Here is a 144179-nt window from a genome sequence, read left to right as displayed (position 1 = left end):
GCATCCGCTACAGTGACGGAGAGTGAACTAACCTCTGTAGCTTTGGCCGCGAGAGCTCTCTCCACGAGGACGGTGTTATTTCCCTCAAAACGAGCATAAAAAGTATTTAGCTCATCCGGGAGAGAGACAGTGGTGTTCACGGCGGAGTTTTTATTCCCTTTGAAGTCCATGATGATATTAATTCCCTGCCACATGCTTCAAGAGTTGGTGGTGTTAAACTGTCCTTCAATCTTGTTCCTATACTGGCGTTTTGCTGTTCTTGTTTTTCAGAGGGCATAACTGGCTTGTTTATGTTCCTCCGCATTCCCGGAATTAAAAGCGGTGGTCCGCGCATCAAGTGCCGCACGAACATCGCTATTAATCCAAGGTTTCTGGTTCGGATAGATCCTAATTGTTCTGGTTGGAACGACGTCCTCTACGCACTTTCTGATGAAACACGTTACGCTATCAGTGCAAAGCTCGATGTCGTCATCAGGGCGGTCCTGAACATCTCCCAGTCCGCGTGATCAAAACAGTTTTGTAGCGTAGAGTCTGATTGGTCTGACCAGCACTGGATCGTTCTGAGGGTGTGTGCTTCCTGTTTCAGTTTCTGCCTGTAAGCGAGCAGAAGCAGAATGGAAGAGTGCTCCGATTTGCCAAACGATGGGTGGGGGAAGGATTTGTAGCCATCCCGGAAGGGAGAGTAGCAATGGTCCAAAACCCGGTCCCCTCGTATGTTAAAACTAATGTGTTGGTGGTATTTTGGTGCGACTGATTTGAAACTGGCTTTATTAAAGTCCCCGGTCACTGCTTTTACCTGAGAGGTCTTTTGCTCTGTCCGCTCAGTGCACGGAGAACCCCACAGGTTCAATGGCTGAGTCTGGAATCTCCGCAGACATCCAAGTTTCCGTAAGGCAGATAATGCAGCAGTCCCTCAACTCTCGTTGGAAAGAGATCCGCGCTCTAAGCTCGCAGAGCTTGTTGTCCAGAGACTGAACATTTGCGGGGGTAGATTTGCATGAAGTCTTACTCTGATGAGAACGCCGGCTCTGTTTCCCCTTTTCCTTTTGCATTTCCGCGGCCGGGCAGCCCAGAAAAAGGGCTCTGCTGGTGTGTTTGTAAACAGCGGGTCGGCATTGAGGAATTTGAAGTCCGGTTTACGGTGTGTAATTGCAGAACCAATGTCCAAAAGTGTTTGTCTGTCATAGACAATAAGGCAGACAGCATCCAAGACAAAAAAACATAAGAATTGTAAACAAAACAAACAAAACACTACAATGTTGTGTCGGAGCTCACAACGCAGCAGCCATACTCGGCACCATCTTGAGTCAATCTAAATTAATTATTATACAAACATTCCCAGGTTTGTTTAATACTTCTTTAATAAGTCAGGCACTCCCTTGTCTGCAATGGCTCTCAAAACTTTACCCCCAAAACCAATCTATAAATAATCTTCTACACATGGTATGATCCCCTGATGGTACAGTATCAGAATGCTTGGTATTTAACACTGTGATAAGTTGTTTTAGTAAAGCAATTATTAAAATACAGTCGGGCTGAGTGGAACTCACAATTTTTGGGCAGGTCTCTTCTAGACCTCAATTTTGATGCTTCTGACCTAAGAGCATTCATCCACTTCCTTAAATCCATTCCACTCCCTCACACTGTTTCTAATCTCATTACAGCTATTCCTTCTTTTTTCATTTTAGTATCTCACAATAATATATTTAAGTTATTCAACAGTAAAAATAGTAATAATAACTCTCTTATGTTTACTTTCTACCTTTCCTTAGTCTCTCAGGAGAAGGAACTTCCATTCTAATAAAATAACATAAATCAAGTTTTTAAACTAACAGAAAAGTAAGTCAAAGTTTAAAGAGGCACAATGGAAATTCAAACAAATCTCTTTTCTTGTGTTTTGAAATAACTGCTCATTACACTACATCCTTTTAATTTCTCATGACTCTTTTTCTTCTTTTTTTATATCAAAATATTTCAGCAACATTTAACAATAATTCAGTTATTATTCTCTTATACTTAGCAGCATTTCTTAACAAATTATTCAGTTAAATAGCAGAACCAAAATTCACAGTGCAGAAACTGTATGCCTCTAAATTGATACTTTCATGGATTAACTATGGCAAATAAAAATAGTATTAATAGAAAAAGACACTCAATCATTTTTTGTAGCACCCACTAACCCTTTTTTTTTAAGTGAGGGTACTCTCTAGAAAATTCGGGGGAGTAACCAATCCAATAGGTAACTCTAACTTTGCCATCAAGTTTGTAATATTTATTTCTTCAAATCAATAAATCAGTGGTTAGTTGCTGGATTTCAATTTAGACCCTCAGAACAATTTAGACATGGGTATTGAACCCATTGATGGCAATCTGGTTAGTCATATAAGACTGAAATCAACTTATCCAGAGAAATTTTAATCCACATTAGAAATGGCAAATCAGTAATGATTACCAGCAGTAATGAGAGCAGGAGGACCAATCAGATAATAGCCCACATCATTTTCAGTCTTCTTTTTCTCCGGATTTTCACCTGCAGTATTAGTAACTTCAATAAATCATCAGGCCCAGCCATCTGCAATGGTGAGAGACTAGTTCCAGAATGAGTTAGTGAAACGTCCTGGTTACTTGCGTAACCTCCGTTCCCTGATGGAGGGAACGAGACATTATGTCGATGTAGTGACACTAGGGGTCAATCTTGGGAGCCCGAGACACCTCTGGTCTTTGATAAAATGCCAATGAAAATTGGCGAGTGGTATTTGCATACCACTCCCCTGGACATACGGGTATAAAAGGAGCTGGTATGCAACCACTCGTTCAGGTTTTGTGCTGAGGAGCCGAGACAAGGTCCCGGCCATTTCAGCGGGTAGTTCAGCATTGAGGCAGGAGGGACACCAGGACGTTCCCTATCTGTCACTCACTCGACGTTGTGTCGATGTAGTGACACTAGGGGTCCCTATACGAAATGCCACAACTGGCTGAACTGTGTTACATAAACTGGCGGTGTGTGATGGGCAGACCACTGTGTGCATCGTAGCCAGCACACCAGGCCGACATGTAACCTCCCCCAACGCTGTTATGAGTGTCGAACGGCCCTTTGGGGACAAGTCAACTGCCCAAAAGATAGAGACAGGCTAGCCCAGTCATGGCCTCTTATCCTCTTTTTTTACCTCTCCCCAAAAAAAAGGAATTAACCGACTGGGGCCACCAGGTCTAGTCGGGGGGGTGTCACTCCCAAGGGGAAGACACCGCGGAGACCATACCCTGCCCAAAGATGGGGGGGATGGTATTTTGAGTGGAAATACGTGACATGGTCTTGCCGAGCTTGTCGGAAGTATGTCATGTGGAGAATTCCCATGGAAGGTCTTACCTTGTGGGGGAGGAGTTTCTACAAGAATGGTGACTGGGGAAGAGGGGCCTCTGCCCAAGGAAGACACAGTTTACCAACAGGGAAACGAATTAGCGGAAGATATACATTGCATGGGGTTACCTACGGGGAACCACCACATACGGAGCACCAAACCCAGTACAGGGCTTAGTTAGCATGTGAACTGAGCCGGCAGCGAGTTTCTCCGCAAACTCGTCTGCCATAGGGCTCGGAGGAAATCATCCAGGGAACACAGTATGTGAACACTATTGGGAGTCAACAGCATACATCTTCAGCTCAGGGGAGGTGAAAGGTGCTATGTGCAAGCGATACACCCGGCCAGCTGTCCCGGACTGACCTGCTTGTGCATGCCTCTACACGGGACGAAACCGGTTCCACCCGGAGATTGTAGAACCTCGTAAAGGTGTTGGGTGTTGCCCAGCCCGCTGCTCTGCAAATGTCTGTTAGAGAGGCACTACTGGTCAAGGCCCAGGAGGCCGCTACACCCCTGGTAGAATGGGCTCATAGCCCTGCCGGGGGTGGCACGTCCTGGGCGTGATATGCCATTGTTATGCTTTCAATGAGCCAGTGGGCGATCCTCTGCTTGGAGACAGCGCTTCCTTTCCGCTGTCCACCAAAGCAGACAAAGAGCTGCTCAGAGACTCTGTGTGCGATCCAAATAGATGCGTAAAGCGCACACCGTCGGGAAGAACACCACTTAGTGAACAGATGCCACTTAAAGGCATACAGGCGCCTCATAGAGGGGGCCCTAGCCTGAGTGATCGTGTCTACCATTGTGAGTGGTAGGCTGCTTAAGTCTTCCACGTCCCATCCAGGGGCCAGACATGGAGATTCCAGAGGTCTAGTCACAGGTGCCAGATGGTCCTTCCTCAGGGGAATTCACCGGGGGGGGCTTTCACGAGGAGCGTGAGGTCCGAGAACCACGTCTGGGTGGGCCAGTAGGGTGCTACCAGGACAACCTGCTCCTCATCCTCCCTGACCTTGCACAGGGTCTGTGCCAGTAGGATCACTTGTGGAAACGCATATTTGCGAAGTCCAGGGGGCCAGCTGTGGTTCAGCGCGTCTATACTGAGAGGTTCCTCAGTCAGGGCGTACCAGAGCGGGCAGTGGGAGGATTCTTGGGAGGTGAACAGGTCTACCTGTGCCTGCCTGAATCGACTCTAAATCAGCTGGACCACCTGAGGGTGGAGTCTCCACTCTCCCCTGAGGGTAACCTGCGTGACAATGCATCCATTGCAGTGTTGAGGTTGACTGGGATGTGAGTGGCTCGCAGCAACTTGAGGTGCTGCTGACTCCAGAGGAGGAGACGGCAGGCGAGTTGTGACATACAATGAGAGCGCAGACCACCTTGATGGTTGACATATGCTACCATTGCCATGTTGTCTGTCCAAACTAACACATGCTTGCCCTGGATCAACGGCTGAAACCTCCGCAGGGCGAGCAGAATTGCCAGCAACTCAAGGCAGTTGATGTGCCAACACAGTCACGGGCACGTCCATGAGCCGGCGGCTGCGTGCCCATTGCATACAGAGCCACAGCCCGTTTTGGAGGCGTCTGTCGTAACCACGACGTGCCTGGAGACCTGCTCTAGGGGAACGCCTGCCCGTACAAACATGAGGTCGGTCCAAGGGATGTGTCCCACGGCGCCATGCCCATCTCGGGATTCGAGTCTGAAGCCAGTGCTGAAGCGGTCTCAAATGCATCAACCTGAGCGGAGTGACCACCTCTGAGGATGCCATATGCCCCAGGGGCCTCTCATACAGTTTCAGTGGAACCGCTGTCTTCTGTCTGAATGCCTTCAAACAGGTCAGCACTGACTGTGTGCGTTCGTTTGTGAGGTGCACTGTCAATGAGACTGAGTCCAACTCCAAGCCGAGAAAAGAGATGCTCTGAACCGGGAGGAGCTTTCTCTTTTCCCACTTGACCCGAAGCCCTAGTAGGCTGAGGTGCGAGAGCACCAGGTCCCTGTGTGCACACAACACATCCTGAGAGTGAGCTAGGATTAGCCAATCGTCGAGATAGTTGAGGATGCGAATGCCCACTTCCCTTAGCGGGGCAAGGGCTGCCTCTGCGACCTTCATGAAGACGCAAGGGTACAAGGACAGGCTGAAAGAGAGGACCTTGTACTGATATGCCCGACCCTTGAATGCAAACCACAGGAAGGGTCTGTGTCGAGGTAGAATTGAGACGTGGAAGTACGTGTCCTTCAGGTCTACCGCCACGAACCAATCTTGATGCCGGACGCTCGCTAGAATGTGTTTTTGCGTCAGCATCTTGAATGGGAGTCTGTGTAAAGCCCGGTTCAGTACTCGCAGGTCCAAGATTGGCCGCAACCCACCGCCTTTTTTCGGTACAATGAAGTAGGGGCTGTAAAACCCCTTCTTCACCTTGGCTGGAGGGACAGGCTCTATCGCAACCTTCCGTAGGAGGGTAGCCGGCTCATCTTGTTCGAAGCCCAGCTGAAGCTTCTGCGTCCAACTGGACATGCCCGCTCTCCGATGCTGCGCTCGAGAGCTCATCAGTTTCGCGGACCCCGAACAAGAGGTCGAACTCACTGTGAGACGAGCCGGCGGACTCATCCAGAAGCCTGATCGGGGCAGACGAGCCTGCTGGGGAATGGGAGGTCCATGAGGGATACCCGGCGGAGGTGGTCCCATTGGTGCCCTCAAATTGTCCCCAGTGCTAGCCGTGCTGGCCTCATACCCGTAGCTAGAAGGACCGCGACCGCAACGTTGCCATGGTCATGTTCTCGCAATGAGTACATGATCCATCCATGAATGCTGTCTCAGCGTGGGTCACGCCCAGACACGAAAGACAGCGATTGTGACGATCAGAAGTTGAGAAATAACGACCGCAACCAGGAATAACACACAAACAGAAAGGCATCTTTAAAAAGACGCATCTTTAAAAAGACGTTCTGTGTGTGCCTCTCTTTAGAGAAATATACTCTCTTATTTCTGCTGAAGCACCCAGGGGCGTTCTCTGCAGTGCACCAGTGCAGAGGAGGGAGAAGCCACTGAAATGTGCCATCAGATCCAGCAGAGGTGAATGAACAGTAAGCTCAGTAATCATCGACCGTTCAGCTCCGAAGAGAAAATCTGAATGAGTGGTTGCATACCAGCTCCTTTTATACCCGTATGTCTGGGGGAGTGGTATGTGTATGGCTTTACTGGTTGTTTAGATCAGTGTTACTATCAGAAATAATTAATAATTATTTCTGTAGTTATTAATTAATATTTAAATTAATCAATTGAATCTAACTCATTAAAACCTCATATGGGGCTCCAGTAAATGTAGTGTGCTACGTTTAGGAGCAAGTTTGGTTATTAGCAATAATTAATAATATAATATCAAAGATAATTATTAATTATTAAAATCAATAGAACGTTGATGAGAATCAATGTTAGCTTTTTTTTAATCCTTTATAATCAACAGTTATCAAAAATAATCGTTAATTGTTAACATAGATGAAACATTAATTAAAATTAACGCTAGCTTATTGATCATTCAAATTCAACAACCATCAAAGATAATTATCAATTATCAAAAATCAACAGAATATTAATAAGGATTAACACTGACAGGGCACCACCCTGAAATCAGGGACTAATAACCAAATAGTAAAACAGTCTCAATATTAGATTGTTTTCTTAGGAAAATCGACATCCGAAGAATATCGATTTTTGGGAAAAAAAAAACAATGAATGAAGGTTTGAATCCGAGCACTGACATCCCGTCAGCATGACACAGGCGTATACAAAACAAACCAAAACACTTCTCTTTGTAATATAAACAAAGTTTATTTATGCAGTAATATCAATTAATAATTAATACAATGCAGTCAATAAACTTCCGACTTACAACTACAAACTAAACAGTGATATGATTAGATATGGAAATAAAATAATCCTGTAACACATAAGGTGTGTGTGTGACAGTGTGTGTGTGTCAGTGTGGTTAGTACGAGAGAGAGAGAGAGAGAGAGAGAGAGAGAGAGAGTGAGAGAGAGAGAGAGAGAGAGAGAAAGAGAGAGAGAAGTGACAGGCCTAAAGCCGATTTTGCGATAGTGGGAGAGAAAGCAGCTCTCAGTTTATCACTCAGAGATGCGGTTTTACGAGCAGGGCTTGTAAAAGTCCCGTGTTATTTGACTCTTTAATGGATGAACTCAGTTGCTGTCTCACCTGCGATGGCGAAATTGCACAACAATCCAATTTGGTTGGACCACAATACAGCAAAACAAATATGTGATAATTAATACCCTGAGTATTAATAATGAGCGGACATGGTGGTCCGTAAACTGTACAAGCAAAAACCTTGAAACACAAGAATAACACACTATAATATTCTATCTCTGCCCAAACGTAAACCTCTTACTTGAATCGCATAAGGACACAGGTAGAATGTGTTTTCCTCCATCCTTTAACTCTGACCCGGTTCCTTGAGGCTCGGGTGATGACGGGAGGCCGTTTCCTCGCTCTGTCGGCAGGCGGTACGGCTGTTGATTCTCGGCGGGCTTGCGGAGAACTCAGAAATGTCGACTTGATTGAAGATGGAATAGAAATCTTTAATCTCTTCACTTCTGTAGGCAAACAAATGAAGATGCGAATTGCTCGGCGGTCTACTTCAGATCCGTTAGAGTGTTAGGTTGAACACAGAGTAATCTCAACTCGTCCAGCGAGATGGAGATTGTATGGCCACAGTTTCAAGTCGGACGTTACTTCCTTGTGCCACGAGGTTGCACCGGAGAGCAGCAAAGAGCTGCGTCTTCACACTGCAAACAAAGTCACTGGAAGCGAATTCTGGAAGCATTTCAGAGGTATTTCAACTCCTGATGATGTCATGTTTGAGGGACGTTCTGTTGTGTGCCTCATCCAATAGGAGTTGAGAGTTCGATCCTTTAGTGAGCAAGGCTTCATGGATTTGTAGTCTGTTTTGGACTCCCTTTCTTTGATTTTGGCGCAATTTTTATCTGTAAGATTTACGACATGGTATGTGGGGGCTTGAGTTAGGTTTTTACGACTGTTAGGCCTGCCTTTGTCTTCTACCTGAATACATGAGGCCTAACATATGCAAATACCACTCACCAATTTTCATTGGCCTTTTATCAAAGACCAGAGGTGCCTCAGGCTACCAAGAGTGACCCCTAGTGTCACTACATCGACACAACGTTGAGTGAGTGACAGATAGGGAACAACATACACACAATGATGACAAAAGAAAGGGTAAAACATAGTTAGTATCAAAGACACACACAGAATAGACTCATGAATATGAAGTGATTAACATTCATAATTGAGGAAGTTATGATGTTCAATTTAATCTTAATGTCTCTCCATGGGTTTCACCTGCCACCACTGACCAATTTTTCCTTAGCATTATCAATAATTTTTACAATCAAATACATCAAAGACATTTCTTAATTCTTAAAATCAGAACTTCTAGCACGAATAACATTTTCCATTATATGCACTTTCAAAAGAAGAAAACTATTTTATTAGATATCAGAACATCTGAGCAAAACTGTTTACAACGTTTGCTCAGTTCTTCCTCATTGGAGGTTGGAATTTTATTTTCCATTTTATGTGGCATGATTGGTCACAGATCAAACCCAAAGAAATAGCATCACAATGTTGGCAAGGCTGCCACACATAAAAAATCATAAAACCAGGTATTAAGAGCACAGCTTCAGTGGATTGGAACCGCAGAGGACATTAAATTATCCGCTTCTCAGTGTACCCATGATCAACCAATGCCTACACTGTGTATATAAACCAAAAAAAACAAAAAAGAAAAGAAAAATAAATATCTAAACTAAAAGAATCTGCTATCTACCTTTTCTAAATTCGGGCCCCCCCCTGTCTGAGTGGAGACATCAAGAGAGACCAGTTTTCCCATTCAAAGTCTGCAAACAATCATTTGCAGTATGGAGTATAACCCCTCCCGCTCACTCTACTTACAGAGCAGCGTCTCACTCAATCTCTCCATCAGATAGTCCCTAACAAAATAATAAACTCTACCTATCTTATTTTTGTTGGTTGATCAAGTTTACACCGACAAAGCTGCAACTCACATGTAAATTTGCTCTCCAGACATACTCAAACACATAGAAAATCAAAAAACAAAACATATAATCATGGGTTCTTACATTTAAATATCAAGACTTTACAATGTTTATTTTAATATTGTTCTAAATTTTATTCTCTCATAAACTGGACTAGACAGAATGTAAAACAAACACATGAATGTGAAGTTTTCACATTTAAGGTTTGCCTCTCATACTCAAATTACAAAATAGAATTTGGTTTTGGAAATTTTTTCAATTTTTACACAATGGATTTCTAGATGTTAGTATTTCCACTGGAGTGTTTGCCATAATTATACCATACTGTAATGTGACTACACTTATCTTCAATACAACTTTTGTTTAAAATCCAATTATTTAGTTGACTTTAGTTTAAAGTAATACACTGGACTCAAAACATTATTGTTTGTCCAGATAATGTGATACGATATTTAACTCTAAGCACAGATATACCACTTGGTCTTTCAGTTTAGTTAATCTTATATTACGCTTCCTTCATGGCATGAACAGAACAGCCCAAGGCTGAATCTTATCCAGCCAGCTAAGAGTTAACTTTTTGCTTTCACTTTTACAATCAGTCGCACTTCACAATCACTTCACACACACTTTCAGACACAGATACAAACATTTTCACAAACACAGAAACTTTCACACTTTTTACAAACATAAGGCCTTTGTAAACACAGAGCTCTCAAAAATACAATAAAAATAAAAATACAATAAAATTCTAAAACAAAACTATGACTTCAGCCCCTCCCTTCGCTTTCCTTCTTCTTTCAGTCACACACTCTCAATCCTGTACTCATTTACTCCCATTGTGGAAGAGAGAAACAGGTGCTTTTTCTTAACTTTAATTTAGTTTCTTTATCTGGATCACACCAACTACAATTTGGATGATGTCCAAATAGTGGGCAAAGCCCATATCTAGGAACGTTTGTAGTTCTTGGGATGATTTTTCTAACTTCTTTTCACAATTTTTCTCATTCATTTTATAACTATCAAATACTAGGCCTAATATCTCTGTTTCTCTATAGCACATTTCTCATGAGAAAAACAATTACATGGACACATATCAGTACACTCAACCACACACTCACAGCCTGATCTCACACACATACAGCATAGCACATTGCAGCCAGCATAAGCACAACACAGTCATCATAAACACATCAACCAATGCAGCCAACATACAACAGCAATACAATTTCTTTTGTACACAACTTAACAGAACCAAACTATTTATTTACATCAACTTATTCAAAATATCAACATATTTACACTATTCAGCACAAAATTTTAAATATCAAAACATCTTAACTATCACTATGCCCCTCTTAGGTGACCACGCCTCTTGCGTGCCTGCCAATTCTGCCCAAAAAGCAGCGCTATTTTGACAACAAGGCCAACCATCCAATGTGGGCTCTTTGTTTCTCAGCCAGTTCAAAGGCCAACCATCCAATGTGGGCTCCTAATCCACAGGATTTCAAAACACTGCCAATTCAGCCCACCCCTACCTAGGAGTGCGGTATCCGCTGGATTTTCAAACTTGCCAATTCAGCCCTCCCAGTGGTGCTATTTTGAAAAGCAGTGCCAACCATCAAATTGTGGGCTCACTGCTTCTCTACTAGCTCAGGGGCCTCTGTCTGTGCAGGCTCCCCTTCTTCACTCGCGCTACCTGAGTGCGGTATCCACAAAGTTTTGTGCACTCCAACTTATTTAAAAGACATATTTACATTTGCATGCATAGTTTTTTTAAACCTGGAACCCAGTTCTCTATTTCATCCAATTAGTCATTTAATTTGGTTTGAGACTGGAAAGGCCTTTTTAGAGTTACCACCTGGGCCAAACCCTGCAACAGACTTCACAAAAACACCATTTTAGCAAAAATTGCTTACCTCGGTTTTTTGGTGCCAGTGAGTTTGTGCAGTCCACAGTGGCTCCCCTTGGCCCTGTGCCAGTCCCTTCGTGATCGCCAATTTTATGTTGTGGAGCGTGGAAAACTTTTCTTCCCTCTCTGTAAGAAAACTCTTGGAGTCAGGAGTTCCAGGTGCCAAAGAGTAGAGTTTATTGAGCAAACCAACAAACCCAAAACGTCAGCTGAGATCTGACTCTCTTGGTCAAACCCTCCTTTTTTATAGTTTGTTATCTAGCATTACCTCATGTCTACGCCCTCTTAATATTTTTTTATCCAATGGATTCTGTTTCCCACCATTATTTCACAGAGCCTCTGACCTCTTTTTAATGGTGGGAACCTGGTTTTTAGTCCATTTTAAAAAATAACATTTTAAATTAATTTATCATGAAAGTATACTTTCTGAGTAAATATTACACCACAATCTGAGCATAATATAGTTACTTTTGATTATTGGTTGTGTAAATCTTTAACTTTTACTGTTCTTCCCAGAGTTTTCTCATGTCTCAGCACCATTGTTCATTGCTACAGCTGAGGACACAGAGTGTTTCCTGCAACATTTCTGCTACAGCTTAGTGCACTGAGTGTTTCTTGTAACATCAGTACTTTTAGTAACCTCATATGCCCTCTCCTGGGTCACACAAAGTCTACACTTCTAGTAACCTCATATGCCCTCTCCTGGGTCACACAAAGTCCAGGCTATTCTATATTACTACTTTTCTACATTTGATATATAAAAATCTACTATATATATTATATCAATGTGCTATCCAATCTAAGATCTTCCAAATCAGTTTTCAAAACTTGATTGAACACATGTGGTGAATGATTAAATCCCTGGGGCATTCTGGTGTATGTATATTGTTTACCTTGATAGGTGAATGAAAAAAGGTGTCTGCTTTCCTCTGTTAAAGGGATGCTGAAAAAAGCAGAGTACAAGTCAATAACAGTAAAATAGTTGTCAGCAGGAGGAACATTAGTCAACAGCATATGTGGATTTGGAACTTCTGCAGGCCAGTCTTCCACCACCTCATTAACTGCTCTCAAAACATGCACTAAGCACCATTTTGATTAATCTGCCTTAGCAACTGGAAATATGGGCATGTTGCAATGACTTACTGTTTCAATTAACACCCCTGCCATAATCAGTCCCTCAGTAGTCTTTTTAATTCCTTCTACAGCTTCTTGTTTCAACGGATATTGTTGTTGTCTTGGTAGCTGTACTTCTGGTCTAAATTTAATTCTAATTGGATTAGCAGATCTTTACTAAACCTACATCTGTATCATGTTGAGACCACAGTTCATACATGTTTTTTTCCATTTCTGACATTAATTCAACTGTTTTGAATCCAATTTTTATTTTTATTTAGTAGTCATCACAACCTTTGGAATGCCTGTCATGGCAGTATAACACAGAATTTTTAGGTATGTTTTATCTGCTGATTCGAAGATTAAAGGATTTTCTGTGGCTTCCCACTTTTTCCTTTCTGTTCTTCTCATCATTGGTTTTAAATCTTTTGCCTGACTATAAGGTAACATGTGGAACTGAATTTGGTACTTGAAACCATTTTTCAATAAAGTTACATTTTTCAATTTGTGGTGCTGCTCCTTCTGGCCCCTACAATCATGTATTGTGAGCTCAATGGAACTCATTGTCCTTTTGCGTCACTCAGCCATTTCTTTTCAAGCTCTGGGTCCCTTCCTGAATCATATATTATGGTACAATGGAATTCAGTTTTTGGCAGGCTTGGTTCACAGAGCTGTTCCTTAACGTATTTTCCCCATTTGTTTACTGTTTTTTCTACATCCTTTCCTAAATCTTCTAGCCAATATATGTTTGCTTGTGGCTCTTGAGGTTCTTGAAATTCTGTGACTGTCATTTGTTTGATTCCCCTACTGTCTATGTATATTCCTTCTGGAGAGCACCATATCTGTAAATTCATTTTACATTTAGCATCCCTCCCTAACAGGTTAAAAGGTGTTTGTTCCAATATTAGAATGGGAATTTTTATTTCTGCATCATTTACTTTTAAGCTGACTGGAGCTGTCATTGGAATTAGCTGCGTGAGTCCCGAGAATCCTACTGTCTTTACATATTTTCCAGACTTGGGGAGGTGAGAGGCATAATTTGGACTTATACACGTAAACGTAGCTCCAGTATCTAGCATAGCTGGTGTTGTCTTGCCCTCTATTTTAACCTGCAGCATAGATTCTTGATCAGCATCAGATGATATCATTGGAAGCTGACCCCTCCCTGTAGGATCCTCTGGGCAGCCCTAGTAGCCCTGCTGTGGTGCACACCATGGATTGAGTAGACCTGGTGCTTGAGCTTGGTATTATTGCTGCCATGGGGCACTACTTGGACTTGGGGGTTGGTTATTTTGCCATGGATTAATAGGGCAATTTCTTCTGTTGCGTCCAGGCTGATTGCATCCGCAACATATTCCTGGTGGGCCATTATTTCTAGGACCACTGTTCTGTCTAACTGTTTCTCTTCCTCCTTGTTGTGGTCTGTTCCAGTTTCCATTGTTTGGTTGTTCTGGTTTTATGTAGATTACAATTGGTGCTGGTGGCTGTGATGCATTTCCAGCTGGTGACATTGTATTCTGGACAACAGGTATAGGTGGTACCAATACAGACTGGGCAGCAGGTGCAGGCACATTTACAGGAGCCATTACTACTGATTGTTCTTCTTTCTCTTTTACTGCAGCTTGAATCTTCTTCTTTTTTCCAGTTAATTCTTCGAGAAACCAAAAATCACAGGACTTAATGACTACATACCTGTTGCCCTGATGTCTGTGGTCATGAAATCATTTGAGAGTCTGGTGTTAGCCCACCTGAAGAACATCACTGGACCCTTTCTAGATCCCCTTCAATTTGCTTATCGAGCAAACAGGTCTGTGGATGATGCAGTCAACATGTCATTGCATCATATCCTGCAACATCTGGACAGACCAGGGACATATGCAAGGATCCTTTTTGGGGACTTCAGTTCGGCGTTCAACACCATCATCCCAGCTATACTCCAGAATAATTACACCAACTCTCTGTTCCCATGTCTATCTGTCAGTGGATTACCAGCTTTCTGACGGACAGGCAGCAGCATGTGAGACAGGAGAAACTCACTTCCAGCACCTGTACAATCAGCACTGGTGCCCCCCAGGGATGTGTGCTCTCCCCACTACTCTTCTCCCTCTACACCAATGACTACATCACCAAGGACTCCTCTGTCAAGCTCCTGAAGTTTGCAGACAGCACCACTGTCATCGGCCTCATCTGAGATGACGATGAGTCTGTATACAGAAGGGAGGCTGAACAGCTGTCTGGAGCAGTCAAAACAACCTTGAGCTGAACACACTCAAAACGGTAGAGATGATTGTGGACTTTAGGGAACACCCCAACACTGACCCCCCTCACCATTCTATACAGCACTGTGGCAGCAGTGGAGTCATTCAGGTTCCTGGGCACTACCATCTCACAGGACCTGAAGTGGGAGACACACATTGACTCCACTGTGAAAAAGGCCCAGCAGAGGTTGTACTTCCTTTACCAGCTGAGGAAGTTCAACCTGCCACAGGTGCGGCTGATACAGTTCTACTCAGCAGTCATTGAGTCTGTCCTCTGCACTTCAATAACTGTCTGGTTTGGTTCAGCTACGAAATCAGACATCAGAAGACTACAAAGGACAATTTGGACTGCTGAGAGGATAATTGTTTGCTCCCTGCCCGAGTGCCACTGCCAGAGTGAGGAAAAAGGCTGGAAAAATCACTCTGGACCCCACTCACCCTGCCCATTACCTTTTGAAATTGTTGCCTTCTGGCCGACACTTCAGAGCTCTGAGCACCAGAACCGTCAGGCACAGGAACAGTTTTTACCCCAGGCTATCCATCTCATGAACAGTTAAATTGCCCCATAGACGTAATAACTATGTACAATACACAGTTTAGTCTTTTTTATATTTATCCAACACATCCAACCTCTTCTGCCATTTCATTCCTCTAAAAAAAAAAAAAAAAATCTGTACATAACAGATTTGTATTTGCATTGTACATAACAGATAACAGATTTGTATTAGATTTCACTACGTATGTGTATGTGTGTATGTATGTATGTGTGTGTCTGTGTGTGTATGTACGTATGTGTATAACTATTTTTATTTTTTATTATTATCTATGTCTTGCTGCTGTTTTTGTATTGTTGTACATTGGAAGCTCCTGTCACCAAGACAAATTCCTTGTATGTGTAAGCATACTTGGCAATAAAGCTGTTAAAATAAATTTTGATTCTGATTCTGAGTTGTAGTTGTGTCAGCTTTCTCTGTAGTTCTCTCTCTCTCTTTTTTTTTTTTTTGGTGTTTCAATCTTGACTCATTCTTCCTGTGTTGTTCCACAGCATGAGTCACATGTTCACAGAACTCCCTGTCTGATTTAGAGTTCAGTCCAACTACATCTTCCAGTTTTTCCTTCACTGGGGGTGGCATAGCATCCACTATGGCTGTTCTGAATAACATAGTCATCACTGGGTCTGCTTCTGGGTTTCTCTCCAACTCTTTTTTCCATCTTCTCAGTTGTCTTTGAATGTAAGTAGTAGGATTTTCTGTTTCATCTATGGGTTCTCCTCTCAGGGATTTTGGATCCATGTGTGTTGGGTATTCTTTTCTTTATTCTTCACACATGTCAATGCGATATCTGTCAAATGCAACCCCATCCATTCTTGTATTGTCAATTGCTCCCCTTAGCTGCACTTTTCTAAGGATCTCATTCATCTTGGATCCCCCTAGACATTTGGCCAGTAATGCTATGATGTTGCCAATAGCGAGTAGTTTTCCCATAGTTTCTTCTTCAACCATTCTGATCCATTTTCTAGCCCCGTCATGGATGTCTGGAAGGTGGGCTAAAAGTCCATCAAGGTCCTGATTGGCCCATGGCACATACTGTCCTTGTGTGCCTTTGATTAGAATTGGACACTGTTTTTTTCAGATACTTACTGGGCATCTCTGTGTCATTCATGGAATATTGTTGCAATTCCTCACTGTGTGGCTGCATATCGCTTGGATATCTTCTGGGTTGATGCATATGGCCTAAATCTTCATCAGACATGTCCATGTCATTTGGTTGTTCATCAGGTAGACCCAGGCCATTTAAAAATTCATTAGTTAGATGCACATTGCTTGGGCACTCACTTGGTAGATGCATGTTTGTAGTTCTTATCAATCTTCTTTGTGGGCACCTTTTCCAGCATGGCTTCTCTTTTGAAACATCCTCAAGGACCAGGTTGCCTGTGACATATTTATATTCTCCTTTAGGGCTGTTTGAGCATACTCTTGGAGTAAAGATTGGAAAATCTTGTCAGGTCTCTTCTCCTTACTTGTTTCTCTCTTGATCCTTTTCTCCAGTCTCTATTATTTCTTGCTCTAATTCCTTCAGCATTTTTGTTAAATCTCTTTTGGGTGTAATTTTTACCCGCGGCCTTTCTTCCCATTTTTTTTTCTTGTTCATTTCTCAGTTCTTGTATTTGTAACATATCCTGATCTTCTTCTTGTCTTTTTCTAATCTCTTCTAGTGCTGATATCACATTCTGATTCTAATTTCCACACCTTCTGATGTTATATTTCCTATTTCCTCTCTAATACTTACCCCTTCACTATCCCTGTCTTAATTTTAATTTTTTATGTCTATATTCCCTTTTATCTTTACTGTTCCTGATATGGCAGGCATTTGTTTTGCAGGTTGGTCAAGAGTTGATGCATAGGGAGGTGGTCTCTCTGTTTTTTAAAAAAAAAAAATAATTTTAATCATCCAATAATCTTTTTGCCTGTTTTTCAGCTTTTAATAATTTTATCCCATGATTTTTAAATAAATTCAACATCTCTTGTTCTTTTTCTCTTTTGTCTTCCCTTTTTCTGCTCTTGTTTTTGGCTTTGTGATTTTTTTATTAAGAATCTCTACACATTTCCACATCAAATGTTCCCTCTGCTGGCCATTTTGTGTTTAAGATTTTTGTTCTTTTTTCCCATTTATTAGAAAATTCCCTTATAATGTCTTTACATATTGGATACATTTACAGGCAATTGCTTTTACAGGCAATTCCTCTGCTCCTAAACAATGTGAATTGTTCTGCATCCAGATAATGTCTCCTCCTAGGCTAATTATGTAAAAAATCCAAAGCTCATCCTCAGCAAACCAGCGGCCTGTGGCAGCTATTTCTCCTGCCCAATGCATAAAAGTGAGAGATGGGGTTAATTCCACTTGACACCCTCCCCATAAAACTACAGAAACATTTAATTCACTTCTATCATAATATTATAAATGAAAAGGTTCAAGGAAGTCAATAAGGGCTTCCCTTTCTTCTTTGTTTAAAATTCCATTCCCTCACTTTCCTCTCTTTCTCCCTTTTCCTCTTCTATTTCTATAAAAATCACTCATTATTTACAGTGGTTAATTGCTAAATCTGTTACTTCTGTTTATTTTAACACCCATATACTTCCACCCACAGCTGTCGCATCTGTCCTGGGTCTCTGCTCAATACAATTGCTACCTCCACCTTTCCTACAGTCCCATTTGTCGTGTAAATTGGTGTTATTTTTTCACTACTTTCTCCATGAAATAACACATTACTTTTCCACTGCACTGGTCATATGTCTGAGCTTATCATAAGGTAGCCATTGCTTAGGATTGTTATTCATCCTGTTCCCCTTGGCCATCGGCTCCTCGAATTCCTTTTGACATATGGCCAGTGGGTATTTCTGCTGATGATACTAATTGCCCTAATTGAGTAGGACTCAGTATATAAAGTCCATCTAATTGTACCAATGGCTCAAAGATCAAATGTTTATTCATTATAGCTTGCCAGTCCACACATGGCCATTCCTGTTCTATTTCCTTCAAATTTGTGATTGTAGTCAGTTTATTCAGAAACTCTTTTTTCTTTTGTCCTGTCAATTCCCTTATCTGGCCTAAATGATCTACATATTCAAATTCCTTCCAGAAATGATTACTAATCCCCCGTGTCTCCATTAATTTTCTTTCTAATTCTATCTCTTTTTCCATTTCAGCTAGTCTAGCCGAACATATTCTTTCAAACTTGGCAACGTCCTGAGTCCACATTAAATCTTAGTTAGGAGGAAAACAGAGTAAAAAGCTTCTGTGTGTTTCTCATGGAGTGGCTGTGGCTCAGGTGGTAGAGCAGGTTGGCCACTAATCGCAGGGTTGGTGGTTTGATTCCCAGCCCACGTGACTCCACATGCTGAAGTGTCCTTGGGTAAGACACTGAACCCCAAGTTTCTCCCAATGACAGGCTAGCACCTTGCATGGCAGCTCTGCTGTCATTGGTGTGTGAGTGTGAATGGGTGAATGTGTCACAGTGTATGAAAACACACACTTTGAAAACTGCTGAAGTTACAAAAGTGCTAAATGGTGCAGACCATTTACCACCTCTCTGTGTTTCTCTGTCTGCTCACAGTCCCTCCCTCTCTGTCTGCTTAGTTACAAGTCTCCACAGCACACAATCAGCCTTGTAGTCTTCAGTCTTGCTGCATTAGAGAGAGAGAGAAAAAGACAGGTGCCTTTTCTTACTTCAATTTCATTTCTTTATCAACAATTGTGTTTCTTTTATCTGGATCACACCGACTACAATTTGGATGATGTCCAAATAATCGACAAAGTCAATATCTTGGAACGTTTTTAATTCTTGGAAGGATTTTTCTAACTTCTTTCACATTTTTTTCATCATTCATTTTATAACTACCAAATACTAAGCCTAATATACCCGTTTCTTTATAGCATAGTTCTCATGAGAAAAACAGTTACATGGACATATATCAGCACACTCAACCACACACTCACAGTCTAATCTCACACACATACAGCATAACACATTGCAGCCAGCATAAGCATAACCCAATTAACATGAACACATCAGCCAACTCAGCCAATATACAACAATAATGCAATTAATTTTGTACACAACTCAACACAACCAATACATAAACTTATTCAACAGATTTTACACTATTCAGCCCAGGCTTTTAAATATAAAATATCTTAACTATCACAGCGCCCCTCTTGGGTGACCACGCCTCTTTCGTGTCTGCCAATTCAGCCCTAAATGCAGTGCTATTTTGAGAACAATGCCAACCATCAAATTATGGGCTCATTGTTTCTCAGCCAGTTTAAAGGCCACTGTTCAAAACGGGTACCCTATCCCTACTGGTGTCACTGTATCTAGCGGTATCCGCAGAATTTCAAAACACACCTGCCAATTCAGCCCACCCCTGCCTAGGTGTGCGGTATCCACAGGACCTGCCAATGCAGCCCACCCCTATCTAGGAGTGCAGTATGCGCAGGACTTTGTGCACTTCAACTTATTTAAAATACTTATTTACATTTGCATGCACAGTTTTTGAAACCTGGACCCCAGTTCTCTATTTTGTCCATTTAGTCATTTAATTAAGTTTGAGACTGGAGAGGCCTTTTTTGTTTTGTTTTTTTTTGTTTTTTTTTAGCGTTACAACACATTGGGCCAAACCTTACAACAGACTACAAAAACACAATTTTAAGCAAAATTGCTTACCTGAGTTTTGTGCAGTCGGTGCAATCAAGCCCGCAGTGGCTCCCCTGGCCCCGAGCCAGTCCCTTTTGTGGTCACCAATTTTATGTTGTGGAGTATTGAAAACTTTTCTTCCCTCTCAGTAAGAAAACTCTCGAAGTCAGGAGTTCCAGGTGTCAAAGGTTAGAGTTTATTGAGCAGACCTACAAACCCTGAGATGTCAGCTGAGATCTGAATCTCTTGGTCCAGACCCTCATCTTTTATACAGTTTGTTATCTAGCATTACCTCATATCTACACCCCTTTATTATTTTTTTGTAGTCAATGGATACTGTCCACCACCATTATTTCACAGAGCCTCTGACTTCTTTTTAATGGTGGAAACCTGGCTTTTAGCCCATTTAAAAAAATAACCTTTTAAATTCATTTATTATAAAAGTATACTGTGTGTTTCTTGCAGCATAAACACTTTTAATAACCTCATATGCTTTCTCCTGGGTTACACAAAGTCCAGACTATTCTATATAAGTATTCTTCTATGTTTGATATATAAATATACACTATTATATATAAAAATATACTATAAAAGCTTCTTCCAACCATGACACAAGCACGGATCAGTCTGATTCTTAAAAAGGACAAAGATCCAAGCAAGTGTAAGAGTTACCATCCAATTTCCCTGATTCAGCCAGACGTTAAAATATTGTACAAAATTTTGGCTAACCGACTAAGTAAAGTTATGACAACTCTTATAAATATAGATCAGGTGGGGTTTATTTGGGCTTTTCTGATAACATTTGGTGTTTCATCAATATCATGTGGTCAGTGGCGAATGATCAGACTCCAGTCGCTGCCATCTCACTTCATGCTGAAAAGGTGTTTGATATGGTAGAATGGGATAATCTTTTTAAGATTTTGGAAATCTACGGGTTCAGGAATACTTTTATTGGATGGATTAAGTTACTTTATAGACACCTGGAAGCGGCAGTACACACAAATGGATTAATTTCAGATTATTTTACTCTGGTAAGTAAGCCCATCTGGTTGCTAGGCAGTTATCAGGGTGATACTCAAAAGGCTCCTTGCTAGACTGAGTCAAACAAGGCAAACAGGAAGATTCTACGATGTTCTGGTGCAGAGATATGTGTTTTGTTACTTGGTTGCTAAGGTAAGCCTATGTGGTTGCTTGGCAGTTGCCAGGGTGATCCTCAAAAGGCTCCTTGCTAGACTGAGTCAAAAAAGCCAAACAGGGAGTTTCTACGATGTTCTGTGCAGAGATATGTGATTTGCTACTTGGTTGCTAGGGTAAGCCCATCTGGTTGCTAGGCAGTTACCAGAAGGCTGCTTGCTGTCCTGAGTCATACAAGCCAACAATGAAGTCTCTAAGATATTCTGATCCTGAGATATCATCTTAATGATTTTGATTGGAAGTCAATGGGGTTTGGCTGCTAGGGTGCTCTAAATGATTGCTAGGGCATGGCTATTCAATTTCCAAGGTGATACTTAAAGACTGATTGGTGGCCCACGTGAAATGAGCCCACCCCCATGTCTCTACGACATTCTGATTGGGAGATGTGATCCCATGAAATTCAGTGTCTTGTCATAGTAGGAAAAAAACAATTGTTTTTCATGGACGAGACCCTTACCATAGTATTCTTTCATTTTGGGCCAGTTTTACCCCCCATGTAATGCTCCAAAACTGCTTGCTAGGCCGTATGAAATAAGTCCACCTACATGTCTCTACGAAATTCTGATCCGGAGATATGATCAGTCAAAGTTCATCGCAATGCGAAGTCTATGGGATGTTTTTTGCCCCCAGTTGTGCACCGTACCTCCAAACCCTTAGAAAAGTCAAAGCACAGGTGTCCTCAATAGTCCGGTCGATTTGACATCTCATACGTGGATCTACAGCAAACGGTGCAGGCCGAGTTAGGTGCCAAAGTTTTGTATGGAATAATAATAATAATAATAACTAGATAGGTACATTTCCTGAAGAAAATGTGAGTGGTGCTTGTGTGGCAAAATTTCTCACCATGATGTCCCAACAATTGCCCCAAGTTCAAAGAGGCAACCAATGTGACAATAGGATGTTCTTGTGCAGAGATATTGGTGTTGTTCTATGATTGCTAGGGTGTTCCATCTGGTTGCTAGGCAGTTACCAAGGTGATAATCAAAATGCTCCTTGCTAGACTGAGTCAAACAAGCCAAACAGGAATTTGCTACGATATTCTGGTGCAGAGATATGTGATTTGTTACTTGGTTGTTAGGGTAACCCCATCTGGTTGCTAGGCAGTTACCAGGGTGATCCTTATGAAGGCTACTTGCCATCCTGAGTGAAGTCAAAGCGGAAGTCTCTACAATGTTCTGGTGCGGAGATGTGTGATTTGTTACTTGGTTGCTATGGTAACCCCATCTGGATGCTAGGCAGTTAACAAGTTGATACTTAACATAGCTCCTTGCTATCCTGAGTGAAATAAGTCAATCCGAATGTCTCTACGATGTTCTGTTGCGGAAATATGTGATTTGTTACTTGGTTGCTTGGGTAACCTGATCTGGTTGCTAGGCAGTTACGAGAGTTATACTTAACAAGGCTCCTTGCTATCCTGAGTGAAATAAGTTAACCCAGAAGTCTTTACGATTTTCTGGTGCAGAGATATTTGTTTTGTTACTTGGTTGCTAGGGTAAGCCCATATGGTTGCTAGGCAGTTACCAGAGTGATACTTAATGAGGCTCCTTGCTATCCTGAGTGAAATAAATCCATCCGGAAGTCTCTACGATTTTCTGGTGCAGAGATATGTGTTTTGTTACTTTGTTGCTAGGGTAAGCCCATGTGGTTGCTAGGCAGTTACCAAGGCGATACTTGTCAAAGCTACTTGCCATCCTGAGTGAAATAAGTCAACCTGGAAGTCCCTACGATGTTCTGGTGCAGAGATATATGAATTATTTTTTGTTTGCTAAGGTAACTCCATGTGGTTGCTAGGCAGTTACTAGAGTGATACTTAATGAGGCTCCTTGCTATCCTGAGTGAAATAAGTCAACCCTGAAATCTCTACGACATTCTGATACTGATATACCCATCTTAGTGATTTTGAATGGAAGTCAATGGTGTTTGGTTGCTAGGGTGCTCTAAATGGTTGCTAGGGCATGGCTAAGTAGTTCCCATAATGATACTTGAAGACTGATTGGTCATCCAATTAAAACAAGCCAACTCTCATGTCTCTAGGACATTCTGATCCGAAGATATCACACTCTAATTTAAAGCAATAGTGTTGGTTGCTAGGGTGCTCTAAATGGTTGCCAGGGCGTGGCTATCCAGTGAATAGACTGTTTATTTTTGGTTGCTTACTAACCTGACTCAAAAGAGCCAATCCCCAAGTGTCTACGACAGTCTGTTCTGAAGATATCCTTCTGAGCCATTTTGAATGGAAGTTAAAGGGGGGTGGTTGCTAGGGTGCTCTAAATGGTTGTTAGGGCATGGCTATTGTTTTGGCTTCTGCCGCCTTTATGAAAAATCACTCTTAAAGTCTTAAGGTTTTGATGCCAGAAGATAGACTTTATTATCAGAGATAGCAAAGCCGAGTCAGTCTGCAGAGTAACTAACTTTCTGTATTCAAACATGCCTATATACACATTCACCTAGGGCATGACCAATACACCCCATACATATTGTTCTGTGTCTTCAGACTGTTAGAGAACATGAAACTATTTGAGAGGCCCCTCTCCATCTCGCTACGGGGCCTTATCCTATATTTCCTCTAGTGTCAAAACATGAGACAATAAAATCCATGCTTGACCATCAGAAATAATTGTAGACAAAAATGGCTATATTTACATTTGATTATACTTGATTAATTTATATTTAACTTGATAAAAAATATTCCACATATCCCCCCTCTGAGACTTACATAAGTCTCACCTTCACTGTCTTTATCCAGAGTGCAGTTTCATAATTCTGTAGCCTCAGGTATGCTATCTAGTGACTAAGTTAAGTCACACAGCTTCATTACCAAGGACCATATTGTGCAACCGCACTCCGGTGGAGATTACAGAACCAAACGTCTCCATTCAGTTTTGATTAAGAATGGAGTAAAAGATTCTGTTCTTTTATTCATTCAATAAATGCAACATATAAGCATGTTATAAGCATGAGCGTGCAATTGGTTCAGCCTTGCTTTTGTTTGTCACAAGCAATATAGAATAGTTACGTAAAGTATATCAAACAAAATATTCATCCTAATCAAGAGTTCTTTTTTGTAGTGTACATATCTTCAACCCAGATACTTTGCGCATCTTAGAGGGTCACCCTTTGGGGAGAGGTTAGGCTAGCACTTACACCCAGGGTGTGGCTCATCTTTATTCATCTTCTTCGTCTTCATTTGAGGTACTTGAATTCCATCCTTGTGGTAAGGAGGCCCTAAGTCTTTCTTTTCCACAGACGCAAAAGAAATCTGCCACCAATGTTGTCTGATCCTTGTATAACTCTATTGAAGGTAACACTATAGGTTGATTTTCACATTCTTCTGGATATATTTTCATTCCCTTTCCTAATCCTTGTGCTTGAAGTACTGGGGCTTTAACAGATACATTTGATCGGCAAGCATTTGTTTTGTCTAAGTACCAAATAGTAGCACATCTTCCCTTGAATTTTCCCATATCAAGAGTTCCTTCAGGCTTATTATAGCACTCATACTCTTGGCTATAATCTATGTTGTACCATTTTGGGATTTCTACCTTTCTTTCTTTTATTTAAATTTTTTCTTTTACATCCCAATATCTACATCAATCTCCCCAATGTGGTTTATTAAATTGCTCCTTAAGGATGGAATTACCCGCAAAAACCAAACACTCAGCTAAGCAGTAGGGTCTAAAATGCTTTTCTAGATGACAAAAGTTTCTATTAAATTCAGCACATTTTTGATAGTCATGTGGATTTGGAACTACTATTACCTTGTTTAAGGGTGATTTGGAGCACAGTAAGCAATTTTCCATAGCTGTCTCTCTTGCTGTAAACGTTGCCCATTCGTTAATTCATTAATGTTTTCATTACTATTAATATCATTATCAATGTTTCTATGTTGTTTTAATATCTTCTGTTCTTTATTCAATTCTTGTTCTGTTGGGGTTATTATTGAGTTGTTACTGGGTCTGACCGAGGGCTGAAAAATCAATTGTAGGGAAGTCTTGTTGAAATTTTGAGCAGTGGTGTTGGCTGTAGTTTGGGCTTGTAGTAGAGAAGCATGGGCAGTATTGATTGTGGCTTGAGCTTGGAGTATCAGATGCAGTAAATACTGTATGTGATGATCATTAGACATGCTATTGGAGTCATTTCTTCCACTCTCTTGATTCTTTCTGCTTTGCTTAGCTGTTTGTGCATCTCTTTCTGAGCTTTTGCCATTCTGCACTCTTTTGTCCTTTGCCTCTGGTCTCTCCTCACTTTCTTCTGTATCATCTGTTTCAAGTCTCTCTCTCTCCCTTTCCTTCCTTACCCTGGGAACTCTTGTGCAGTGGTTTAGATGATACCAGGTGGTGCTTCCTTCCACTTGGACTGCTGTTGGTGTAGCTGTCACCACTTTGTAAGGTTCCTCTCTCCTGGGCTCATTCCACTTTCTCCTGAATACCCTCAAATATACTTCATCACCTGGGATGACTGGACAAGATGTCTATGTCTCCCCTTTAGGCTCCTTTCTTTTTTCCTGTAAATGGATAGTTTTATGTATTGCAGTTAGTTTCTTCATATAAGACCTAAGTTCCATTTGCAATTGCTCTAGAGGGGGTCCTTTGTAGGGACCTCTGCAATAAGGCACAGGCATGGGTTGACCCGTAGCATCTCATGTGGTGTTAAGTGTGTGCTTCTGTTAGTTTGCATGCGATAGCTCATTAGCGCAAGAGGTAAAGCATCAATCCAGTTGAGTTTAGTACTTTCACATATTTTGTTAAGTTTGGCCTTGAGGGTACCATTCACCCTTTCTACCATCCCTTGGGATTGTGTGTGATAAACACACCCTAGCCTCTGTTTTATTCTCAATTGTTGCAATACTTGTTTTACAGTTTTTTTAATGAATGCTGATCCATTATCTGAACTTATTTCTGATGGTATTCCAAATCTAGGGATTACTTATCTTGTTAGAAATATAATTACTGTTCCTGCCCCCTAATCTGCTGATGGTATTGCTTCTACCCATCTGCTAAATCTATTACCACAAGCATATACCTTTTGCCTTGTACTCGCTTTATCATGTCCACATAATCCATCACCGGGTGTTGTATGGTCCTTCTGGTATTGGTATGTGGCCTATTGGTGTTGCTGTTCCTTTCCTAACATTGTTTTTGGCACAAACTTCACATGTGGACAGAAATTAGTCTATGATTGCATGTAAGTATGGAGACCAATATCCCTGCTGTTTAATTTTTTTTTATCATTTCCCCCCTTGCGCAATGGTCAAAACCATGTGCATCTGGAATAAGAATGTTTAAAAGTGTGGTTGGTGCAACGATTTGTCCTTCATGTGAACGCCAAATATCTTGTGTGTCTTTCGTGGCCCCTCTTTGTTGCCACATGGAGTGTTCATAAGGACCTGCTTGTTGTTGAATTTGAATAATATCATCCAATTGAGGTTGTGGTTCTATAAGAACTGCTGGAGCTAATATTGCTACTTGACATCCTGATGCTTTTATAGATTCCAAATCTGCTTTGTTGTTACTCTTAATGATATAGTCATTTCCTTTTTTATGAGCCTGACATTTGATGATTGCTAATCATTTTGGTAGCATTATAGCAGAAATTAATTGACCTATCTGTTCAGCATGTTGGATGGGAGTTCCATCACTCTTTTTGAAGCCTCTCTGTTTCCACACTGCTCCAAACAGATGACATACACCATGAGCATAAGCTGAATCAGTGAAAACATTTGCTGTTTGTCCCTTTGCTAATTGACATGCAGTCATGAGAGCTTTTAATTCTACTAATTGAGCAGAACAAGGCTGTACACACTGTTGGGATATTACAGGCACAAATTCATCCATCCATTCCCAAGTAATCTCTAAAACTGGAACCATCCACAAAGTAAGTGACTTCTGCCTCAAAGACTGGCGTAGACTCAAGATCTGGCCATAACCTAGTGAATGCCAATGAATTAGACACACAGTCATGTGGCTCACCTTCATATGCCAAAGGAATCAATTCAGCTGGATTAACTGTATTACATCGCTTAATGGTAACATCTGGATATGTAAGTAATGATGAATATGCTAGAATGCGGGCTTGAGTCAGAACAAATTTTCCTTGTTCTAGTAACTCCACAATTTTGTGATGCATATAAATGGTTACTGGGTATCCCATAGTTAATGTAGATGCTTTCTCATATGCGTAATATACTGCTGCAAGGCCTTGTTGGTAACATGGTGGGTAACCTTGCGCTACATTGTCCAGCTTAGTGCTATAGTTTGCTATGGGTTGTTTTTTCCTACCTCTACAGGTCTCTTGCATCAATACAGCTGAAGCATAACCATCAGCTCTGTTTGCCACATACAGGTGAAACGGTATAGTGTAGTCGGGATTACAGAGGACAGGTTCCCTTTGTAATTCTTTCTTTATAGATTCAAATGCTAGCATTGCATCTGTATTCCATCTTAGTGGAGTACTTAAATTTTGCTGTCCTGCTTGTTTCATGATTTCTCTCAGTGGAGCTGTTTTGAACTGAAGCCCGTCATTCCTAAGAAAGTCATCATCTGCCCTACTGTTTGTGGCAATGGTGTTTTACTTATGCCTTCTAAGTGATCTGGGGTTATAGCTTTTGTGCCATATGAGATCAATTGTCCTAAATACTCAACCTGTGGTTGGCAATACTGTAGTTTTTTTTGGGATGCCTTGTGACCTCCTTGAGCTAATTTAGTAAGTACTTTAATAGAATCTCTATGACATTGTTCCAATGATGTGGAGCAAATCATCAAATCATCTATATACTTCAGCAGAGTACTGTCTATCATTAGGTCTTCTAAATCAGCCTTTAGAACTTGATTGAATATATGTGGTGAGTGTTTAAATCCTTGCAGCATTCTGGTATAGGTATACTGTTTACCAGTATATGTGCACGTAAACAAGTGTCTACTTTCCTCTGCTACCAGAACACTGAAAAAGGCAGAGCATAAATCAATCACAGTAAAGTATTTGGCATTAGAAGGGACATTTGTCAGCAGCGTGTGTGGGTTTGGAACATCAGCAGGCCAATCCTCTACTATATCATTGATTGCTCGTAAGTCATGTACGAGGCACCATTTAGATTTGTTTGCTTTGATCACAGGAAAAATTGGAGTATTACAGTAACTGTTTGTTTCCATTAACACTCCTGCTTTCACTAGACCTTCAATAGTGTATTTTATGCCTGTTTCAGCCTCAGGCCGCAAAGAGTACTGCGATTTTCTTGGCAGTCGTGCACCTGGCTTAAGTTGTATTCTTATTGGGCTGGCTGAATTTACCAGTCCTACCTCTGTGTCATGTTGAGACCCTAACTCAGTTGGTACCTGATGCTCCACTTCCTTAAACAGTTCAGCATCAATAGTCTCTACCAATTTGGGTGTTGTTATCATCTGCGTTTGTATTTTTTTTTTACTAATGACTACTTCCTGAGGAGTACCCATCAATAAACTTTCACACAAAATTTTGATGTAATTTCTGTCAGCAGAATTAATTTGATTTACTGTTGGTTCCCATTGGCACTGTTTAACTTTTTTCATCATTGGCCCCAAATCTTTTGCATTCTAATTTTTCCCTACATATAATGATACATGTGGAGCAGAATCTGCTACATTAAACCAATTTTTTACAAAATCACTCTCAGTTATACTCAAAGCTGCTCCCTGTTTATTTTATTATTAATTGTGAGGTCATTTCAATTTTTTTGTAGTTCATTTCCTTCCTGCCATTTCTTTTCTATTTTTGCATCTCTCTCAGGATCATATATCATTGTACAGTGAAATTCTGATTTTGGCAACTATGCTTCAGGAATCTGTGCTTCAATCAAATTTCCCCATTTATTAATTGTTTGTCTCACATCATTTTCTATCAGTCCTATCCTGTACACATTTGCTCTTGGCTCAGAAATCATCATTTGAGTTCTTATTCCCTGTAAGTCTATATACACTCCTTCTGGAGAACACCAAATTTGAAGTCCCAATTTACATAATGCATCTCTCCCTAACAAATTAAGAGGAGTCTGATTTGATACTAGGATAGGTATAGTTGCACTTTTGTTTTTAGTTTGTAGACACACTGGAGCAGTCATAGGAATTAGCTGCATTTATCCTGAGAATCCTACTGTCTTTGCACATTTTCCAGACAAGGGAAGATGTGAGGCATAATTTGAATTCACACACGTGTAAACCACTCCTGTGCCTACTAGCATGGGTGTGGTTTTTCCGTCTATTTTAACTTGCACCATAGGTTCTTGATCAGCATTGGTTGTTAAAATTGGAAGCTGACTCTCCCCTGTAGGATTCTCTCGGCATCCCTAATATCCTTGATTTGGACCTCCCCAAGGGTTTACTGGGCCTTGAGATGGACCTTGAAAGGGCTGTTGCCAACTCTACCCCCCCCCCCCAGGTGGCTGTTGCCATGTACTTATGGAGCAATCGTTTTTGTTATGTCCAGGCTGTCCACATCCCCAGCACCTTCTCGGAGGAAAATTATTAGGCCTGCCTCTTCCTCTCTGTCCCCCTTGTGATGGTTTTCTTTTCCATCCCATCATCCCTGACTGTTGAGCATAGACATTGACAATGGGTGCAGGGATCTGGTGTGTATTTGTAGGGATTGCTGTAGGTGGATTCAGCTGGATAGTTGGTGATGGAGCATTTACAGGAGCCATTACTGTCATTTGCTCTGATTCTTCATTCTTTACTGTAGTTTGAATCTTTTTCTTATGCTTATGTGTTAGTTCTTCAAGTTGTAACTGAGTCAGATTTCTCTGCAGCTCTTTCTCTTGGTTCTTAACCTTTTGTTCATTTTTTCTATATTGCTCCACTGCATGAGTCACATGATCGCAAAACTCCTTGTGTTTTTTGGAGGTTAAGCCAACCACGTCCTCCAGCTTGCTTTTTGCAGCTTGTGGCATGGCATCTATCACAGCATTCCTAAACAATGAAGCCAATAATGGGTCTCCTTCTGGATCCCCTTCAGTCTCTTGCTTCCATCTGTTTAGTTGTCTCTGAACATATGTGATTGGGTTTTCTGTTTCCCCCAGCTGCTCCCCCTTTAATGCCTTAGGGTCCACTCTGGTTGGATACTCAGCACGCATTGCCTGCCACACTGCTGGACGGTATGCATCAAAAACCATTCCATCCATGTAATAAGAGTCCACAGCTCTATCCAGACCAGATGTTTGAAGGATTTCTTCCATCTTTGCTCCTCCTACAATTTTTGCCTGGAGTGCTTTAATGTCCCCCACAGATAAAAGTCTGCCAATTGTTTGTTCTTCAAACACTCTAATCCACTTCCCAGCCCCCTTGTGGATATCAGGGAGGTGAGTGACCAGCCCCTCAAGGTCCTGTGTAGCTGAGGGCACATAATGTCCCTGCATACCTTTAATTAAAATGGGGAGTTGTTGTGCCAATGGTCTAAGCCTTCCTCGTTCTCTCCCCTGTGCCCACCTTCCTCCATCAAATGATGACTCCTCTTCACTTTCTATATCCATACTGTCTAATAGTCTACTTCTATTTCTCACCAATTTATCTGTGTCTTGTATTAATTTTTCTGTTTCTCTAATTTTCCTATTTATTTGTGCTTCTATTACTTGCGCTTCCACTCCAATCTCCTCCTGTACTCTTCTCACTTGCCCTATTGGTTCTTCTTCACATTCTTTTTCTTTTTCATACTGTACTTTTATTTTCTCTAACGCTGTCCTTGCCTGTTCATAACAATCTAAAGGCAAGTTTCTCTCACTTTTTCTATAATGTTTCTTCTTTGGTCTCACTCCCAGTTTTGTTTGTCTTTCTTTTTCTAACTCCACATGTCCCTTCATCTGCATTTCTCCTAAAACCTCTACAGTTCCCTTGAGTATTGGGAACTGACCTTCCGAGGGCACATATGAAGGTGGTTTAACAAGGACTTCTACTCCTTTTTTACTCATCTCTTTTTCTGCATCCTTCAGTATTTTTCTTGCTTGTCTTTTTACATTTTTCAGATAATTTTCTCCTTCCTTTTTGAACAGGGCTAGCACTTCTCTCTCTTTTTCCCTTTTTGTTTCTCTCTTTTTATTTTTTTTTTTACTCTTATCTTTAGTTTTATTTTTATCAACGTTTCCATTTCCTCGCACAACCCTACATCAAACGTCCCTTCCTTTGGCCATTTTGTCATCATATCTTTGGTTCTCTTTTGCCATTTGTTTGAAAGCTTATCTATAAGTTCTTTACACAATGGATATTTTAATCCTAATATGTCCACAGGAGTGGCTGCCATGATTTTTCCTATAATACACCAAATCCTATCTTTAGGAAAAATATATCACTGTATCAATATTTGTGACAATTTTTATTTTTGGACAATTTTATTTGTTCAATTAATATGACCTTCCTAAAGAAATTCAGATATTTTTATTTATTTATGAACCAATTTCCCTTATCACCTTCTATAACATACACTTTAATTGTAATAATTATTATACCACATGCGTGTACAAATTTCCTGTATGTTGTCAATTTACTTTTAGGATCACTATCCAAATAGTGCCAAACCACAATAACAGCAACTTTTTCTTAGATAAGCTGAATCCTTATTTCTTTATTTTATTTTTTATTCTTTTTTCCTTTCAAGTTATTTTTACTTGGCACACAAAGAATGAAACATTATTTTATCACCCTTCATTTAGATAAATCATTACATTTAGAAGATGATAATACTTGATTAATTTATATTTAACTTCATAAAAAATATTCCACACTATGCCATTTCCGAGCTGATACTTAAAGAGTGATTGGTATCCCGATTGAAATGAGCCTGCCCCAATGTCTTTATGTCATTCTGAATGGGAGATATGATCTGACAACTTTCTTGCACTGACTGCCATAGTAGGGAAAAAAATATCTTCCCATAGTACCCTATGGGACTTTTTGGGATGTTTTTTTGCCCCCCTTTTTACCCCCTGGGGTACATTTTACCCCAAACATAGGGTATGTTCGAAGATGGCTTGCCAGCCAGAATCAAATGAGAGCACCCACATGTGTCAACGTCATTCTGATCAGGAGATATAATCTGACAAATTGTTTTCCAATGTTAAGTCAATGGGACTTTTTGGGATGGTTTTGTGCCCCTCAGGGTTGCACCATACCCCCCACCCCTTAGAAAGGTCATAGCACAGGTGTCGAAAATAGGCCTGTCGATTTGACACCTCATTTTTGGGTCTACGCCAAATGTTTTGTACGGAAGAAGAAGAATAAAAACTAGATAGGTACATTTCCTGAAGAAAATGTGAGTGGTGCTTGCCGTGGCAAAATTTCTCAACACAATGTCCCACAAACTGCCCCAAGTTGAAAGAGGCAACCCCCATAACAGTAGGATGTTCTGGTGCAGAGATATTGGTGTTGTTCTGTGGTTGCTAGGGTGCTCCATCTGGTTGCTGGGCAGCTGCCAGGGTGATACAACAAAATGCTCCTTGCTAGACTGAGTGAAACAAGCCAAACGGGAAGTCTCTACGATATTCTGGTGCAGAGATATGTGAATTGTTACTTGGTTGCTAGGGTAACCCCATATGGTTGCTAGGCATTTACCAGGGTGAAACTGAACAAGGCTCCTTGCTATCCTGAGTGAAATAAGTCAACCTGGAAGTATCTATGATTTTCTGTTGCAGAAATATGTGATTTGTTACTTGATTGATAGAGTAAGCTCCTGTGGTTGCTAGGAAGTTACCAAGGTGATAATTAACATGGCTCCTTGCCATCCTGAGTGAAATAAGTCAACCCGGAAGTCTCTACGATTTTTTGGTGCAGAGATGTATGATTTGTCACTTGGTTGCTAGGGTAAACCCATCTGGTTGTTAGGCAGTTGTCAGTGTGATACTCAAAAGGCTCCTTGCTATCCTGAGTGAAATAAGTAAATCTGGAATTCTCTACGATGTTCTTGTGCAGACATGTGATTTGTTACTTGGTTGCTAGGGTAACCCCATCTGGTTGCTAAGCAGATACCAAGGTGATACTTATCAAGGCTCATTGCCATCCTGATTGAAATAAGTCAACCCAGAAGTCTCTTAGATGTTCTGTTGCAGAGATATATGATTTGTTACTTGGTTGCTAGGGTAAACCCATCTGGTTGTTAGGCAGTAGTCAGTGTGATACTCAAAGGGGTCCTTGCTATCCTGAGTGAAATAAGTAAATCCGGAATTCTCTATGATGTTCTTGTGCAGACATGTGATTTGTTATTTGGTTGCTAGGGTAACCTCATCTGGTTGCTAAGCAGTTACCAGGGTGATACTTATCAAGGATCCTTGCCATCCTAAGTGAAATAAGTCAAAGCAGTATCTACAATGTTCTGGTACAGAGATATGTGATTTGTTACTTGGTTGCTAGGCTGTCGGCATCTGGTTGCTAGGCAGTTACCAAGGTGATACTCAAAAGGCTTCTTGCTACCCTGAGTCTAGTGAATGAAACCAGAAGTCTCTATGATGTTCTTGTGCAGAGATATGTGATATGTTACTTGGTTGCTAAGATAACCCCATATGGTTTCTAGGCAGTTACCATGGTGATACTGATCAAGCCTCTTTTCCATCCTGAGTAAAATAAGTCAACCCAGAAGTCTCTACAATATTCTGGTGCAAATATATGTGATTTGTTACTTGGTTGCTAGGGTAACCCCATATGGTTGCTAGGCAGTTACCAGAGTGATACTTAATGAGGCTCTATGCTATCCTGAGTGAAATAAGTCAACTCAGAAGTCTCTACGATTTTCTGGTGCAGAGATATGTGTTTTGTTACTTGGTTGCTAGGCTAAGCTCATGTGGTTGCTAGGAAGTTACCAAGGTGATACTTAACATGGCTCCTTGCTATCCTGAGTGAAATAAGTCAACCCGGAAGTCTCTACAACATTATAATCCTGAGATACCCATCTTAGTGATTTTGAATGGAAGTCAATGGTGTTTGTTTGCTAGGGTGCTCTAAATGGTTGCTAGTGCATGGCTAAGTAGTTTGCATGATGATACTTGAAGACTGATTGCTCACCCAATTCAAACAAGCCAAATCTCATGTCTGTAGGACATTCTGATCAGGAGATATCCATCTAAGCCATTTTGAATGGCAGTCAATTGGTTTTGGTTGCTAGGGTGCACTAAATGGTTGCTACGTTGTATGCAGTTGCTAGGGTGTTAAAGTGATAGAGTGAGAAAGTATGAGTGGTGGAGTTATATGATGTAGCTTGAATCCTCTAAAGAGTTATTACAGGAAAAAATTTTCATACCTTGAATGGAAGTCAAAGAGACATGAGGCCTATTCAGAAGTCTGATACTGGAATACTGTACTTCCGATCAGTTAGAAAAGATAAATCACACTATTTGGGATTAGTCTGAAGGTCTGTGCCGAGTTAGGTGCATGTAGCTAAAAAGCTCTTGGAGGCGTTAGAGTCAGAAATTTTAGTCTCAGAATAATAATAATACTTACTAGAAGTTTGTGGACAAACTTTAAGATGGCTTGAGAAAGCCTAGCCTGAAAGTTTGAAGTAGTTGCAAAAGCTGGAAGTTTGAACGTTTTAAGTTTGAAGTAGTTATAAGTTTAAGTAGTAGTTTTAAAAGTTCAAAGTTTAAGGATTATAAGACCATTCAAGTCTATCAGATAGATAGATAGATAGATAGATAGATAGATCATTTGGTTGCTAGGCAGTTACCAAGGTGATACTCAAAAGGCTACTTGCTACCCTGAGTCCAATGAAAGCAACCCAAAGTCTCTATGATGTTCTGCTGCAGAAATATGTGATTTGTTACTTGATTGCTAGGGTAACCCCATCTGGTTGCTAGGCAGTTACCATGGTGATACTTAACATGGCTCCTTGCCATCCTGAGTGAAATAAGTCAACCTGAAAGTCTCTACGATGTTCTGGTGCAGATATATGTTATTTGTTCCTTGGTTGCTAGGGTAACACCATCTGGTTGCTAGGCAGTTACCAATGTGATACTCAAAAGTTAGCTTGCTACCCGTATTACAATGAAAGCAACCCAAAGTCTCTATGATGTTCTGGTGCAGAAATATGTGATTTGTTACTTGGTTGCTAGGATAACCCCATCAGGTAGCTAGGCAGTTACCAAGGTGATACTTAACAAGGCTTCTTGCTATCCTGAGTGAAATAAGTCAACACAGAAGTCTCTACGAATTTCTGAAGCAGAGATATGTGATTTGTTACTTGGTTGCTAGGATAACCCCATCTGGTTGCTAGGCAGTTACCAAGGTGATACTTAACATGGCTCCTTGCTATCCTGAGTGAAATAAGTCAACCCGGAAGTCTCTACGATGTTCTAGTGCAGAGATATGTGATATATTACTTGGTTGCTAGGGTAACCCCATCTGGTTGCTAGGCAGTTACCAAGGTGATACTTAACATGGCTGCTTGTCATCCTGAGTGAAATAAGACAACCCGGAAGTCTGTACGATTTTCTGGTGCAGAGATATGTGATTTGTTACTTGGTTGCTAGGGTAACCCCATCTGGTTGCTAGGCTGTTACCAGGGTTATACTTATCAAGGGTACTTGCCATTCTGAGTGATATAAGTCAACTCGGAAGTCTCTACAATTTTCTGGTGCAGAGATATGTGATTTGTTACTTGGTTGCGAGGGTAACCCCATGTGGTTGCTAGGCAGTTACCAGAATGATACTTAACAAGGCTTCTTGCTATCCTGAGTGAAATAAGTCAACCCGGAAGTCTCTATGATGTTCTGGTTCAGAAATATGTGATTTGTTACTTGATTGCTAGGGTAACCCCATCTGGTTGCTAGGCAGTTACCATGGTGATACTTAACATGGCTACTTGCCATTCTGAGTGAAATAAGACAACCCGGAAGTCTGTAATATTTTCTGGTGCAGAGATATGTGACTTGTTACTTGGTTGCGAGGATAACCCCATGTGGTTGCTAGGCAGTTACCAGAGTGATACTTAACAAGGCTTCTTGCTATCCTGAGTTAAATAAGTCAACCCGGAAGTCTCTACAATGTTCTGGTGCAGAGATATGTGATTAGTTACTTGGTTGCTAGGATAACCCCATCAGGTAGCTAGGCAGTTACCAAGTTGATACTTAACAAGGCTTCTTGCTATCCTGAGTGAAATAAGTCAACACAGAAGTCTCTACGAATTTCTGAAGCAGAGATATGTGATTTGTTACTTGGTTGCTAGGATAACCCCATCTGGTTGCTAGGCAGTTACCAAGGTGATACTTAACATGGCTCCTTGCTATCCTGAGTGAAATAAGTCAACCCGGAAGTCTCTACGACATACTGATCCTGAGATACCCATCTTAGTGATTTTGAATGGAAGTCAATGGCATTTGGTTGCTAGGGCATGGCTAAGTAGTTTCCATGATGATACTTGAAGACTGATTGCTCACCCAATTCAAACAAGCCAAATATCATGTCTGTAGGACATTCTGATCTGAAGATATCCATCTAAGCCATTTTGAATGGCAGTCAAATGGTTTTGGTTGCTAGGGTGCACTAAATGGTTGCTAGGTTGTATGCAGTTGCTAAGGTGTTAAAGTGATAGAGTGAAAGAAAGAATAAAAGGAGTGATGTAAAGATATAAAAAGAAAGTGATTTAGTGATAGATAGAAAGTATGAGTGGTGGAGTTATAGGATGTAGCTTGAATCCTCTAAAGGCGTTATTGAAGGAAAACATTTTCATACCTTGAATGGAAGTCAAAGAGACATGAGGCCTATTCGGAAGTCCAATACTGCAATACTGTAATTCCGATCAGTTAGAAAAGATATAGCACACTATTCGGGATTAGTCTGAAGGTCTGTACCGAGTTTGGTTGCATGTAGCTTAAAAGCTCTAGGAGGAGTTAGAGTCAGAAATTTTAGTCTCAGAATAATAATAATAATTACAAGATTGAAAAATTTGTGGACAAACTTTAGGTTGGCTTGAGAAAGCCTAGCCTGAAAGTTTGATGTAGTTGTAAAAGCTTGAAATTTGAAGGTTTTAAGTTTGAAGTAGTTATAAGTTTAAGTAGTAGTTTTAAAAGTTCAAAGTTTAAAGATTATAAGACCATTCAGTCTATATATAGATATATATAGGTAGATAGATAGATAGATAGATAGATAGATAGATAGATAGATAGATAGATAGATAGATCATTTGGTTGCTAGGCAGTTACCAAGGTGATACTCAAAAGGCTCCTTGCTACCCTGAGTCCAATGAAAGCAACCCGAAGTCTCTATGATGTTCTGGTGCAGAAATATGTAATTTGTTACTTGGTTGCTAGGGTAACCCCATTTGGTTGCTAGGCAGTTACAATGGTGATACTTAACATGGCTCCTTACCATCCTGAGTGAAATAAGTCAACCCGAATGTCTCTATGATGTTCCGGTGCAGAAATATGTTATTTGTTACTTGGTTGATAGGGTATCCCCATCTGGTTGCTAGGCAGTTACCAAGGTGATACATTAAAGGCTTCTTGCTACCCTGATTCCAATGAATGAAACCAGAAGTCTCTATGATGTTCTGGTTCAGAGATATGTAATATGTTACTTGGTTGCTAGGGTAACCCCATCTGGTTGTTAGGCAATTGCCAAGGTGATACTCAAAAGGCAGCTTGCTACCCTTATTAAAATGAAAGCAACCCAAGGTCTCTATGATGTTCTGGTGCAGAAATATGTCATTTGTTACTTGGTTGCTAGGGTAACCCCATCTGGTTGCTAGACAGTTACCATGGTGATACTTAACATGGTTCCTTGCTATCCTGAGTGAAATAAGTCAACCCAAAATTCTCTTCGATGTTCTGGTGCAGATATATGTTATTTGTTTCTTGGTTGCTAGGGTAACCCCATCTGGTTGCTAGGCAGTTACCAAGGTGATACTTATCAAGGCTACTTGTCATCCTGAGTGAAATAAGTCAACCCGGAAGTCTATACGATTTCCTGGTGAAGACATATTTGATTTGTTACTTGGTTGCTAGTGTAACCTGATCTGGTTGCTAGGCAGTTACCAAGGTGATACTTTTCAAGGCTACTTGCCATCCTGAGTGAAATAAGTCAACTCTGAAGTCTCTACGATTTTCTGGTGCAGAGATATGTGATTTGTTACTTGGTTGCTAAGGTAACCCCATGGGGTTGCTAGGCAGTTACCAGAGTGATACTTAACAAGGCTTCTTGCTATCCTGAGTGAAATAAGTCAATCTGGAAGTCTCTACGATGTTCTTTTGCAGAGATATGTGATTTGTTTTTGGTTGCTAGGGTAACCCCATCTGGTTGCTAGGCAGTTACCAAGGTGATACTCAAAAGGCACCTTGCTACCCTTATTCAAATATAAGCAACCTGAAGTCTCTATGATGTTCTGGTGCAGAGATATGTTATTTGTTACTTGGTTGCTAGGGTAACCCCATCTGGTTGCTAGGCAGTTACCAGGGTGATACTTATTAAGGCTACTTGCCATCCTAAGTGAAATAAGTCAACCCAGAAGTCTCTACAATATTCTCGTGCAGAGATATGTGATTTGTTACTTGGTTGCCCATGTGGGTGCTTGGCAGTTGCCATTGTGATACCAAGAAGGCTACTTGCTGTTCTGAGTCATTCAAGCCAACAATGAAGTCTCTATTACATTCTGATCCTTAGATACCCATCTAAGAGATTTTAAATGGAAGTAAATGGGGTTTGGTTGCTAGGGTGCTCTACATGGTTGCTAGAGCATGGCTAAATAGTTTCCATGATGATACTTGAAGACTGATTGCTCACCCAATTCAAACAAGCCAACTCTCATGTCTCTAGGACATTCTGATCAGGACATATCCATCTCAGCCTTTTGAATGGCAGTCAATGTGTTTTGGTTACTAGGGTGCACTAAATGGTTGCTAGGTTGTATGCAGTGATGGAGTGAAAGAAAGAATAAAAAGAGTGTAGTGATGGAAAGATAGAAAAGAGAGTGATGGAGTGATAGATTGAAAGTATGAGTGGTGGAGTGATAGTAAGAAGATTGAACCCTCTAAAGGATTTATTACAGGGAAAAGTTTTCACACCTTGAATTGGAGTCAATTTAAAATCAGTCCTGTTCGGAAGTCTGATACGGGAATACCGGAATTCCGATCAGTTAGAAAAGATATAGCAACTCGAGTCAGTTTTAGCCGAGTTTGGTGGTTTTAGCTTTAAGGCTCTAGGAGGAGATACTGTTAGAATTTTGGCTCAGAAGTAGAAGTTTAAATAGAATTTCAGTATGTTGGCTTTCTCAAGTGTGAGTGGTGCTTGCCGTGGCTAAACTCATCACACAGCATGTTCTACCGTGTTGCTAAACAGTGCTACTATGATCCTAGCATGTGTTTGCATGATGCTAGCATGTAGCTATTAAGTTTTAACACTTTGCTAAGTGTTGCTAGCATGTATTATCATAATGTTAGCATGTTTTAGCACTTCACTAGGCATTGCTAGCATGTGTTAGCATGATGCTAGCATGTTTTTAGCATGTTTTAGCACTTGGCTAGGCGTTGCTAGCACGTGTTGCATGATGCTAGCATGTTTTTACATGTTTTTGCACTTGGCTAGGCATTGCTAGCATGTGTTGGCATGATGCTAGCATGTTTTTAGCATGTTTTAGCACCTGGCTAGGCATTGCTAGCATATGTAGGCATGATGCTAGCATGTTTTTAGCATATTTTAGCATGTTTTAGCACTTTGCTAGGTGTTGCTAGTATGAGACTGAGTCAAACGTGCCAAACCGGAAATCTCTACGATGTTCTGGTGCAGAGATATATGATTTGTTACTTGGTTGCTAGGGTAACCCCATCTGGTTGCTAGGCAGTTACCAAGGTGTTACTCAAAAGGCTCCTTGCTACCCTGAGTCAAATGAAAAAAACAGTATTCTCTACGATGTTCTGGTGTGGAGATATGTGATTTGTTACTTGGTTGCTAGGGTAACCCCATCTGGTTGCTAGGCAGTTACCAAGGTGATACTCAAAAGGCTCTTTGCTAGCCTAAGTCAAATGAGCCAATCTGGAAGTGTCTACAATGTTCTTGTGCAGAGATATTTTTTTTGTTACTTGGTTGCTTGGGTAATCCCATCTGGTTGCTAGGCAATTAATAGAGTGATACTCAAAAGACCCCTTGCCAGCCTGAGTCAAATGAGCTAACCCGAAAGTGTCTACGATGTTCTGGTGCAGTGATATTTGTTTTGTTACTCGTTTGCTAGGATAATCTCATCTGGTTGCTAGGCAGTTACGAGGGTGATACTCAAAAGGCCCCTTGCCAGCCTGCATCAGATGAGCCAACCCGGAAGTGTCTACAATGTTCTGGTGCAGAGATATGTGTTTTGTTACTTTGTTGCTAGGGTAATCCCATACTCAAAATGCCCCTTTCCAGCCTGGGCCAGATGAGCCAACCCGGAAGTGTCTACGATATTCTGGTGGAGAGATATGTGTTTTGTTACTTGGTTGCTATGGTAACCCAATCTGTTTGCTAGGCAGATACCAGGGTGATACTCAAACGGCTCTTTGCCAGCCTGAGTCAAATGAGTCAACCCAGAATTGTCTACGATGTTCTGGTGCAGAGATATTTGTTTTGTTACTTGGTTGATAGGGTAATTCCTTCTAGTTGCTAGGCAGTTACCAGGGTGATAATCAAAAGGTCCCTTGCCAGCCTGAGTCAAATGAGCCAACCCGGAAATGTCAACGATGTTCTGTTGCAGAGATGTCTTTTGTTACTTGGTCACTAGGGTAATCCCAGCTGGTTGCTAGGCAGTTACTAGGGTGATACTCAAAAGGCTTCTTACTAGCCTGAGTCAAATGAGCCAATCTGAAAATGTCTACAATGTTCATGTGCAGAGATATGTGTTTTGTTACTTGGTTGCTGGGTTAATCCCATCTGGTTGCTAGGCAGTAACCAGGGTGATACTCAAATTGCTCCTTGCCAGCCTGAGTCAAATGAGCCAACCCAGAAGTGTCTATGATATTCTGGTGCAAAGATATGTGTTTTGTTACTTGGTTGCTAGGCTAATCCCATCTGGTTGCTAGGCAGTAACCAGGGTGATACTCAAAAGTCTCCTTGCCAGGTAGCCTGAGTCAAATGAGCCAACCCGGAAGTGTCTATGATGTTCTAGTGCAGAGATATGTGTTTTGATACTTGGTTGCTAGGTTGAGCTCATTTGGTTACTAGGAAGTAACAAGTGTAATACTCAAAATGCTCCTTGCCAGCCTGAGTCAAATGAGCCAACCAGGAAGTGTCTACGATGTTCTGGTGCAGAGATATGTCTTTTGTTACTTGATTGCCAGGGTAATCCCATCTGGTTGCTAGGTAGATACCAGGGTGATACTTAAAAGGCTCCTTACTAGACTGAGTCAAACAAGCCAAACAGGAAGTTTCTACGACATTCTGGTACAGAGATATGTGTTTTGTTACTTGGTTGCCAGGGTAATCCCATCTGGTTGCTAGGCAGTTACCAGGGTGATACTTAAAAGGCTCCTAACTAGACTGAGTCAAACAAGCCAAACAGTTAGTTTCTACAAAATTCTGGTGCAGAGATATATGTTTTGCTAATTGGTTGCTATGGTAAGCCCATGTGGTTGCTAGGCAGTTACCAGGGTGATACTAACAAGGCTCCTTGCTTGCCTGAGTCAAATGAGCCAACCCAGAAGTTTATACAGTGTTCTGCTGCAGAGATGTGTGTTTTGCTACTTGGTTGCTAGTGTTTTCCCATCTGGTTGCTAGGCAGTTACCAGAGTGATATTCAAAAGGCAACTTGCTAGCCTGAGTCAAATGATCCAAACTGGAAGTCTCTATGATGTTTTGTTGCAGAAAAATGTGCTATGCTACTCTGTTGCTAGGGTGACCCCATCTGGGTAGGGTTGCACCAGCTGTGCATAAGTTCTCACGTAAGTTGGGACGTAAAGTTCACACTAAGGGCTTAGTAACTACTAGTTAGTTTGTAACTAAGTCAGTGCTTAATTTGGTTGCACCACCTGTTCTTAAGGCAAGACTTAACTAGGAGGTCATAAGCTCTCCGTAAAGTAATGCGTAGTCACATAATATGACGTTTACCTGTATTGATCCAATAAACAGCCTTTACATTTGTACACAGAACTGCTAAAAAGCTATGCATTTCAATTTATATCGTTATGGTTGATGTTCAAACCTTGTTTGCTCATGTAACTGTCAGCTGTAATAAATTATATCCCCATTAAAATACGATATGCAATAAAACATTATTATTCATTAATGGTATATTTAGCCTATATAAATAACTATTTAATAACTGTATCTAAAACGATTAACGGACAAAAAATAAATAATTACTTATACAACAGGCTGGAAAAATAGACATTTATTCATTTTAATACCTTATATTGTATATGTTGAAACCTGACACCATACACAGGAAAGTGCACCATTAGAACAGGTTCATTCCGAAGAGGTAAATTTTGTTTTACATAATGTTTTCAGCCTCATCATATACATGTCAAAAGGATTGGAGCCTGTCACATAAAACATGAGCTCATTGATGTCAAAATATCAGTCTGCTTTTTAATTCCATCCGTTACTCCTGGTCAGAGGCTTCCGTAAATATTTAGTTTATACATAGTTTTATGTCCTACCTAAGTTTAATGGTGCAACGTTCAAATATTTAGTAGTGCGTAAATTGCGACTTTGTGCCCATTTACGCCACAACTAGGCTAAGTTGTAACGTACATATAGCTGGTGCAACCGGCCCCTGGTTAATAGGTTGTTACCAGGGTGATACTCAAAAGGCTCTTTGCTACCCTGAGTCAAATGAGCCAACCCGGAAGTGTCTATGATATTCTAGTCCAGAGATATGTGTTTTGCTACTTGGTTGCTAGTGTGAGCTCATTTAGTTGCTAGGCAGTTGCCAGGGTGATACTAACAAGGCTGCTTGCTAGCCTGAATCAAATGAGCCAACACTGAAGTCTGTATGACATTCTGATCTGAAGATATCCCACTGAGCCATTTTGAATGGAAGTCAATGGGGTTTGGTTGCTAGGGTATTCTAAATGGTTGTTGGGCATGGCTAAGTTGTTTTCAGGGTGATACTTAAAGGCTGCTTCGTAAGCACCAATAATAACAAGTCTGTGACATAATAAAACTGATGCTTTGCTTTGCAGGCACCACTAATAAGTATGTGTGATAATAATAGTGATGACTTGCTATGCAAGCACCACTAATATTAAGTATGTGAGATAATAATAGTGATGCTTTGCTTCACAAGCACCACTAATATGTATGTGTGATAATAATAGTGATGCCTTGCTACGCAAGCACCACTAATATTAAAGAGCACCTATTATGGTTTTTAAACGTGCCTAATTTTGTTTTAAATGTCTCATACAATAGATTTACATGCATCTAAGGTCAAAAAACACTTTAATTTGCTCATAATTTAAATTGCAGCATTACCTTTTTTTCCCAGAGCAAAAAAAGACTCATTCAATGATCCGTTCTAAAGGATTCATTCTAAACTCCTCCTTTCAGAGAGCCTACTCTGCTCTGATTGGTCAGATGTCCCAGTCTGTTGTGATTGGTCTACCGCTTAGTGTAGTGTTTGATGGCGGGTCAAAGCTGTTCGTGAGCAGCCAATGAAGACCAGAGGCGGGTTTTTTGTTACCAAATTATGTAGGTTAGTACAGGAAGTAAGTCTGGAATTACTAACGACTCGTTTCAGGTGTTCAGAATCGGTTCTTTTGGGAGTCAATAACTCCATTTGTCGTGCACTTTGATTTTTGAAACTTTGCAGACATTTTTACATTCACAAACAGCTATATAACACACTATATGAAAGGTAATATTTGAAAAACCATAATAGGTGCTCTTTAAGTAAGTGAGATAATAATAGTGATGCTTTGCTTCGCAAGCACCACTAATAATAAGTATGTGTGATGATAATAATAGTGATGCCTTGCTATGCAAACACCACTAATAATAAGTATGTGAAATCATAATAGTGATGACTTGCTATGCAAACACCACTAATAAAAAGTATGTGAGACAATAATAGTGATGCTTTGCTTTGCAAGCACCACTAATAATATGTGTGATGATAATAATAGTGATGCCTTGCTATGCAAACACCACTAATTATAAGTATGTGAGATAATAATAGCGATGCCTTGCTACTCAAGCACCACTAATAAGTATATGAGGTAATAATAGTGATGCTTTGCTTCGCAAGCACCACTGATAATAAGTATGTGAGGTAATAATAGTGTTGCTTTGCTACGCAACCACCACTAATAATAATAAGTATGTGAGGTAATAATAGTGATGCCTTGCTATGCAAGCACCGCTAATAATAAGTATGTGAGATAACAATAGTGACGCCTTGCTATGCAAGCACCACTAATAATAATAAGTATGTGAGATAATAATAGTGATGCTTTGCTAAAGCTAGCACCACTATTGAGTATGTGAGATAATAATAGTGATGCCTTGCTACGCAAGCACCACTAATATTAAGTATGTGAAATAATAATAGTGATGCTTTGCTTCGCAATATGATGCTTTGCTTCGCAATATGATTCCAGATGTTTATATTGATAGCCCAATATGTAATAATCATGCGTTTGTCCCTGGTGTAAGCGATAATATTTTTCTTTTCAACTCGGAACAGAAAGGAATCCATAACTTAAGATCACTTTACATAGATGGATTTTTGCTTCTTTGTCGCAGCTTCAGAGTATTTATGATATCCCTGTAACAAATTACTTCAAGTTTCTATAAATTCGAGACTATATCAGGAAAAATATAGTTAACTTTGAGACTTTGTATACTCACAAAGCCCTTGAACACATTAACAAATTCAGTCCATTCATTTCAGGGGCAGTAACTTGTAGCTTTCCTTGGAGGGACAAGTTCACTCTATAATATGAAAAAATATGAAAAACAAGCTATTTCTTTGGGTATGATCATTGCAAAACAGAAAATATGAATAATTTGGAGGCAACGCCAGCCTACAAAATGTGGATGAGAGAAATGGGAAATGTGCTACATCTAAAAAAGATTATGTTTTATGTCAGTGATAAAGCAGAAGAATTTGGCAAGATTTGGAATCCTGTGCTAGAGTTTCTAAACAGCAGGGGTTAATACACAAATCTTTGATCACCGTATGTGGTTCTTTACGTGGAATTGCATTTGTTTCTGATTCCGTATAATGATAAATAACATGAGAGGAGCTGTGTAATGTAATGCAATGAGGTTGTTGTTTTTTGTTTGTTTGTTTGTTTTGTAATTTGTATAACATCTGAAAATCAAAGTAAACATAAGGAAAAAGAATGACCACATACATAAGTGTACAAAATTTGGTGATAATATCTCATTTCATTCAAAAGGTATAACCGTATTAGTAAAAGTGGGCACGCACGCTACTTACGTTTTGGAGTATCTTTGCGACGATGAATTGAAAGTTCAATTATTTGTTTTTAATAATTATTAATATTGAGACTCCAGAGAATCTTTCTGCACTGGTTTGGTTACTATCGGATGACCTACCTAGTACTTGTTCGAAAATTAGATTTGGCAAACAATCCAAAATTACGGAAAATCTAGTGGGCTGAGCTCAAATTTGACAGGGGGAAAATTGATTCGTCATGATGCAAGGAATCACAGGAATTTGTTTCTAGGCCTTACAGTTCAAGAGTTATGGCCCAAAATGTGAAATTGTTTAGTTTTGTTCACTGTAGTGCTTAAACCCCTAATAAAAGTGAAACCCTACAATTAAAATAAGATTAAAGCACTTTGTGCGTGAACCCCTAGTAATAAAAATAATCCTAATACAAATAATAGGGTTTCAGCACTTTGTGCATGAACCCCTAATGATCCTAACAATTACAATAGGGTTGCAGGGCTTTGTGCTTGAACTCGTAATAATAAATATCCTGACAAAAAGGGTTTCAGTGTTTCATGCTTGGACCACTAATAATCCTAACAAAACCAATAGGGTTTCAGCACTTCATGCTTGAACCCCTAATCGAAGAAAATCAGTACAATAGGGTTAGGTTACAACAGGGCCCTAACCCCTTAATATGAAAATCTTAACAAATACAATAGGTTTTCAGCACCTTAATAAGAATAACAAAAAAATCAGCACAAATATAATAGTGTTCCAGCACCTTCAGTGCTTGGGCCACTAATTATACTTGTTAAAATTTAATCAACACCCAAGGGCTATGTTCGAACATTCTGACAGTAGGACTTTTTGTGTGATATTGATCTTTCATCAGGCTTTTAAATATTGAATTAACTTTTTCCTTTGGTTAAAGTTCATTAAATGAACATATTTACAGAGGACAAAAAAAAAAAAAAAAAAAAAAAGCTTCCTCCTAAATTAATGGGAGTCCAGGCTTTAAAGATCTTTTATAAAATTCTTCTTTGTACATGCTCTTTTGAAAATTTACGATAGTTCTTGCATAGTATCCAGAGTTTAACTGTGATATTAGTAAGATCATGTTATTACCCCAGTGGGTGTCTTTGCCCATCTTCCCCTACCACTGTTGTGTTTGTGTGGAGAATCATTGTCTGCCGAGTTGAATGTTAATTATTTAATTATTTATATATGATATTGTGGCAGTGGGAGTGTGCTCGAGCGTCTGTCGGGAGAGAGAGAGCAGTAAGAGTGCATAAACTTGAGCCAAATTATGACTAACACCTGTCTCTAATTGTAGTGAGATTGGGGAGAGTGGCATAAGAGGACCATGCCAGCGCCAGATCGAGAGAGAGAGACTGGGTCGAGAGCCTTACTGTGAAGCTGATGTGTTATTGTGAAGCTGTAAACCAGAGAAGTGTTCAATTAAAAGTTCCCTACATTTGTTTGAAGAATCCAGTTCCCAGTGTCCTTCCTTGTTACAGATATTATATAAATATTAATATTAATAAATTGTGTTTAATTTTTTGAAGGACAGTTTTGTTCACTTTTGTGCAAAGAGCATGTTCTATCCTCATGCAATATTCAAGTGTCACCAGTCCTATTCAACCCGCCCTGAGCAAGATTTGAACCAGCAATCCTCGGCATGGGAACCGTATGCAATAACAGGGAGGCTATAATAGCCATGGCCCTAGCCTCGGTCTAGTCTCTTAAGGTCAGGAGAGTGAGGTTTACACATTGCACAGCTATTACGTAACAGCTGGCTACCATTACACCAGCAAGAGACGTTTTGATTAGCTGTTTTGGTATTTGGTGTGAATTTGAATACTAGTTTTCAGATATTATTATTTAACATGTTTAAACGTACAAGATATTGACATATTTACTGTAAAGTTATATTTTAATATATAAATTACAAATTTGAAAATGAATTAAAGTTGCCAAGAGCATTTGATGTATACATTTGAAATATTTGATGCTATTCCTATTGTACTGTGCTTCTAGTAATCAAATCAATTTAACACAAATCCAGAGAATTCTTATAAAAAATATACCCCTGAGAATAACAATTTAAGAACTGTTACTGCAACTTTAACACAAACTCAAGAATGCAAAGAATGAAAGAAAAAAGATATTAAGGCAAAGGCATGAGGAATAAGAGTATAATAATGAAAGAGCATTATTGATGGGCTTTGCGTACACTCCCATCTTGTGACTCTCCATCAATGCAGCTCAGAGGCTTTTCTCTGGATAGCAGAAATGACTCAACATGCATGATACACACAAAAGCAATCCTGTGTCCACGTATTCCGAGAATATCTCCCTCTTTCTTGTCCTTATCCATAAAGACAGTGTACTATTATTCTCACAGGATCCATGTATGATCACAAGACAAATGACTGTTGATGTAGAATACAAATTCCCAAACATTAACAAATCCATGAATTTGACATAGAATTTTTGGTTCAGCTTTAAATCTCAATGTAATAATTTTAAGCTGTGCTGTGTACTAAAGCAATATGTACTAAAGTACAGTATATCAGCATTCAGTTGTAAGACTTGGTATGTCTTTTTGTGTGTGTGTGTGTGTGTGTGTGTGTTTAGGCTGTTGGGAAAATTCAAAAGTGCAGATAATGATGAATAATTCTATCTGGAAATGAAAGGGCTAAAATGTAAGAAATGTAATTAGAAAAATAGGTAAGAAGCATGTAAAAGGTTAGAAACATATTGAATATAGGAATGCCATAATAGGATAAATGAGTATCTGTATTTCTGTTTTCCATCAAATTTCATTAACCACAGTGCACAAATTCACATGCCCATGTGAATTAAAAACTTCTTTGCTGCAGATTTGCCACACAAATTTAGACTTATTATATATACACTACCGGTCAAAAGTTTTGAAACACTTGACTGAAATATTTCTCATGATCTTAAAAATCTTTTGATCTGAGGGTGTATGCTTAAATGTTTGAAATTAGTTTTGTAGACAAAAATATATTTGTGCCACCATATTAATTTATTTCATTATAAAACTAAAATTTAATAATTTTTTTTTTTTTTTTTTTTTATTTCAATACTGTTTAAAAAGCATCCCAGGGTGATACCTCAAGAATTTGAATGAGAAAATGTCAAGAGTACATTTTGTAGGCAAAGGGTGACTACTTCGAAGATGCTAAAATATAACACAGTTTTGATTTATTTTGGATTTTGTTTAGTCACAACATAATTCCCATAGTTCCATTTATGTTATTCCATAGTTTTGATGACTTTACTATTATTCTAAAATGTAAAAAAAAAAAAAGAAAAAAAAAAGATCATAATAAAGAATGAGTAAGTGTTTCAAAACTTTTGACCGGTAGTACACACATATATATATATATATATATATATATATATACGTATAGAATATACATTCTACATGGAAGTTTGACCATTATGCTGACAGAAAAATAGATTCTGTAGAAGATTCTATTTATTTTAATGTTTCTCTTCACTAACAAATAAAAAATAAATAAATAAATAAAAATTTAGAAACCTAATTGTAATTAATTATTTGTAAAACTTTGCTAAACTACAACTCTTTAAAGGTTTACTGTAGGAGGAACCTGTTATGCACATGTCTATGTTGTCATAAATAGGGGGCTTGGCTTGGGTGCTTAAAGATGTTGAAGAATGTGTAAAACATCACACAGGTTTCTGTTTTAAAGCTGGCCAGCAGTGACTCTGCTGTGGAGAACATTACTACAATGAGGACTGTTTTGATTGCTCTGATTCTCTCACTCTCATCATCAGCATTTTCACGTGAGTATTTCTGTACTTTACATACTTTACATACTCATAAACATGTTCTGAACATGAGAACATTTTGTTAATAAGAAGTATTGAGTTCATTCCAAAAATCAGATGGAAGAAAAAGTTATACATGAAAAGTTTATACATTTAATTTCACACACCACAGTTTTACTTTCTTTTTTTTTATTCTTTGTTGTATATTATTTATTTATTTATTATTATTATTTTAACAATTCCGTTAGCTATAATTGTGATATGAATTGTCACATTTTGCCACAGTCCAAAACTGAAAGATGGCTGTAGAAATGCAGCTGGTCAAGCTAAAAAAACTGGTGACTGTCTAATAATGTCCAGAACTTAAGTGCAGTCCTCTATGAACCCTGAGTAACTGTTTACTAATTAATGCATAATAATTGTAAACTTCACATATCTAATCATAGCTCAAACACATACATTTATCAAAATATCACAATAGTAATAATTCAATTATTAACACGCTACAAGTAACTAAAAACAAGAACAGTATGGTTGGCCTGTAGCGAGGGTCACTCTTGATGTGATAATTGATCATTCTTTGAATTATTAATTATTAATCATTGGAAATATTGGTGCATGATGTCAACCTGTCTAGCATGGCACTAGCAACAGCAATTTCATGGGTTTGATTCCCTGGGTAAACTCTTTGTTAAAATGTATACCTTGAATGCTTTGTCCTCTGTAAATTAAAGTTACGAGGCTCATATTTCACATATACCAACTAACATATTCAGAGACACGTACTGTACATTCACTTACACCAGCACTATGTGGAAAACGAAAGGTTAACTAGATATAAGAATACCAAGGGGTCTTACCTAATTCCTGTATTCAGGATTACAGCAGTAAACTCAGCTGAAAGTCACATGAAATGGATTTTAAAGGATTGAGTGGATCGTGTGACTGCTTACCCCCAGCCTCATGCTTTCTCACCTCAACACCCTTATGAAGTCAACTTCTAGCAACTTAACCCCTTAACTGAAGAAAATAGGTTTAGAATTTTAATGTCTATTAATCCATAATATTTAGACTAATCTGACTTGTAGGCTTATCAATTTATTTAATAATTAATGTTTAATATATATATATATATATATATATATATATATATATATATATATATATATATATATATATATATATATTAATGTTTTTAGGGCATCAATTAAAGAACATGTGCACTACACGTATTTAATGAGTTCCAATATCTGGTCCTGTTGGATAACTTTTAAAAATAACAGAGTTGGCCTCACAAGGGTTTTAAGGAACATCTGTGTGGACCTGTGTAGTTTAAAGAATTTCTCATTTTAAAACTCTCCACAATGAGTTACACTACCAGTCTAAAGCCTATACACACTTGGTTGCCTTTTTATCATCAGGATGTTAAAAGCTTATTTATTTTTTTATCTAAATGTTATGCTAATTCTGTGGACAAATTTAAAATAGGGGGTGACTCTTAAGAAGCTCAAGATAGTTCTGGTTGTTCACTGCATACTTCCCATTCCATTCTTTCCATTTGCATGATTTCATAATTTTGATGACTTTACTATTATTTTAAAATGTGGGACAGATTAATAATAAAGAATGAGTACAAATTTCCAAACTTTGACTTCTAGAATAAAATCCTTCTTTACTACTTCCCTCCATTATTCCTATAGAATCCAGAACTCACTTTTCACGTTATCCCTCATGGAATTCTCAAATGTATCCGATCTGGAGGGATGGAGATCTTAGATACAGAGATTGCTGGAAAGGTATTTTGAGCGAATACTGTACATTATGATACATGACTACAGTTTAAGTCACCCTTTGATTAAAAAGTTATTTTATTGTTTGAGATGTTTTAAATGTTATTGTTTCCCAAACTAATAATTATATCTGCATTATAAAAAAATAAAATAAACCTATCTGAAAGTATGTTCCAATTCCAATGCCTATGACACCTGCTACATTTCCTGATTGATCTCTTTAACTGTATCGATTTTTTGTGTGTGTCACAGGTGGAGAGGTGACATTTGAGGTCAGAAGTGATTCTCCAACAATGACAGGAGCAAAAGCCACCTTCAGCATTGACATTCGTTTTCCCCAGAATCAGACAGTGCTATCTGATGGACAGGTGGTTTGGGCAAGAAACTGTACGATTGATGGTTAGTTATGCATGCTTAAGCATATCTTTGGTTCTAAGAACAGTACCCAATCCACTCCCTTAACAATGGAGGCCAGAGTATACCGGAGTCAAGCAGCGCTTACAACCACCTTGTCAAAGTGATCCAAATACAACACAATCCATCCACAAGTTGCTCTTGCTAGTTGTTCAATTTATAAACTTTGGTTAATGCATTCGGTATAAAGAACTAACAAAGACATTTGTTTTACAGCATTAATCAAGGTTAATGTTTAATTTAATTTAAATATACTATTGTTCATTGTTAATTAGTGTTCATTCATACTAAACTCAGCAAAAAAGAAACATCCTCTCACTTTCAACTGCTTTTATTTTCAGCAAACTTAACATGTGTAAATATTTGTATGAACATAAAAAGATTCAACAACTAAGACATAAACTGAACAAGTTTCACAGACATGTGACTAACAGAAATGGAATAATGTGTCCCTGAACAAAGGGGGGGTCAAAATCAAAAGTAACAGTCAGTATCTGGTGTGGCCACCAGCTGCATTAAGTACTTCAGTGCATCTTCTCCTAATGGACTGCACCAGATTTGCTAGTTGTTGCTGTGAGATGTTACCCCACTCTTCCACCAAGGCACTTGCAAGTTCCTGGACATTTCTGGGGGGAATGGCCCTAGCCCTCACCCTCCGATCCAACAGGTCCCATACGTGCTCAATGGGATTGAGAGCCGGGCTCTTCGCTGGCCATGGCAGAACGCTGACATTCCTGTCTTGCAGGAAATCATGCACAGAACGAGCAGTATGGCTGGTGGCATTGTCATGCTGAAAGGTCATGTCAGGATGAGCCTGCAGGAAGGGTACCACATGAGGGAGGAGGATGTCTCCCCTGTAACGCACAGCATTGAGATTGCCTGCAATGACAACAAGCTCAGTCCGATGATGCTGTGACACACCGCCCCAGACCATGACGGACCCTCCACCTCCAAATCAATCCTGCTCCAGAGTACAGGCCTCGGTGTAACTCATCAGTGAAGAGCACTTTTTGCCAGTCCAGTCTGGTCCAGTGAAGGTGGGTTTGTGCCCATAGGCAATGTTGTTGCTGGTGATGTCTGGTAAGGACCTGCCTTACAACAGGCCTACAAGCCCTCAGTCCAGCCTCTCTAAGCCTATTGCAGACAATCTGAGCACTGATGGAGGGATTGCGTGTTCCTGGTGTAACTCAGGTAGTTGTTGTTGCCATCCTGTACCTGTCCCGCAGGTGTGATAATCTGTGATGTACTGATCCTGTGCAAGTGTTGTTACACGTGGTCTGCTACTGCGAGGACGATCAGCTGTCCTTCCTGTCTCCCTGTAGCACTGTCTTAGGTGTCTCACAGTACGAATATTGCAATTTATTGCCCTGGCCACATCTGCAGTCCTCATGCAGTTGAGCAGGGACCCTAGGCATCTTTCTTTTGGTGTTTTTCAGAGTAAGTAGAAAGGTCTCTTTAGTGTCCTACGTTTTTATAACTGTGCCCTTAATTGTCTACCATCTGTAAGCTGTTAGTGTCTTAACGACCGTTCCACAGGTGCATGTTCATTAAATGTTTATGGTTCATTGAACAAGCATGGAAAACATTGTTTAAACCCTTTACAATAAAGATCTGTAAAGTTATTTGGATTTTTAAAATTTTTTCTTTAAAATACAGTGTCCTGAAAAAGGGACATTTCCTTTTTTGCTGAGTTTATATTTCCTCATGTACGTATATGTATAGACAGAAATGAAAATTAATCAAGATTAATAAATGCTGTAAAAGTATTGTTAATTGTTATTTCACATTAGCTGTTGCATGTTGACGTATAAAACTTTATTATGTTGGCTTGAGAAAGCCAACATACGGATATTATATTAGAGGTTCAAGCCTGAAAAGAAACCATATTGTTTTTGTTAGGATTAAATTTTTTAGGGGTCCAGGCACGAAGTGCTGGAACTCTATTGTATTTGTACTGATTTTCTTTTTATTATTAGGGGTCCAAGCAGCGAAGGTGCAGGAACCCTATTGTATTTGTTCTGATTTTCTTATTATATGTCTAATTAGGGGTCCAAGCACGAAGTGCTGGAACCCTATTGTATTTATACTGATTTTTAGGGGTTCATGCCCAAAGTGTTAGAAACCCTATTTTTTTTTTTTTTTGTAAGGATTTTTAGGGGTCCAAGTACCGAAGGTGCAGGTACCCTATTGTTTTTGTAAGGATTTTTATTGTTATTAGGGGTTCAAGCCCGAATTGTTAGAAACCCTATTGATTTTTGTAAGGATTTTTATTAAGGGTTCAAGCCCGAAGGGCTAGAAACCCTATTAATTTTGCAAAGATTTTTATTATTATTAGGGGTTCAAGCATGAAGTGCTAGAAACCCTATTGTTTTTGCTCAGATTTTTTTAGGGGTTCAGGTGCTTAGTGCTGAAACCCTATTGTAATAGTTAAGATTTTTATTATTATTGGGGTTCAAGCGCTTAGCGCTGAAACCCTATTGTAATTGTTAAGATTATTATTATTATTATTATTATTATTATTAGGGGTTCAAGCGCTTAGCACTGAAACCCTATTGTAATTGTTAAGATAATTATTATTATTATTATTATTATTATTATTATTCCGCCATAGAACACGGACTCTGCCAAATCGGTCAATAGGGGGTGCTACAGCGATCAAAAACGCGAAACTGCTCATAACTCCTAGATCATTTGTCATAGACTCAAGTGCTTTATACCATTGGAATCCTTGGCTCAAACAAAACAAAACGTATATCTCCGATTTCTTGGATCTTGGATTTTTATAAAACCTACTTTTGCGAACTAGTCCTAGGTTTCTCATCCGATCTGTACCAAACCAGTGCCAAATGATTCTATAGAGTCTCAATATCAAAAGTTATCAAAAAAAGTTTGAACTTTCGACTCGAGCTAGCTATGGTATGCGAAAACATCGGAAGTAGGAGTGGCCAATTTTATGTAAATTGATATAACTCTTGAAGGAAATGAGATATCTTCACCAAACTTGGCATGCTTATGTAAGAAAAGTTGGCACGGTTTTGCCACATGGTGGCGCTATAATACCAAAAAACATGAAATTGGCTGTAACTATGAAACCGTTAATCCTATTGACTTCAGAATTTGCACACATTGTTTTTTGTCTCAGTTGCCATCAATGTCTATATGGGCATTCACGTATGTTGAAAAACATGGCCGCCATCGGCCAATCAAATTTCAGCAGCTATTACACAAGGTTAACAATGACCGATCGGAACGAAACTTGGTGGACCTATTTGACTCTTGATCTGAGAGGGTTGTGCAAAGTTTTAAAAAAAATAGGCCACTAGGTGTGCTATCGTGATTTTTGTAGGTGTTAATGGTTGTATATAATGCAGTGTTGTGAAAAAACACAAGTAATATATATCATCTGATAGCTCTTCTCATTCTAAACAACATTGCCTCAAGAAGCATTGGTGTCTGTCAAACCATTCGGTAAATATTTCAGATAATGTTAAAAACCTACTTTTGTGAACTAGTCCTAGGTGTTTCGCCCGATCGCTAAGGGGTGCCAAAACGTTCGAAAAGGGCGGGCCATTTTTAATAAAAAAACGCCCGAACGAAATGTGATATTTTCATCAAACTCGGTACACATGTGTATGAGCTCAATCTGATGTCACAGTAAAAAACGTGGAGTTTGGCCACTTGGTGGCGCTATAACAGGAAAAAAACATGAAAACAGCTCTAACTACGCAACCGTTAGTCTGATTGAGTTGACAATCGGCATGCAGTGTCTTTGTCCAAGGTGCCATGACTGTCTAGAGGACATTGGCGTATCTCAAAAAATATGGCCTCCATCGGCACAAAACTCAGTGGGCCTGTTCTACTCCTGGCCCTAGAGGTCTGTGAGAAATTTGAAAGAAATCGAGTTTTACACTTCTGTAATCACGTGGTGTTTCACACATACACACAATGGCTGTGTCCCAATTCAAAGATCAGACTGAGCGAAGGTCGGACTGAGCATTGTTAATTGGGACAGTCTAGCCTACGGAGGACTGTTCTTGTCACCTAACAACTGTGACAGTTGCCGAGTGACTGTAACGTTTGTACTGGACTTTTTTGAAAGTTATATTAAACTGTCTGAAAACGAAACAGGGTTCACAAACTGTCTGTTGGGTAGCTATAACAGTTTCATTTAGAAAATGGCCGTGGTCAAGTGTACAAATAAGCCCATAATTCCTAAACAAAAACTCAGAACTTCATGAAATTAGGTGAGCACATGCGATATGATTCGAAACAAGCATGCAGACTTTATGGAGATTGGACCATAGGTGGTGCTATGAGCTTTAAAAAGCTTTAGAAACCATGTATTTCCTTAGTAAATTGCCTGTATTGGCTGTAAATGGTCTATTCCATCTATGATCTAGGTGGTTACATGCTTGCTAAATAAAACATAATACCTTTTTACATATATGTTTTGTATATAATGCAGTGTTATGGAAAAACACAAGAAATATATATCATCTGATAGCTCTTCTCAAAGGCAAAGTTGTTTAGAATGAGAAATCAAATCAAATCACTTTTATTGTCACACAACCATATACACAAGTACAATAGTGTGCCAAGAATTTCACACACTATTGCACTTGTGTATATGGTTGTGTGACAATAAAAGTGATTTGATTTGATTTGATTTCTCATTCTAAATAACTTTGCCTCAAGAAGCATTGATGTCCATCAAACCGTTCATTAAATATTTGAGATTACACTAAAACCTACTTTTGCGAACTAGTCCTAGGTTTTTCACTGAATCCCAACGAAACAAGTGCCTCAATATTCTCTGGAGTCTATTTATGAATAATTACAGAAAAAATTTTGAACTTACGATTTTACGTGTCAACGGCATGTAAAATATAAGTAGCTGACTTAGCCACTGCTACTTAAATACTTATTACTCTTAAACGGAATGAGATATTGTCACAAAATTTGGCACACTTATGTAAGGGTTCATTTTGAGGACAACATACAAAGAAATGGGGCTCGGCCACTTGGTGGTGCTATAACAATAACAAAATTTAAAGTGGATGAAATAACGTTACCGCTTTTCCGATTGAGTTGACATGTTGTATGCAATTTGTGCATTGTCTTTGTTGCATAGTGTTTGAGAAATGCTTAATATAGTCCAGAACATGGGCTTAAAGGCCCTACGGTGCTTGAACCCCAATAATTGCTGCTTGCAGCTATATTTATTATTATTATTATTATTATTATTATTATTATTATTCTGCCCTAAAACTGATCATTCAGAATGGTCCGTAAGGCCTAGAGACTTGAAACTTTGGGGAAAGGTAGTACTCGTCCATTCTACAACTGCGCAAAGTCTTACCCCAATCAACCTCACGGTGGCGCTACAGTGATAAAAAAAAATCACTATATATAACTATTGGCCCGTAAGGGCTAGAGACAAAATTCTTTCTTCCAGTGATTCCTTGCGCTATGCTGAAGACTTTTGCCACTGTCAGATTTTGGCTCCACCCTTAGGTTTTCCCGCTATTTTGGATTGTTTGAAAAAAATCAAAACAAACCCGTCCTAGGCCGTTCGTCCAGTCAGATCTAAACCAGTGCAGAAATATTCAGCTTAATATGTCTTAAGTGTCTAAAAGAGTCTTAATATGAAAAGTTGTTAAAGGATTTTTGAATTTTGATTCATTGTTAAACAGTATGCCAAAATGGCTGGGCCACTTTTACTTAAATGGTTATAACTCTTGGACAGAACGAGATGTTATCACCAAATTTGGTACACTTATGTAAGAGGTCATTCTGAGGACACAAAAAACATTGCACACCTCTGCCTCTTGGGGGCGCTATAACAATTAAAAAATAAAAAATGTCAATAGCTATGGAACCATTGGTCTGATCGACTTGATATCTTTAAAATCATGACTGCCATTGACCAATCAGCTTTCAGCAGCTTTTATATAGGGTTAAGTAAGGCTGATCGGAACTAAACTTCATAGGCCTGTTTGTCTCTTGGCCCAAGAGGTCTGTGCACAATGTGAAAAAAATTGGCCACCGGGAGGCACTATGGCATTTTACATGCATGTAAATTGTTGCGTATACTGCTGTTTTTCACAAAGAAACACTTTATTCATACCATACTATAGATCTCCTCATTCTGAACAATTTCAAGTACCTTTGGTGTGAAACAAAACATTCATTAAATACATGAGATTATTTAAAAAACTACTTTTTCAAACTAGTCATAGGCCGTTCGACCCGATCGGAACCAAACCACTGCAGAAAGATTCAGCAGAGTCCCAATATAAAACGTTGTCAAAAGAATTTTGAACTTTTCATCTTTAAACGGTATGCCAATACATATATAGTGGCCATGGCCAATTTTACTAAAATGCTTATAACTTTTGAATGGATTGAGATATTATTACCAAATTTGGTACATTTATGTATGGGGTAATTCTGAGCATACACACAAAAAGCTGCGCACCTCTGCCTCTTGTTGGCACTATAATAATATAAACATTTTAAAATGACATCTATCATTTTGCTTCAAAATATATGGATTCAACCACTGGAGTCACATTGATACATTTTATGCTGCCTTTATGTGCTTTTTACAGCTTCAAAACTTTGGTACCCAATTTTCAACAAAAAAAAAGTTTAGGCAGGATCTATTCTGTCAATTTGTATTATCTGGCATCCATTGGATCATTTCTGTGTTTGTGGTCAATTCTGATTATTTTGGCTATTTTTTCACATGCTTGTACTCCGATGATTGCCACTTGCGGCTATATTGATTCTTCTTATTATTTTGTTCTGCCCTAAAAGTGTCTGGGCGTCAAAGTCCGTAAATTGTAGAGATTCCAAACTTGGCAGTATGGTTCCAAATCCCCCCCACTACTCAAGCATCCCCACACACACCAGTCAGACACTAGGTAGCGCTATAGTGAACAAAACAAACAAAAATCACATTTTGGACCATAACTCTTCGGCCGTAAGGGCAAATATTTTAAGATCCGTCCATTTTTAGCTCCGCTTCTTTGTTTTCCCGCTATTTTGGATTGTTTGAAAAAATTCAAAATGAACTTATCCTAGGCTGTTTGCCCGATCGGAACCAAACCAGTGCAGAAAGATTCAGGAGAGTCCCAGTATGAAAAGTTGTCTAAGGGATTTTGAAATTCTGATTTATCGTCAAACGGTACGACAAAACGTTCATAGTGGGCATGTCCATTTTACTAAAACGGTTATAACTTTTGAACGGATTGAGATATTATCACCAAATTTGGTACACATATGTATGGGGTCATTCGGAGGACACATGAAAAAATTGCATACCTTTGCTTCTTGGTGGCGCTATTACAGTCAGGAATGTAAGAAATACAATATCTGTGTGATACCTCACCTGATGTTTCTCAAAATTAAGGCACTTTTACATTGTTTTAGTTGTTTTCTGGATATCTGATTAATACTTAATATCTTTTGCATGTGAACTTAAAGGACCTTAAAGGCTTGAACCCCGTTAATCGCTGCTTGCAGCTATATTTATTATTATTATTATTAGACTAAAAACTTCTGACTGTACCTCCTCTTAAAGCTTTCGGCATACAACCACAAAACTCAGACTTTCTACAGCACAGACTTTCTACCTGTTCTCACTTGGGTTGCTTTTATTTTTCTAACAGATCAGAATTACGGAATTCCAAGTTCATCATACACCTTCAGGCTGTGCAACATGTTAATACATGCTATCAACACATAGCTAAGTGCTAAAACATGCTAACACATGCTAGAAACATGCTAAAACATGCTAGAAACACTAAGTGCTAAAAATGCTGGAAACATGCTAGCTTCATGCTAAAACTTCACATTAACTTCAAGCTAACAAAGCTGTTTTAAACTTTTAAAAGCTTTTCAAACTTTCCGACTGGCTTTCTCAAGCCAACATCAAAGTTTGTCCTCAAACATTACCTGTCTAGTTGTAAAGTGTTACTTACAATTTGACACAGTTTACTTCAAACTGTTGGTCAGCTCCTTGCTGCTGGTTACGGCACACAACAATGTACAGAGGATGTTATCTCCTGTCACTGACAGACCAATCTCCTTTCATTTTTTACTTGTAAACATGCTTATGCTGGTCTCAACCAAGTCTCTAATAAGTCTCCTTTGGAAGTCTCTTCTCAAAGCAACAATGAAGCCCCAATGACACCATGATCACACCATGTTATCTTACTCAGTTTCAATGAGCTCTCATACACCCGGACATAAGCATGCACACATTCATGTTGCAAAAGTTCACAGGTGCCATCTTGTGCACCTAGCCAATAGAATAGCCAAGAATATTTCTGTATTTAAGATGGCTTTGTGTCGTACATTCATTTAATTGATAATTATAATTAGCTGTGTTACTAGCAATAGTTTACCCAATCCAAGCTAGCTTAGAACCTGAAGGCAGTTTTTTTTTCTATATTAACTAGCTACCGCTTTGCTGTCTATTCTGTCAAATCTAACACAACAGCATGTTTGTAAACAATGGGAGTGGTCAATTGGAACATACCATTGTTCGATAAAATTAAATTATACAGAAATAAATAAGGATTAAATTCAAGAGTTAAAATGCAAATCATTTAAACAAATATAATAACTAGGAAAGAAAAACATATTATTTGCACAATAAAACAGTTAAGATTTCCTAAAATACACTGTAAAAAACAAAACAAAAAAAAAAACATTGTGTGTGTTTACAAAAAAATGTCCTGGCTATTTGTTGCATGACTTTCACAGTATATTTTTTCACTAATATTTCAACAATTAATTACAATTAAAAGACAACTACATATTGTGACATCACATTGAATAGGTCCAGGAAATTACTGTAATGTAGCAGTGCTGTATTGTAGAATCACAGTTAACAAATGTATTTATTTTTAACCTGCAGTGTTTATTAATTGTCACCACTGTTGAGTTTTGCATGCTGAGTGTTGAAATCTGTGTGCACCAGGATGCCAACTCTATTAAAAGTTTATGTGCAATTATAAACCAATCATATCAAATCAAATCACTTTATTGTCACACAGCCATATACACAAGTGCAATGGTGTGTGAAATTCTTGGGTGCAGTTCCGATCAACATAGCAGTCATGACAGTGATGAGACATATACCAATTTACAATAACATCAAATTAACACAACACAATTTAAACATCTGTTATACACATAATTACACTCAACAGTATACAAATAATAACATACACTGTACAGTATACAATACGCACTATATAGATACACATTCAATAAAAATAAAAAAAAAAAATATATAAAAAAGTATATATATATAGAATGTACAGTATTGTACTGTATTGACATTCAGGCTGTCGGTTGATAGTCAGTTGTTAAGAGAGAACATAATATAATAATAATAATATAATTTATGACAGTCCGGTGTGAGATATGAGAGTAAGGGTAATAAAGTGCAGTGCTGATGTATTTTGATCGTGGGAGATCAAAAGTTCAAAAGTCTGATTGCTTGGGGGAAGAAGCTATCATGGAGTCGGCTGGTGCGGGTCCTGATGCTGCGATACCGCCTACCTGATGGTAGCAGTGAGAACAGCCCATGGCTCGGGTGGCTAGAGTCTCTGATGATCCTCCGAGCTTTTTTCACACACCGCCATGTATATATTTCCTGGAGGGAGGGAAGCTCACCTCCGATGATGTGTTTGGCAGTACGCACCACCCTTTGCAGTGCTTTGTGGTTGTGGGCGGTGCTATTGCCGTACCAGGCGGAGATACAGCCAGTCAGGATGCTCTCCACAGTGCAGGTGTAGAACCGTGTGAGGATGTGGCGGTTCATTCCAAACTTCCTCAGCCGTCTCAGGAAGAAGAGGCGCTGATGAGCCTTCTTCACAACGACTTCAGTGTGGATGGACCATGTGAGTTCCTCAGTGATGTGGACACCCAGGAACTTGAAGCTGCTGACTCTCTCCACTGGTGCTCCATTGATGGTGATGGGACTGTGTTCTCTGTCTTTTCTTCTGAAGTCCACCACAAGCTCCTTTGTCTTACTGACGTTGAGGGAGAGGTTGTGCTCCTGACACCAGTGTGTCAGAGTGTACACCTCCTCTCTGTAGGCTGTAGAAGTAGTAGAGCTCTCTCCGCGAGGGCGGTGTTATTTCCCTCGAAACGAGCATAAAAAGTATTTAGCTCATCCGGTAGAGAGGCAGCAGTGTTCATGGCAGAGTTTTTATTCCCTTTAAAGTCCGTGATGATGTTAATTCCCTGCCACATGCTTCTAGAGTTGGTGTTGTTAAACTGTCCTTCAATCTTGCTCCTGTACTGGCGTTTTGCTGTTTGGCTTGTTTATGCTCCTCCGCGTTCCCGGAATTAAAAGCGGAGGTCCGCACATTAAGTGCCGCGTGAACATCGCTATTGATCCACGGCTTCTGATTCGGATAGATTCGTACAGTTCTGGTCGGAATCACTTCCTCTACGCACGTTCTGATGAAACACATTACGCTATCAGCGTAAAGCTCGATGTCGTCATCAGAGGCGGACCGGAACATCTCCCAGTCCGTGTGATCAAAACAGTCTTGTAGCATAGAGTCTGATTGGTCCGACCAGCACTGGATCGTTCTGAGGGTGGGTGCTTCCTGTTTCAATTTCTGCCTGTAAGCGGGCAGAAGCAGAATGGAAGAGTGGTCCGATTTGCCAAATGGTGGGCGGGGGAGGGATTTGTAGCCATCCTGGAATGGAGAGTAGCAATGATCCAAAACCCGGTCCCCTCGTGTGTTGAAACTAATGTGCTGGTGATATTTTGGTGTGACTGATTTTAAACTGGCTTTGTTAAAGTCCCCGGTCACAATGAACGTGGCCTCAGGTTGCGAGGTTTCCTGCTTGCTTATAATCCCATACAGTTCCTTGAGTGCCCGGTCTGTGTCGGCTTGTGGGGGGATGTACACAGCAGTGATAATGACCGCTATGAATTCCCTCGGTAGCCAGAATGGTCGACACAGAAGCATAAGAAATTCCAGATCAGGAGAACAGAAAGACTTGATGGAATGTACGTTCCTCTGATCACACCAGGATTTGTTGATCATAAAACATACACCACCTCCTCTAGTTTTACCTGAAAGGTCTTTCGCTCTGTCCGCTCGGTGCATGGAGAACCCCGCGGATTCAATGGCTGAGTCTGGAATCTCCGCAGACATCCAAGTTTCTGTTAGGCAGATAATGCAGCAGTCCCTTGTATCTCGTTGGAAAGAGATCCGCGCTTTCAGCTCGCAGAGCTTGTTATCCAGAGACTGAACATTTGCCAGTAGAATACTGGGTAGCGGGGGTCGATTTGCGCGGCGTCTTACTCTGATGAGAACGCCGGCTCTGTTTCCCCTTTTCCTCCTGCGTTTCCGCGGCCGTGCTGCCCAGACAAAGGGCTCCGCTTGCGTGTTTGTAAACAGCGGGTCAGCATTGAGGAATGTGAAGTCCGGTTTTCGGTGTGAGATCGCTGAACCAATGTCCAAAAATGTTTGTCTGTCGTAGACAATAAGGCAGACAACATCCAAGACAAAAAACATAAGAATTGTAAACAAAACAAACAAAACATTGCTATGTTGTGTCGGAGCTCGCAACGCAGCAGCCATACTCGGCGCCATCATAGTTCTGCACATCTAATGGAACTAATTCTGCACATCTAAATTGAACTAATTTTTATCACAGCATGACATTGCAAGAATCGCTACCTCATTGTTTGATTACAGCTTTTTTTGTGTGCACCATCTAGTGTAATCACTACATCTTGATCAGACTTAATCAATCTCTAAATTGAACTAATTGTTTCCCTTTCTAATGTTCTTAAAACACAATTGCATCAAATAGGAGAAAATTTATGAACTTTATATAAGTCAAAGTTTCCATTCACAGGGAACACTAAACACCACAATGGTGACTTCAAACGAAACACAATTATCCCACAATGCAGTGTGGTATTGTTATTTCTTTTTTACAGTAAATTGTTGTGTTATAACAGAAAATGGTAGCCTACATTGATTTTACAGTAAAATGAAAGCGGTATTTTATTATTAAAAATTACTGTTAAATCTTTTTAAATCCTGGCAATTTTTTACAGTCTAGCTAAAGAGAGCGTTTCCACCATTAGATGTGCTCCACCATAACGATTACACCTACTCCCTAAAGAACAGGAAATCAAAGCAAACCCCAAAGAAACACTGTAAAAAGGTGAATAAAACAATAAATAAGTTCTTGGAACACAGTTAAGATCTTGTGATGGGAGAATTCTCTTTAGGTTCACCATCACAACGACCATTCATCAAAGTTATGTAATGCATTCAGAAAGCAATAACAATTGTTTTCATACTTTAGCACGTGTCATTGCCTTTTTTTTTATTTAAAGCAAAGCAAGAGAAAATGGTGCCATATGATTGATTATGGGATCTTCTGTTTTGGGGACTTCTTTTAGATACAGCATATACTATGAACCAGGCTGTATACCCCGAGTCTGACATTCTGAATGAATGGACTGGTGTCTTCCCTGATGGGACGCTCTTCACTAAGATCTCTAACAGAAAACCCCAATTCATCTATGTGTGGAAGACGTGGGGTAAGAGTGGATTTAAACTTGTAGTCTTTTACAAATATAGTAGAAACACACAAATCTAGCTGAGAGATGACTCTCTATCACTAAACTGCTCCAGTTGCTTCTTTTTTTAATGATACTGTAATCAACACTGACTAACAAATTATCAAAATGTCCTCCCTTGTGGTTCTGAGCTTTGTAACAATTATTGAAATTTACACCCATTTACACAGATTTCTTGGGTAAAAAATAAATAAAAATACAAATAAATAAATACAATAAGGACACCCAATATTTGTTTGACACTGTTTTTATGACTATATATCATGGAAATGTATTGGGTCTTTCAATGTTTAGTGTAATAGATATATAGTAATCCTAAATCAGCCTCCTCGTTAGTCCTGGAATATAATTCCTATCAAACAATCAGATTTTAATGGTTAGGGCAGGGTTTGAGGGCTTGAACAATAACAAATCGTTTCTCTCTGATTTTTAGGGTTAGGGACAGGATCAGGTCTGTGATTGGGTGATATGCTAGTTTCAGACTCCTTCATTATTTCTGTTTTTTTCAGGAAAATATTGGCAGGTGGCTGATGGTCCCTCTTCTCTCCTTACCATTGGCACAGACAACGTGCCTCTTGGCTCTTTTAACATGGAGGTGGTAATTTATCACTGTCGTGGCAAAGACAAGTTCATTCCTCTTGGTTATGCATCTACCCAGTTTTCCATCACTGGTGAGTAATTTGATGATTGCACAATTAAGTTATGTATCCTCTATCATCACTCTGAAATTTAGAAAAACACAGAAGCTTGAGTCAAAACTGTAGTAGCTAACAAATGGCAACTATGTTATTAGAGCACTCCCTTGCTCAAAAATAAATAAATAAACTGGAGAACATGTCATTTTACTAAGAATAATCCTGCAAGGGTCCAACAATTTCCTTTATTTCTCTAGACCAGATCCCATTCGTAGTTACATTGTCCCAGGTTGGTGACATCAACCAGGGTGATCAAAGCTTTATCCAGAGCAGAGCTGTGTCCTTTAGCGTTGACCTGCATGACCCCAGCCATTACATGAGTGGATCAGACATAACCTTCAACTGGGACTTCGGGGACAACAGCGGAACTCTCATCTCTCGGGAAACTACTGTAACCCACACGTACCTCACAACTGGTTCCTTCAGGCCCCAAGTGGTTCTGATAGCAGCCATTTCAGCTGGTTGCCAGCGCGAGCTGACCCCCGCAGCCAGTGTCACTCCACCTGTTCCAGCCACAGGTAGAACATTTCACAATACATGGCATTTCAAGCACAGCTTGCAGTCCAAGGCTTGTTTTAAAGAGATTTCAGTATAACTAATGTGATCTCATTAGTAGTACCAATCTACTGGGTGGGCCCTAAGCAAAACTTTGCATCTACATGAACATCAGTGCAAAGAAATACAGTGAAACTGTGAAGATTAATTAACCTTCATAATGTGTAAATACATTTACAGTCACATAAATGTCATAACTGACGGGCACTGTTAAACTTTATCACAACGTCTTTACAGAGCAGGAAAGAATAATATATGTAACTGAATTGTGAATGTTTATTGGCAAATAAAGTTTATTGGTAAAACTGTTTTTAATCCACACACACACAGCTCTAAACTTGACGCTGCTCACCCCCTGTTCTCACACATTCTGCCGCTGCATCACTAAAGAAAGTCTGGAGGGAACACGTGAGCCTTTCATGCAATTATAATAAACCAATCAAAGACTAGCCTCTACAGCTGACATTTCAATATATTTATATATAGTTATATTACAGTTTTACCATTATGCTTAAATGACAAATGTATTACTGGACAACTTAAAACGTATTTGATAGCATGAGGGCCTGACATGACTTGCATAGTTTATGTGTTGATAAAATTACTGTGACGTCACACAGCAGGCAACCACACTGCTGGGATCTTCAAAGCAGCAGCTTTTATTGGTGGATCTGAGCAATGCTGCAGTGTTAATAATCTTTTAAACATTATATAATCTAATAATGTTTGTTAATGCTAATGACAGCTATCATAAAGGGATATTTATCCCTTTTAAAGTAAAGAAATAGGCTATACAATGGCATGCAAATGTTTGGGTACCCCTGATTTCTGTTGCTGTGAATAGCCAAGCGAGCAAAAGATGGCCTGATTTCCAAAAGGCTTAAAGTTAAAGATGACACATTTCTTTAATATTTTCTGTGAGATTCTTGGGCCATCTATCCATAGATTTTCGATGAAGTTTAGGTCGGGGGACTATAAGGGCCATGGCAAAACCTTCAGCTTGCGCCTCTTGAGGTAGTCCATTGTGGATTCTGAGTTGTATTTGGGATCATTATCCTGTTGTAGAAGCAATCCTCTTTTCATCTTCATCTTTTTTACAAATGGTGTGATGTTTGCTTCCAGAATTTGCTGGGTATTTAATTTAATCCATTCTTTTCCTCTACCAGTGAAATGTTCCCCTGTGCCACTGGCATCAACACAAGCCCAAAGCATGATCGATCCACCCCCGTGCTTAACAGTTGGAGAGGTGTTCTTTTCATGAAATTCTGCACCCTTTTTTCTCCAAACATACCTTTGCACATTGTGGCCAAAAAGTTATATGTTAACTTCATCAGTCCACAGGACTTGTTTCCAGAATGCATCAGGCTTGTTTAGATGTTCATTTGCAAACTTTTGATGCCAAAATTTGTGGTGAAGATGCAGGAAAGTTTTTCTTCTCATGACTCTTCCATGAAGGTCATATTTGTGCAGGTGTCGCTGCACAGTAGAACACTCCAGAGTCTGCTAAATCTTCCTTAAGGTCTTTTGCAGTCAAACAGGGGTTTTGGTTTGCCTTTCTAGCAATCCTACGAGGAGTTCTCTCTGAAAGTTTTCTTGGTCTTCAAGACCTCAACTTGAACTCCACCAAAGAATGTTTCATCTTTAACTTTGCCTTTTGGAGATCAGTTCATCTTCTACTCACTTAACTATTCACAGCAACAGAAATTTTGACCAGGGGTGCCCAAACTTTTGCATGCCACTGTATATAGGTTCCTTTTGAACTATTGACAAAACCATTTTTCACTTGATTCAAATCTGCCAGATATGTAAAGGTTGATGAATACACTCACATCCTTACATATTTAAAGGGATCATGACATACTCCTTTTTTTTAATAATTTTATTATTTTTCCTTAGGTCCACTTATAATGTTAGTACATTTTTATTCTTTTGCACCAAAACGTCCAATAATTTTTCACCCTGTCTCTGGCCCTCTGTCTGAAACCTTCGGTTTTGGCCTCAGCATCTCCTCTAAACTTAAATGTAAACGCCTACTGTTATGATTGGCTTACAAAGCCCCTCGAATAGAGCCATATAAATTTGAAACTCAATTGGAAGAGAATGAACCAGCTCCACAACAATAAAAAACTACGTTTCAGTGTTTACACATAGCGCACATCCAACTCATTGCATCTGAATGTATAAAATTGTTCACTCAAACACAACAGCTGCATAAACTATGAAACAGTCATGACATAAGAAACTTTATTGAGTGGAATTGGTTACTGATGGTTTTCCGGTCGGCTCTAATAGAGTTCTTAACTGCCCCATCTATCAATAATAGTTCCTTTGCAAAGGTAGAATTATATTGTGAATGATTCACAAGTAATCCACGCTGATATGAGCCGAAAACACATATAATACACACTAAAATGAGCAGAACACAAGCAGGCCAAGGGTGCGATGATGTACTGCACTGCACTGATCCGCCTATCAATCTCATGCTCTAGTTTACCTTCACTCATGAACAAGAGCCAGAGATACTTAAACTCCTCCACTTGGGGAAGCAGCTCACTCGCTACCTGGAGGGGACGATCCACCCTTTTCCGACAGAGAACTATGGCCTCAGATTTGGAGGTGCTCTCATTCCAACTGCTTCACACTCAGCCGAAAACCGCCCCAGTGCATGCTGGAGGTTGCAGCCTGAAGATGCCATCAGAACAACATCATCCACAAATAGCAGATATGCAACCCTGAGGCCTCCAACTCCTGGCATGGTTTTACATTCTTTTGAAATAGAAGATAGTTTTAAGAAAGACAGGGTGGCATATAATATTGATATACTGGGTCTTTTTACATGACGTCACAACTGTCAAGCCGAAGCTTGAAACTTGCAATTCTGATTTCTAAAAAATACAGTTAGAATATTGTAATGACTGTAATTCCGACATGATGTGAACACACCATAAAAACAACAAAAGTTTAATTTTGATTTCATGAGGTCTTTGAAGTAAAATAGTAGTACGGAATTTTCAAATAATGTGCTGTTTTGAAAATTAGATTTTTTTTTCTTCCTTTACTAAGCTTTCATTTTTAAATGTTGCTATAGAGCAAACTTGGAGCGGGGTTACTCTCACACAATGAGCAGGGAGTGAGGGAGGAGTGGGATATGAAAAACCCAGAGCAGAGTTTAAGTGGAGTGAATACAGAATGTTTCAAGCAGGAAGGGGAAATCCGGCTTACATATACTGATACATGTATACAATGAGAACAGAAATGGGTATGTCATGTTCACGTACCTTACAATTTTTTTTGAAGAACATAAAGGAATAGTTCACCCAAAAATGAAAATTCCCTCATCATTTACTGACTATAATGCCACCCCAGATGTGAATGACTTTTTTACTTCTGCTGAACACAAGCGAAGATTTTTAGAAGAATAGTTGATTATTGAAATAGAAGATAGTTTCCGATTGTTATTTTTGGTTTCATTTCTCCGTGGCCGGCGCTGGAGGGTTCTACAGTCTAAACTCTTTGGTTCTACAGTATAATGGCGCTCTCTAGAGGTTAAATAAAAAACAGTCACTGACTCCACGTGGAGTTTGTTGTGCAACGTGACTAGGCGGACAGAAACGTGGGTTTAAAACATCGACAGAGAAAAGCCAGTGTATGTATACAATGCAGGTTATTATTACTGTCATGGTAAAATAAATCAGTCATTTAAAAGTGGTTTGATAATTAATTTGTTTATAACTAATCTCTGCACTGGAGAATTGCATTGCCGACAAGGTGGAGAGGACAGCCAAATGGACATTAGCTGTTCCAAAGGTTAGAACAATGTTAAGTCAAGAATGGAAACTGCTGGGGGCCTGGGTAGCTCAGTGGTAAAATAAGCTGGCTACCACCCCTGGAGTTCGCTAGCTTAAATCCCAGGGCGTGCTGAGTGACTCCAGCCAGGCTTCCAGACTTAAATGTTGATCTGTTTCTCACCCACACCTATCATATTGCTTTTGAAGAAATATATTTAACCACTGGAGTCTTTTGGATAACTTTTATGCTATATAATATTTGTTTGTGTTAAACAGAAGAAAGAAAGATATATTACACATCTGGGATGGCATGAGTGTGAGAAAATGATGAGAGAATTTTCATTTTGGGGTGAACTCTTACTTAATTTGAGCTGCTCTTGGGGAAAATATGGATGGCCATAGACAACTGTTCTACTGCATTCAGTTCTGCAATACAGGACACTGACTTCAGCATTTTGAATCTCTGAACAAGATTCCTGCTGTTGTTGTTTCTGTGAAATTTAAAACAGACATGACACACTGGAACATTCACCTTGTAAGTATAATTTAGATTTTAAAAGCGATTTTTATTAACAATGTTGGCAAAAGGCAAGCTTATCCATATTGTCCAAATTTAATAATGCCTTGTTAAAATCCTTTGATTTGTCAAGTAAATGCCCAAAACATACAATGCCAAAACAAACAGTGGGCCTTGTTTCCCAATAACGATTGATCTTAGTGGTTAAAAGCATTTTCTATGAGCCATTTTACACATGTACGTTATTTTTTACATATGTTTCCCAAAACTGCACTTAACACGAACGTGCGAGGACGTGCTTTAAGTGCTACTTAAGAGAGTCGCTGTCCATAAACGTGAAGTGCTGAAATGTGACCGTATAGTACTGCTCATCATTGCATTATATTTGTGTGTAACTTTAAAAACGTTTGTAATAAAAAATATTTTCTTAAATGTACTACTTAATTCACCACATAATTGCATTTTGTTTTGCAATCGTTTTTTGTACACAATCACTGCAATATAGGCTTTGTAGCAGCCAATAATGTAATAACTACCGTTAATGTAATAACTGCCAATAATGTAATAAAATAATACATTTTCCATTCTTAATGTAATAAAAGTCAGTAATGTAATAACTTACCAATAATGCAATAAAATTTCTGAACCAATAACGTAATAACTTTATGTAATAAGTTCTTACGATATTGGCTGGCTATTACATTATTGGCTGGGTTAATAAAAAAATAAAAAAAATAAAAAATTATTACATTATTGGCAGTTATTACATTAATGGTAGTTATTACATTATTGGCTGCTACAGGCTTACGATGCTTTTGGGAAACAAGGCCCTCCAGTAAAACCTTGTATTTCTGCAGAAAATAAAATAGTGTTTACATATTTGAAATGTATTACATTGGTAAATGTGATTTTTATAATAATATTTATTAAATGTTTAATTATAATTTTTTCAATGAAGTAACATTTTAAAAACGTTCTATTAACAATGTATATATACAATTTTCACGTTAACGTTGTGAGAACGTTTGTCAATGACAGAGAGCGTTGAAAGAATGTTCAATTAACGATACATCAAGAGCGACTGTTTTATAACTTTGAGAGTACTACTCAATCCCTTTTCATTTATTTGCCATTATGAAGGAAACATGAACATGTCTGTGAATTTGTTATAGTTGTCAAGATAAAACGCACTCACCCACACACTCTCTCTCACTCGTTTTTTGGTAAATGAATACAGCTTCTTAATAGCACATTTATACATTTTAAGAAATTAAAGTCATTTGCAGTCTTTGTTTTTAATTACCATTCAAGCTCAGTGGGTGTGAAAGGCTTATTACTTAGGCGGGAAACACACTCGTTCCTGAGGCAAAAACCTCAGTTGATTTTATTATTACCCATTTTGCAGTTCTATTTGCATAACAAAACCCCACAAACTAAAATATATTATCAACCAAAATGGCTCTCCAAAAAGAGTCTTAGAAATGTATTAATAAATATGACAATTTCTTAAATTATATATATATATATATATATATATATATATATATATATATATATATATATATATAATCTTTTTTTTTTTTTATTATTATTTTTTTTAATCAAAGTTTTTATAAGCCCCTTATTTTGTTTTGTTCTAACCATATTCAAATCTTTATATTGTATAAATATTGGTGTATTTTATAATTATTATTATTTGTAAATTCTATATAATAAAAATAATATATAATATAATATGAAATTAATATTTATTTACTTACATAAGGATTTATCTATCACTTGTATTTCACTTTATCTCTACATCATAACTTTTTTTTTCTTTAAGGTAAAACCAAGATCATTTTACAAATGTAAATGTTTCTTGTTAGATGTATAAATACTGTATATTTTTAAGAATCTGACCCAATTCTTTTTCTGATTAGAAATATATATATATATATATATATATATATATATATATATATATATATATATACACACAGGTGCATCTAAAAAAAATTAGAATATATTGAAAAATATATTCAAAAAGTGAAACTTACATATATTCTAGATTCATTACACATAAAGTGAAATATTTCAAGCCTTTTTTTGTTTTAATCTTGATGATTACAGCTTACAGCTCATGGAAATCAAAAATCCAGTATCTCAAAATATTAGAATAAAGAATTTATAATACAGAAATGTCGACCTAAGAAGAGCTCTAATCAGCTAATTAATTAAAAAAAACCTGCAAAGTTTTCCTGAGTCTTCTCAGTCTGGTTCAGTACACACAACCACAATCATGGGGAAAACTGCTGACTTGACAAGTAAATTTTGCATTTCATTTGGATATCAAGGTCCCAGAGTCTGGAGGAAGAGTGGAAAGGCACAGAATCCAAGTTGCTTGAAGTCCAGTGTGAAGTTTCCACAGTCAGTGATGTTTTGGGGTGCCATGTCATCTGCTGGTGTTGGTCCCCTGTGTTCAATGAGTCAATGCAGCCTTCTACCAGGAGATTTTAGAGCACTTCATGCTTCCAGCTGCTGACAAGCTTTATGGAGATGCTGATTTCCTTTTCCAGCAGGATTTGGCACCTGGCCACAGTGCCACAACTACTAGTAACTGGTTTGCTGACCATGGTATTACTGTGCTTGACTGGCCAGCCAACTTGCCTGACCTGAACCCCACAGAGAATCTATAGGGTATTGTCAAGAGGAAAATGAGAGACACCAGACCCAACAATACAGCCGCTATCAAAGCAACATGGGCTTCCATAACACCTCAGCAGTGCCACAGGCTGATTGCCTCCATGCCACGCCGCAGTGATGCAGTAATTTGTGCAAAAGGAGCCCCGACCAAGTATTGAGTGCATAAATTAACATACTTTTTAGAAGGTCGACATTTCTGTATTATAAATTCTTTATTCTAATATTTTGAGATACTGGATTTTTGATTTCCATGAGCTGTAAGTCGTAATCATCAAGATTAAAACAAAAAAAAACTTTTCCATGATACTCTAATTTTTTTAGATGCACCTGTATAAATAAGGGTAAGGGTAACCCTAACCCTAAGTATAAATTTGACTCAAGAACAAAAGTTATGACAAATTGTGGAAATTGTTTTTAGGAGTCTGGCACTGCTTGTTAAACTTATTCACGAGAAATCAGCTGCTTTGTCTTGTACAACTGCTTAAGGCACACAGCCTGAATTTAGCTTTTATGTAGTCAATTAAGAACAGTCTGATCGATCGTTCCTTATTTCCTACATAGTGCATTATGTGGTGTAGTGATAATCACACAGCCACCCAATTATGTACTAGAACTCACAAGACACCAAAGTACACTGTGATTTTTGATCACAAGTCACTTAATGTGTATGTATTTATGAATGTCAGATTGTCCCTCCATCCATTTACCTTGGGGCACCAGATAAGGAATTTCACATTAACAGTATAAGAATGATCCAAATAAACCAGTCGATAAATTAGAAATGCAACCCAATTCCCAAAAAATTGGGACAGGATGCAAAATACCAATAAAGACAAAAAGGCATGATTTGTAAATTCTATCCACCCTGTGCTATTGTAATTATAAGTCAACGGAGCTGAGATCCATATGCAGCTTTAATCATAATAGACGTAGTAATACAGACAGGCAGGGGTTCAATCACCAGCAACAGTACTATCAAAGAAAATCCAGAGTGGTAGTCAATAAACAGGCAAGAGGTCAGGGTAGGCGGCAGACAATCACAGGTTAAATCCAGGTAAACAAGACGGTAATAGTAGGCAGGCAGCAATGGGTCAAAACAGGGTAAACAGTCCAGGATCATACACAGGAAATACAATAAACTAAGAAAACGCTCAGAAATGTCAGCCAGGGCAAAACAAGACTTCGCAATGATAGCGAGTGAGAGTGAAATGTTAACTCAGAAACAGATCTTATGGCACATCTGTCCTCAGGACTGATTTGCATCAATAGATCTGAAGGACGCGTATTTCATGTACCAAATGCACAGCATTACAGGTGGCTTTTTAGATTCGCGTTTGAGGGAACTGCATATCAGTTTAAAGTCCTTCATTTCAGTCTGTCTCTGGCTCCCCACACATTCACGAAATGTATCAATGCGGCACTCGCCCCAGTGAAAATGATCAGTGTGCGTGTTTTGAATTACCTCAGCAATTGGTTATTACTTGCCAATCAGAGGCACTACTGAGCGAACACAGTGACTTGCTGCTTTGCCATATGGAAAATGTGGTCTAATGTCAACTGGGCAAAAGCACACTTTTCCACAGCCAGTAAATCTCCTTTTTAGGAGTTCATGCATGCGCACCTCATGAACGAGCATGTACAGACCATTCTTGGGTGTCTGTTTCAGTTCAAACTGAAAAAGTCTGTTTCAGTTCAAAGTAAAAAAACATTACCACTGAAGTCATTTCATTTTCATTTGCATTGTGGTGACTCGCCACTGTCTGGCTGCTCTAGCACCATGGACAGCGCCAGCCTTCTACCAACAGGGTGTTATGCTGGGTCAAGTTTTCAGAAGGAAAGTGCTGACCACAAATGCATCTAACACAGGTTGCGGTGCGGTGTGTAATGGATGCCCGCCTTTCGACACCTGGACAGGTGTGAAATGGCCGTAACATGTCAACCGCCTAGAGCTACTGGCTGTCTTTCTAGCTTTGAGAGCTTTTCATTCCGATATTGTGAATCACCACATTCTGATTCATTCGGACAACACAACAGTAGCGGCATATATATGTTGCCATGATGCGTTGGCCCACGTATGGCCGGCAAAATGCAACAATGCGTTTCCCCCGGTGCGCCTCCTTCATTCTGTCATCAGCAAAGTCCGAGTGGACATGGAAACAGTTCTGTTAATTGCACCAAAATGGCCCAATCAGTCCTGGTTTCTGGAGATGGTAGAAATACTGGACGGGCCTCCATGGGAAATACTGCTGAAGAAAGATCTACTCTCTCAAACACAAGGCATGGTTTGGCATCCCCAGTCAGAGCTGCGAAGCCAACACGTGTGGCCTTAGAATTGGCTCGTCGATTATGAACACCATATTACAGGCTAGAGCGCCGTCCATGAGATGCCTTTACGCACTGAAATGGAATGTATTCACTAATTGGTGCTTTTCACACGGCAAACACAGTGAACTGCCCCATACCTGAAATTTTTACATTTCTTTAGAGCGATTGGACGCAGGGCTCACTCCGTCTATGCTCAAAGTGTATGTGGCGATTATATCTGCATATCATGCACCTGAAACCGGCACCTCTATAGGAAAACAATTATTCCTAGGGGGCGGGGCAGCTAAATCCCCCTCGCCCGGCTACAGCCCTCCCTTTGAGCCTTTGGACTATGTTGAATTGCGTGTGCTTTCTCTTAAGACTGCATCACTGCTGGCTTTGGCCTCAGTAATAGGGGTTGGTGATTTGCAAGCAATGTCAGTTGACAATTTCATGTCTGGAGTTTGGCCTGGGCCTTTCAAAACCACTGTCAAACCCACCCTCAGAGTTCAAGACTTTTTCCCCTCCTCCATTTAATTTGGATGAGGAACAGTCCTTGCATTTGTTGTGCCCTTTGCGAGCGCTACACACATACGTTGAGCGCACATGCTAGTTCAGACTGGAATGTCCATCTCCAAGCAAAGACTTTCTCAGTGGATTGTTGAAACGGTCACCCTGGCTTACGAGTTGCAGGGTGTGAATTGCCCAATTGGTGTTAAAGTACACTCAATTAGAGGCGTGGCCTCTTCATGGGCATGGATGAACAGTGTGTCCTTACAAGACATATGTTTTGCAGCAGGATGGTCTTCTCAAAATACATTTGCAAGGTTTTACAACCTAGACATAACGTCTCTCTCAAAACGAGTCCTCTCTATCTAGAGCGCTTGCTATTTTATTGGCCAAATATATACTTATGCCTCTCTTTTAAGTATGGGCTCCCTGTCACTTTACACAACCGCCTGCATTCGGACCGTTGTGCTCCTAAAGTTACAGGCACTTCATTATAAATAAACTTCCTTTCCAATTGGGTGCTTGAAGGGGTTAATCCACACTATATGACCATAGTTCATATATATGTTCTGAGTATTCCCATCCTGAATTGTAAGGGAACATCTTGGTTGCATATGTAACCTCGGTTCCCTGAGAAGAAGGGAACAAGACATTGCGAATTCTGGCCGCACTACAAGACTCTTCTTTGCATTCTTTGACCCTCAGTCAGAAAATTCTGAGGAATGGTGTTTGCGTGCCTGCTTTTATAGCAGACAGCTTCGCACCTAAAAGGGCAGGGATCAAATACCATAGCCAATATTAGAATATTGCCGTTATTGTAGAGAGGTTTCAACTAGGTCATGTAGAAGGAAACATTAGCAGAATGCAATGTCTCGTTCCCTTCGTCTCAGGGAACCGAGATTACGTACGTAACCGAGGCGTTTCATTTTGATATGTATGATTTCTAAAGAATGGTCAGAACCATTTTGAAAGCACAAACAAACCACAGCACAAAACATTTCTCCATCATTTACTGATAAAATAATTATGAGCACTATGAGATTGTTTCTGATTGTTCCTGGCATTAAAATGCATTTTCAATGATCGGATCACAGTCGGATAGGACTTGACCACAATAAATGTCAGGTGTAAATGCACCCAAGATGTATTGAAAACAGATTGTGATTGGATCACTGAAACCACAATTGGAGGTGGTCACAAACGGATTCTGACGTATTCTCATAAAGGTTTCGTTTCCATTTCAACGTATTCACAGTTAAGATGTTGTCAATAGGTTTATATTGTTTGTTTCAGTTTTTATCCAAATGTAAAAAAGCACATGTACACATGGCATGCAAATACCTACAAATACAAAAGGGATCACCCTGGAAAAACATTTTCCTCCCAGACTTTGTGATTTTTTATTATTTGCACATATATACCACAGCTTTTCATTTATTTATTTTTGATTTTTTTTAAGATGCATCAGTTGCTTTCTCCCCCATTGTGCCAGATGAAGCTGCAGCAGTGGAAGACATTGGCTTGGCTGTTTCTCTGCAGCCTGTTGATGTCACACCCATGGCAGAGGAGGTAGTTGCAGTTGGTGCCACTGTAGTGACCAGTGACTTGGCAGTGGCAGAAACTAACACAGAAATAGTATTAGATGCTGCTGCAGAAGTGTCCACTGTTGCTGTAGATGCAGCTGTGGCTGAAGCTGGCAACATGGCTGCAGTTACAGTCACTACACCTGTAGCTGTAGATGCACAACCTACAGCAGAACTTCCTGTTGCTGATGCTGCCGCCTCAGTTCCACCTGCTGCAGAAAATGAGGTTCTCTTCAACCAGGCTGCTACTGTTCTCCAAGAATCCCCTGCTTCTATCAATGACACAACCACTATGCAAACAGTAATAGAAACAGCTGCACCTGCTGGTGATATGCTAAGTGTTTTGGTCATGGAGGCAACAGTGGATGATGTTGTAGCGTCTGTAGTTCCTGCATCAGAGACAGTTAATGAAGCCATTGCTGGAGTCGATGAGGTGACTGAAGTCATTGCTGGTGAGACGCTTTAAAAAGACAACCATAACCTAACATAACATAAGGTTAATAACTTGCGAATTTAAGTAATGTCATAACTGTAAAGGAACAGTTCACCCAATAATGATAATTCTCTCAATATTTACTTACCCATATGCCATCTCAAACTTGCATGACTTTCTTTCTTCTGTGGAACAAAATTATGATTTTTTAAAGAATATCTCAGCTGTTTTAAATTAACAAAGAATTTTTGCTGCCAAAGCTATTCCATCCCTTTACAAGACATTAAACCACTCAAAACGGATGGATGACTTTTATGATACATCCGTGTCCTTTTTTAGGAGAGTAAAAGTTTTGGACAAATCTTTGTTTGTGTTCCGCAAAATAAAGAAAGTCATATGAGTTTGACATGGCATGAGGGTGAGTAAATGATGAGAGAGTTTAAGTTTTGAGTAAACTTTTCTATTAATTTGTGCTTTATTTGCAGGAGTAACTAATGTCCCTGAGGCAACAGTGAGTGGTTTAGCAGCTGAAGTGGAGGTGGAGGCAACAGAAGCAACTCAAGCTGCTCTAGTTATTGCAAAGCGACAAGCACCAGAGATGCCAGAAGAAAGCAACTGTATGATCTATCGCTACGGCTCCTTCTTCACAACTCTTAATGTTGTCCGTAAGTACTTCTTAATCTCATTTAACCCTGATATTATGTCTTAACTGTACAATGCATACATGGGTTCATTTTTTATTTTAATTTAATTTTTTATCTTTTCATTTGACATTCCAGGAATTTATCTTGATTATGTGAGGTAATTGTTGTCACATTTAGTTAGTAACTATTTTGTTATGTTAAAAAAGAGTTTGTATTAGTACCCCTAGTTTACATATGTGAGTCAGAATTATTATTTTCCTATCTGTTATCTGCATATGCAATTACAGACATAGGCAACATTAAATATCACGCTCAGATTTAGTGATAACTATACTATTTTCTTTTTTTTTTAAGTATGAATCCATTGTAAAATTCATCGTTTTATTCAAACACAATGTGATGATTCTTAAATTAAAGCCATCTCTAGCTTCCAGTAACACTAAGTATGGCAGTATAACATTGACTTTGGCCAGTAACTGTAACATGTGCAGGTCAATCAAATAAGACATCCATAACCATAACTTACAGGGTTAGTTCACCCAAAAATGAAAATTCTCTCATCATTTACTCACTCTCATGCCATCCCAGATGTGTATGACTTTCTTTCTTCAGCAGAACAGAGAATTTCTCAGCTATGTTGGTACTCACAATGCAAGGGAATGGGTGCCAAAATTTTGAAGCTCCAAAATCCACATAAGGGCAACATTAAAGTACTCCAGACGACTCCAGTGGTTAAATCAATGTCTTTGGAAGCTATGTGATAGGTGTGGGTGTGAAACAGATCAATATTTAAGTCCTTTTTTTTTTCTTCTATAAATTTTCCTCCATGCTCAATCAATCTCAACTTCACTTTCACATTCTCCTTCTTCTGTTTTTGGCGATTCGCATCTTCGTGCATTTTGCCACCTACTGGGCAGGGAGGAGAATTTATTATAACAAATTACTTAAATATTGATCTGTTTCTCACCTACACCTATCATATCGTGTCTAAACACATGGATTTAACCACTGGAGTCATATAGATTACTTTTATGCTGCCTTTATGTGGATTTTGGAGCTTCAAATTTTTGGCACCCATTTACTTGCACTGCATGGACCTACAGAGCTGAAATATTCTTCTAAAAATCTTAATTTGTGTTCTGAAAAAGAAAAAAAAAGTCATATTTGGGATGTCAGGAGTGTGAGTAAATCATGAAATTATTTACATTTTTGGGTGAACTATCCCTTAAATTTTTTTTTTTTTTTATTTTTTTTTATTGTGTAGCAGTTTCAAGGGCATAAAATTTAAGTTAGCACACTGCTGAAAAACAAGCAAGTAAATAATGTTATAATGTTGAAGAGGCTTTCACATGCACTATGTTGCCATGGTGATGTAAAATGATGGATCAATTCAATCCTCCAGACTGTTGTAAAGAATAAACAATTGCAAATACTTAATACTGTACTGATAATCAGAAGACAAAGTAAAAGCTTTAAAGGAATAGTTCACTCAAAAATGAAATTCAGTCATTAATAACCCTCATATAGTGTTGGGATCAAAAAAGACCCCTTTTGAAATTTGCTTCTTTCAAATGTGCATCATCTAAATTAACTGGTTTGATTCAAGTCAAAAATATAATTAAGCATGTCTGAGTCAACCTGAAAACATTAGGTTACACCAACAAAATTCATTTTAAGATTTATAACAAGAAGAAATAGCTCCTTAAGGTAAAAATAAGTAACAACAAAAAGTAACAAACACTTTTTACAGTGTGTCATCCTAGAGTGTAATAAACAAATTTGGCATGCTGTCTTTAACGGAGGGGCTCGAGCACGGGACTGGGCTTTAGTTCTGATATCACCACAAACTTTCTGAGAAAGTCAATAAATACATGTGAATTTAGTGTTTTATTATTATAAATGATGGTGTCAAAACAAAAGAGGTGATGGGGAAGAGAGGGATGCCAGAAGAATTGTCACCAGGGTGAGGTAAGTAGCTGCTAATTTATCCTTGAAATATGATTGACCGAATTAGATGAACAAGCACCTCCCAAACTTTTGTTTGGATCTTTTCATTCCGTTCATCACGCAAAGTGATCATATTGCTTCAGAAGACTTCAAGCTTGACAGACTGAAGCCACCATACACTTGCATTATGGCAATTAAAATTTGTCATTTTTATTTTTGGGTGAACTATTCCTTTAGTATTCTCTACATATGTTCTTTTTCTTCTCTCAGAGGGAATAGAGAGTGTTGAGATTGTGGAGGTGAATAATGTGTTGACACTGACCACAGAGCTGGAGCAGAATGCAGTAGATTTCACAGTCACATGCCAGGGAAGGTAAATATTTGTCTGTTATTCTCTCATATTGTTGAAGAGGTTATGTTACCTATAAGCTAGGTTTATTCAAATGACAACATAAACAGACAAAATCCTATTAACATGTTCATACTGGAAATCGACACATTTTTTCTGAAAGTTCTGGTACCCTGAAATCAGTCCCATTTGGCCCAAGTACTGACAAGCTGTAACGATTTGCTAAAAAAAGTGGGGTGCCAGTCTGGCAGTAGCCAGACAATCAGTCAGGTTGTCAGACAGTTCGTCAGTAAATCATACAAAGGAAACATATATCAAGCCACTTGCTCTTTTATTTAGGACATTCATATGATCCCTCAAATATCCTGTTTTTATCACATTTTTATTTGGTGTTATTCATTGTTTCATTATACACAACACCTTCAAAATTCAATAGGGTACAACAGGGCTAAAGGCTCCATGGGCTAAAAGGCTCCTTTAATTTTATTTTCTCCCAAAAAACTAAATAGCATCAAAAACTTCCACAGTACTTTCCTAAACACCTGTTTGACATGATGAACTGCACAATTTTCCTCTTTCATGAGATCATTGTGTGTGTAATATCTAAAGGTTGATTTTGAGGCAATTTGATCTAATATTTGATCATTTTTTAAATATTGCAACTTTATGTAGCTATTTAATATCCTGGAAATTATCACATTTATTTTGAGACAAAATACTTATTTGTCATTTTCAATTTTGTTTAAGGTGATTTTATATATATAAAAAAATATAATAGCTGTCCGATTAGTGAAAGGATAGCATTTGAGTAAAACGCCCCCTGAAGCTGTTGGGCCATGAGTTGGGCTTCCCCTGTTAACAGGGGTAACAGCCGGACCACCCATTGGTTGTTTGGCCATCCCCAGGATTCGGCCGTCTGCTCGAACAATTCAATGAAAGCCTCCGGGTCGTCCTGCGGGCTCATCTTGGTGAGTGTGACGTGAGCCATGGCATGGGCGGCAGCCGGGGTCACAGCTGAAGTTTCCCCTTGGGGCACCAAGCTCCGTAGCACCTGCCGGTCCTCAGCTTGAGCCTGAAGGAGCAGCTGGAACTGCTGCTCCGCATGCAGATCCAGGATAACCTGATGCTGGGTTTGGTTGATGCCAGTGAGGGTCTTAATTACTTCAGCCAGTGGCAAGGATTCCATGATGGCGATTCCTTCCTCTTTTCCCAGGTTTAGGCACCACTGTGACACATTTCTGGTCGGTCTTGGGGGATACGAGGAAGCGGGAATCAGCTTACACACTTGCATTTGGGTCCTCAATCACATTACCAGTTCCTGACACTGTATAGGCTCTACTGTACTGCATCTCAGATATATGGGCAAACACACTTTTTAATAACAGCCCTAAACAGGAAATACATGTCTTGGTGCTTGTTTGTGTGTTGTGACGAGGAGGAGGGCGTGGCCGGGCCATGAGGGTGCATGGTGTGTCCTTATGTTTTATGTTGTTTTAAGTTAATTTATATTTTTAAACTTTACGTTGACTGTTCAGCCGGTTCCCACCTCCTCCTTGCCCACCTTTACCTGTTACAGTGGTGCCGAAACCTGGGAGGAAGGAGGGCCAATGCCATCTGCCAGAGGAGCAGCAGCGCCCGTCAACCTGGGGACGGAGGGGTCACTGCCGGCCACTAAGAGCCAGAGGAACTGCTAGAACTGCTGCTGTCCACTGAGAAGGGGAGGAGCAGTTCCGTCTGCCAGGGGTCGGAGGGCTCGCTGCCATCCGCTGGGGGAGGAGCGAGCTGTCATCCACCAGAAAGCGGAGGAGCGGTTGAGGACCGGGCGACAGCGTGTCCGGGAACCAGCGAGCAAGTTTTTCTCTCTATTGCTGTGTGTCTCCTGCTCACGCTTTCCCTCTACCCACGCCTGCCCTCGTCTCTCCCCCAGGTTCCCAGGAGTCGGGGTGGACCACCGGCTGACAGAAGGGCCGGAAGGGCAGCGTCTCCCCTCCAGAGATGGGGGGAGTAAGTCAGTCCGGTGGCGCCCTGACCTGAATTGGGCGGGGAGGAGTGTGACGAGGAGGAGGGCGTGGCTGGTCCGTGAGGGTGCACAGCCGGCGCTGAATCAGATGATCAGCGGGAGAGCAAGATAAAGGAGGCCGGAGATGCCAGTTAGAGAGAGAGAGATGCACTTGGCCATGCTGCATGTGTGTCTGTGTGTCTTTTATGTTTTATATTGTTTTAAGTTGAGTTTTACATTAAACCTTATGTTTACTGCTCAGCCGGTTCCCGCCTCATCCTTGCTCATCCTTTTACCTGTTACATGTGTGGGGGTTTTTTTGTTTTGTTTTTTTTGTTTTTTTTTTTGTTCTGGGACACCACTGTTTCTTTGTTGAAAGATGCAAGGATTATGCAAAGCTGAATATTAATTTTCTCTGCAGCCTTCCCAAACAAGTGTGTACCGTGGTCTCTGATGCAGACTGTACAAGCCCTGTACAGACCCTGTGTAACGCAGTGACTCCAACCCCAGAGTGTCAGATGGTGCTGCGGCAGTTTTTCAATGACTCTGGCACCTTCTGTATCAATGTGTCCTTGACCAACGATGTCAGCTTAGCTGTGACCAGTGCCAGGGTCAGTGTGACTATCGGTGAGTGTCGTCTACATTCAAAACCGCTGTAAAAAACATAATTTATTAGCTGAGGTGGAAAGTAACAAATTACAAGTCCTCTCGTTCCAGTACTTGAGTAAATGTTTCACATTTTTCTACTTTTTGGATTGCTGAATAATGTTTGGATATGTTAAATATCCATAATGTTAAAACTTTATTAATAATACAGTATTTCTTATACAGAACTTATATATAAAATTACTTATATATAACATTTTAATATATATATATATATATATATATATATATATATATATATATATATATATATATATATATATAAAATACTTATGCATATAATACAAAGGAAATTCAATTCCAGGGAATAAATAATGGGGGAATGAGTTAATATTCTGAATTTGCTGAAATTGGCTTCTTAACATGTAGCCTATATTTATTTCCTTTAAAATGTAATGCATTCAGTTTTAATTATTCTCCCTCTACTTAAAACTACTTAAAACTCTACTTAAAAAAAGCAACATTTAATGAAATTATCTAATAAATTATCTTTAACAGTCCTAATATATGCAAAACTAAAATTTATTTTTTCAAAACAGTAATGCATGGAATAGACTTCTTCAACTCTTTAAAAACAGAAGAATTATGAATTTCAGGAGAAATTAGTATGTTTTTGCCCATTTAAAAAAGACTTGCCATTAGGAAGCAACTTGTAAGAATGCAATACCTCCAGCAAATAAAAAAAAAAAAAAAATAAAAAAACAGTTTTGTGATACTATAGCACAACCTTTTTCAAATGTTCTAATAAGAAGAAAATTGTCTTGAGAACCAAATTAGCACATCAAAATGATTTTGTAAAGATTAGGTGTCAGTATATTTTTAGTAGACTGAAGATGTCTGCTGAAAATAGTCTTTGATATCATGGGCAAAAACAACAACATCATTTTAGAATAAATACCACTTAAAACACTTATTTTTAAACAGTAATAATAATTTGCAACATTACTAATGTTTTTGCAGTATTTGTGATCAATTTGACGAATATTTGGTGAATTCCTTTGTGTTCTAAAAAAAACAAGTGTATAGACTGTATATAATTTTATTTTCAAGTAATTTGTAAAGTAATTAGTTGAGTAGTTTTTCAGCAAACTACTTTTTACTCTTACTTGAGTCATATTATTTCTCAGTACATGTACTTAGTGAATTATTTCTTCAGTAGCAATACTTTTATCTAAGTAAAGATTTTCAGTACTCTTTCTACCACTGTTTAATAGTGGCATCAATGTTTGGTGTTTATAATTCATCATACTGTGAACAACTTCATGCATATCAAAAATAATAAACAATACTCTTCCTGATCTCACCCCAAGCCCTCAGCACTTTTGTGTATAACTTACTGTATTGTACTTAAAAACACAGACACAAGTTCATCAAGAAACACTGTTGGAGCAGTACTGGGCGTCCTGGTTTTGATTTGTGCTGTGGGGGCCATTGCTTTTACATACAAGTAAGATAAACACCAATACACATATGGAATTTGTAAGTAAATTAGTAAATTGAGATTTAAATATCACTCAATGTATATTTTCTCCAGGCAGTTTAAAGGATACCATCCACTAAGAGAAGATTATACAAGCAGCAGTGTGGCTTCTGGAAGGAGTTCAGTGCCTTTAATGCTGTGGAACCTTCTGAGTCGTCAGTCTGCTGGAGAGAGCCATCCACTTCTGCAGGGACAAGTGGTGTAACAGCTTTACTCTTCTGAACATACAGTCTTCCAACAGAGGAATTAGATATGAGACAAAGGGCCTCATTTTAAAATAAATGTGTTGTGTAACAATCTTCACATTATCTTAATGATGTGCTATTTTGTGTCTCATTCACAGCATAATTATACACTACTCTGTATATGTTCTGTGTGTATTATCATAAAAATAGAGCTGCAGAAGTTTCTTGTGTTTTTATAAGCTGAAAAAAAAAACAACAACATTACTGTAGAAAACTGAGTGAAATATGCATAATGGGGCTGGTGGGATTTATCATCAGTTATTAATTTGGAATATGAATGGGATCATTCTATAAGCAACCCATGTAAACAGCTTAATAGGAAAGCTGCCTTTAGAATAATCAGAGAATAGTCACTTTATTACTGTCCATATCATCATATTAATTGCTCTTCACAGAATGTTGAGCCAACATTTCTTGACAAACATTAACATTTATGGCATTAACACAACATGAAGTTATATGATGTCTCTATTTAACAAACTTATATTAAAGGTGCACTCGGTATTTTTTCCTCGATAAAAAAGTTTAACTCCTAAAGACATGAATTGTAGTTATGCAATATATGTAGGAAATCATGACCACTGTTTTATTATACATAAAGAGGCTGCCATATTAGAATCACATGACCAGCAGAATACTACTCGCTTAATTTCACTAACTGTCCTGTTATCTGACACTTTCACTCATTGATAAAAGTAATCATGGCTGACTGTGAATATTACATTTCTACAATGACATCTGAAACTGAAAACAATTAATTTTGAATGATGCTGCATCCACACCACTAGGCGTCACTGTAAGTCCAAGATAACACAAAGACAAAAGTTACTGAATGCACCTTTAACTTTAAATTAATAACAAACATACAGCTTTTTAGGGGTCCAAGCACTGAAGGTGCTGGAACCCTTTTGAATTATTTTAAGATTTTCTGGTAACACTTTAGAATACTGTTTCATAGTTAATAGGTAACTATGCAGGAAATAATGCAGGACACATGAGTAGTACTACATTAACACTTCAGACACTACTATTAACTAATATAGAAACACAATTAACTAATCAGTAAGTATTTGCGATCTCATGACTGTGATAGCTCACTGTTAGCTAATCAACATTTGCTGAATTTTATTTGCCTCATTGAGAACTATTAACTAAATATGGGTAAATAAAAAGAACTACTAATTAATTACTCATCACAGCATTATCTCCTCAAATCCCAGTGTCTGAAATGTGAACAATTATACTGTTATTGTCAACATGAAAATGCATCATCAGAGATGCTATTTGTCATGTGTTTTTTTTAACCGGAAATCAGTTTATGAACGTAACACCACTCTAACTCACCTAGTCTACAGTGTCTAGTATCATGAGTAGTCAGCTTACCTTAAATAAACCACTTTCTGTTTGTCTGAGAGTTGAGTTCTCCTTTGCGAAGCAGATTGTGTTTGTTTGCAAAACGTTCTTTCCCTATCTGTCAGTCACTCGACGTTGTGTCGATGAAGTGACACTAGGGGTCACTCTTGGGAGCACGAGACACCTCTGGTCTTTGATAAAAGGCCAATGAAAATTGGCGAGTGGTATTTGCATGCCACTCCCCTGGACATACGGGTATAAAAGGAGCTGGTATGCAACAACTCATTCAGATTTTCTCTTCGGAGCCGAACGGTCATGCTCACTGAGCTGAATACTACTGTTCATTCACCTCTGCTGGATCTGACTGCGCATTTCAGCGGCTTCACCCCCCTCTGCACTGGTGCACTGCAGAGAATGCCCCTGGGCACTTCGGCAGAAATAATAGAATATATTTCTCTAAAAGAGTATATTTCTCTAAAAGAGTTTTATTTCTCTAAAAGAGCAGCACACACGGAACGTCTTTTTAAAGACGCGTCTTTTTAAAGATGCTTTTCCAATTATGTGTTATTCCTGGTTGCGCTCATTATTTCTCGCCTTCTGACGGTCACGATCACTGTCTTTCGTGTCTTGGCACTGCTCACGCGGAGACAGTGTTCGTGAATGGTCATGTTCTCATTGCGAGAATACGTCCATGGCAACGTTGCGGTCGCGGCTCGCCTTCGTAAGAAAGCAAGCCACCCCAGAGGCTCCCGCCTCGGTCCTTTTACCTATGGGTATGAGGCCAGCGCGGCTAGCACTGGGGGCGATTTGGGGACCCCAATGGGACCGCCTCCGCCATGTATCCCCCCACGGACCTCCCATTCCCCAGCATGCTCGTCCGCCGGCTCGTCTCACGGCGAGTTCGACCTCTTATTCGGTGCCCGCAAAAGTGATGAGCTCTCGAGCGCAGCATCGGAGAGTGGGCTCATCCAGTCGGAAGCCTCAGCTGGGCTCCTCCCTTCGGGGTCGATTGCCCAGTCACAGGCTGACGCGGAGATGACGACATGCTTTCTCAGGCAGCCGCAAGGGTTGGCTAGAGTGGAACTCACTGCTCTTCCCTGAACCCTCGCGGCTCGTGATTGGTTCCTATACGGCAATCCCCCAGTGGATAAAGGCGCTCGCGGTGCACCTATGCCCGCAGACGTTGGCAACAGTGCTGTCACCTGGCATGGGTGCCCAAAGCCCCCGTCCAAGGCCTGTAGGTTTACGTCGTCTCTGATAGCCAAGGCCTACGGTGCCGCTGGACAAGCCGCCTCCGCCCTGCACGCCATGGCTCTCCTGCAAGTCCGCCAAGGCGCTAAAGGAACTGCACGAGGGTAGTTCCACCCCGGGATTGATGCAGGAACTGCGCTCGGTGACCGACTTCGCTCTCCAAGCGACGGAGGTCACGGTGCGGTCTCTCGGGTGGACGATGGCCACAATAGTTGTCCAGGAGCGCCACCTTTGGCTCATCCTGGTCGAGATGGGCGAGGCCGACAAGACACGATTCCTTGCTGCCCCCGTTTCCCAGGCAGGCCTATTCAGCGACACCGTCGAGGACTTTGCCCAGCAGTTTTCGATGGTAGAGCAGTAGATGGATGCTAGCCGGCATATCCTGCCCCAGAGCGGCTCAAGATCCCGCACCCCGTCTACTCATCGCCAAGGGCGTCCCCCTGCGGTGACTGCACCGGCTCCGCCGCAGCCTGCTCCTTCGGCCCGGCCCCGGCATGGAGCCCACCGCAGGAAGCAGATGCCACCCGTCTCACGGCCGCCCAGAACCCGTGAAAGGCTTCAAAGCGCCCTTGAGACGGGCGACCCAGGGACAACAAAACCTGCTGCTCTGGAGCTGGTAAGCAGATCTCCATCTTTTGTTACCTTTTGCATTTAATTGCATTGCATGCCTAAGTGGCTGCAGTACTCAAGAGTTCAGCAAAAGCGGTTTCCTTGTTCCCTGGGTCACGTATGCAGTGTGCACGGCCGTCATCACGACCACCGTCCACCACTCTATTTGGCAGGTTTGGCGCTCCAGCGGCAGTCTCCCGCCCCTGAGCGCCCAGCTGTGGCACAAATCTGCCCCCGATATGACAGTCTCCATGTGTCACGAGGACAGGCCTCTTCCTCCCCCATCCCAGGCTGTTCTGGGGGTGGTCACAAGGAGCCAGGTAAGTGCTTCGATGTCCTTAGACTTAGCACAGCCATGATGTGGTGTGGCACCTCGAGCTCCCCCCCGCCACAAGGCCCCACCTGCGGTATGTCTGATGACATTGTCCCTTTGGTCCCCCTTGCGTGGAACTTGGACGCATGGCTTGTGCTTTCCAATCCATCGCGAGGGCTGGTCCGGATCGTCCGACTCGGCTGTGCAATTCACTTCGCCGGGCGTCCGCCCAGGTTCAGCGGTGTCCACTTCACCTTGGTGAAAGACAAAAATGCTGCTACCTTGCACGGAGATCGCTACCCTCCTACGGAAGGGCGTGATAGAACCTGTCCCTCCAGCCGAGATGAAGAAGGGGTTTTTAAGCCCCTACTTCATCGTACCGAAAAAAGGCGGTGGGTTGCGGCCAATCTTGGACCTGTGAGTTCTGAACTAGGCTTTACACAGACTCCCGTTCAAGATGATGACCCAAAAACGCATTCTGGCGAGCGTCCGGCATCAAGATTGGTTCACGGCGGTAGACCTGAAGGATGCGTACTTCCACATCTCGATTCTTTCTCGACACAGACCCTTCCTGTGGTTTGCGTCCGAGAGTCAGGCGTATCAGTACAAAGTCCTCCCTTTCGGCCTGTCCCTGTCTCCTCGCGTCTTTACGAAGGTCGCAGAGGCTGCCCTTGCCCCGTTAAGGGAGGTGGGCATTCGCATTCTCAACTATCTTGACGACTGGCTAATCCGAGCTCATTCTCGAGACATGTTGTGTGCACACAGGGACCTGGTGCTCTCACGCCTCAGCCAACTAGGGCATCGGGTCAACTAAGAAAAGAGCAAGCTCCTCCCGGTTCAGAGCATCTCTTTTCTTGGTTTGGAGTTGGACACGGTCTCCTTGACGGCGCGCCTTACGAACGAGCGCACCCAGTCAGTGCTGGCCTGTTTGAAGGCATTCAAACAGAAAACAGCGGTTCCACTGAAAGTTTTTCAGAGGCTCCTGGGGCATATGGCATCCTCGGCGGTGGCCACCCCGCTCGGGTTGATGCATATGAGGCCGCTTCAGCACTGGCTCCAGACTCGTGTCCCATGATGGTCATGGCGCCACGGGACACATCGCGTGGTCATCACGCTGGTCTGTCACCGTCTTTTCAGCCCTTGGACCGACCTCTCGTTTCCACGGGCAGGTGTTCCTTTAGAACTGGTCTCCAGGCACGTCGTGGTCACGACAGATGCCTCCAAAACTGGCTGGGGTGCTGTTTGCAACGGGCACGCAGCCGCCGGCCTCTGGACGGGTCTGCGACTGCATTGGCACATCAACTGCCTCGAGTTGTTGGCAATTCTGCTCGCCCTGCGGAGGTTTCGGCCGTTGATCCAGGGCAAGCACGTGTTAGTTCAGACAGACAACATGACAACGGTAGCATATCTCAACCGCCAAGGCGGTTTGCGCTCTCGTTGTATGTCACAACTCGCCCGCCGTCTCCTCCTCTGGAGTCAGCAGCACTTCAAGTCACTGCAAGCCACTCACAGACGCACTGTCATGACAGGTTACCCTCAGAAGAGATTGGAGACTCCACCCTCAGGTGGTCCAGCTGATTTGGAGTCGATTCGACAGGCATAGGTGCACCTGTTCGCCTCCCAAGAATCCTCCCCACTGCCCGCTCTGGTACGCCTTGACAGAGGCCCCCCTCGGCATAGACGTGCTGGCACACAGCTGGCTCCCGGGCATGCGCAAATATGCATTTCCCCCAGTGAGCCTGCTTGCACAGACCCAGTGCAAGGTCAGGGAGGACAAGGAGCAGGTCGTACTGGTAGCACCCTTCTTTCTCAGGGACGGGGCACCATCTGGCACCAGCGCACAGACCTCTGGAATCTCCATGTCTGGCCCCTGGATGGGACACAGAAGACCTAAGCGCAGTCGGATCAGTGAAGACCCCAGAGATGCGCAGTCGGATCAGTGCTTTCCTTCCTGCAGGAGAGGTTGGAAGGGAGGCTGTCCCCTTCCTCCTTGAAGGTGTACATTGCCGCCATAGCAGCACACCATGACGCAGTCGACGGTAAGTCCTTAGGGAAGCACGACCTGATCATCAGGTTCCTAAGAGGCGCCAGGAGGCTGAATCCCTCCAGACCGTGCCTCGTTCCCTCATCGGACCTCTCTGTAGTTCTTCAGGGTCTACAGAGAGCCCCCTTTGAGCCTTTGCAGTCAGCTGAGCTTAAGGCATTCTCCTTGAAGACTGCCCTCCTGACTGCGCTCACTTCCATCAAGAGGGTAGGTGACCAGCAAGCGTTCTCTGTCAGTGAAATGTGCCTGGAGTTCAGTCCAGGTTACTCTCACGTGATCCTGAGACCCTGACTGGGCTATGTGCCCAAGGTTCCCACCACCCCTTTAGGGACCAGGTGGTGAACCTGCAAGCTCTGCCCCAGGAGGAAGCAGACCCAGCCCTGTCGTCACTGTGTCCGGTGTGCGCTTTACGCATCTATTTGGATCGCACGCAGAGCTTTAGAATCTCTGAGCAGCTCTTTGTCTGCTTTGGTGCACAGCGGAAAGGAAGTGCTGTCTCCAAGCAGAGGATCACCCACCAACTATGGCATAGGACATGCCGCCACCGGTAGGGCTACAAGCCCATTCTACCAGGGGTGTAGCTGCTCCCTGGGCCCTGGCCAGGGGTGCCTCTCTAACTTGACATTTGCAGAGCAACGGGCTGGGCAACACCCAACACCTGTGCAAGGTTCTACAACCTCCGGATGGAACCGGTTTCATCCCAGGTAGTGGCACGCAACACAAGCGGATAAGCCCGGGATAGCTGGCCGGGTGTATCGCTTGCACATAGCGCTTTCCACCTCCCTTGGAGCTGGTGTTCACAAACTTTGTTCCCTGGTTGACTTCCTCCGAGCCCTGTGGCAGTCGAGTGTTCGGAGAGACTCGCTGCCGGCCCAGTAAACACGCTAACTAAGAGCCCTGTTCTGGGGTAGGTGCTCCACGTGTGGCGGTTCCCTGTAAGGCTAACCCTATGCGATTATATATCTTCCGCTAATTAATTTCCCTGTTGGCAAACTGTGTCTTCCTTGGGAAGAGCCCCTCTGCCCCAGTCTCCATGTTTGTAGTAACTCCTCCCCCATTGGGCAGGATCTACCTTGAAGACTCCCCACATGGTTGGAAAGACCATGTGACATATTTTTCCACTTAAATATCCCCCCCTCTCTTTGGGCGAGGTGTGGTCTCCGTGGTGTCTTCCCCTTGGGAGGGATACCCCCTGACTTGACCTGGCGGCCCAGTCGGATAATCCCCCTTCTTTTTTAGGGAGTGGGAAAAAAAGAAGGGGAAAAGAGGCCACGAATGGGTTAAGCCTGTCTCTATCTTTTGGGTAGTTGACTTGTCCCCAAAAAGGGCCATTCGACACTCATAAATATGTTGGGGGAGGTTACGTGTCGACCTGGTGTGCTGGCTATGAGGCACACAGTAGTCTGCCCACCACACACCGCCAGTTCATGTAACACAGTTCAGCCAATTGTGGTGTTTCATATAGGGACCCCTAGTGTCACTACATTGACACAACATCGAGTGAGTGACAGATAGGGAACGTCATGGTTACTTGTGTAACCTCCGTTCCCTGATGGAGGGAACGTGACATTGTGTCCCTCCTGCCACAACACTGAACTACCCGCTGAAATGGCCAGACCTTATATCGGTTCCTCAGCATAAAACCTGAATGAGTGGTTGCATACTAGCTCCTTTTATACCCGTATGTCCGGGGGAGTGGCATGCAAATACCACTCACCAATTTTCATTGGCCTTTTATCAAAGACCAGAGGTGTCTCGGGCTCCCAAAAGTGACCCCTAGTGTCACTACATTGACACAACATCTCGTTCCCTCCATCAGGGAACGGAGGTTACACAAGTAACCATGACGATTTGTTTGTTTAGATTTGGCACAAATCTGGCTCTGCGTGAATGCTTTGGCAACATTGTACATTGTATTCAGTCATGCCAATGAAGCTCATTTGAATTTGAATTTGAGAGAGGGAGGGAGAGAGAGAGAGAGAGCTTGAGGAGAGACATGACTTTCAAGAGCTTGTAGATTATTTGACTTTCTTGTTGTCTTAAATAGAGTTAAATGCCTAGAGTCAAGTCATTTTTATTTGTCTAGTGCTTTTCACAACACATCGTTTCAAAGCAGTTTTACAGAAAGTCATGCTTTAACAGAAAATGAAGCTGTAATATCTGTAACGTCTTAGAGTCATCATTCTGCAGTTTGATAAAAATGTGATTATAAATTGTATTTTAAAATAAATAATAATAATAAAAAAAGTAAATAATAATTGTGTTTGGAACCCCAGTGAGCAAGCCGAATGCAAGGAACACAAACTCCATGAGATGTTGGTTAATGGAGAAAAATAACCTTGGGGGAAACCAGGCTCACTGTGGGGGGCCAATTCCCCTGTGGCTAAACAGCATGAATATAATGCCAATATTAGTTATTTATATGTGGTGCAAGTCATGGTTTAAAATGAGTAAACTAATTAAGGGTTAAGGGAAAATGTTCAACCTCCTGAGACCCGAGCGTGACTGCTGTGTTTTTGATTAGTAACTAGTAGCATCTAACAAGCAAGAAAAAAAAAATGTCTAGAGCAAATGGATTTACTAACAATTGATGTCCACATATCTGGACAGAGGGACTAAGTTTTGAAATTGAATATGATACCAAGCGATAGAAAGTCACATTTTTTTCATCAAGTTGTTTATTATGTTTCTAGGAGTGTTGGTTATTCATGTTTTTGAGACGATATAGACATTACAGCTGATTTATAAAGCTGAATTAACTATTCTTATTCAATATAATTGCATTAAGCATTATCAAATCACTGCCAACCACGTTCAAATAAAATTTAGCATTATAAAATTCTGAATCTATGTACTGACTACCATTGTCCCATGTCTGCAAAACATGCTGAGTGGTCCAAACATCATCTGCAGCCTGAAACTGAGCATTTTGTCAGATTTTAGGAGTAAATGCATTTAGCTGCACAGAAAGCTATAGGATGCATCCTTGCTGCCCTGCTCCCTATTTAGTGAATGACTTAACCTGTGCTGTCTGTCTGCACTGGTCTCAGAACAGTTCAATATGCACCTTATTTTCATCCTAACTCCATATAAAGACTCTAAAAGCAACATCAGCTTTTGGAAGAGTACATTGATTCTCAATGTGAAAATGCATAGTAAATATATAGGACTGCATTTAACAATGTTAATGAATAGAACCATATTGTTCAGTGATAACAAAATAAAATGTAAAGCAAAATGACCCACAGATGTGTGATAGATTGAAGGTTACTCAAAATAACTTTTCTAACTTTTTAAAATAATTTTTCAATATTATAGTGTATTTTTATATATCTAAAAGTACTAATATAGAATAGCCTGGACTTTGTGTGACCAGGAGAGAGCATATGAGGTTATTAAAAGTGTTTATGCTGCAAGAAACACACATTGCACTCAGCTGTAGCAGAGACAATGGTACCATGATATGAGAAAGCACTGGGAAACACAGCTAAGTTAAAGATTAACACAGCCAGTGGTAAAAGTGACCATATTATGCTCAAGACTATTATATTTTATTTACTGAAAATATATACTTTAATAATTAGTTTAAAAGGTTATTTAAAAAAAATGGACTAAACACCAGGTTTCCACCATTAAAAAGAAGTTAGAGGCTCTGTGAAATAATGGTGGTGGATGGTATCCATTGACTACAAAAAATAATAAAGGGCGTAGCCATGAGGTAATACCAGATAAGACACTGAATAAAAGATGAGGGTCTGGACCCAGAGAGTCAGATCTCAGCTGACATCTCGGGTTTGTTGGTCTGCTCAATAAACTCTAACCTTTGACACCTGGAACTCCTGACTTCGAGAGTTTTCTTACTGAGAGGGAAGATAAAAGTTTTTCACACTCCACAACACGTTTTTTTCAACGTTTGAGGGAATAAGATCCCATTTTTCACATATGTGGACTTGTTTTTCAGAGTGACGCAAAAATTGAATGGATTTTTTAAAGCGGCATATCAAAAGAAACTAGACATGCTACTCTTTACAACCAAACAGGTTTCAATCTAAAAACGTAAAGAGATGTTACCAGAGGCACTTTTGTTGGTGCTGAGCCCGAAGTAGTTCTTCACGGAAATCAATGTCATGCTGTTGTGTCAACTGACGCAGTGTGCCAGAAGTTTAACCCTAAACATAAATGTAGTAATACAGACAGGCAGGGGTTAATCACCAGCAGCAGTAATATCAAAGGCAGTTCAGAGGGATATTCAATAAACAGGCAAGAGGTCGGGGCAGGTGGCAGACAATCACAGGTTATATCCAGGTAAACAAGGCAGTAATAGTAGGCAGGCAGCAACGGATCAAAAACAGGGTTAACAGTCCAGGATAATACACAGATAATTAAATAAATTCAGAAAACACTCAGAAATGTCAGCCAGGGCAAAACAAGACTTCGCAAAGACAGTGAGTGAGAGTGAGACTTAAATAGCTGAATAGATTGGAAACAGGTGAACAGGTAATCATTGCCAGTTACAGGGATTATGGGAAATGGAGTCCAGAGAGTTAAAGTCAATCCCCTGGTGGTGAGCGGGAGGAACCACAAAGGCTAGATTCATGACAGAGCCCCCCCCCCCCCCCACGTGCGACTCCTGAAGCGAGGAGGCAGGTGATGCTGGGGTCCAAAGAAACCAGGGCAGATCAGGTAGATGACCAGGGAACCAAAGAAACCAGAGCAGATCAGGTAGACAGGCAGGAGACCAAGGGAGCCAGAGCAGACCAGGCAGATGGCCATGAGACCAGGGATACCAGAGCAGGTCAGGTGGATGGCCAGGAGTCCCAGGAGACCAGAGCAGATCAGGCAAACAGTCAGGAGACCCAGAAGACCAGAGCAGATCAGGCGGATGGCCATGAGACCAAGGGGACCTGAGCAGATCAGGCAGACGGCCAGGAGATCCAGAAGACCAGAGCAGACCAGGCGGATGGCCAGGAGACCCAGAAGACCAGAGCAGAACAGGTGGACGACCAGGAGACCCAGGAGACCAGAGCAGATCAGGCAGACAGCCAGGAGATCCAGAAGACCAGAGCAGATCAGGCAGATGGCCAGGAGACCCAGAAGACCAGAGAGGATCAGGTGGATGGCCATGAGACCAAGGGGACCAGAGCAGATCAGGCGGTTGGCCAGGAGACCCAGGAGCCCACCTCAGGGTAGGGACTGGATCAGGAGGACTGGTTGATGACCACAGAGCTGAAAAAGGGTCAGGAGGCCTGAGTGGTGACCCCAGACTAGAGACTGGAGCCATGGAAGATTCTGAGGGTGGAGCCGTGGTAGCTGGAGCTGTAGGAGGCTCGAGGGGTGAAGCCATGGAAGGCTGAGCCGTGGAAGGCGGAGCCATAGGAGGCTCGAGGGGCAAAGCCATGAAAGGCAGAACCATGGTAGACTCGAGGGGCAAAGTAGCAGAAGGCGGAGCCATGGTAGGCTCGAAGGGTGAAACCGTGGAAGGCGGAGCCGTGGAAGGCTCAAGGATCGGAGCCATGGAAGCTGGAGCCGAGGTAGGCTCGAGTCCAGGATGACTGGGAAATGACCTCATTGGTCACGAACATGAGCAGAGGAGGCTTGCGGGACCTCTCGTACCGCAAATAACAGGGGATCAAGCCATTTGTCCCAATTTCTAGCATCTTCGTGCAAGAACTTACGAATCATATTTTTAAGGGTTTTATTAAATCGCTCCACCAGGCCGTCTGTTTGTGGATGGTAAACGCTGGTGCAGATTGATTTAATGCCCAATAATTCGTAAAGCTCGCGTAGTGTCCATGACATAAAAGTTGTGCCCTGATCGGTGAGGATTTCTTTCGGAATCCCCACCCGGGAGATTATTTTGAAGAGTGCCTCCGCAACACTATGTGCTGAGATGTTGCGCAGAGGCACTGCTTCTGGATATCGCATTGCATATTCCATTAGGACCAATACAAAGTGATGTCCGCGTGCTGACCGTTCTAATGGCCCGACAATGTCCATGTTCCACACTCGGCTGGAGTTGTTGACCATCGATCACTCTCACTTGGTCAAAGGCATGCTTGAGGGTTTCGTCTCACAACTGCTCCAAAGGGAAATCCTCTTCAGGAAATCCCCTGAGGATGGGAGGGGCTGCAGCCTCTCCCCCCCTCACATCATCCTGACTCCCTGCCAGAGCATCGCACATTTCACATCTCAGCGCTTTTATGCAGGACCCATCCGCACAAATTTCCTTCAATACTTTTCTGAATTCAGGCCAATTAGTCCCCAAAATCAGCGGATGGGTGAGGCGGGAACTAACCACGGCCTCTACTCTATGTTTTGTCCCCCAAAATTTAATCACAAGGGTCACCACAGGGTAACTGTGAATAATATCCCCATGCACACACTTCACCCTCAACCTTTTGGTTTTGCTCAGTGCCCCGCGTTGAACCAAGCATTGGTGAACTGTGGTTTGATTACAACCTGTGTCCACACATGCTTGGTGAGTACCCCCCTTGATACTTACCGGTATCCAGTATGCTCCGGCTCGGTCGGGGGCAGCCTGCGGGGCGTTGGGGATCCGGACCACCATCCCCAGCTCCATCACCAGGCATTGGTACCTGAAGTGTCTCCCGGATCCCCGCAAACCCAGCAGACCGGCCCAGACACCATGCCCGCACCTGCGTCGACGGGCACTTCCAACTGAGGGGGAGAGCTGCGGGGCACTGTAGAGGTAGGGGGTGGTGTCCACCTCCTCAGGCGAGGAACTGGCCTTGGTGGCGGAGCTCCCCGCCTCCACGGCACAGGAACGGGCCTTGGGGAGAGAGTAGAGTGAGAGGGATGGGGGAACACACAGGGGGAGGGGGAAGAGAAGGAGAGAGAGAGGAGGGCTCTTCTGCCCTCGGGTACGCCACCAAGTGGTCCTCCGCAAGCTGGACAGCTTCCTCCAGCAATGCTGGGCGGTGGCACTGGACCCACTCAGCTGTCCCCTGCGGCAGTCGATGAATCAGCTGTTCCAGTACCACCTGGTCGATCACTCCCCTGACGTCACGATTCCCCACCAGCAGCCATTTTCGGCATGCGTCTCGGAGCCATTGGGAAAAAGCAAACGGGTGGTCAGTCTTCCCCAGCTTCAAGGTCCGGAACAGTTGGCGATACTGCTCCGGGCTACGACCCACCTGCTGCAGGATGTATTTTTTTAGGTCATCACAGGCCAGGAGATTAGCCACCGGTAACTGTTAAGCCGCAGGCTGGGCTTCCCCGGACAGTAGTGGGAGGAGCCTGGCCACCCACTGGTCATGCGGCCAGCCCCAGATCTCTGCGGTCCTCTCAAACAAATCGAGGAAGGCCTCGGCATCTTCCTCCATGCCCATCTTCAGCAGTGTGGGGGGAAAAATTGGTCATTGGTAGTGAGTGAAACCCATGGAGAATCGTTAAGATTAAACTGAACATCGTAACTTCCTCAACTATGAATGTTAATAACTTCATATTCATGCGTCTATTCTGTGTGTCATTAATACTAACTATGTTTTACCCTTTCTTTTGTCATAATTATGTTTATGTTGTTTCACTAACTCATTATGGAACCAGTCTCCAGTCACTGCAGATGGCTGGGTCAGTTGATTTATTGAAGCTGCTAATACTGCTTGAGGAAGTCTGGATAAAAAGAAGACTGAAAATGAGGTGGGCTTTTATCCGACTGGTCCTCCTGCTCTCATTACTGCTGGTTATCATGATTGCCTTTGCCATTTCTAGTGTGGATTCAAATTTCACTGGATAAGTTGATTTCAGTCTTATACCACCAGTTGGGTTTATGATTTTCCAGACTGCCACCCAGGGGTTCAATACCCATGCCTAAATTGTTCTGAGGGTCTTTTTTAAATCCAGCATCTAACCGCTGATTTGTTGATTTGAAAGATAAATATTACAAACTTGATGGCAAAGTTAGAGTTACCTATTGGATTGGTTACTCCCCCAAATGTTCCAGAGAGTACCCTCACTTTAACCCTCTGTGGTCGATGATTTTTTCCTCATAACAGCGGAAACAACTTAAAATACTCAATCATTTTTGGGCATACAGATAAGTGTAGGACATCATTTGAGACTACAAAGGGTCTACTTTTATTTGTGTACACTCACAATAACAACAATACCTTGTGATTTTGTGAAATAAAGAAAATAAACAGGGTGCGCTTTCAGCTGTCTCTGTCTCCGTGAGCATCTTTCTGAAACACGTAACAAAAATGAACTGAAACTCCGCAAATACTTATCAGACAAACATTAAACATATGTCTAAAGAAAGCTTAAAATGTCTACTTTTAAATAAAACAATTCAAATTTAAAACAAATATTCTCCTGCAATGTAATCTGTATGAAATAAAGAGATGTACAGTTTCTCCTGGCTCAGCTAATTATCGCTAATGTGATCACACCCACCAGCAGAGTGCGCTACTCATACAGTAATGTGCTGAGGCGATAAATGCAAATGGTAAACACCCCCAACAATGTCTTAAAAAGCATCAAGCTCATCATCAGATCCATTCACTTTCCTGCATGTTTGGAAGATGGTGCGCTACTCAGGTAAGGAAGAGTTCACATTTTCCTCAGAAGAAGAGCGGGACTCCGATGAATGTTTGCATTTTGAAGAGCGACTTGATCCAGCCTAGGATACAATTTCGAATAAGTCTTTACTTACATTAGTTGACATGCTATTTTATATAAACATGTAAATATTTTATTAGTTGGACTATTTCCAGACTTGCCGGCCAGTATTCAGTGTATTGAAATTTTAAATATGTCCTGATAAGCTAGTTTTAGTTACATTGAAATGTTGTTTCGACTAAAGCAGGTATTTCAATTCTATGCTGTATGATATAAATATGATATCTAATATGATATAAAATTAATGATGCAGAAAATTCAGCTTTGATCACAGGAATAAATTGCATTTTACAATATATTCAAATAGAAAAAAGTTATTTTAAATTGTAAAAATATTTCACAATTCACTGTTTTTGCTATATTTTGGACCAAATAAATGCAGCCTTGGTGAGCGGAAGAGACTTCTTTTAAAAACATTAAAAAATCTTACCGATCTAAAACTTTTAAACAGTAGTGTAGGTCTAAAGCTTTTAAGTAAAGTCTTTATGTAAAGAAAATTATAGTCAGATTACTTCTTTTAACTTAAACTTGATTTTGTGAATAAGCTACAAACAATACATTCAATCATTAAGTCTCCTCACATTCATTCTCTCTCAGGGGAGGGGTCTTTGTCTCCTCAGGTGTGAATCACATCAATATTCATGATCATCCACGCCTCCTCGCATATGGCCTTTCTAACACTAAAAGTGTCTTACAAAAGTTAAATGACTATATTGTTTTGTATGAATGAGTGATCAGGATGGTTTTCACATCATTTTGTAGCAAAAACTCTAGGCTACAAGATCCAGTTCTCAAAAGTCTTGTGAACAAATGTTTAGTGTGGCCTTATTTCAGTGACTTAATTTTTATTTATTTTTTAACCATGCATAAACATTATTTGTGTTGAATACAGTGTTATCAGACTTTAGCCATTAATATGTTTTTAAGCAACTGAAAAAAGCACAAATCTCAAGGCATATCAGAACTTCTCCAGGGCCCAAAACAACCTCAGACCCCAGAGGGTTAAATAAAGGTTAGTGGGTGCTACAAAGAAGGATTTAGAGTCTTTTTTATTACTACTATTTCTATTTTGAGATTAATCCATGAAAGTATCACTTTAGAGGCATACAGTTTCTGCACTGTGACTTTTGTTTCTGCTTTTTAACAGAATAATTTGTCAGGAAATGCTGAAAGGTATAAGAGAATAATAACTGAAAAATCTTATTGTTAAATGATGCTGAAGCATTAGGATATAAAAATGTAGAGATGAGAATAAAAGGTTCAAGCAACTGTTCTAGCAAAAAGTTGACTCTTCTCATCATGTAAGAGACATGAGAAGTAAAAGGGCGTAGTGTATTTTACTGATCAATTATTTCAAAACACAAGCAATTTTAGCATTGTTATTTTACTTTTAATTTGGACATTTTTAATAGATTTGTTGAATTTTGAATGATGATTTGTGAATGTAACCATGTTTCCATATTTAAGCAGTTATAGATGATTCCATTGGCTGTACAACCCCAAGTGGGGGTCCTGCCTCTGCAGTGTCGTGCCTGCCATAAATGTGCGGTGTCCAGCGATCATAATAACGATGGCCGTAAACACCGGGTGTATGACCCAGGATGGGTCACCCATCTCGGGGGCGGCTAGAAGCCTTCCTCAGGTTCTTGGCGGTGGGCCATGAGATGGGGGCGTCTGCTTCCTGCGGGTGGCTCTACGCCGGGCCGCTGTCAGTGTCGCCGAATAGGCTGACCTGGGAGACTGGGCCGTCAAGGAACTGTACCTTGTCAGCCTCCCTCATCTTGACCAAGTTGAGCCATAAGTGGCGCTCCTGGACCACCAGGGTGGACATCGCCTGCCTGAGAGTCGCACCGTGACCTTCGTCGCCCAGAGGGCGAGATCGGTCGCTGAGTGCAGCTCCTGAATCAATCCCGGGTCAGAACTACCCTCATGCAGTTCTTAGCGCCTTGGCTTGGTGCACCTGCAGGAGACCCATGGCGTGCAGGGCGGAGGGGCCCTGTCCAGTGGCCCCGTAGGCCTTAGTCACCAGAGACGATGTAAACCTACAGGTGCTGGACGTAAACCTATAGGTGCTGGATGCTGGAGTCTCAGGCGGTTCCACCAGGTGGCGGCATTTTGCGGGCACAGGTGCACCGCAACCGCCTTATCCACCTGGAGAATTGCCAAGTACACCCTGGCAGCCCCACCGTCGAGGGTAGTGAGAGCGGAGGAGCTCAGAGACTGTGTCCGGGCAGTGAATGTTGCCCGCCATGACCTCGTGAGCTCCTCATGCACCTCCGGGAAGAAAGGGACCGGGGAAGGGAGTGTCCGTGAGTGGCGCTCTGTGCCCAGGAACCAATCGTCAAGCCACGAGGGTTCAGGGGGGAGTGACTGGGTAATCGTCCCCGAAGGGGGAAGCCCAGCTGAGGCTTCTGCGTCTGACTGGACAAGCCTGCTCTCCGATGCTGCGCTCGAGAGCTCATCATCTTTGCGGGCTCCGAACAAGAAGCCAGACTCGCCGTGAGATGAGCCGGTGAACTCATCCGGAAGCTCGATTGGGGCAGACGAGCGTGCTGGGGAATGGGAGGTCCGCAGGGGGATACCCGGCAGAGACGATCCCATTGGGGTTCCTAAATCACCCCCAGTGCTAACCGATGCAGCCTCAAACCCGTAGGTAGAAGGACCGAGGCGGGGAGCCACTAGGGTGGCTTTTCCTCTAACAACAGAAAGCCACGACTGCAATGTTGCCTGGTCATGTTCTCACAGTGAGAACATGAACGCTGTCTCCGCGTAGGCAGCACCCAAGCACGTAAGACAGCGATCGTGGCCATCAGAAGCAGAGATGTAATGACCGCAACCAGGAATTAAACACAGACGGAAAGGCATCTTTAAAAACAATGCCACTCTTTTAGTAGGGAAAATATACTCTTTTATCGCAAGAATATATACTCTTTTAGACTGTCGAAGTGCTGTAATGCACCATAAATCCAACAGCTTTCTTAGAGGTGAATGGAACAGCAGAGGATTCAGCTCGCTGAACACAACCGCTCGGCTCCGAAGAAAAAATCTGAATGAGTGGTTGCGAGCCAGCTCCTTTTATACCCGTATGTCCAGGGGAGTGGCATGCCAATTCCCATTGGCCTTTTCTCAAAGATCAGAGGTGTTTGAGGCTCCCATGGGTGACCCCTAGTGTCACTACGTTGACACAACATCGAGTGAGTGACAGATAGGGAATGACAACTATCCTGGATGGACAGAAAAACCAAAATGGGAGGAAATTGATTCCTCCAATGAAGATATATATGAGAAGATGAATGATGAGCCATGCCCTGGGATGTAAGTGCTAGCCTAACCTCTCCCCAGTGATGGCCCTCTACCTTACGCAAAGTAACTGGGTCGAAGATCTTTTGTCAATGGGATCTTTGAAAGAAAAATAACTTTTTAGTGTTGGGTTACTTCTACATTTTTTTTTATGTCTTTGATATATTTACTTATTTTGATCTTTATGGTGTTATATCCAATGTGCTGTTATGCTTCTCTAATCAAAATGTTATGATTTTGAATGGTGCTTTCTGTTATATTCTACATAACCGTGAAACCACGGGCAAGTGCTGAACCATTTACATGCTCATGCTTAACACAATATTCTCTCTCTTGAGTGTAGGGTTGAGTGAGACAGGATCTTTTACTCCTCTCTTGCTAAGCGTCGGGGGAGACGTTTGGTCCTGATGCTCCACAGGAGTGCTGTTCCATGATCTGGTCATTGATAAGAGAAACTGTGTGACCTAAAATTGGTCAATAGAAAGTGACGGGTGAAGGGAATGTATTGTGAAGTAGCACTCTTGAATTAGGCGAAGTTAGTGGGACTTTGTATGAAGTCCCAAAGAGGGAAATATATGGAATATTTGTATTTAATCATTCAGTTAATCCATTTTTGATAATTGAGTTAATATGTATGCAATATGCATGATTTAAAAATGACAATGTGTAATCAATGTACTATGAATAACTGCATTATGAATGTTATTCAATATGTTAGATATTGAATCATTAATTTATTGATTTAATTATCATTTACTCAGTTTAATAATCAAAGTGCAAATCAATGGAAAAATACGACTTAACTTCTCTATGGAGAATTACAGCCTCTCTCTGTATCTCTCTGTATGACCCTTTCTGTGAATGACCAAGAGGAGATGTGTGTGTGTGTGTTGATACTAAAAGGATGAGTTAATGTTTTAATAATAGCAGAGTCAGGCACTGCCTGGTGTCCAAAAGAGGCAGATGATATGTGTGCATTAATTAGTGCTAGAAATGAGATGAAACGTAAGTATGTGGGTGTACACACATTTCCCATCTTACAGGGATGTTGTGTGTAACCAACGGCTGTAATAAGGGAAATAATTTTATATACTTATCAAATTAAAGCAGAAAGTAATGATTGTTAATCAATATAAAATATGTAACCATATGAAGTGATTACAGTGTGTTTTATGCATATAAAATGAAACAGTCATGCTTTTGCCAACATTGAAGCAAAGTTGGGTCAGGATGACCAGCTAGAAGGGAGACGGTGATGATGAAACTAGGGAGGCATAAGATGATTTTATTGGATGAAGAGGCCATCGCTCAAAGAGATATGGAGAACAGAAACTGTATAAAATATGCATGTTATGAAGTGTAATTTTAGATGCTCCATGGACCACCTCGGTTTTGTTACTTTGTAATAAAAGTCTATTTTTGGAATCAGAACTTTGCGCCTCCGAGAAATTTTTGACTCGACTGAGCTTCGATTGCTGTTTTTTGGGAATCTGCCATGACAACAGTTGTCAGTTTGAGTCATTCTAGAAAATTCTTCACTGAATCCACAGAATAGTTGATCTGACTCTCACTATAAAAAAAATGTGAAGTTATCATTACTTTCCTACGATGCCCAACTTGAAATGAACAGAGATAAGTATGTGCACTTCAGGTACGTGAGACTTGTTAAGAAACATAGAAACATAGTTAAGAGCTTAAAAAATGTTGTTGCAATTACAAGCTATGATCACCTATCTCTTGAAACTGCTCTCATTAAGTGCCGAATTAACGCTGTTTTCTCATTTCTTCTCAGGAGAACCATCTTTGTCCTGTGTCCCAGCATACAGAGAAGAAGTAATCACGCTGACACCCTCCACAATTTGAAAGCATACATTGTGGCTGATGGCCAAAGATTTCAGGCCATAATAAATATAAATAATATGATAAATGTTTCTCAGAGGGCTGACGGCATATCCACTGTTCTCTTACAAAGTTATTCATGTTTAATTGTAGGTCAACTTAATAGTTATACGACCTTAGCTGCAAGTTTAAAGTTAATCCATAGCTGAGATTTAAATGTTAAATTGGTGTTAAATCACTAAGCATGTTAAAAATGAGCTGAATTAAGATGCACATAATGTTTAACCATTATGTAATCCTGCAACAATTTAATGACAGTCAGACAGCGGAGCATAATGGACTTCAAAAGATTATCTGATTTACAGGGGCTGTGGCAAAATATAGTATGTTAGAATTTCTTTGGAATCAGACATTTACCATTTTTTGTCTTGTGGCTCTTTCTGGTGGACAAAGAGTAAAACAGCCTGTCTATCTCCATATATCTAACTGCTTAAAAATACAGTTCTAAAAATAGGTATTTCTTCTGTTATAGCACTGCCAGATTTATACATTTTGTATGGTATCTCGGAATGTTCTTTTGTGCATGAAAATTATGTTTTGTTAAGTTAAAAAATTGTGCTCACAAGCAGGGATGTCACTAGAGATTCATGGATAGGGGGGCTAAGCCTCTTTTAGGGGGGTCTGGGCATGCTCCCCCAGGATTTTTTTAAAGCCACCAAACTTCTTCTCATCATGTATTTTTAGAGTAACAACGGGTGAAAAATCTATCAAAATAAGGTTATTTCTGGTCAAGGTTGGCTAAAAGTATACCTGTCTCATAGTTTGTGTTAGACACTGATCTAATATGACTTACTTAAATTCTATCCAAATAAAGAAATTAAAGTCCATGCTGTCCCAATCCATCCAACATCAACAAAATAAATTAAATTATAATAATAAATTAATAACTTTGATAACTTTTCATTTTGGGACTCCAGAGAATCTTTCTGCACTGGTTTGGTTTCGATCGGTGAATGACCAAGGACTAGTTCGAAAAAGTAATCTTTTAAAATAATCTCAAGTTTTATTGAACGTTTTCTTTCACACCAATGGTACTTAAGGCAAAGTTGTTCAGAATGATGGTATGAATAATGTGTTTCTTTGTGAAACACAGTGGTATATACAAAGATTTACACGCATGTAAAATGCGATAGCGCCTCCCGGTGGCCAATTTTTTTCACATTTTGCACAGACCTCTTGGGCCAAGAGACAAATAGGCCTACCAAGTTTAATTCCGATCGGCCTTATATAACCCTATATAAAAGCTGATAAAACCTGATTGGTCAGTGCCAGCCATGTTTTATCAAGATATGCAGATGTCCTCATCTACTTTGTTAGCATCTTGTACAGAGACACAGCATGCAAAATTTCAAGTCATTCGAACCAACAGTTCCATAGTTAGAGACATTTCTAGAATTTTAATTATTATTATAGCACCACCAAATGGCCAATCCCAGGAAAAAATATCTCACTTTGATCCCCTACAGATTTGTCTAATGTTTGGTTGAGATTGCTCATTGCGTTCAGGAGTTATAGCCTAATAGGTGTTTTAGGCTCCACCCACAAGATTTCATTGGTCAATTATAGGCATGCGAAACATATAGTTCAAATTTTTTGTTGATAATTATTGATGTCGGGACTCCAAACAATGTTTATAAACTTCAGTTTCATTTTGATCGGAAGAGAAACCTCTGACTTGTTTGCAAAAGTAGGTTTTTCAAATAATTAATGATGCTAAAACCACAATTTGATTGACAGCAATAGTTCTTGAGGCAAAGTTGTTCAGGGTGAGGAGACCTAACTATAGGAATTACTTAAGTATTTGTTAAACACTGCGAGACATACAGCCATTTATGTGCTAGTAAAATGTGATAGCGCCTCCCGGTGGCCGATGTTTTTCAAAATTCATACAGATGTCTGTGACCCAGAGTCGAATAAGCCCATGAAGTTTCATTTCGTTCGGCCATTGCTAACCTTATCTAAAAGCACATGATTATTAATTGGCTAATGGCAGCCATATTTTTTTAGATATGCAAATGACATCTTAGGTATTGATAGGGTGCTGGACAAAGAGGCTACACACAAAATTTCAAGTCAGTCGGGGCAACGGTCTCATAGAAAGAGCCATTTTCATGTTTGTTCAAATTTTAGCACCACCAAGCAGCTATTCGCCACCAAATTTTTGGTGTGTTGCAGAATGATCCCCTACATTGGAATGTCAAGTTTGGTGAGGATACCAATTTCTGTTCAAAAGTTATGAAATTGGCCCTACCTACTACAGATAGTTTGTATGGGCATGGCCATCCAGAATTGTAAATTCAACATGTTTTTGATAATTACTGATATTGGGACTCCAGCAAATTTTTCTGCACTGGTTTGGTTCTGATTGGTCAAACGGCCTAGTTTTCAAAAATAGATTTGACGAGAAATTGCAAATTACGAAACAAATTTCATGACGGAAATTAAATTGGAGATAGCCATTTTGTTTGTCTTGAGCCAAGGAATCCAATGATATACTTGAGTGTGTGACATATGTTTAAAAGGTTATGGGCATTTTTTAAATTTGATTGTTTTAATCACTGTAGCGCCACTGTGTGGCCGATTGGGGTGAAACTTTGCGTCCTCCGTGTCAGCTGGAATACTACCATCCCTGATAGTTTCAGGTCTTTAGGACTTACGGTACAGTCTGCACAATCAGTTTTGCACAGAATAATAATAAAAATAATAATAAATATAGCTGCAAGCAGCAATTAGTGGGGTTAAAGCCTTTAAGGTCCTTTAAGTAGGTACCCCAGTCAGGGCCACAGACCAGGGTCTCAGTTTGGATGGTGCGGCAGGAGAGATACAGCATCAACTGTCAAGCATGTCTGCAATGCTGGCGAATGTCATTGCAGACTTGGAGGATCTTGCTGTAATACGTTGATCGATTACGGCCATGGAGATTAAATTCACTGAGTTGGTTACAAGAATGGGGGACGTTGAGAAATGGATTGATTATCTGGGAGTTAGCTGCTAATCCACTAGTGACCAAGACAGACTTGCAACGCATTGTAATGATGAATGTCTGAAACAATGTCTGAATTGTTGGAATTCCTGAGAACAAAGAAGGCTGAGATATGGTGAAATTCCTAGACGAGCTCTTCCTGAGTCTGCTTGACTTGCTTGATATGTGAGGAGTAAAGGAAGGCTTTCTTGAAAGAACCACAACATTTTCTTGTTCCCAGACTTTGCAAATTCGACAAGAGAGAAACGTGATCGATTCAAGGAATGCAAGAAACTCTTTTGGCTGGGAACTTTTGCACTGATGTTCCCGGACAAATTGAGAATAGATGCTAAGGATGGCCGCAAAACATTTACATGCCCATATCACGCATTGTCTTTCATAAAGTCAATGGAATGAGTAAGTTCCCTATCTGTCACTCACTCGACATTGTGTCGATGTAGTGACACTAGGGGCCACTCTTGTGAGTCTGTGTAAAGCCCGGTTCAGTACTCGCAGGTCCAAGATTGGCCGCAACCCACCGCCTTTTTCCAGTACAATGAAGTTGGGGCTGTAAAACCCTTTCTTCATCTCGGCTGGAGGGACAGTTTCTATTGTGCCTTTCCGTGGAGGGTAGCGATCTCCGCGCGCAAGGTGGCAGCATTTTCGCTCTTGACCAAGGTGAAGTGAATACCGCTGAACCTGGGCGGGCGCCTGGCGAACTGAATCGCGTAGCTGAGTCGGACGGTCCGGATCAGCCATCGCAACAGATTGGAAACCGCGAGCCACTCGTCCAAGTTCCGTGCAAGGGGGACCAAGGGGACAACGTTGTCGGACGTACCGGCAGGTGGGGCCTCACGGCGGGGCGGAGCTCGAGGTGTCACACCACGTCGTGGCCGTGCTGAGTCTAGGAACATCGAAGCACTTACCTGGCTCCTTGTGACCACCCCCGGAACAGCCTGGGATGGGGGAGGAAGAGGCCTGACCTCGTAACCCATGGAGACTGCCACATTGGGGGCGGCTGTGTGCCACAGCTGGGTGCTCAGGGGCGGAAAGGCCACCGCTGGAGTGCCAATCCTGCAAGAAAAACCCATGGACGGTAGTCGTGGTGATGACCGTACACACCAGGTATGTGACCCAGGGAGGAAGGAAGCCGCTCTTTTGCTGAACTGTTGGGTACCGCAGCCACTTGGGCATGCGGTGAAATCAAACAAAAAGGCAACAAAAGATTTTCTGCCCGGCCCTCCACCGGGGGATGGAGTAGTCTTTTTACCAGCTCCACGTGAGTGGGTTCCCTCGTCCCTGGGTCGCCCGTCTCAGGGGCGCTTTGAGGACCTCCGTGGGTTCTTATGCACTGGCTGTGAGATGGGTGGCGTCTGCTTCCTGCTGTAGGCTCCACGCCGGGGCCAGGCCCAGGCTGAAGGGACGGGCTGCGGCGGAGCTGGTGCAGTCACCGCAGGGGGACGCCCTTGGCGACAAGCAGACGGGATGCAGGATCTTGAGCCGATCTTCAGGATGTGCCGGATTGCCTCCGTCTGCTGCTTCACCGCCGAGAACTGCTGGGCAAAGTCCTCGACGGTGTCACCGAATAGGCCCGCCTGGGAAATGGGGGCAGCAAGGAACCGTGTCTTGTCGGCCTCGCCCATCTCGACCAGATTGAGCCAAAGGTGGCACTCCTGGACCACTAGTGTGGCCATCGTCCGCCCGAGAGACCGTGCCATGACCATCGTCGCTCGGAGAGCGAGGTCGGTCGCCGAGCGCAGTTCCTGCATCAAATCAAAAATGCCGACTTGATTGAAGATGGAAGCGAAATCTTTAATCTCTTCATTTCTGCAGGCAAACGGATGAAGCTGCGGATTGCTCGGCGGTCTCCTTCGGATCCGTTAGAGTGTTCGGTTGAACACAGAGTAATCTCAACTCGTCCAGCGAGATGGAGATTTTATGGCCACAGTTTCAAGTCGGACGTTACTTCCTTGTGCCACGAGGTTGCACCTGAGAGCAGCAATGAGCTACGTCTATACTCGGCGAACAAAGTTGCTGGAAGCAAATCCCGGAAGCATTTCAGAGGTATTTCTACTCCTGGTGATGTCATGGTTTGAGGGACGTTCTGTTGTGTGCCTCATCCAATAGGAGTTGAGAGTTCGATCCTTTAGTGAGCAAGGCTTCATGGGATTTGTAGTCTGTTTTGGACTCCCTTTGTTTGATTTTGGCGTGATTTTTATCAGTATAATTTATGACCTGGTATGTGGGGGCTTGAGTTAGGTTTTTATGACTGTGTTAGGCCTGCCTTTGTCTTCTATCTGAATATATGAGGCCCAACAAAAGCCTTTCTATTAAACTAATCGGAGAAGTTGTCACACCCCGTTATTTCACATTTGCATGAGGTATGGACAAAAGTGTCCAGAGTGTTTAATTCAGACATTTATTTAAATGTTGCCTCGGGCATATGGCTAAACCCAAAATTACATATTAATAAGTTCCCTTTCTGCTGGTCAGAGTGGATTGTGAGGGAGGTTAATATGCTCGGTGACCTATATGACAGTGGAGTGTTGAGATTGTTTGAAAATTTGGTCCAACATTTCAGGATTCCCAGATCTCAGTTCTTTAGGTATTTACAACTGCACCACCTGCTCTGTACTATTTTTGGGAGTAGCATACACCCCCCTAAAAGGGGCAGATACTCTAGAAGTGGTGATTACTGCTTTTGGAAAGGGTCATGAGGCATCAGTGTATTACTCCCTGTTAATTCAGAGTCTGGGGGATGGAGCTTCAACTTCTCTCAAGAGTTTATGGGAGAAAGATTTAAACTTGGTGTTGGAGGAGGGAGTGTGGACTAGGATTCTAAAAAACATCAAGTCTGCATCTAGAGATTCAAGGGTGCATCTGAATAATTTATTTAACTGATTCCATCTATTTGTCTTGTAGATGGAATCAATAAAAATGTTAATTAAAAAAAAGAATAAGCAATGCTAAGCAGGCTAGCAAGCTACAAACACTTATGCAGCATGCCATCAGCAACAGAAACAGGAAGTGACTTCACTCATGTGTTTACCATCAAACACTGAATTGTGTAATGAACTGTGTGTGGAGTTCACTATGATAAATTGCTGTTTTATGAGAGAAGTCACAGATAATTTTGCAACAGGTAGATGTCACTTTACGGTTGTCCCCAATCATTTCTGCAAACAATTTACTGTCGTAACACGCTAGTTGAATGTTACACTCTCTCCTATTGTAGAGCCGTGGAGGTTGTTATCTCAGTATATATAAGAGAATTTCTGACAATGACACACAGTGAAATGCAAAGAGAACTCAAAGAAAGAGAAGTTTTGCAAAAGAAATGAGGGTAAATGTCTGTTGTACATAAAAAAAGGATCTCAATTCTTTTTGCTTGCAATACACAGCAATTAAATACATCTTTGTCTTTTGCAATACTTAATTTTTTTGCAAATACATGTGGCAGCTTATTGTCTCCATAGTATGCAGCCATAGGGATCTGTAGCATAGTCAAAGCGGATTCTGCTGCGGCAGCGAGCTTATGCTGAAAGATCAGTGCCCGGTTGCATAACACACCTTAAGTATAACACATAAAGTGTGATTTCTTCTCTGGATAGGTCAGAAAAATGGTACAGCCGCACACGGCTGCACAATATGTGCATGAAATGTGTTGCCTGTCACTCTTCATACTGACCCAATTCGCTTGAAACTGTTTTAAAATACCATTGCAATCCAGCATTTTTTTTTTATTGTTTTTGATTAATAAGTAGAATATAGAAAACAATAAGCTTGCATGATTTATGTTTGAGTGATACAATGTCAGACGTTACATCAATGATCGATGGTAGGGGTCCTTACACCATAACGTCACAATACTGATTTGGCTGTTCTTGCTAGCAAAAAAAGTGGTAGAATGTTAGCAGAAAGCCCGCTTCCACACATGAGTGGGGTAGAGTCCGGGACAGTGAGTGACAACACAGTGACACTGCCATAGTCTGAGGGTAGTCAAGTTTCTCCACAGAACTCATGTCAGGTTAGGCGATTAACTGTTTGGAGGGAGGACTGAATTCACAGTCATTTGATCATGGTTATAAAAGGGGCCGACAGCGGGGGCACCTTAGACTGACTAAAGGAAGAGTTAAATCTTCCCATATGTAACCTAGGAAAAAAAAAACACTAGATTAAATTATCCCAGTAACCTGCTTTGACGTGTGGGGAAGCAGTTAATGTGATAAAGGATGAAAACCAATGTGCTTACTGCCTTACCTTTCTGAGAGGCAGTTAAAACATATTTTTAGGGACCAACTGACCCACAGACACCAGAGTGCTGCATGACTTGAGATAGAATTGATCTTTTACACCATGTGGAGAGAATCAGAAAATTAGCCCTGCCAACCCGTAGTTGGGCCAATTGCATTACAAAAGGTGTTAGCCATGTGGGAACACTCTTTTGTGCAGGCAAAGAAGGTATTAACCTTCAGAAATGACTTCTTTGTGTAACTAGCCATGTGGATATTATACAAAAAGACAGATGCCACCTAAGCAGTATTTACACTGCTATTGTGCTTAACAACCCAGAGAGAGGTCTTTGCCCGGCAAGAAACAGCCTTCCATGTAGTTTAAGAGCGAAGCCTTAACAGACATTCCAAGTTGTACCTATGGAAAATTTACAAAAAGATTTTTGTCACAAGAGCGGTAAAAGCTGCTATTGTACTGAATAACCCAGAGGCAGGTGCTTTACCGATTGGGAAACAACCCTCTATGTTGTTTAAGAGCAAAGCTTTAACAGACATTTAAGTTGAAACTAAACGCTTAGGGGAGTTTCAAAATGTATGTCTTAAAGGGATAATTCACCCAAAAATTTTAATTCTCTCATTATTTACTCATCCTCATGATATCCATGCCTTTTTTTCTTCACCAGAACACATTTGAAGAAAAATAGAAACATTTCTTAGCCCAGTATGTCCTTAAAATGCAAGTGAATGGAGATTTATCTGTTTAAGCTCCAAAAATCACAGACAGTCAGTATAAACGTCACCCATATGACACCAGCTGTTAAATTAGAGTCTTCTAAAGCGACACGATTAATTTGAGTGCAAAAAAGATAAATATTTAAGTACTTTTTAACTCTAAATCATGCTTCCAGTAAGCAGCAGTACACATGTGACGTAAACGCATTGGCATTTGAAACATGCGAGAACTGATACAAGTGCATCACAGCTGGAAGAGCAGCGCTGTTTACAAGTGAGAAGGAGTAACATGGAACAGTATCTTGTTTGCTTTTGTATTTTGGTTTAGATATGTATGGATCTGTTTCTTCACTCACAATGGTGCGTTTGTGTGCTCATCCTGGAAGTCTCAACCGACTGGAGAACGTGAGATTACATCTGTATCCATGGTAATACGAATACATCACACAAGAGACCACTTGGACTCCACCCTCTTGTGAAGCATTGGATTATAGTTAAAAAGTACTTAAATACTGATCTTTTTTCACACCAAAAGCAATCGTATCACTTTAGAAGACATTAATTTAACCACTAGAGTCATATGGATGACATTTATGCTGACTGTCTGTGATTTTTGGAGCTTGAAATGAGAAATCACGATTCACTTTAATTTTAAGGACCTACTGATCTAAGACATATGTAGGGCTTATTGGCAGAAGAATTAGCAATTTCTACGCAGAACAACTTGAATACAGGATTTACATTGATAGTTATAAAAACTAAGACACAGAGGCCCACAGTCCACACTGGAATTCCTCAGGGCAATACATTTAAAGACTCTACCAAGATGGCATCCTAAAGTCTGAATCAACTCTGTGGAAATGAGACAAAATGCACATCTGCCTAACCTTAACCGTCTTGAGAACAAAGGTAGATCTGTGGACGCACCAAGACCCCTCTCGTGTTGTAGATCAGAAATGCCCTAAATGTTAATGATCATCACATGACTGATATGGCCATCTCAGGCCATCGCACCAAGGAGACTCTCACCCCCTAAAGGGCAGAGGTGATAGTATAATCATCATGTGCTAAAAACTCATTACCAAGACACAGAGGTAAAGCAGACTCCCTCAAGAAACCCCCTTAATTGCAATGGACAACACATAATTCCAACATTATGACTTCTTTGTTCTTGAGCATAACCAATTTCTATGCTTAAAATTAAACTAAGAGGAATCATGAGACATCCTGTCTGATCATTATTCTGCAAACAGCAGCTAAAAAGGGTCTATGAACTTTGACACATTTGCTGGACTCACTCAAATCTAACTTTACACTTCACAACGCACATAACCAAGTTTTAAATGCTAACATGCATCACATGATGCCTAACTGTGGTTAGAATCATAGAATGCATTATACTGACCTTGTGCATACATGATGCACACTTATACAATGTATAATAATGTACATACAATTTTTAATGTGTAGTGAAGTAACCACAAAGAGAAAGTATGTCATGTTTCATATGTAAATGATTGACTGTTTATGTAGAGAATGTTGATGTTAACAAGTGTCATGTCTCTTGCACCAGTTTCATTATATAAAAGTCTTTATTTAGAACAAAGAGTAATAAATTAATTATCTTGAGGGGAGGACACTTTGACCACAGGCCCTATGAAATGCTGCCTCTGATGGGCTTAGAGCCTCTTTGGGGTGTGACCAAAGAGAAATGGTTGAAAGACCAGTCTGGACAACCCCTCTCGCTCTCTTCTCTGCTCTACAGCTTATACACACTTTGACCTCTGTCCTGGGAAGTCCAGAGTCTCCCTTACGGGAGGCCTCCCTTCCAGGGCTCTACCTGGTTATTCCATCACCCATCCATTGAACCAAACAAAGGCCGCCTGGAACTGAACCAAGCCAATGGACTTCAAAGAACTCCACACGCCAAACTAATGCTTTGTTAATGCTTTCAAATAATTGGTGCCAGATGAGCTGGTTTGAGTATGTCTGTAACTGCTGATCTCCTGGGATTTTCACGCACAACAGTCTCTAGAATTTACTCCGAATGGTGCCAAAAACAAAAAACATCCAGTGAGCGGCAGTTCTGTAAACAGAAATGCCTTGTTGATGAGAAAGGTCAACAGAGAATCACCAGACTGGTTCAAACTGTACAATTGTGGTGAGAAGAATAACATCTCCGGATGCTATTCTGAGATGCGGGTTGGCATAGTTTGGCATGGCTAGTTTAGATTTTTTGTAAGGTTTTTTTGTTTTGTTTTAGGAGGTGTAACATGGAATAGCTGTGGAAATCTCAACAGAAGAGGCTGTGTAGAGGATTGTAGGGAGGCTTAGGCAGCTTCTTTGCTAAAGGTGAACTTGCCCGAAAGATTTTTGTACCCCTTAACTTAATGCACTGTACATACTGTATACATGTTCATGCATTATCTGAGATAACGGCTACTATAAGGCTGCTTTACTTGGATATATGCTGAATGTGTATTTTTGCCACTTAAACAAGCCTTGTTATATTGTTTCACTATAATTTTTTCTGAACCGTGATGATCGGGGGGTAAATATGTTTATCTATTAGTTCTGTTTGATGTTAAACTTATTTCAATATTATCATGCTGGATACAGCTACTTATTGTTCTATCATTGGACTCTGCATTGTAAAAAGTCTATTAAACAACATACAGGTGTTAGCAATACATGAAGAATAGGCCTACATTTGGATATATTTTTATTTAAGTTTGCATTCAGTTAGACTGTGTTGCTTTTAGAAAAAACAAACAAAAAAAAGAATTTACTGGATGAAGATGTGAAAAGACATGTTGCACAATGACCACGACAGGCTCCTGATAGAGATGATGGAAGGAGAAAATGACAAAGTTTCACACAAAAAATATTTCTGATAGTTTGATCTAAACAAAATGTTTAAATTATTTAAATGTTTACATTATACATTATACATACAAGTGTACATACAAGTATAAAATTAGTTCAGTTAATGCCAAATAAAATATTATTGCTTTTGCCTTTTACCAAACTGTATTGTTTTAAACATTTTGTTTAGGCCTACTACTCCTAAGTTTAAACTCATCATTACATTTGACTAAATATTCACATATAATATATGCAACTCTGACAACTGAACTTCAAACAAAACTCTTTACCAGTCCCAAATGAAATGTAAAACAAATCACAGTGTGTGTGTGTGTGTGTGTGTATGTTTCGTATGTACATTGATATGTGTGTGTGTTTGGGAGAAAGAGAGAGAGAGAATAAATGACTGGACATTGTATTTTATTTATTTATTTAATCAGGGACAATACACATTAATAATACAAAAGAAATGTAAAATGTGCCAGATTTAGCCAAATTGGCTAATTTTCATCTGTAGTCCCTAGGCAGGTTGATGTTATAATAACCAAATAAAAAACAAACAAACAAAGCTGTCATTACACAAATACAAAACTATCATACCAGAATCTCTACAAATGCTCACAATTTTGATTCGACAGCAACCACATTTTCAAATTTCTAGAGAAAACACTATAACTTGTTATATGTTTTACTTCTTTTGGTTCTGTTGGAAGTCTATTCTATTCATGGGTTCCTCTAAAATCAAATGATAACTGGCCAAAGCTACTACTTCTCAATGGTATATTACAATCACCCCTTATACCCGCTTGTGTATCATCCTGTTATTTGATATATAGAATCCTTAAAAACTTCATGGTTACTTGTGTAACCTCCATTCTCTGATGGAGGGAACGAGACATTGTGTCGATGTAGTAACACTAGGGGTCACTCTTTGGAGCCCGAGACACCTCGGGTCTTTGATAAAAGGCCAGTGAAAATTGGCAAGTGGTACTTGCATGCCACTCCCCCGGACATACGGGTATAAAAGGAGCTGGTATGCAACCACTCATTCAGGATTTATGCTGAGGAGCCGATATAAGGTCCGGCCATTTCAGCGGGTAGTTCAGCATTGTGGCAGGAGGGACACAACGTCTCATTCCCTCCATCAGGGAACGGAGGTTACACAAGTAACCATGACGTTCCCTATCTGTCACTCACTCGATGTTGTGTCGATGTAGTGACACTAGGGGTCCCTATACGAAATGCCACAACTGGCTGAACTGTGTTACGTGAACTGGCGGTGTGTGGTGGGCAGACTACTGTGTGCCTCATAGCCAGCACACCAGGTCGACATGTAACCTCCCCCAACATAGTTATGAGTGTCGAACGGCCCTTTTTGGGGACAAGTCGACTACCCAAAAGATAGAGACAGGCTTAACCTAGTCATGGCCTCTTTTCCCCTTCTTTTTTTCAACTCCCTAAAAAAGAAGGAGGATTATCCGACTGGGCCGCCAGGTCTAGTCGGGGAGTGTCCCTCCCAAGGGGAAGACACCACAGAGACCACACCTCGCCCAAAGAGAGGGGGGGATATTTAAGTGTAAGAATACGTCACATGGTCTTTCCAACATGTGGAGAGTCTTCAAGGTAGATCCTGCCCAATGGGGGAGGAGTTACTACAAACATGGAGACTGGGGCAGAGGGGCTCTGCCCAAGGAAGACGCAGTTTGCCAACAGGGAAACGAACTAGCGGAAGATATATCGCATGGGGTTAGCCTTACAGGGAACCGCCACATGCGGAGCACCTACCCCAGAACAGAACAGGCCGGCAGCGAGTCTCTCCGAAAACTCAACTGCCACAGGGCTCGGAGGAAGTCAACCAGGGAACAAAGTTTGTGAACACTACTGGGAATTAATGGCGCACGTCTTCAGCTCCAAGGGAGGTGGAAGGCGCTATGTGCAAGCGATACACCCGGCCAGCTATCCCGGGCTTATCCGCTTGTGTTGCGTGCCACTACCTGGGATGAAACCGGTTCCATCCGGAGGTTGTAGGTGCTTGTACAGGTGTTGGGTGTTGCCCAGCCCGCTGCTCTGCAAATGTGTGTTAGAGAGGCACCCCTGGCCAGGGCCCAGGGAGCCGCTACACCCCTGGTAGAATGGGGCGGCATGTCCTAGGCGACATATGCCATAGTTATGGCGTCAATGGGCCAGTGGGTGATCCTCTGCTTGGAGACAGCGCTTCCTTTCCGCTGTGCACCAAAGCAGACAAAGAGCTGCTCAGAGATTCTAAAGCTCTGTGTGCGATCCAAATAGATGCGTAAAGCGCGCACCAGACACAGCGACGACAGGGCTGGGTCTGCCTCCTCCTGGGGCAGTGCTTGCAGGTTCACCACCTGGTCCCTAAAGAGGTGGTGGGAACCTTGGGCACATAGCCCGGTCAGGGTCTCAGGATCACGTGAGAGTAACCTGGACCAAACTCCAGGCACGTTTCGCTGACAGAGAACGCTTGCAGGTCACCTACCCACTTTATGGAAGTGAGCGCAGTCAGGAGGGCAGTCTTCAAGGAGAGTGTCTTAAGCTCGGCTGACTGCAAAGGCTCAAAGGGGACTCTCTGTAGACCCTGAAGAACTACAGAGAGGTCGGATGAGGGAACAAGGCACGGTCTGGAGGGATTCAGCCTCCTGGTGCATCTTAGGAACCTGATGATCAGGTCGTGCTTCCCTAAGGACTTACCGTCGACTGCGTCGTGGTGTGCTGCTATGGTGGCAACATACACCTTCAAGGTGGAAGGGGACAGCCTCCCTTCCAACCTCTCCTGCAGGAAGGAAAGCACTGATCCAACTGCGCATCTCTGGGGGTCTTCCCGATGGGAAGAACACCACTTAGCGAACAGACGCCACTTAAAGGCATACAGGCGCCTCGTAGAGGGGGCCCTAGCCTGAGTGATTTTGTCTGGGAATTCGCCAGGGGGGAGCTGTCACGAGGAGCATGAGGTCCGAGCACCACATCTGGGTGGGCCTGCTCCTCGTCCTCCCTGACCTTGCACAGGGTCTGTGCAAGCAGGATCACTGGGGGAAACGCATATTTGCGCATGCCAGGGGGCCAGCTGTGTGCCAGCACGTCTATGCCGAGGGAGGCCTCGGTCAGGGCGTACCAGAGTGGGTAGTGGGGAGGATTCTTGGGAGGCAAACAGGTGCACCTGTACCTGTCGAATCGACTCCAAATCAGCTGGACCACCTGAGGGTGGAGTCTCCACTCTCCCCTGAGGGTAACTTGTCGTGACAGCACGTCCGCTGTAGTGTTAAGGTTGCTCGGGATGTGAGTGGCTCGCAGCGACTTGAAGTGCTGCTGACTCCAGAGGAGGAAACGGCGGGTGAGTTGTGACATACAACGAGAGCGCAGACCGCCTTGGCGGTTGACATATGCTACCATTGTCGTGTTGTCTGTCTGAACTAATACGTGCTTGACCTGGATTAGTGGCCGAAACCTCCGCAGGGCGAGCAGAATTGCCAACAACTCGAGGCAGTTGATGTGCCAATGCAGTCGCGGACCCATCCAGAGGCCGGCGGCTGCGTTCCCATTGCAAACAGCGCCCCAGCCCATTTTGGAGGCATCTGTCGTGACCACGACGCACCTGGAGACCAGTTCTAGAGGAACACCTGCCCGTAGAAACGAGAGGTCAGTCCAAGGGCTGAAAAGACGGTGACAGATCAGCGTGATGACCACGCGACTGTCTTGTGGCACCATGCTCATCTTGGGACTCGAGTCTGGAGCCAGTGCTGAAGCAGCCTCATATGCATCAACCCGAGCGGGGTGGCTACCGCTGAGGATGCCATATGCCCCAGGAGCCTCTGAAAAAGTTTCAGTGGAACCGCTGTTTTCTGTTTGAAAGCCTTCAAACAGGCCAGCACTGACTGGGCGCACTCATTCGTAAGGCGTGCCGTCAAGGAGACTGAGTCCAACTCCAAACCGAGAAAAGAGATGCTCTGAACTGGGAGGAGCTTGCTCTTTTCCCAGTTGACCCGAAGCCCTTGTTGGCTGAGGCGTGAGAGCACCAGGTCCCTGTGTGCGCACAACATGTCTCGAGAATGAGCTCGGATTAGCCAGTCGTCAAGATAGTTGAGAATGCGAATGCCCACCTCCCTTAACGGGGCAAGGGCAGCCCCTGCGACCTTCGTAAAGATGCGAGGAGACAGGGACATGCCGAAAGGGAGGACTTTGTACTGATACACCTGACACTCGGACACAAACCGCAGGAAGGCTCTGTGTCGAGGAAGGATCGAGACGTGGAAGTATGCATCCTTCAGGTCTACCGCCACGAACCAATCTTGATGCCGGACACTCGCCAGAATGCGTCTTTGCGTCAGCATCTTGAACGGGAATCTGTGTAAAGCCTAGTTCAGAACTCACAGGTCCAAGATTGGCCGCAACCCACCGCCTTTTTTCAGTACGATGAAGTAGGGGCTGAAAAACCCCTTCTTCATCTCGGCTGGAGGGACAGGTTCTATCGTGCCCTTCCGTAGGAGGGTAGTGATCTCCGTGCAAGGTAGCAGCGTTTTCGTCCTTCACCAAGGTGAAGTGGACCCCACTGAACCTGGGTGGATGCCCGGCGAAGTGAATCGCGCAGCCGAGTCAGACGGTCCGGACCAGCCCTCGCGATGGATTGGAAAGTGCAAGCCATGCGTCCATGTTCCGCGCAAGGGGGACCAAAGGGACAACATAATCGGACGTACCGGCAGCTGGGGCCTTGCGGCGGGGCGGAGCTCGAGGTGCCACACCACGTCATGGCCGTGCTGAGTCAAAGCACTTACCTGGCTCCTTGTGACCACCCCCAGAACAGCCTGGGACGGGGGAGGAAGAGGCCTGTCCTCGTGACCCATGGATACTGTCATATCAGAGGCGGATTTGTGCCACAGAAAGGTGCTCAGGGGCGGGAGACCACCGTTGGAGCGCCAAACCTGCCAAATAGAGTGGTGGACGGTGGTCGTGATAATGGCCATGCACACTGGATACATGACCCAGGGAACAAGGAAACCACCCTTGCTGAGCTCTTGAGTACTGCAGCCACTTGGGCATGCAGCGCAATTAAGGGGGTCCCTAATTAAGGGCGTCTGCTTCCTGCGGTGGGCTCCACACCGGGGCCGGGCCGAAGGGGCGGGCTGCGGCGGAGCCGGTGCAGTCACCGCAGGGGGACGCCCTTGGTGATGAGTAGATGGGGTGCGGGATCTTGAGCCGCGCCAGGGCAGGATATGCTGGCTAGCATCCATCTACTGCTCCACCATTGAAAACTGCTGGGCAAAGTCCTCGACGGTGTCGCTGAATAGGCCCGCCTGGGAAATGGGGGCAGCAAGGAATCGTGTCTTGTCGGCCTCGCCCATCTCAACCAGGTTGAGCCAAAGTGGCGCTCCTGGACCACTAGTGTGGCCATCGTCCGCCCGAGAGACCGCGCCGTGACCTTTGTCGCTTGGAGAGCAAGGTCGGTCACTGAGTGCAGTTCCTGCATCAATCCCGGGGCGGAACTACCCTCGTGCAGTTCCTTTAGTGCCTTGGAGGACTTGCAGGAGAGCCATGGCGTGCAGGGCAGAGGCGGCTTGTCTAGCGGCACCGTAGGCCTTGGCCGTCAGAGACAACATAAACCTACAGGCCTTGGACGGGGGCTTTGGGCACCCACGCCAGGTGGCGGCGCTCTGCGGGCATAGGTGCACCGTGAGCGCCTTTATCCACCGGGGGATTGCCGAATAGCCCTTGGCCACTCCACCATCGAGGGTAGTGAGGGGGGGTGAAGCTGAAAAGATCGGGACCTGGCAGTAAAAAGTGCCTCCCTCAACCTTGTCAGCTCTTCATGCACTTCCGGGAAGAAAGGAACGGGGGCGGGGCATGGCTTTGATCGGCGCCGTGAGCCCAGGAACCAATCACCGAGCCGCGAGGGTTCAGGGAAGAGCAGTGAGTTCCACTCTAGCCGACGCTCGCGGCTGCCCAGGAAAGCATGTCTTCATCTCTGCATCAGCCTGTGACTGGGCAATCATCCCCGAAGGGAGGAGCCCAGCTGAGGCTTCCGACTGGACGAGCCCACTCTTCGATGCTGCGCTTGAGAGCTCATCACATTCGTGGGCTCCGAATAAGAGGTCGAACTCGCTGTGAGACGAGCCGGCGGACTCATCCGGAAGCCCGATCGGGGCAGACGAGCATGCTGGGGAATGGGAGGTCTGTTGGGGGATACCCGGCAGAGGCGGTCCCATTGGGATCCCCAAATCGCCCCCAGTGCTAGCCGCGCTGGCCTCATACCCGTGGGTAAAAGGACCAAGGCGTGGAGCCTCTGGGGTGGCTTGCTTGCTTACGAAGGTGAGCCGCGACTGCAACGTTGCTATGGACATATCCTCGCAATAAGAACATGACCATCCACGAATGCTGTCTCTACGTGAGCAGTGCCCAGACACGAAAGACAGTAATCGTGACCGTCAGAAGGCGAGAGATCACGAGCGCAACCAGGAATAACACACAATCGGAAAAGCATCTATAGAAAGACGCGTCTTTAAAAAGACGTTCTGTGTGTGCCGCTCTTTTAGAGAAATATACTCTTTTAGAGAAATATACTCTTTTATTTCTGCCTAAGCGCCCAGGGGCATTCTCTGCAATGCACCAGTGCAGAGGGCTCCCAAGTGTGACCCTTAGTGTCACTACATCGACACAAAGTCGAGTGAGTGACAGATAGGGAACTGGTGGATCAAAACCATTTAAAATCTTAAAAACAAGTACTAAGTCAACAAATTTAATCAAATGTTCCCAGCTCAAAAATAATACTTAATTAAAATACTACAATGATGAAAACTATTTGGCTTTTTATCTAAAACCTTAAGAGCTTGCTTATAAACAGTCTCAACCGGTTTTAAAATAGATTTACAAGTTTGTGTTCATGTAGTCATACAGTACGTGATATGTGGAAGAATCATGGAATTCATAAATAACACTGCTGCCTTATTAGTCAAACTGTTTCTGATAAATCTAAAATTAAATTTCACTGTGTTAACAACTTTCTTCACATGTTTTTTAAAAGAAAGCTGAGAATCTATTATTATTCCTAATTATTTAAATTATTTTACTACCTCAAGCTTCTGTCCCTGGACAAACACTTCTGCTTTTACATCATGTTATGCCCTTTTGGTAAAAAAAAAACATACAAACTGTTTTCTTGACATTAAGATGTAAGCATGATTTAGTAAGCCATTGTGAAACCTGATCCATCGTAGAAGTCAATTTCTGTGCAACCTGTTGCTGACTTGTTTCATGCACATACAAAACAACAGCATACATTTGACAAACAACATCTGAGGGACAGACATTTGGTAAATCATACATCATAATCATAATCATACATACTGAACAACAACGGACCTAATATAGATCCTTGTGGAACTCCAATATTAGAATCTAAATATTGTGATGTTGTATTTATAACTCTTACACATTGTTTCCTATTTTCCAAATAAGATTTGAACCACATAATGGCATCAGCTGAGAAATAAAAATTCGATAACCTCAAAATATCATGATTTACGGTACCAACCACACATCCTTTATCCATCTTTGATTTTATATTTTCCTGCATAAAACAATTTGCAGTTTCTGTAGAGTATTTTTTATTTTTTAATTTTTTTATTATATTGTTTCTGTTCTCTTTGTTTTATCCTCATGCTTTAACACAACACCACGAACAGTCATGCCAATAAAGGTTCAATTATAATAAATATGATTTTACTAAATGATGATGTGGACATCTTCAGACTTGTGGTTCCCTACAGTATTCAGCCGAGGACAGTGAGTCTTTTACTTTTTTCTTGTCTATATTGCTGTTTGATTAATATTAATGATATAACAGACAGTAGCAGGTCTATTAGGCTGCATTTACACATGGCAAAGATCGGATATGTTGAGGTATATGATTATTGTCCTGTCTGCTTACACTCATGTATTACAGTACATTAATGGCTGTGCTTACATTAATATCGCATGAATGGCAGATTTGGTCTCTTCAAGAGGGGCATTTTGACAAAGAAGCACGTTTAACTGTTCATGCGCACAGTTGCATTCACAGCGAGACACGATTGTTCACGTGCAGACACACTCATGTGAGCGTTTGAAAGCAGAAGGCTTGCAATTGAAATATTGAACTGAGCAGAGATTCCGCGGCATGCTTAGCCAGTCGTGGTGGCACCACAGGGTGTGTTCCCACTCCCTGTCTATTATTCCCGTCTAGTGTCATCTTCATGTTACAGTAATGGCAGGTATAAAGGTTTAAAAACATTCCACAACAAAAACAATATAAATATTTTTCAAGATTATTTTTATTTTATTTTAGTTAGTTTCAGAGCCATGAAAGTTTATTTCAGTTTAGTTTCAGTTTTTCCAATTATGCTATTTTTTATTTTTTATTTCAGTTTACAAAAATGTTTTTTACATTTAGTTTCAGTTTATGATAGTAACCTTGGCGCTGCCCTGACGAAGATCTTGCATAAAGTGGCTTTCCAGCGGCTGTAACACAAGTCGGCAGGAAATGCTTCATTGCCTGCGAGTGCTTCTTTGCAGTCTCAAGTCTTTCTGAGAAAATGTCTATCGTGCCCCCGAACAAGCCGAGCTGCGAAACTGGAGCGTCAAGAAGCCGCACCTTGTCTGCTTCAAGCATCTCTTGATAAGTTTAACCAGAGATGCTGATTGAGTGCCACCATAGTGGTACTGGGTAATAATTTCGGTGGTGCTCAAAGCAAGATCATTCGCGCTGCACAACTCATTGAAGAGTGAGAGGTTAGGACCACGCTCATCCATGTCCCTCAGGATTTTTGCCTGAGAGACCTGAAAAACCGCCATGGTTTGCAGGGCCGATGCGGCTTGTCCTAAGGCCGCGTGAGACTTAGCCGTGATAGCGGACGTAAGCTATTGGATGGGAGAGAAGGGCACTTCTTCCAGCCAGGTGCAGAGGCAGGGCATAATGTACCACAATCGCTTCTTTCACCTGTGGAAGGGTGGTATGGCCTTCTGCTCGGCTTGTCCCAGTGCAGTAAAGGCGGTCACACCTGAAACGTGCGTGCGAGCCAAGTAGTTTGCACAGCATGTTTTGGAGAGCTCAGCATGCACCTCTGGGTGGAATGGCACTTTACGCTGGGGAGCGGCTTGATGCAGGCCCACGTTCAGATACATTCATCCAGTCGTGAGTGCTCGGGCTTGGATGGAGGAGACCATTCAAGTCCAAGCACCTCAACTGCCCTGAAAAGAATGCGTACCAGCTCGGCTTCCAAATTGCTAACTCTCTCGGCCGTCTTGCTTGTGGGACAGTCAGTCAGATCATCCGCTGAACGGTACCATGCTTCACCTTCCGACGCCATGACAGACTCAGCATCCTCGTCTGGAGATATGCTAAATGAAATCGAACCCTCCATCTCAACAGAGGGACGGAGATTTGCGCAGGCATATTCCACGGGCGAAAACACTGGAGAGCAGGAAACACACAAAGCTTGCGCCAGCGGGAGACTTTCCTCAACTTCTCTACGCTCAGTGTCTGAGCCTCAGTGGAGCCACAGCGGGGGTGCTGTGGGAGACTGTAGATGCGGCGGCACTCTCCAAAAAGAACGGAAACCGTGAACGTAGAGTCTTGATGCTCATGTGTTCCCAGTGAGTGCATTGTGCATTTTTTGAATGCCAATTCAGCATGGGCACTGCCCAGGCATGCAATACAGAGATCATGCCCATCCTGTGGAGGGACGTGTCTACTGCAGGAAATACACTTATGATATTCCTTCCATAAAAGGACATATACAGTATATCACAGTGTTACTTTTTAGTTTGTTTGTAAGGATACAATTTCTCGTCGAGCATGCAGGGAACATAAGATCTTTCCGCTAAACAGGAGAGAAGACTCTATCCGCTGAACTCTGTGAAACTCTTGACGAAGGAGTGATCCACAGAGAGAGATCCATACTCGACTTCTGAAGGAGAAGTTCTGAGGAGGCTGTCTTATGATTCACCTTATACTGTATATGCTCGCTGAGCATGGAAGGCGGGACTTCGAAAGACATCTGTCAATGAAACTGGCAGGATGGAAAACATTCAGAGAGATCGGGGCTCTTGGGAGCGACCCCTACCGTCGATCATCAACATAATATCGAGTGAGCAACTTGAAAGGGAATGACAAACATCTTATAAGGCAAGACAGCCCTGACATTATAAGCAGCAATGACGAGGATAAAAATTAAAAAAACTAAATCTTTGTTATTACTGTTGAAACACCGACTGTAACTGGTATTTTGAAGAATTGTTGTAGATGCATAAGAAAACCATATAAGAGGATGGAGATGTCTATTCCCTTTACATTACAATGATGGCAGTTTTAGTTAAATGTGTCTAAATTATTCTAAATGTGTTTAGGTTACTTTTTTCCCACATAACAAAATACTATTGCTTGTTTTACAGAAACCATGGTTACAGTGTCCTACTGAATGACAAGCCATCCGTGTGGTTACACTTACAAATGAAGAAAATCAAGAACCTTCATGAACCTGGACCTTCATGAATTTTGGACCATGACATCAGTTTTCCTCCTGTGTAATATATGTTCAATTCTAATACCCTCTGATTGTAGAGGAAAAATCTGGTTTTGTTTGCCTTCAGATATTACTAGAAATGACTTCATCTTTTAAAATTATCATTTAAAAAAAAAAAAAAAAAAATATATATATATATATATATATATATATATATATATATATATATATATATATATATATATATATATATATATAAACAATCCCAAGGCACAGCCCCAACTCACTGAAATGACTTTATTGCCTAGTTCTAATTCTATTAAATGCATCTTTTAATTTATTTTAATAAACTATTCAAACTTAAATTTGTATTTAGTGTATTGTATTGAATGTACAATCATGCTTATTCTTACATTTATCAAAAATGATAATGATTACATAATATCAAGGTTCAAGAAATTCATTTATTTTTATTGAATATTGATGGAGCAACATAATATTTTATATGAACAGTTATTGATTATTATAGAATGAATATATATATATATATATATATATATATATATATATATATATATATATATATATATATATATACAACCCCAATTCCAAAAAAGTTGGGACGCTGTGTAAAATGTAAATAAAATCAGAATGCAATGATTTGCAAATCTCATAAACCCATATGTTATTCACAATAGAACATAGAAAACATATCAAATGTTTAAACTGAGGAAATTTACCATTTTAAGAAAAAAATAAGGTAATTTTGAATTTGATGGCCGCAACACATCTCAAAAAAGTTGGGACGGGGGCAACAAAAGGCTGGAAAAGTAAGTATTACTAAAAAGAAAGAGCTGGAGGAACATTCTGTAATTAAATAGGTTAATTGGCAACAGGTCAGTAACATGATTGGGTATAAAAAGTGTATCTTAGAGAGGCAGAGTCTCTCAGAAGTAAAGATGGGCAGAGATTCACCAATCTGTGAAAAACTGCGTCTACAAATTGTGGGACAATTTCAGAATAATGTTCCTCAATGTAAAATTGCGAAGACTTTGAATAGCTCATCATCTACAGTACATAATATAACCAAAAGATTCAGAGAATCTGGAGAAATATCTGTGTACAAGGGACAAGGGCGAAAATCAATATTGGATGCCCATGATCTTCGGGCCCTCATTAAAAACAGGTATGATTCTGTAATGGAAATCACTGCATGAGCTCAGAAACACCTCCAGAACTCATTGTCTGTGAACGCAGTTCGCCATGCCATCCACAAATGCTGGTTAAAACTCTATCATGCAAAGAAGAAGCCATATGTGAAAATGATCCAGAAACGCCACCGTCTTCTCTGGGCCAAAGCTCATTTAAAATTAACTGAGGCAAAGTGGAAAACTGTTCTGTGGTCAGATGAATCGAAATTTGAAATTCTTTTTGGAAACCATGGACGCCGCGTCCTCCGGACTAAAGAGGAGGGGGACCATCCGGCTTGTTATCAGTACTAAGTTCAAAAGCCTGCATCTCTGATGGTATGGGGGTGCATTAGTGCCTATGGAATGGGCAGCTTGCATATCTGGAAAGGCACCATCAATGCTGAAAGGTATATACAGGTTTTAGAGCAACATATGCTTCCATCCAGATGACGTATTTTTCAGGAAAGGCCTTGCATATTTCGGCAAGAAAATGCTAAACCACATACTGCATCTATTGCAGCAGCATGGCTTTGTAGTAAAAAAGTCAGGGTGCTGAACTGGCCTACCTGCAGTCCAGACCTTTCACCGATTGAAAACATTTGGCACATCATGAAATGAAAAATATGACAAAGAAAACCCAGGACTGTTGAGCAGCTAGAATCCTGTATCAGACACGAATGGGCATTCTTCTCCCAAAACTCCAGCAACTGGTCTCCTCAGTTCCCAGATGTATACAGACTGTTGTTAAAAGAAGAGGGGATGCTACACAGTGGTAAACATGGCCCTGTCCCAACTTTTTTGAGACGTGTTGCTGCCATCAAATTCAAAATTACCTTATTTTTTCCTTAAAATGGTACAGTTCCTCAGTTTAAACATTTGATATGTTTTCTATGTTCTATTGTGAATAGAATATGGGTTTATGAGATTTGCAAATCATTGCATTCTGTTTTTATTTACATTTTACACAGCATCCCAGCTTTTTTGGAATTGGGGTTGTATGTATGTGTAACATAACAAATGGAACTATGGGAATGATGTTGTGACTAAACAAAATCCAAAATAAATCAAAATTGTGTTATATTTTAGCATCTTCAAAGTAGTCACCCTTTGCCTAGAATTTGCAGACGTGTACTCTTGACATTTTCTTAACCAACTTCTTGAGGTATCACCCTGGGATGCTTTTTAAACAGTATTGAAGGAGTTCCCATCTATGTTGGACACTTATTGGCTGCTTTTCTTTATTATTTGGTCCAAGTCATCAATTTCAAAAACTTTTTTTTATTTTATTTTTATTTTTTTTATTACATTTTAGTTTTGTAATGAAATAAATTAATATGGTGGCACAATTATATTTTTGTCTACAAAACTAATTTCAAACATTTAAGCATACGCCTTCAGATCAAAAGATTTTTAAGATCATGAGAAACATTTCAGTCAAGTGTTTCAAAACTTTTGACCAGTAGTGTATATTATACTCATTCTGTAATAATCAGTAACTGCTTGTAAAAAAATAAAAAGACACACACCCTTTGTGTTTGTAACATAACTGTTTTCATTTAATTTTTTTATAGGTATATATATATATATATATATATATATATATATATATATATATATATATATATATATATATAAAGTACAAAAGATATCTCATCTTAAAAACTGACAACAGTGATATACTGTATATGCAACATATATTAAGGCATTTAAAAAATACATTTAATATTTTCTGTGATGTTAATTATTCGTTCTTAGTCCATAGTTATTATGTATTTTTACCAAACATGTTTTTATTTTTGGTTTCAAATGGACAAAGGTGTCAATATAGTGTCAAAGTTTCAATCTAGACATTCCAAATCATTAATGGCGGATGACTTATTCACTCAGTCTATAAATTTGATTATAATAAGGGTCAGTGGGATTATCAGCTTTGAACATCATCACATAATCACACAAAAAGTTATATTAAATGAGTTTATAAACCATTAAATTTTAAATACATTTTTACATTTTATTTTTTAGAAAAGTTTATTTTCTAATCCTGCAAACGTATTTGTTACATCCAGAGGGAGTTGAAGGATTGTGAACATTCTACTAGCTTCATGATCATGGAGAGCTCAAGGGTAATCTGTTTTACCAGCTCTCTCTCAGTCCTTACTAAACATATTTCAGGTTCAGATTTGCATTATATGTCAAGTGTTGTTTCACAGTTCATCTCAGGCACTGTTACATGAGACAGCACCATCTTCTTTTTTACGAGATGGAATTTTTGATCCTTTCTCATCAACACACCAGCAGTGGCCTCTCTGCATTCCCTGTGATGAGCGACACTTTCAATATTAAAAGAGAGTAAAAACCATTATTTACTCTTTATTTTAAATATTCAGAGCAACATTTACAAGTAGCATGCATTGTTGCAATGTATGTTATATGGCAATGTATGCAGCCAAACAGATTATATTTAGTATTGAAAAAACAGCTGACTTATCGTTGAGGATACCGAGACTATCTTAAAAGGACAATAATTATCATCACTCTCTAACTTCATAAAATCAACCAATCTGTACCTTGAATTTTGCATTTCTAAAAGAACACCTGAATACATACCTGTTTTCTCCTGAAGAAGCCTTGCCTGTCACAGTTGGGGATATAGATGACTTGGATTGAATGAATGATTGTCAGATCAATACTTTGGAGGACTGTATTTAGCAGTCTACGACAAGGACCCTGTGGAATGAAGCCACATTAATTTCTGACTGAAAAACAAACAGACAGTAGAGGTATACCATTATGTCATTTGGAGGGTCATACGCAGAAGTATTACCTTTTCATTGTTCTCAGCATTTGTTGGTTGATAGTCTGAAACAGTCAAAATCTTGATATGATTAATGTACAGCTTTTAATCTGCTAGACTGCAGAGATGTGGTTATTCTTAACATTTTTGTTGAGACAAAGAATTAAGTAAACCTTACATTGTGTTATAGATTGTAATTCTTAACATCCACCCTACCATTCACCATCCAAGCTGCACCCTACTCATTGTACCGAGCACAAATGAGTATTTTAAAACAAATTCACAGATTTTTCTTCTCTCTTTCTCATATACATAAAAAGCATAGTTATTGTTTCACATTTTCATATGGACAATTCAATGTTTTTAATGTAAATTATATTTGTATATTTTTAAAGGTCATTAACTGACACAACTGTAACAGTAACGAGACAGAGATGTCACAATTTAACTCACACATGGTACAATGGAATAATAACTACGTTTTTTTCACGGTAATGAGCAGCATTGCTGTATTTAAGCCAGACAATATCTTCCTCAAAACCAATCATTTTATAAGGACTTTAAATATTGGGCACTACTAGCCATCTTACCTGTAGGTGGTGGGAGTTCAGTAATGGCACTTTTGATGTTTTTGCAGACCCCTCGTCCCTGAAGCAGGGCCTGTAGGGGGCTTTGCTTTCCAAGAGGAGGGATACACCGAAGACCTTGGGCACATGGCAGGGTGTAAACCCCGCAACGTTCATTTAATGCCAACATGGAAGTGCTCTCCTCCCCTGATAAACGATCAGCTATGTGGCTTTTGAGGGCCCCTGGGGACCCATTACATGAAGGACAGACCTTCCTTAAGCCCAGTGCAAGGGAGCCGTATAAAAAGAGTTGAAATGCAACCAAAAGGGTTAGTAAATCATGCAGAGAAACCATCTTTGTCCAGTTCAGAGAACTTCAGCAGATGAAGAGCTTCTTGCTTGTGATGCTTCCCTTTGTAACTCAGTGGAGTGAAGCTACAGCAGCCTAGAGCAATTGACATAAAGTAATTAGATAAAATACTGAATATGCAACCTGGACTGCTTTTAAAGAGCTGAGGTGCTGAAGGGGTGGGAGGCTGAGAGAGCAGAGGTGGAGTCAATCACATTTTGGCTCTATAACTGTATCCCACAGCTGCTTGCATTGTGGCATATCTGGTCTGATTTTGAATTCAGGAGCTCTGACAAAATGCAATATTTTATGGTCACATCGATATATATAATGAATAGCCTTGGTGGGGTATTTAGTTCATTAGTATTATGGTAACACTTTAGAATAAGTTTCCATTCGTTAACATTAGTTAATGCATTAGGTATCATGAACTAACGATGAACAATATATATATTTTTTATAGCATTTATTAATCTTAATTTGAGTGAAAAGTTGAATTTAAAAATGTACATGAATGTTTTAATGTGTGTTATGTCCTGTGCCAGAGTTTAAAGAGTCTAAAATAAAGATTTGGATTAAATCTCATGCCTAATGGCCTCACAACAACTTGAATTGGATGCAGTGTTACATGATGTTCTGATTGATGAGTGCTAGTGCTACTATTTGTGTATTTCCAAAAGAAAGTACTACTTTTGAGTTGAAATTATCTGGGCCTGATGTCCTGTATAAATATTGTGTATGCACAAAATGGGCACTGAATTGTATGCACACGATTTCAAAATTTAAATTTGGGAAATTGTGTACACACATTTCAATGCCCATTTTGTGCAAACATATTTTCCCACAAACATATAGTGATTTGTGAAAAATCTACTTTCTGTAAATGTGTAAATATGCGTAAATACCATGCATAAGCTCTCTTTTACTGATGTGTGTGAAGTGGCAATCAAATAAAGTAATGAACAGAACCAATTTGGAACAGATTCCCAAATCCTTTTTTTATTTAATAGACCACATTTTGAATAAAGAAAAAAGTAAGACTAGTTAAGTAAGGCAAGTAAAATCAGGTTATTTGTATAGAGCTTTTCACAACACACATCATTTCAAAGCAGCTTTACAGAAAATCATGATGTAATGTCTGTAATGTCTTAAAGTTCTCAGTTAAGCAGTTTAAATGAAAAACATGATTGAAAACTGTACTTTAAAAATTATTTGTCTTTAGGGCCCCAGTGAGCAAGCCAAAGGCGACTGTATCAAAGAACTCAAAACTCAATAAGATGTTAGTTAATGGAGAGAGAGAGAGAGAGAGAGAGAGAGAGAGAATCAAATCAAATCAAATCACTTTACTGTCACACAGCCATATACACAAGTGCAATGGTGTGTGAAATTCTTGGGTGCAGTTCCGATCAACATAGCAGTCGTGACAGTGATGAGACATATACCAATTTACAATAACATCAAATTAACACAACACAATTTAAACATCTGTTATACACATAATTACACTCAACAGTATACAAATAATAACATACACTGTACAGTATACAATACGCACTATATAGATACACATTCAATAAAAATAAAAAATAAAAATATATAAAAAAGTATATATATATAGAATGTACAGTATTGTACTGTATTGACATTCAGGCTGTCGGTTGATAGTCAGTTGTTAAGAGAGAACATAATATAATAATAATAATATAATTTATGACAGTCCGGTGTGAGATATGAGAGTAAGGGTAATAAAGTGCAGTGCTGATGTATTTTGATCGTGGGAGATCAAGAGTTCAAAAGTCTGATTGCTTGGGGGAAGAAGCTGTCATGGAGTTGGCTGGTGCGGGTCCTGATGCTGCGATACCGCCTACCTGATGGTAGCAGTGAGAACAGCCCATGGCTCGGGTGGCTGGAGTCTCTGATGATCCTCCGAGCTTTTTTCACACACCACCTTGTATATATTTCCTGGAGGGAGGGAAGCTCACCTCCGATGATGTGTCTGGCAGTTCGCACCACCCTTTGCAGTGCTTTACGGTTGTGGGCTGTGCTGTTGCCGTACCAGGCGGAGATGCAGCCAGTCAGGATGCTCTCTACAGTGCAGGTGTAGAACCATGTGAGGATGTGGCGGTTCATTCCAAACTTCCTCAGCCATCTCAGGAAGAAGAGGCGCTGATGAGCCTTCTTCACAACGACTTCAGTGTGGATGGACCATGTGAGTTCCTCAGTGATGTGGACACCCAGGAACTTGAAGCTGCTGACTCTCTCCACTGGTGCTCCATTGATGGTGATGGGACTGTGTTCTCTGTCTTTTCTTCTGAAGTCCACCACAAGCTCCTTTGTCTTACTGATGTTGAGGGAGAGGTTGTGCTCCTGACACCAGTGTGTCAGAGTGTGTACCTCCTCTCTGTAGGCTGTTTCATCATTGTCAGTGATCAGACCTACCACCATCGTGTCATCAGCAAACTTAATGATGGCATTGGAGCTATGTGTTGCCACACAGTCATGTGTGTACAAGGAATACAGTAGTGGGCTGAGAACACAGCCCTGCGGGGCTCCAGTGTTGAGGGTCAGTGATGAGGAGATGTTGCTGCCTATTCTAACCACCTGGCGTCTGCTTGACAGGAAGTCCAGGATCCAGCTGCACAGCGAGCTGTTTAAGCCCAGAGCCCGGAGTTTCTCATCTAGCTTGGAGGGCACTATGGTGTTGAATGCTGAGCTGTAGTCTACAAACAGCATTCTCACATAAGTGTTCCTTTTTTCCAGGTGGGAGAGAGCAGTGTGTATTGTAGATGCAATGGCATCATCAGTGGAGCGGTTGTTGCGGTAAGCAAACTGCAGAGGGTCAAGAGAGAGAGGCAATACAGAGCAGATGTAATCTCTGATTAGTCTCTCAAAACATTTGCTGATGATGGGGGTCAGAGCAACAGGACACCAGTCATTTAAACAAGTTATTTTTGATTGTTTTGGAACAGGCACAATGGTGGATGTTTTAAAGCATGTGGGGACTACAGACAAAGAGAGGGAAAGGTTGAAAATGTCCGTAAAAACACCAGCCAGCTGGTTCGCGCACACTCTGATGACGCGGCCCGGAATGCCGTGAGGGCCAGCGGCTTTGCGGATATTCACCCGTCGGAAGGATCGGGTTACATCCGCTACAGAGACGGAGAGTGAACTAACCTCTGTAGCTTCAGCCGCAAGAGCTCTCTCCACGAGGGCGGTGTTATTTCCCTCGAAACGAGCATAAAAAGTATTTAGCTCATCCGGTAGAGAGGCAGCAGTGTTCATGGCAGAGTTTTTATTCCCTTTAAAGTCTGTGATGATGTTAATTCCCTGCCACATGCTTCTAGAGTTGGTGGTGTTAAACTGTCCTTCAATCTTACTCCTGTACTGGCATTTTGTGGTTCTGATAGTTTTTCGGAGGGCATAACTGGCTTGTTTATGCTCCTCCACGTTCCCGGAATTAAAAGCGGAGGTCCGCACATTAAGTGCCGCGCGAACATCGCTATTGATCCATGGTTTCTGATTCGGATAGATTCATACAGTTCTGGTCGGAACGACGTCCTCTACGCATGTTCTGATGAAACACATTACGCTATCAGCGTAAAGCTCGATGTCGTCATCAGAGGCGGACCGGAACATCTCCCAGTCCGTGTGATCAAAACAGTTTTGTAGCATAGAGTCTGATTGGTCCGACCAGCACTGGATCGTTCTGAGGGTGGGTGCTTCCTGTTTCAATTTCTGCCTGTAAGCGGGCAGAAGCAGAATGGAAGAGTGGTCCGATTTGCCAAATGGTGGGCGGGGGAGGGATTTGTAGCCATCCCGGAACGGAGAGTAGCAATGGTCCAAAACCCGGTCCCCTCGTGTGTTGAAACTAATGTGCTGGTGGTATTTTGGTGCGACTGATTTTAAACTGGCTTTATTAAAGTCCCCGGTCACAATGAACGCGGCCTCAGGGTGCGCGGTTTCCTGCTCACTTATAATCCCATACAGTTCCTTGAGTGCCCGGTCTGTGTCGGCTTGTGGCGGGATGTACACAGCTGTGATAATGACCGCTGTGAACTCCCTCGGTAGCCAGAATGGTCGACACAGAAGCATAAGAAATTCCAGATCAGGAGAGCAGAAAGACTTGATAGAATGTATGTTCCTCTGATCACACCAGGATTTGTTGATCATAAAACACACCACCACCTCTGCTTTTACCTGAGAGGTCTTTCGCTCTGTCCGCTCGGTGTACGGAGAACCCCGTGGGTTCAATGGCTGAGTCTGGAATCTCCGCAGACATCCAAGTTTCTGTAAGGCAGATAATGCAGCAGTCCCTTGTATCTCGTTGGAAAGAGATCCGCGCTTTCAGCTCGCAGAGCTTGTTATCCAGAGACTGAACATATGCCAGTAGAATACTGGGTAGCGGGGGTCGATTTGCGCGGCGTCTTACTCTGATGAGAACACCGGCTCTGTTTCCCCTTTTCCTCCTGCGTTTCCGCGGCCGTGCTGCCCAGACAAAGGGCTCCGCTTGCGTGTTTGTAAACAGCGGGTCGGCATTGAGGAATGTGAAGTCCGGTTTACGGTGTGAGATTGCTGAACCAATGTCCAAAAGTGTTTGTCTGTCGTAGACAATAAGGCAGACAACATCCAAGACAAAAAACATAAGAATTGTGAACAAAACAAACAAAACATTACTATGTTGTGTCGGAGCTCGCAAAGCAGCAGCCATACTCTGCGCCATCTTGAGTCCCATTTGAGAGAGAGAGAGATAGAAAGAAAATAAAAAAAAATAGAAAAATAACCTTGGGAGAAACCAGACTCAGCTGGGGGAGCCAGTTCTCAACTGGCTATACAGCATAAATATAATGGCAAAATTTGTTTTCTATGTGTATTACAAGTCATGTATTACTTGAGTAAACTGATTAGATATTGGAGACAATGTTTAAAACTAAAGGATATTGAACTGTAAGATTAATGATTAAGTGTCTTTGAAGCCCATAAGGAATTGAAGTGCATGTAGATGCTATGTCATTTATTTGGCATTAGCTGGCATTAATGTTTGTGTTTATGTATTGCAGTTTAAGAGAGTCTAGTCCATCCCATGGCCAAGATTATGCTGGCAGAGATCAGTATTCAGGTTATAAATAATTGTTATCCAGGTGAAGTATAATTTAATTAATTTTACATATGTGAATAGGATTTTCAATTATAATCTTTAAAAAAGAAATATTTGTAATGAATGCACTGCTTTTGTTGCAAGACTGTTCCCATGCCATTGTATGGATGGAGCGTGCTTTTGATGATAGTGAGATAGTGAGGCCTTGCATTTGTAATTGTGTTCTCTTAGAAAAATCACACTCTGACATTAAAGACAGCATTCGAATAAAGATGATTTGTGATGCGCATTTGACTCTGACTGACGTGGAATGGCCTGGTATAAGAGACGGTATAATGACAGACAATGTCGGACACATTCAGTAGTCAAGCCGATGCAGTCCAGCCTGTTGATCTTGTTGGCTGGTTTGTTGGTTTGTAGGCAAAGGTTGACTACTTTGAAGATGCTAAAATATAACACAGTTTTGATTTATTTTGGAATTTGTTTAGTCACAACATAATTCCCATAGTTCCATTTATGTTATTCCAAAGTTTTGATGACTTCACTATTATTCTATAATGTGAAATTTTTATTTAATAAAGAATGAGTAGTGTTTCAAAACTTTTGACCAGTACTTATATATATATATATATATATATATATATATATATATATATATATATATATACATATTTATATATATAAATAAAATATCAGTTGAATATAAAACAAAAGGAAAGCTTACATGTTTTATTTTTCTTTAAGTAATCCGATTAGGTCAGCCAAAATGTTTTACAGTTTTATAGTTTTGATCATCTTTTTGCCTGGTTTCTCATTGAAAGCAACACGCTGACCAGTGTAGCTTTAAAGAAACTGAAGGGTGTTTTTGGCATCTTCATATAGTAGTGACACACAGGGCACTTGCACAAGTGTCAGTATTTGGCACCTTGTGAGTGAGAACCCATTGTGTAGGAACAAAATTCCTCTAATTGGGATTTTATAAAGTGAACTTTTAAAAGTTCGCTTTATTTACAAAGAAATATCTCACACACACAGCAACACATATAGCCAAGACTTGGGCTACTATAAGAGACAAATTGCTCCATTTCAGCATATCCAATTTTTTCCAACTGTCTCCATGTTTTTCCTTCCAAATTACACACAGACAAGTGAAAACAATTCTTTATCATGAGGTCACGCTAAATGACTGAAAGCTCGTTTTTCAAGAACTTCACCCTTGATCTGTCATTGTGCTGATCTGCCCTCCGCAGTGATGCCATAATTAATTGTCTCAAGCAGGAAAATGAGCACGACATCACAGGTGTTTCTGAGTGGCATGGGGAAAAATGAGCAAGGGCTTTCCCCTTTACTCAGACATTTGCTAAATGTTTTACTGTTTTCCAAGGAAACGTCCCATGTATGTGCATCATTAGACAATATCCCCTTACACGAAGTATGACTGTCATGGAAGGTTTTGCTTCCATGTTGTTGACAACCAGCTTCATGCCTGCGGTCCCAGGTGAACAAGTCATCTATACAGGGAGTGACCCCCCCCCCTCCCCCACACCTACCATCTCCTATCATGTGTAACCACTCGCAAAAAAAAATAAAAATAAAATACACATCATCCATTTTTAATTGTTAATAAATATTGTTATTCCATTAATATATATTTCTACATATGACATTATTTTAAAGCAGAGGCTATTTGCACAAAGTGGAACAAAAAGATGCAAAAAAGGAACAAAAAAGATTTGAGGACAGTTATTCCATCAACGTGCGCTACCCGGCGGCTTTCGCTGTTGCACACTGTCTCCATGTTTATAATCATGGCTCCTGCTGTCCGCGTTTGTATGTGTTCTTCTATGGAACAGCCTTTCAGTGGGCCCCGCCTCCAGTCCGGCCAGGCCCCCCCTCAAGCCCGGGACTGGGACAAAAGGTCCAGTTGTCCCCCCTTATCGGCGGCCCTATGTGTATGTGACTTTGAGTTAGTGATGTGGTTTCAACTTAAAGATTAAGGCAGCAAGCATTTTATTTATAGCGTATGGAGTGTGCAGCAGATGATGGTTATTCGGTGACAGTCTTTTCTATAATCAGGGTTGGGAGGGTTACTTTTGAAATGTATTCCACTACAGATTACAGAATACATGCTGTGAAATGTAATTTGTAACATATTCCATTAGATTACTCAAGGTCAGTAACATATTCTAAATACTTTGGATTACTTCTTCAGCACTATTAGATTTTTTCACTTGTTTTGACTATAAAAACTCTGCCAGTACAGTATGACAAAATACACGTTAAAAATACATTCTCTGAAAAACCTAAATATCTTATGCAGTGTTGTTTCTAAAACAAGATAAATCAAATTGATCTTGTTTTAAGGATTTTTAGATATTTTTATAGGAAAACAATACAAAAATTATCGAGAATACGATTTTTGCCCTAATATCAAAGGTCTTACTAGAAAAAAAGAAATTACGATCCAACATGAATTTTCTTGATAAAAAATATGATCGTGCCTGGTAACATGTGCATGTAAAATGGCTAGAAATAGCATTTTAGCTTAGCGTAAAGCTGACAATTTACACAAGGTTTATTTCTATTTCTTGTGCTCCAAACTTACTTCAAACTTACTTCTCTGTCTGCTCGTATGAATGTAACACATCATAAGAAAGTGTTTCACCGCAGTTCAAATGCACTTTGGATCACATCATTTATATGTATACATTTTTCCATCTGAAAGGACTAAATATTAAATGAAACAAATGACAATAATATGCAAAGTAATCTCTTCAGTAATCAAAATACTTTTTGAATGTAACTGTATTCTAAATACCAATTATTTAAATGGTAACTGTAGTGGAATACCGTTATTTATATTTTGTATTTTAAATACATAATCCCATTACATGTATTTTGTTACTCCCCAACCCTGTCTATAAGGCATATGATAAACAAGAGTCCAGATAAACCAGATAAATTGCTTATCTATTTGCTACATGTTCCATAAGTAAAAACATTATTTTTATGATTTATACAGAGGATATAAGAATAATATTGTAATCCAGCATGGTGTGCAGAAGTCCCTGTCATGTGGCCTGGATCAGTTGAAGTCAGGAGTTTACATATACCTTAGCCAAATACATTTAAACTCAGTTTTTCACAATTGTAAATGAGTCAGGTTTGTAGGCCTCCTTGCTCGCACACGCCACGGATTGAGGTCAGGGCTTTGTGATGGCCACTCCAATACCTTGACTTTCTTGTCCTTAAGCCTTGTTGTCCTTTTTGCCACAAATTTGGAGGTATGCTTGGGGTCATTGTCCATTAGGAAGACCCATTTGCGACCGAGCTTTAACTTCCTGGCTGATGTCTTGAGATGTTGCTTCAGTATATCCATATAATTTTCCTTCCTCGTGATGCCATCTATTTTGTGAAGTGCACCAGTCCCTCCTCAGCAAAGCACCCCCACAACATGATGCTGCCACCCTCATGCTTCATGGTTGGGATGGTGATCTTCGGCTTAAAAGCCTCACCCTTTTTCATCCAAACATAACAATGGTCATTATGGCCAAACAGTTAAATATTTGTTTCATCAGACCAGAGGACGTTTCTCCATAAAGTAAGATCTTTGTCCACATGGGCACTTGCAAACTGTAGAATGGCTTTTTTATGGTGGTTTTCGAACAGTGGCTTCTTCCTTGCTGAGCAGCCTTTCAGGTTATGTCGATATAGGACTCGTTTTACTGTGGATATAGATATTGTTTACCTGTTTCCTCCAGCATCTTCACAAGGTGCTTTGCTGTTGTTCTGGGATTGATTTGCACTTTTTGCACTAAACTACGTTCACCTCTAGGAGACAGAATGCATCTTCTTCCTGAGCAGTATGATGGCTGCATGGTCCCATGGTGTTTATACTTGCGTACTATTGTTTGTACAGATGAACGTGGTATTTTCAGGTGTTTGGAAATAGCTACCAAGGATGAAACAACTTGCCAAAACTATAGTTTGCTAATATGAAATCTGTGGAGTTGTTAAAAAATTAGTTCCCCTACTGTCACTCACTATTCTGTTTGTCGATGTAATGACACTAGGGGTCGCTCTTGAGAGCCCTGAACACCTCTATTCTTTTGAGAAATGGCCAATGAGAATTGGTGAGTGGAATTTGCATGCCACTCCCCCGGACATATGGGTATAAAAGGAGATGGAATGCCCACTCTCATTCAGATTTTTTCTTCGGAGCCAAGCAGTTGTACTATCAGCGAGCTGAATACTATTGCTGTTCCATTCACCTCTTAAGAAGCATATGTTGTTGGATATACGGCGCATTTCCAGCGGCTTTCTCTCCTTCTGCATGACGAGTCGTTATCTCTCCACCTCCGACAGCCACGGGCGCAGCGTTTGTGGATGGTTCATGTTCTCATTGCGAGAATAAGACCATGGCAACATTGCGGTCCTGGCTTTCCTTCTTCCGAAGCGGGAAAGCCACTCTAGCTGCCCCCCGTGCTGCGCCTTCTACCCACGGGTATGAGGCCGGCCCGACTGGTGCTGGAGGCGATTTGGGGAGTTCAATAGGCACGGTCTCACCAGGTAATTCCCCGCGGACCTCCCATTCCCCAGCACACTTGTTTGCTCCCGTCTGGTTCCGAAATGATACCAGCCTGCCTCATGGCCAGCTTGACGTCTCTTTCGGGGCCTGGAGCAGGATGAGTCTTCAATCGCTGCATCGGAGAGCACACTGGCGATGTCGGACGCTGAGGACTCGACTGGGCTGCCACCTTCGGGTCTGCCCACCCAGTCTGAGGCTGATGCAGAGCTGACCGCCATGCTTGCCCGGGCTGCTGCGAGTAATGGGTTGGACTGGAACCCTCCACCCTCCCCTGAGCGCTTGCGGCTTGATGATTGGATCCTGGGTTTGGGGCACCGCTCACTGCTATGCCCAGCTCTCGGCCCCAGCATAGAACCCCCTGCAGGAAGCTGACACCTCCCATCTCACGGGCCGGCATGAGGACCCGGAAGTCTCCTAAGCGCCCCTGAGACAGACGACCCAGGGAGCGAGACGTCCGTTTCAGAGCTGGTATCCAGACCACTCCATCCCCCGGTGGAGGGCCGGGAGGTAAATCTTTTGTGTCCTTCTCCTTTTTGTTCGCCTCACCCCGAACAGGCTGCGGTACCCAAGTTGTCAAAAAAAGAGTGGTTTCCTCACTTCTTGGGTCAACTAATCGGTGTTCACGACTGCCATTGTCACAGTGACCAGACACCGAGCACTCGCAGCCAGGGCCCCGTGAACGCAGTCCCCCCGCTTTCGCGTGCCCGGCTGCGCCATGACTATGGCCAACCGGTTGTGACGAGGTCCTCCTCCTCAGTCGCTAACCTGCCGTATGCTGGATACGCAGAGCAAGGTAAGTGCTTCGAGGTCCCCCTCATCGCAGCCACCTTGGGACGAAGCAACGCTCCTCGACATGGCATCACCTGCTCCTCCCCACCGCAAGGCCCCACCTCCAGGTACATCAGATGCGATTGTCCCTTTAGTGCCCCTCGCCCGGGCCTGGATGCATGGCTAACGCTTTCCAACCTGTCGTAGTGGCTGGCCAGGACCATCCGACTCGGCTACGTGATTCTGTTTGCCAGGCGCCCGCCCCGGTTCAGCGGCATCCGCTTCACTTCAGTGCAGGGCGAGAATGCCGCCACCCTGCGATAGAGCCTGTCCCTCCAGCCGAAATGGGGGAAGGGTTCTACAGCCCTTACGTCATCGTACCTTACAGTAGGGAAGTAGTAAGGCCAGGATGTCCTCGGAGCACTTATTCGGTAGCTCCGTGACTGCTGGTTCGTGGACGCTGCGTGATGCGCAGTGCAAATCGCATCGACCGGTGGGTCCCCCGAAGACGACCAGAGGTGTCCCCGAGTGGCTGACCGTTTTTCTTGCAGCTCTGCAGCCGACTGCTGGGTGGCGCTACCATGTCCCACCGCAGGCTTATTGCAGTGGGCTCCCTCTCCATTAAAATAAACCACAGGTGGGCTCTTTTTTTTATATTACAGGACTTTGTCCCTGGGGGTCCACGGACCCCGGGGTGTGTCCGGGAGGGGGAGGGGCTGGCCAAGAACACACTATTTGTCCACCTTCCCACTATATTACAAGACCTTGTCCCTGGGGGACCACGGACCCCTGGAGTGTATCCAGTAGGGGATGGGGCTGACCACAAAACAACTATTTGTCCATTTACCCACTAAACTGAACAACTTTCTCACTGTGGTCTGAGGACCCTCTGTGTGTGTCCGGGAGGCAGTAGGTCTGTCCAAGGACAAATTATTTGTCCCCTTTGACCACGTTAAAATATTTATGACTTGCAAGTGGGTGCAGTAGCAATTAAGTTAACTTATGCTACAACAATGGTAGATCTAATCACTGACAATGATGAAACAGCCTACAGAGAGGAGGTGCACACTCTGACACGCTGTCACCACCAACATACTAAATGTCCATTTCCAATTTATTGTATAGGTGTATTAACCCTAAGTCCACCAACATACTAAATGTCCACTTTTAATTTCATGTATTGGTCTATTGTGTCCACCAACATACTAAATGTCCATTTTCAATTTATTGCATAGGTGTATTAACCCTAAGTCCACCAACATACTAAATGTCCATTTTCAAATTATTGTATTGGTCTATTACCCCTAAGTCATCCAACATACTAAATGTCCATTTCCAATTTATTGTATAGGTGTATTAACCCTAAGTCCACCAACATACTAAATGTCCATTTCCAATTTATTGTCTAAGTGTATTAACCCTAGTCCACCAACATACTAAATGTCCATTTCCAATTTATTGCATAGGTGTATTAACCCTGAGACAACATTTTTGACTTTCTCCTCTCAAAATTCACACCAAAGATAGAGGAGACTGAGATGAGCACAGAAGTATAAGTTTAAACTTCCTAGCTAAATCCAGAGCTGAGATATGCAGATCCCACGTACAATTTATCCAATTCAAAATTTTAGGTGGTTCATGCATAGTAAAATTTTGAGGTTTCAAAGGGTGTATGTTGTTCAGGGGGCTAAATGTGATTTTGAGTCATAAATTTTATCCTGGATTTATAAAAAAGATGTCCACCAAATACCTATTTTAGCCCATTAGATAGATTGTAAGTGGGACGGCCCACGGGCAATTTATTTGCATTACCTGAAATAGTCACTTGGTGGACATCTGTTTTTAATGTGTGGGATAGATTAATTCACTGAATATCACATATAGGTGACTGTATGACACCCCTGAACAATATCTACACCCCTAACCCTTCAAAACCTCAAAATTCGACTGTCCATGAAACAACTAAAATTTTGAATGTGATAAATTGTAAGTGGGATCACCATGTCTCAGCTCTAGAATGAGCTAGCAAGTTGAAACATACTGATGTGCTCATCTCAACCTCCTCTATCTATGGTGTGAATTTCAATAAGATTGGACCTCGTCACATATTGAACATGGGATCATCCCAGATACAATCTATTTTATCGATGACAAATAGGTGGTCTGTGGACAATCATGTTTTAGGACATTTATTAGTATTTGTATGTGATACTATTCATGAAACCACCTGTTGAGGACTCATCATACTAAATGTAATATATCTATGCAATTTATAACTCATAATAATGTATCATTTGCATTAAAATGATTGTCCATGAACCATGTGTTTGGCATCCATTAAATAAGCTGCAGATGGGACCTTCCTTTTGGACTTAGAATTTTTTGAAGAAAAATTGCCACACATTTTATTAATATGACTTTATTAGAATGTATATGAAATATTATCAATAAAACACCCTGTATAGCACTCAACAAACTCAATGGAACCCACTTATGCAACTTACAGCTCAAAATAATGTATAATTAGCTAAAAAATTACTGTCCACGAACCATGTATTTTTCACCATTTAAATAAATTGTACATGGGCACTTCCTGCATAACTTAGCAAAAACTTAGGAAGTGCCCACGTGCAATTTATTTGAATGGTGGCAAATACATGGTTCGTGGGCCATCATTTTGAAAGCTTTTCTTGCTATTTGCATGTAATATTATCAATTGGGATGCACTTAAAAAAAAAAATCAAGAAAAATATTATGGAAAAATAACTGTCATTTTAAGTGCACAGTTCAGCTAATTAAGCACTTAACGAATTCATTCAGACTTTAAATTTGCACACTGTCTAAAGCCCTCCTTAGAAGCTATATATTTCTATATATTTGAGTCATTTTAAGCTTTCTGAGGGGTGTCCACAAAACACCTATAGAAATTAATGGAATAAATTGCTCGTGCGATGCGCCCTGGCAGCGTGCCCAGAGGTCCAACAGACCTCAAATTTCCTTAACATGGCTACTTGCTGTCCTGAGTGAAATAAGTCAACCCGGAAGTCTCTACGATTTTCTGGTGCAGAGATATGTGCTTTGTTACTTGGTTGCTAGGGTGCTCTAAATGGTTGCTAGGGGGTGGATAAGTAGTTCCCATGATGATACTTGAAGACTGATTGCTCACCAACTCTCATGGCTCTAGGACATTCTGATCCAAAGATATCACACTCTAATTGAAAGCAATAGAGTTGGTTGCTAGGGTGCTCTAAATGGTTGCTAGGGCGTGGCTAGCCAGTGGACAGAGAGATTCTTATTGGCTGCTTACTAACCTGACTCAAAAGAGCCAATCCCCAAGTGTCTGTTCTGAAGATATCCTTCTGAGACATTTTGAATGGAAGTTAAAGGGGGGTGGTTGCTAGGGTGCTCTAAATGGTTGTTAGGGCATGGCTATGCCATTTCAAAGGTGATACTTAAAGAGTGATTGGTATCCCGATTGAAATGAGCCCACCCCCATGTATCTATTTTATTCTCATTGGGAGATATGATCTCACAACTTTCTTGCTTTGACTGCCATAGTAGGAACAAAAATCTCTTTGGGACTTTTTGGGATGGTTTTTTGCCCCCCATTTTACCTCCTGGGGTACATTTTACATGAGAGAAAT

At 41.1% G+C, this 144179-nt stretch overlaps 1 protein-coding gene across 3 annotated transcripts; it reads left to right on the top strand.

Moving 5' to 3' along the window:
- Positions 1-49133: 49133 nt before the first annotated feature.
- On the top strand, positions 49134-85935 carry pmela (premelanosome protein a). Of its 3 annotated transcripts, none has more exons than XM_051676615.1 (12): positions 49134-49254; positions 50940-51035; positions 51282-51428; positions 63901-64041; positions 64590-64751; positions 64973-65293; positions 76603-77169; positions 77636-77815; positions 80012-80114; positions 82511-82716; positions 84115-84202; positions 84290-85935. In XM_051676615.1, the coding sequence occupies exons 1-12, from the start codon at positions 49200-49202 to the stop codon at positions 84438-84440; spliced, it is 2217 nt and encodes a 738-aa protein (XP_051532575.1). In that variant the 5' UTR covers positions 49134-49199; the 3' UTR covers positions 84441-85935. The 3 variants fall into 3 exon arrangements, with proteins under 3 accessions (XP_051532575.1, XP_051532574.1, XP_051532576.1); XM_051676614.1 differs by having other exon boundaries at positions 76594-77169; XM_051676616.1 differs by having other exon boundaries at positions 76627-77169; positions 84290-85932.
- The last annotated feature ends 58244 nt before the right edge of the window (positions 85936-144179 follow it).

Source organism: Myxocyprinus asiaticus, chromosome 37 (genome assembly GCF_019703515.2).
Source record: "Myxocyprinus asiaticus isolate MX2 ecotype Aquarium Trade chromosome 37, UBuf_Myxa_2, whole genome shotgun sequence".
Classification (NCBI taxonomy): Eukaryota; Metazoa; Chordata; class Actinopteri; order Cypriniformes; family Catostomidae; genus Myxocyprinus; species Myxocyprinus asiaticus.
This window is presented reverse-complemented; position numbering and strand designations above follow the sequence as displayed.

Excerpts from the sequence above, each read along its gene's own strand:
- pmela (XM_051676614.1), top strand. The coding sequence starts at position 49,200 with ATGAGGACTGTTTTGATTGCTCTGATTCTCTCACTCTCATCATCAGCA. Across the intron at positions 64,752-64,972 it reads TACCCAGTTTTCCATCACTG|ACCAGATCCCATTCGTAGTT; the intron begins GTGAGTAATTTG and ends TTATTTCTCTAG. Across the intron at positions 77,170-77,635 it reads GGTGACTGAAGTCATTGCTG|GAGTAACTAATGTCCCTGAG; the intron begins GTGAGACGCTTT and ends CTTTATTTGCAG.